This window comes from Opisthocomus hoazin, chromosome 6 (assembly GCF_030867145.1).
Source record: "Opisthocomus hoazin isolate bOpiHoa1 chromosome 6, bOpiHoa1.hap1, whole genome shotgun sequence".
Classification (NCBI taxonomy): Eukaryota; Metazoa; Chordata; class Aves; order Opisthocomiformes; family Opisthocomidae; genus Opisthocomus; species Opisthocomus hoazin.
Genome location: NC_134419.1, coordinates 70,610,810 through 70,754,396, shown reverse-complemented (window position 1 = coordinate 70,754,396; position 143,587 = coordinate 70,610,810). Strand labels below are relative to the sequence as shown.

The following is a 143,587-nucleotide window of genomic DNA, read 5'->3' as shown; positions in this document are numbered from 1 at the left end:
TACTGAATTGCTGAGCCAGACGTGGTTTGGTAGCTCCAAAAAGTGGACTGGAGTCAGGTCCCCAAACCTCCCCTGGGTGACTGGGTCCCTGCCTGCATGACTGGACTCCACTGACGTTGCTAGGCCTGTTTGCGTGAGTAATGGCTACTGACCAAGGAGTTTTCAAGATCTGTGCAGGGATGAGGGAACCACTGATAAACAGCAAAACAAATCAGATACTAGAAATGTGGAGTCATACTTCAAACAGGATGTAAATATAAGGGATTAGCCTGGAAGTCAGCTGTCTAGACATCACTGAGCAGAGAATAGATCTGGGGATGTTAGCAGATGCTGAACTTATGAGGCAAGTGAAATATTTTTATCAAATGAACAAGCAATTTTGTTTCCTGTTAGCTCTATGGCAAGAGGTTATTTATTTTCACACATGCTGAAACAGAAATATTCAGAGCTTCCTGTTATTCCCTCTGCTTCAGGCTAAAAAGGTAAAATCCAAATTCCTTATCTTTTAATCCTCATGGTCAGTCTGTCCTAGTTTGAACAGCTGCATATAATACACGCTCTCTGAGGCGCCATAAGTATGAGAAGAATTAATGAATGAGACAGACAAGGCATGCGTGAGAAAGAGACAGAGAAAGCAGCTGGGTATGCACTGGTTAAATCAGATTGAGGGTTAACCCAATGCATTTCAGAGCTCAGACTCACAACTGAATTATTGCATCTTAGCACAGAATCAGAGAGTGGTTTGGGTTGGAAGAGACCTTTAAAGGTCATCTAGCCCAGTCCGCCTGCAGTGAGCAGGGACATCTTCAACTGGATCAGGTAGCTCGGAGCCCCATCCAACCTGGCCTTGAATGTTTCCAGGGATGGGGCATTGACCACATCTCCAGGCAACCTGAGCCAGTGTTTCACCACCCTCATTGTAAAAAATGTCTTCCTTGTATCCAGTCTAAATCTACCCTCTCTTAGTTTAAAACCATCACCCCTTGTCCTGTCACAAAAGGCCCTGCTAAAAAGTTTGTTCCTGTCTTTCTTATAAGCCCCCTTTAAGTACTGGAAGGCTGCTATAAGGTCTCCCCACTGTGTTCCCTTTTCCACCCTGCACAGCCCCAACTCTCTCAGCCTTTCCTCACAGGAGAGGTGTTCCATCTTTGTGGCCTCCTCTGGACCCACTCCAACAGCTCCATGTCTCTCCTGTGCTGAGGGCTCCAGAGCTGGACACAAGATTCCCGGTGTGGTCTCACAAGGGCGGAGCAGAGGGGAAGAATCCCCCCCTTCGCCCTGTGCCCACACTGCTGGGGATGCAGCCCAGGGTGTGGTTGGCATTCTGGGCTGCCAGAATATTGTTAGCTCATGTCCAGCTTTTCACCCACCAGTACCCCCAAGTCCTTCTCCTCAGGGCTGCTCTCAATCCCTTCATTCCCCAGCCTGTGTTGATAGCAGTGTTTGCCCTGACCCAGGTGCAGGACCCTGCACGTGGCCTTGTTGAACCTCATGAGGTTCACACAGGCCCACCTGTCCAGCTTGTCCTCAAGTGGTCACGAACCTCATCTTCCCTTACAGCTTCATAAAGTTCTGTGCATCAGCTGAGTTGTGCTAACTGCCCATGGCGTTGAAATATAGTTTCAAATATTTTCACTGCTTTTCACTAAATTTAGCTATATTATCTCATGCTTGCTGCCAGACTGTACACATAGAAGGTGACTGCAACACGTGATTTACCACCCTGTTATCTATGACAGCGGAACAGATTCTTTTCCCTGTATCTATCTCAGCCATGCTAGATCACAGTCCAATGCACAAACTGCTAACAAAGATGGGCTTAAACCCAGCTGCCAAACTGCATACTGGCAGGGTGGAGCCTTGGTTGTGCCGTCGGTGCTGTTGACTCTGCTGCAAAGGCAGAAATCCAGGGCAGAGGATGAGGGAAAACCATCCGGAACTGCTGCAGGTGTTTGTTCAGGGAACACAGGTCAGAACACTCAGCAAATAATCTGTGATAAAATTAATCCTTGTATCTTCAAAAATTATTCCTGCCAGATATGGAAGCTAAAGTACTTGAAGTCCTGTTTATGCTTACAGAAGGTCACCTCCGAGGTGTGCCTCAGTTTAATGAGCCCTCGTTCTGTAGTTCACTTACATGGATTCAACTGCTACTGGCAGAGGCTGCAGAAAGAAACCAGTTAGAAAGACTGTGGGACAGCTGGGAAACGTGATGGGAGCAGCAAATCCTCAGGCAGCGCAACTTCAGAGTTTACTTGGTCAAGTTTGTGAGAGCTGCCACAAGTCGCAATTGCTGCAAAGAAACTCTGAGGATCTGCCTCTAAGAAACAAAGTAAACAAAGAGTATTTCAAGCGAGTTCTTAGAAGGTTATTTTCAGTGCTACACAAACTAACCATATGTAGGAAACTTTCATAGCGAAAACCAGCTCAGTGCTGGGAAAGCAGGTGAATTATCTACAGTTACAGACACCCAGGTGAGGTAAGACCCAACAGTCACGTCTGCTGATTAAACAAATCAAGAGCTGTTTGATTTTTTCTGCTCACCAGGCTTGGAACAACTCTTCTTTGTGAGTCACACTGAGTCTGATGAGGGCCAGGATCTGAATTAGGCCTGTTCTTGTCTTCAGAGGGACCGTCCTCCTGTGCACAAAAGAAGAATGTTGATTCCTGCCAAAGGTGCTTCACCCGCTTTCAGCTTCCTCCATCTGGGCCACTTGCACACAGCTTTGTGACTAGAGAAAACCAGCACTCCCTTGGCTGCTATCCAGCCTGTCACCCGAGGATGGGGACTGCAGTTGCTCTGGGACAGCAGCAATGCTTTCCTTCCCTTCTGTTTAAATATTGAGGGGGGAGACCTGGAAGGCACAGAGGATCTGGACCTGAACTCCTCTCTAGGCTTTCGAGCCTGGAGAGAGAGACAAAGGAAAGCACAGTCACAAAACAGGAGGAATGTGGGAGGCAGCTGTCAAAACAATCATCACAAGGCATGTCACAGGGAATCTGCAGGGGCTGGTTTTGTGCCTGCTCATCTTTGCCAGTCAGTGGAGACAGCCAATGAATATAATTTCTCATTGTCATCAACACCTGCCTTTACTTACATGCAGACTTTCCCCAAAAGTCTTCCCTTTGTGAGGGCTTTCTGACATTATCATCCAGCCCCTACTCAGCAATCCCACCAGAGAGCAGAGCAGACCACCTGGGCACCATTGCACTAGCTCTGAAGAACTTTTGGTTGAAAAAAGCAACTATACCAATCAAATTTCACAGTCATCTCTAGGGTGACTAAGTCATTATTAAGGACGGCTAATCTGTTTACCTTCTGGTAGCTTTGCCTTTCTGGGACACTGGTTGTACCTACAGGGTTCAAGAATAGTGGCAAAGAGGAGGGCCGGCATCTGACTTCCGGATCTGGAAGATCTTGGTTCTAGAAATAAGATGACAGCAGTGTAAGAAGACAAGCACCTGATGGGCATGGACTACAACATATCAACGCATCTCACTACTCCGAATTTTACTTCTAGTGGCTCAGAGAGGTTGTCTACATGGTATTTTTCAGTCAGATATAAATTTGCCCTGCTTGTACTTCGAGCTGAGTGGAAGCTGTAGGGATATAAATAGCTTAGTGCTGAGTCTGAACTAGTAGTCCTGGCCGGCTGAAAGGTGCAGAAACTTGGGCCTGAGCTTGAACTAACAGAGCTTCCAGCTGCCTCTACATTGGCAGACTAGATGTGGATCAGTTTATAGAACAGCGTGTAAAGATAACCAAAAAGCTCACGAGAAGAAGAACACACAAGTTTTCATTCTGACGCATCAAAAGTACAATTCATTGCAGCATCAGGTCAATCATCTCCTAATTTCCATGTGGCTTACTCTTCAAAGAGACTCCTTCAATGTAAAGTCACTCCCAGTGCGGACAGACTGTGCAATGTCTACTTAATACATAAATGAGTTTCTGATTAACCAAGGCAAGAGTTAACTTGCAAGGCCAAAATCAGGAAAATTCCTTTGCACAGGTTTCTAATGAAATCGCAGACTTATTTCTTTCTAAAAATCAAGCGCAGTAACGTGTCACCTGAGGGCAGCATCCACCTCCTTTGGCCTCCCTGCAGATTGAAGAGATCACGGTGACCCAGTCCTCTGTTTCCTGCCTGTGGGTTGCAACAACAGAAATGAAAACCTCCTCACAGGTAAAACACAAGGAAAACCCATTTGCCTACATGCTTCTTCCTGTGGGGCCCAAAATAATGCTCCCTGAAATCAGTGGGGAAAATCTGCACCTTCCTGTCAAGGGAGAGTGCTGGGGTGGCCATAGCCAGATGGCAAAGTTTGACCTTGGAGAGGTGCAGCCTGGACCGGGAGCTAAAAGGTGTGCAGGACAGGGAGAGAGAGAGGAATGGAGAGGTGGGACAGTGCTTTCTGCTGCATTCTCTGTGTGTCATGCTGCTCTGCCAAGCCAAGCCCTGCCACAAAGACAGCTAACAAGGTTTGCGAATGTGTTAGGGCGAGCAGGACAAGAAACCTGCCGTGAAAGGACCCCTGAGCCCTGTTTCACTCCTGCGGTGGATTTAGTTGGATTAATTCTGGAATGCTTCCCACCAAGCGTGGGCCGTGAGAGCAGTGCCCAGGGGGAAGGCGTGGGGTGGCACGCTCAAGTAACACTCAGGTATGTGTTTTTCTTCTGCGCTTATCAGCATTTCACACATCAGCCGCTCTTCTGCATGAAGGCAGAAAACCCCCCGACACGCTTGTGGCTGGGAAACTGAAGAGGAGAAGCTGGGAAGCAGCAGCAGAGGAGCGCTGTGCCAAATGTCCTCCCTCGCCTAACCGAGCTTCGGCTGATCACCTCGACAGCAGCAGCTTCTGCCCTTGCTGAGGACTGGACTGGGAGAGCAAGGAGCACACCACCACCCTGCTGCAGTAAAGGCCCCAGTCATTCCTTTTGGGATCTGTTTTCCCTTGGTGGAATTTTCCCCTTCAATCTGCTTCCCTTGGTTAAGAAGCTACTTTCCAGGGCAAGATTATTTCCTGTGATTTATCCATAAGGAGCAGAAGCTTTCCTAACTCCCAGGAGCCGCTGGGTGAGAAGATAAAGCTCTCTGCTCTTCCTTGACCCTTAATCAGTACAGTTTGCCACACTGATGTACTGCCACTGCCATCCCCGTTCGCAGCTGCATGCTCCCACCACTTTCACATGCTGGACGTGGTAACAGCATAGCTGCAGGGGAGCTTAGCTCACCTGTCTGAACCAGCAAAAGATTAACCCGTCCACGGGGGTAGAAAACTGAGACAGAAAAGAACAGTTTGCCATCGGATCAGCCAGCTGGATCGTTTCATCCCGGAGCTGCGCCATCAGTAGCTGGGACACAGGAAGGGACAGGGGTGGCTGTGAAGGAGTGGGACTTTTTGCCTTGGGGCAGTGGCTTAGTGTTACGTTAGCTTAACTGTACCGTCATACGGCATTTGCACATCTTTCTGTGCCTACCTGCTGCTCCCGATGAGGTAGTAACATCTGTTTTCTGTACTGATGGACATCACCTGTTCGGGAAGGCATTTAAACATCTTCCTCACCGTTTCCATAATTTCAGAATTCCTTATGCCAACTTCGATACTTATGATTCTGTTAAGACAACCGTACGAAACATCCTATGTAACTATACATACATACATACATACATACAAACATACATACGTTTGTGTATGTGCATATTTTACTCTAAGAACAGCACAATATGATGAGATCTGCATGGAAAAAGGTAAACATTTTTCCACAGAAAAAATTATCAAGAAAATAAGCACACGCATTCAAAACAGATGGCCTTTCAATAAAGAAGACTTCCAAGCCAAAAAAATAAAACTAACTTTTGCAAAGACTCGTGTCCAGATTTTGGATCCTCATTTCTGAAAAAGGGGCTGTTGGTCTCACACAGAATCTTGAAAAGAAATGCCAGTAAGAAAAATTTCTGGCAGATGTTTTTGAACCACTACAGAACAATACATTTGATTTGAAACTAATAGTATGTTAACACAGTTTTAATGGAGGGGAAGTGGAACAGACAAGAAGTACTCTTAATGGGTACTTAAATGAAAGCACTACTTCATTAACTTCCAAGAAGTAAAAATAGTAAAAACAGTAACAACAGTAATGATGGTAATGATGTAACCACATACCACTGAGCAAGTTGGAGTTTTTTCAAAAGCTTTATAATGTAAAGCCTTTTAACGGAAGAAGCACAACAGCAGTGAGAGTCCAGTGACCTCCATGCCTAACAATTCCAGGAGCCTTCATATTAACCTCCAGTTCTGACTGATGGATAAAATCATTATATTTCCTTTTACATTTACTGTTTCCCTTCTACGTCTCTCATACCACATGTGACACATGGTAAAGGGTGCTAGTACAAAGCCAGTGACACCCAGCCTTGCTGCAGTGGGCACTGCGGAATGAAAGGAGGGATGAAATGATCAACCCAAATGAGCCAAGCGGAGAAATTTCTCTGCTGGGTAAGAGGCAGCGGGGCAGCCAGCATCGGCCCAAGAGGCTGTGTGAAAGCCGGGAGACCTCTGCTCAACTTGCAAAGCACTTTGTAAAGCTGTAAGGTGGGAAAGGTTGTGTGCCACAGTGAAGAGTGGCATAGCCCATCCTTACTCGCATGTGAGAGAATGCATAGCACAGTTCTCCCAGGAGATAAAATGTCTTCTACTACAGGAGTGCAGCCTTTGGGATCGCGGAGCCAAGACGTCTGGTTTGCAGGTACCACATCACCACAGTCACTCGCACAAATGCATCAAATTTCATCAAAGCAATTTAGGATTTTCATTTCTATTCTACATATACCTTACACTGTAAGTTGCACCCAAACCCTACAAAAGCCCAAGAGAGTCTTTTCTGGACTTCAGTGGGATTTTGATCAAGAACTTCAATCAGGAACAAGTGTCTGTACAATCACTGGCCACTTCAGAATGTTGATACATGACTTCAAATAAAAAGGTGATGCATTTGAGTTACATACTGGTCAACAGCGATGGAGCCTTTGATGCTCTGGCCTTTTAGATACTTCAGGATATAATTGCCCTTGCTGGATTTGGACAGGATGAAAAAACGCCTTTTCCAGGAATTCTGCCAAAGAGAAAGTAATTTGTCTCTTATTAGAATTCAGGATAGCAGAAATAACAGATTCTTGTTGAGGGATTGCTGGAATATGACTAATCAGTGCTAGGATACCTGTGAGCTGAACAGTTGAAGAGGTGGTGATTTGATGAGGAATCCGTGCTTGCAGACTCCACCTTCAGGGCAAAACGTATTTTGAGTTCTCTCTAATCAAAGAGAAGTGAATGGCACCGTTACTTAATTTGTTGCCAGTTAATCTGTTTCAAAGACCTGCTTGAACAGGAAATTGCTACTGAGCACTGGGTTTCTGTGTTTAAATGGCCACAAAGCACATTACAATTAGAGAAGCCAAACACAAATTAAGGCTATAAAATACAGAGCCAGGCCATGCTTCCCTGATGTCAACATTGCTGCTGACAAGTGTCCCAAACTGTAAACAAATGACGGTGACAATGTAGGGGGCTTGGAAGATATCATGAGCTTCTGCCTTATTTAACTGGTCGTCTTTAACTTCTGAAGCCTGGTCTTATTTAACTTCACAATTAGTAATCTAGTAAACAGTCCCCTAATGAAATTTGTAGATGGCATTCAGTTTGGATAGGTTGCAAACACAGCTAAGGATGGATCATCTTACACTGTGAATCATGATGTGACAACAGGAAAAAGTCTTACAAGTAAAATATGAGCTAAAACCCTGGGGGGAAAATATGCCTGAATGTCTTTGTGACCCTGCCTAGTCTGTGGCCAGCTGTAGTTAAAGATTCACATTTTCTAATCACTGGTGGATTTCTGATCAAAGTCTCAATGTTATTAATGCACTTTAACTCCCCATGAAAGGAGCAGCAATCTCATTCCATTTTTTAAGCTATAAACCGTGTATGGGAAATCAAGGGTCTTTTTAAGAATCCATTGACTGAAAGGAGCACAGTCAACCTCATTTTGGGTCTTCCAGTAAGGAACAGTAGAGAATATCCAGAAGTTCTGGGAAACATAACATGACCAAACTTTGTGGTCATGCAAGAAGCACTTGGTTCTGAAATCCCATTTACTACTGACTTCAGTGGAGGTAAGGCTTCATCATCAGTGCCTTGGAGATCCTGACTGTATCTTCCAGTTCCCAGTTAATTTTTAAGGATTTTCATGGTTTTTTACAAATGTCAGTTCAACTTTTGTGCCAGGGACAAGAAAGATTCTGCTGTAAAGGGAAATGCTGTGTTTAGGACAGATTCTTTAAGGAAGGAAGCAGAGGAGCAGAATTAACACACAGTGTAAGTCCAGATGAGATCTCCAAATTTTTCAGTATGCTGTTTTTCCCTATTTTTCACCTCTTGTTTACCACAAAATCCTTGGCAGGTGGAGGGCAAGGACAATGGTATCAAATATTGATAAAATGGACAGAAACCTGATTCAACCTTAGTTGACAAATCTTAGTAAATGAAACTTTGTACCTGCAGAATTTTTTTTACTCGTAGAAGCCATCCTGATTGTTTCTTCCACCCTTCTTCTAGTAAAGAGTGTAAAAACCTTGAAGCTAATTCATTTGCTTTGCTTCCTGCTGAGCAGCATTTCACTGCATGCACGGTTGCCTGAGAAAGTAACAAATATCTCGCGAGTATTTATTTTCATAATGATGGTTAAACTATATAAAATAAACATAGAAAAACATATAATAAAATATATAATTAATTATTATTCATCTGAGCATACTATTATACATCATAATATTTATATTACAAAGTAAATGATACATTATATGCTATAATAGTGTATTTGTTCTATTACAATATAATGATAGAATTTCAAATAATAAAAATTATAAATTTCTACAGGCCAAAGCGATGATTTCCCTAGTAAGTGGTGAGACCTGCTAACAGAACTTCATTTTGCCTTTTCCTTTGCACTAGACACAACACCTGTAACCCAGGAATATTGCATCCTATATATGTTTCTGACACTACCTTAGCCGTGTAATCAGCCCCATATAAAGCAGGCATAGCGTGGCATTAGTTTAAAATCTGTGTAGATAATCTAGTACATAATATGATGGTAATTATAATAATTTGCAAGTCTGTAGCTTTCTTAATGCAATGCCCTCAGAGCAATTTATAGACAGTGATAAAATAAACTTCACAGCTTTCTAAGAGGTGGATTAGTAGTATGATTTTTCAGAGGGGTAAACAGAGAGTATCACTTTTTTTTACGTCAACTTATTTTTGCAGTGTCTCCTCCAGTTTTATCAGGGAAATGGGAATCCCACCGTAAACCTGAGGAGAAGTTAAGTAACTTGCTCACTGGCATAGCCCGGCTGTGGCAGAGACGGGAGTAGAGGCTGGCAGGGAGGCAGAACGCACCAATGCATTTCTACGGAACTCTCCAAAGTTTTGCTAAATAATGCTTTTAGGAGAACACGCAGGCAGTGGTCTGTGAGATGTGGTAAGTGCAGAAACACAGAGATGGAAGCTTTCAGAAGGCAAAAGGTGGTTTGGTTAATGAGCTTCTGTTGTGATTTACTCCATGGTGCCAGAAGTAAACAAGGTACGGTCAGGAGTGGTGGTCAGAAGTGGCTGGTTATTCTCCAGCCTCATTCACCTGACACGGGGTGGATTCCACACAGATTTTTACCTCTGACACACACCTAAAGCTATAGACCTCCACACCTCCTGTTCCAAGCGATACCATGCTGTAGATGAGAATGACGCACGACAAACTTCGGTCCACTGGAGCTCTCTGCAGAGCAGACACCCCATCCGTGGAAACATTTAAGGTCAGGCTGGATGGGGCTCTGAGCAACCTGATTGAGTTGAAGATGCCCCTGCTCATTGCAGGGGCGTTGGACTAGATGACCCTTAAAGGTTCCTTGCAACCCAAACTATTCCACGATTCTATCATTCTATGATTTCTGCCTGTGTTTGTTGTTTTTTTGGGTTTTGGTTTTTTCTTTTTTAAGGAAACCTTTGCAGTTTTGCCTTCTTGGGAGAAAGATTTGTGGTACAAATGCTGTGACAGACTGTTATAAAATTTACTGCTAGGATTTCATCTATTGCCTACCAAAAAAAGGACAAAAAATCAATTTCCAAAACTAAAAACGAGTGCACACAAAGTCAAATTGTGAGTGTCAATACTGGGGGTGCACGACTGGGGTTGCAATGAAAGGCAGCGTAAAATTCTTTTCAGCGTGACTGACAGAGTCACTGTGCCTGGCAAATGATGCAATTCTTGCCAAACAGTGTTCCAAGAGCCTGTGACAGGATACAAGTCTCTCTGAGTTTCAGTAAAAGTCAAGATTTGCAGGTGGGAAGACAAAAACTGGTGAGATTACACGCGGTGTATGATCTCACTCTGCATTTGGGAAAAAGTTTTTAATTGTTGCATTTAATAGTCTTTTCTCTTAACTGGAAAGCAACATTTTAAGCAGGTTGTGTCTAATTCAGAATAGACAATGCCAATGCCATGATTAAACCCGCTCAGATTTTTGTACGCCCGGCATTAAGAGATGTGATTGCTGTCAACCTTATGAAATGCAATGAGGCACTTCAGTCAAAATGCAAATAAAATGTTGCAAATGATTAAGATGTAGGCTATTCTGAAACTTCAAAAATATAATACCAAGATAAGCAAAACAAACTGTGTTAATACTTACAGGCAAAACTTCTTTATGGTGTAGAAGGTGTTAGAGAAATACCCCTGGTAAGTGTTTCTGGATTCCTTCTATTGCCTCCTGCAGCAAAACATGGTGTGTCCTCGCCCTGCATTGCGACTGCCTTCTTATAATCCGTGTACAAATACAAACACCCACATGACCCACAAGGAAATTCCTGCTTCTGCCATGGGAAGCAAATTAAAGACTGTTCTGAAAGGGGGAATCCAGAAGATCAATATTCATTTGCAAACAATGAAAAAATAGATGTATTTAGGGCAGCCATAAATGTTTCCCATGAAGAAAAAAGCCTGGAGACACCTTGTTTTAGCTGGTTCAGCTTTCTAAACAGTCCCTTTATTTCCCCAAGCTGTGTCTAAACTATAATATCCACCCATGACTGGAAGATAAAGCCACATTAAGAACCCTAAAATATCATAAAGTACTATAAAATGTAACCAAGTTCAGATTTAAAGAACAGCATTTACTAAAACACAACGTGGTGAAGCAGGATTTCTTATGCTACCTGTGTGATGACAATGCATGTTCATTGTAGGATCAGGTCCGTCTTGGTGATAAGTGAATTTTTTGATTCTCTCCAGAGGCATCCAGTATATCATTAATGAGAATGATTTTACACACTAAACCATTTGGTTAATACCGCAGATGGCAAGGGAATTGCTTTTAGACAGAAAACAGTCATAAATTTAATCAGGAAACAGATTGAAATGCCCTATAGCTTACACGTCACTGTTCAGCTACCTGGCCTGGCTAAAGTGCAAGGGTGAGGCGTCCTTGTCCTGAACGGGTTCCTTCAGGCTCTTGGGCTGCTGGCACAGCCCTCAGCATGTCAGCGGCACCAGTCAGGCGTGATGCCTGTCGGTGGGAAATTTTAGTCTTAAATAACATTAATGGTTTTTGGACACGATGTAAATCAATGCTCCATCTAGCAGAGACGCTGGTTACGACACAAGGGAATGTTTTTCTCCCTTTCTTTCACTACCACTGTAAGTTATCTTTCCAGGTTGCTTTGTCTTCTAGCAGCATCTTCAGGGTTTTTATGCTGATCTTTGTATATTTCATATACTAGAACTAGCCCAAAGGTTGTTCAAGATTCAGTCTCAACGTCTTCCTTTCATTGTAAGTCAGGAGGTAGAACTCTGGTGCTCCTGTGTGCCATCCTATCATCTTTTTCCAGCAAACCTTCGGTCTAGCAGGAGACCCCTTGCAAACACTGAGAGTGCCTTGTTTGCTTGCCACATCAGAGTGCTGAAGAGCTTCAAATAACACTACTGCTTTGCCTTTTTTCTTAGACACACAGCTACCGTTCCACCTATTAGCTGGAAATTCCCAAGCTGTCCTTCCTTAGTGTCTGTCGTGGTAAATGTACAACAAAATCTGATAAAGATCAGCTCTGTCCACCTTTTTTTTTTTAATTTTAGACATCATGTCCAATAGGGCAAATAGCTTTTCCTACTCACAGAGGAAACTCCCTAGTATTAACTCCTCTGATTCCTCCTCAGAACTCCCTTGTAGGCTGGACCAGGAATCATTTCCAGTAATTTTTATATTTTCCCAATGCTTCTAAGATAAATTTGCTATAGCTTTTTTTTAAATAAAATATCATTCTCAAAGTACCTTTAAGAAAAAAGAGGAAATGTGCTCCTTACCTGTTATGCTGTTACATTCCTTGGCATTATTTCAAAAACTTAAATCACCTGTTTCAGAGCCCCTGCTTGCTGATTTTTGTTCCCAAGGCTCTCCGGCTTCAGAGCTACAATGCATCTGACTAACAGGATAGTTTTGGAGACAGGGGAATATTGTTAACAGAAATACAAAAACAGGTTAAACCTTAAGCAAATAAACACTAATGAACTACAAAGACATGAAAGGGCTTACAGAGATGTAAGGAATACTGGAACGTGGACTGGACATATGGTTGGGCTCAATGATCTTAAAGGTCTTTGACAACCTAAATGATTCTGTTGCTGTATGATTCTGTGAGATATTTCTCATGGTAAAACAGGAATATCTCTAACGCCAGAAAATAGTTGAAGATGGAGCTATTTGCCAGACGTAATAGGAAGAACATTTTCATATGCACTGCTAGACCACTGTACAGTTTAGTGTATAAGGCATTTTTTGCACAGGGCAAGATTAAGTGCTGGTAGATCAGGGTACTTCCATTAAAATATTTTCATTAATTTTGGTTACTCTAAGAGAGGATGTGGTCTGCCTAACCCAAGTCACCCAATGCCAGCTTACTTTTCTAAACTACTTTTCAACTGACACTGTAAACTTCATCTTGACAAATATGCCGAAGACCATCTGCAATCTTGGCTAAGAAGGGTTTTGGGATGTGTTTTGGGATGTATTTTGGCTGGTTTTCACTTCACCAGACTGAGTGACAAACAGGCAGATATTCATAGCAAATTTAAAAAAAGGTCTTTATTGATTTCATGCTCAAGACGTCCATAAAACAATAATTTATTTCATTCAAACAAATGTAAAATTGACTTATGAAAAAAATATATGCCTCACTGCCGCAGTATTTGTAAGAAAATAAATTTCATTATTTGGTAACTTGGCTCTAATAGTATGCACTTATTTCCTCAGAAGATTTCAAGAGTACAGACTACATTAATTGGGAAAAGGGTGAACAACTAATCATTTACCAGTCTAACCAAATCATTAACTTACTTTTTTGACCTAGCTACCAACTTTAAAGAGAATATAAAAAGTAGGAATATAACATCACTGACATAACTCCAAAATACAAGATCAAGACCATACAGTAACTAAAAAGGCACTTCTCAGTTCTGATTCAAGTAAGTATTTCCAGTCTTGGCAAACTTCTTCACAAATAGAAGCTTTATCTAAACACTCATTCACTACTGGAACAGACAATTCTATGATTTCAACATTAAATTTTAATGTTTTATAACAAAGCCTTGGCATTAGCTTTCTGTTGGTTCAAAACTTCTGAATCAACCAGCAGACATTTTTATTTCTGCAAGCAGAAAAACTGCCATACCAATGTTTCAGGCTGTTCTATGGATGAATTGTCATTTGCAAGGCAAAAGTCTTTACATGGTGTTTTAATAAGGCATCATCCAATTACAGTTTACCAATCTTTTACGAAGATTTTCATTTCCATTTTTCTATTTGCTCTATTTCCATACTATTCAGGTAAACCATCTACAAATACTGATTTTTCATTTATCCGTCTTATGCTAGAGTGATAACTAAGTAAATTGACTTCCAGATTAAGCACAGAGCAACCCCTAGTCTTCATTAATGATATTCATAAAAAGGAAATTAATATATTAGACTAAGAAACATCCTTTTAAGTAGCTACAAACTTGGCTTCATCACTGGACATACCCATAATATGATGGTCTTTGGAAATTTCTGAGGAAATTACAGTTCCATGAGCCAGTAGTGATAAAAAAGATGGAGTCTCACGATCAGATGTTTTTGTTCTTAATCTACTATCCGTTTTCTGGAATAAACCTTTATGGGCCAGGTAGCTGACTCTCAAAACATCTTCAGTAGCCATAAGTCATGACAGCCACACTAAGGGAAATCAAGATACAGTAATTAATATTAGCTGTCAGGTTGCCACAGCATTTATTTCTTCTTTAAAATTTTGCACATTGTCCATCCATCAGATACCCTAGCTTATACAAAAATCTAGTGTAATTACATTTCTGTTATTAAAAATGTGTTACTCCAGTTTGTAATCAAACCTCCTGCCAAAACCATATCCTGATCTCACATCACTGGCTGCATTAAAATACACTTTCAGAAGTAAAGTTCCTTAGTGAGCATAGAGACCACGCAGGGAATCTGCTTCTTCTCACTGAAGCGTGGATCATCAGACTGGGATTCAAAATTCGTGGCAACCACGTAGTTGACCCGTGTGAGGATCTGCATGATCTCAAGTTGTTTTCCATGTTCATTTAGCACCGAGCACAGAGACTGCACAAACCAGGAGCCTCTTCCAGGATTCCTCCAGGAGTAATAACCTTATAGGAAAGACAGACACGAAAGTGCATGGGGTTATTTTTCCTCTTTTATTGTATTATCTGATGCTGAAGGATGGAATGGCAGAGACGTATGTACTAATTTATTCGAAAGATTCTGGGCAAAGAGTAACAACGCACACACAGAAAGTTTAGTTCTTCTCACTGGTGTCACATATCCTACTTCATCAAAGTGGAGAATAATGTGTATTAACTCTCCAAACCTCACAATACTAAAGTACCATTATATATGTTTGCATCTGCGAAATGTAAGAAGTAAGATTTTGTGGGTTTCCTCTCTAAGTTTTGTGCTGGAACTGTTCCTCTTCCTGCCTTCATCAGATATTTCACACACTCACTAAACTGGGAGATGGAAGGGCAGGATTCCCAGAAAACAGCAGTGCCTTCGCCACCTATAATGTCTGTGCATTCTGAGATGCCAGATCTGGGCTTTCTCTGTTTCTGCTACAGCTAGTATAAAAGGGGTGGAGACAACACACTGGCCCAACGTACACTGGGCCTCAGTGTTTTGCCCATCAGTGTACAATGCATTATCAATGATGGTCAGTCTACAGTCTAGTCAATGTGGGTGATAAGTTTGTAGGCTTCTATCCCCACCCTGACCCCCTTTTGTTTTACCTGGCACTGTGGAATATGCAAACAGAAAATCTGCTTCTACTGGGATTTTGTATCTTGGATTGGCATCTGTTTCTAGAGTATCATTTGCAGGTCCAGAGTCGGTTTGTATACCTTCATCAAATTCAGAGCCTCGGCATGCCTGAAAGTAGTGAAGACAAAGAGAACTTGTTCAATAAGGAGAAACAAGGTCTTTTAAAAATAAATATTTGTCAATATTTTTAATGGATATAGTTTTAAGCAGTACTTTGCCTGTTAGGAGCAGGGATGCAATTCTGGGGGACATCTAATTGTTCGGTGACAAAGTTACTAGCTTACCCATTTCAAAATGTACATCCCGTACAGTAAAAGGAAGTAATGGTAGTTTTGACTGACAGATCTTGCCAAAAAATAGCAGTCTGATGGACTTATGTAACATGAGTCAGTTGCCTGTGTTAAGATAATTTTGAAGGTAACACAGTACCCATTCCAAACTCATAAGAAACATCACTTTGGTAGTATAAAGAGTCTAACATAGACACAGTTTTCACTCTGAGGCTGAGGATTAATTGATGGAAAAGCCTACGGAAAGCCACATCTGCTGCAAATCCCATACATATCTAATACCATGATAAAAAAGAGAATTCAGACTGAGGGTATGTCAGTTAATACTGTTTGAAAAAGCCATCTTTAAAAGCTTAAGTAATATACAAGTAATTATATGCTAAAGAAATCATGCAATATAAATTTTTAGGATATTGAAGGAGAGAAAAAGTATTTCTTTTAGCAGAATGCAGTAATTTGTAAAGACAGTCTTTATTCAAAGAGACCTGGACAGTATTATTTCTATTGATAATCATGTACTGTCCTCAGCTCTGTCTGCACTAGAGGGAGTTTATATTTCTGCTTTGAAGTTCATACATTACCAAGCACAAAGAGAAACCATGTACAAAATTACAGTGACAATATGTTCTTTACATCTGCAAACTGTCTATATAAATTATCTTTTAAAAACAAGCAATGCAAGTCACACATTTTTTTTTCCACGAAACCTCCAGCAAAATTCATGAAGTTAACCTACAGGGCTCTTCTAGAGCAGACAGCCAACATAGCACGTTTTCCCCACTGCAGCAGTAGGATCCTGTATTTACCTTAGGGCTATTACCTGAATGAAAAATAATTTGGGTTTGCCTATAAGGCTTTTACACTTGTCTCCTCTGAATAGCGCAGTCAAACTCTTGATAGCCATGGGTCCATCAGTACCATAGATGAGGCCTTCTTCCCCGTGGCTTAGAAGGATACAGGCAAAACAAGCAGCATCACTGTGATTCTCCTCAGCAGCTACAAATCAAATACTTCTTAGCCAAAAGGAAGCAACATTTTGAGTGAAAACTACATTTAGCAAACACATTTTTCTAAGACTAAATATACATTGAGCCTCTACTGGAAGGCATAAGAAGGAGTGGATAAAGATGACACAACCCACTTTTTAGTAATGTAGTGAGTACCTTGAACGCATCCTTCACCTGACTCTGAGTCTAGCCCACTGGAATCAACAGGCTGGACTCTTTACCTGGTATGACAAGGCTCTTCACCTAATACTCAGAACAGGCGCCTCAGCTAATATGACTAAATATTTCTAATATAAGAAAAGTGTGTATTTCTGAACTGACATTGGAGGAAGAGGTGGGGAATACAAGCCTAATCCATTCAGAAACTGAATCCTTCTATATAGAAAATTGCATGCAGTGGGGCTTAAGCAATCTGTTCTAATCTGACCTCCTTGGATCAGAGGGTACATTAGGTGACTTCCAGCGGTCTTTTTCACTCTAAATTATTTTATTATTCTAAATTTTTACCTTGCTTCAGTAATTTTTCCATATCATCACGGCTTCGGTCATTGTATATGTAAACCTCAAAACCCAAGTTTCTAAAACTCTTCGCTAGATCTCCAGCATCTTTATCAGTGCCATTGCGCGTACCCATTCCTGGCAGAAAACAAAGAATACGGTTGATTGCACATTACACAATTCAAAATAATTCACGTGCTCAAAGGTAAATTTTTAGGTTTATAATTAATAAGCCTAAACAATGTCATGATGACATGATTTTGAAACAATCCTCTAACAGCATTCTCAGCATTGAGAACAAATTGTGAGATTTGTTTTAATGCAAAATAATGCAAGGTTCGATGTTAACATGTATCTTACCCTGAAAAAAGCTGGCATGCCTCCAGCACGTTGCAACATAGGACCTCTGTGGATGATTCTATCTCATTTTGGTTATGCAGTGTAACATAAGCATAAAGCACCCCAAGGAAAAACTGTTGAAAAGAGTCCCTACGATATCCACATAAAAGAAACCGATATAAACTCTTTGGAGTAAACACTTCATTTAGTGTGTTTGCCAAGTGTATAGGAAAGGACATATATAATTGACAATAACACAAGTATCTGTCTGCTTTGAGACCAAACATGGCCTGAAAAGTTCAATGCAGGAGTGTGAACAGAGCACAGCTACAGCTATAGGCTTTTGTAGCTCATAGCTGTAGCTCAGTGGCAGAGAAGTTAACATGGGCTACATATGCCAAAGTTCAAATTTTAATAACACAGCCTTAAACTCTGGGACAAAGTTTTAGTTTGAAGTTGGCAAAGCAAGGTGACATTCTCTTTGAAACATACTGCAAAGAAGCTGCAAAGAGCCGCTCCAATATAAGCGTTAAAGAGCAGGAATAAATTGTAGGAACAACTATTTCTCAAAAAAAGATAAATATATTCATTAAAAATCCATGTTCTGAGAATTAAATGATTAAATGCTTATTGATTAATGAAAGTACCAAAATGCTGAAGTCTGTAATGAGTATCATCAAAGGAAGCACATTACCTGTTTTGTCTTCAAAATTTTTGTTGTTTATAATAATACATTTGCCAACATTCTTGTAGTCCATACTATACTGGAATGTGGGTGTGACAATTCGGTACTGGTTACTGAGAGACGACTTTGGCTGTTCTTCTTCTCCATTCTTTTTTTTTCTAGGTGAACCAAATGAAATTATTGTTAGTGGCCAGTCACATGCAGTGTGCCTGTTTATCTTGATTCAAACCATTTGAGAAGCCCTACCCAATGTTTTTTCTTGTATAAAGTTTGTCTTCTTTCTTCTTATTTCAGATCGAGGCACAAAGATCTTGTGATTTCCATGAAGTGATTATTGTTTGCGATTGTTTCTGATGATGGTAATATGACTCTAGAGCCAACTGCAGCCAACAGTAGTATATGGAGATCCTGACCCACACATAAAACAATGGCCTGAACATGAAGTCAGGCTGGCGGTAACCTTTCGCAAACTATGGTTCTGGACATGTTTTACTTTTACTATAAATAAATCATATAAGGACAGGCAGAGACCCCTTAATAACTACTCCAAGCACAAGAAGGTATGCAGGTTACCCAATGGCATGATAGGATTTGTTTATTGAGTCACCATCATCCCTAAACTCTCAGAAGATTAAGACCAAGCAGTAGGTAATTTCTACTGGTAAACATTATAGATGTGAACAGGTCGCATTAATTTGGTCTGCCAAACACCAGTCTGAACCTATGTAAAAAATTAAGCAGATTTTAGTGTAATCGTCGATACCCAAACCAAAATGAGCTATAAATGTTTTCTGTTAATACGACTGTGTACTGACCTTTCTGCTGTGTGCAGGAGTCTTAGATTGGATTAGGAAGACATGCAAAGGGATAGCACAGACACTACTCACCAAATTATTCTAAATGAAGTATTAACAACGAATCAGTTACAGCCAGCATATACACCTGAAGTATAAACACGAGGAACTCTGCAGTACTTGCTTTTAGAGGTAGACTTTTTGGTCCATGCAGGTGGCTTAAGATGTTGGTAAGATCTCCTCAAGCAGAACTGAAGCCAGTGAGAGCCTATGAAGGGTCTGATTCAGCCTCAGAACTATAAACAAGCTTTGGAGCAAGCCTAGTTAGAAACAATGCTCAGGATAGGGCAGAAGAAGTTATCAGCACCTCTCTTATTTGGTCCAGCATCCTGCTTCCAATAGTATTTATTGCTGATATCTGAGAGGAACACATAACCTACATTTGCAGCACAAATAACTGTATAATACAGTTTCTTTCTAACAAAATTAGATTTTTCCCACAATCTCAATTAATTTAAGTACTTTCAGTATTCTCACACTGACATCTTTCTAAAGAATTACTAGGCTATTGCTTCAATAATAGCCTGTAGACATGAGATTCCTGCGAATTGATTAAATGTTGTTTAGGTAATCTACTTTCTTACCTTCCCGATTTAACAATTGTTGTGTTTTAGGTTTAAGTGTCCTCTTTTTCATTACTGAAGGATAAGACTAATTGGAAACTATAACAAACCTTCTCTGGATGATTCATCATGTTTAAATGCTATTGCAAGTCAATTTTAAAACAGCTTTGTCTTATCTTTGAGTGTCCTGATGTTGTTATAATGGGCCAGATTAAATAGCTGCATCTGGTAGGCTTTCTCTGGACTCTTTTTACATGTAATCACCCCAATATCATTTCCTCTCTTAGACTTCTCTTAGAGATTACAAAACAAGATATCTACTTGAGGATTTTGTCTGATACTCTGGAAGTACAGGTTTTTTCTGGCAAATTGCAAGTATTGGTATTCTCCTCGCATACTGCTTCTTGAGGGCTCTGGGAACAATAATTAAGTATGCTTTGCCTCAAGAAAAGATTTTAACCATTTTAAAGAATTATCCACAGCTGTATGATGTTAATATTACATTTGACTTTCAAAGAGATCTTGGGTTCTTATTTTAACCTAAAATTCCCCCTGGTCCTACATCACTAGACAGCTCTCTGGCAAGGAGAGAAAAAGAAATTCCAAAACAACAGATAACCACTCTGGTTGATGAAGAGGCTAGGTTCCTCAGTCCACGCTGGATTAAAGTCTCTACAGATTTATCTGGTTTCACTGGCTTCCTGAAAATGCGGTATGACTAGCAGTCGCTGTTACACACAATAGGATTATTTTCAAGGGGATTGTACGCAAATTTCTGCTTATGTCCATCCCACGAACAGTTGTGAACACTCGGGACAGATCCACATGAGCAGTACGGTATCATGTTTGCACTGTCTGCACTCCTAAAATGCTGGAAGAGATCTAATGCTAGTCCAGCAGTCACACAGCCACGTTACCTCACAAAAAGCCTCACTGAAAATAGCAGCTGGGGTTAAGTAGCATAGTAATGTAGCCACACAACTTCTCTGAAACCACTTCATTTTCTAGTTCAATAGTTTACACGCATTCATGCAGAAACACTTGGGCGTTTAAGTGATGTATCTGCTGCTCCTGCTGCTATTCCCAAAAGTACGCCAGAAGCTCTATGCCGGTAAATGTCACATGTCACTGACAAACCTCATCAGCACAGTAGCACACATAACTCTATCATTTCCCCATTCTTTTACAGACTATAGTATGGTTTTGTTCTCATGATTCCTTCCAAGCTGAACAGGCTAACGAGCTACTAAGCAACCACATGCTTTGTAGGGTTACGCCTATCATTTCTTTACTGGCAGACAACAAAAATTTCCAGAAATCTTTTGGTATCTGTCCAAACTGAGCGAATAAGGAAGCAAAGGTTGTGGACTACACATATCCTGGGCCTGCAGTCCAGGGAGAAATTGTTTTTTGAAGATTCTGTTTTCTGCCAACATAGCGCAACAAGGGAATTGCCTGACTGGACTAAACTGACAGTATAAGGTTCAACTACGCAGTTTCAACAAGTTAAATCAGACCTTGTAATAATGACTAATGAAGTAATAAATATGTAATAATCAGTCCTTAAGGGAAATGCCCTGTCTGTGACAGGCTGGCTTATGAGTGAAAGCATAAAGCATAAAGCATTTTTATTTTCTAAGCTCTGAACGGGAAACATGTTAACATAAATGTTTACTGCTGTTTTTCTTACTAGGCTTTCTAATCACTGTATTTTCCATAAGGGTTTCCACAGATTAGTTATGTGCTGTTACAAAATGTTTTAAACTATTTGCCCTCAGTTTTATTTCATTCTGCTGCTCTGACATCCAGTGTCATTAATTTCCCTCTTTTGGGATTCGAACTTGCCCAGAATAAATAGAAACTTGAATTTTATGACTGTTTACTCTTTCCTCAGCTTTTAATTACAACTGTGCTGTAGCTCCTCACTCTGTTAGTGGTCACTGATCTTTCCCTTAGACAGAAATATTCTTTCTATCAGTGCTCTCACATATTTCATGTTCTCTCCCTTCGGTCAACAGTTCAGCAAAACTAAAACCCCACTCTGGCACCCTCATATAGCTTGCACATTTTCACCCCTACTGTGTCTCTAGATTCAGGCCCTAGGCTTGACAACGCTATGTCTGGGCATGTGATTTCATCAAGTCTAGACTGTCAACCTTGGGAAAATCATTATTATCAACTTCTCACTTTTTAAAAATAAAATTAAAGTTACCCATACCATTTATCACTTTGTTATTGAGCTTTGCAATAGTAAAGGCCAAAGGCTAAAATTCTGTCAAAGTCAATGGAGATACATCACTTGCACTAGTAGTGAACTTGATTGTCTAAAGGACTGCTACTCATCACAACACACTTTCTTTTCTGTTACATTTTGAATAAATTATGATTTCAGTATGTACGGATATCAAGATTTAAGGATAAAAATATCACTGTTAACGTTTAACTATACCTGAAGATTATTTTCAGTAACAGTTTTACTGAAAGCAGTGTCTCTTAGCAGCTGAGATTTCCTCTCCTTTGGCTTCCTTTCTCCTGGCACCTTCCTGCACTTTCTTTGCTACTGTACATTAGTTTGACATACGAACATACTAAGAATCCTTGTGCAGGGGAATGGCTTCCCTGAGTGATGTGGTCTCTCATCATCTCTCCCACCTGCTACAACCAAGCTCCTGGGTTCGGGTCTGCCAGCTCTCCAGAGTCACAAGTGTTTCGGTGAGAGCCAGCTGCTTCACTTCAAATGTAGAGTGATATATTTCCAGGGGAAGGTTCTTCACTTTCTATCACATTATATAATTAATGCCAGCTGTCTAGTCTGGTATTGCCCACCTTTGTGCAGAGTGTAAAGGCCAGTGATTGTAAAAAACCCTTCTGCTCTTAGAAAGCTGGTCTGCTGTAACAGTATGGACTCCCCTTTGAATACTACCAGCATAATGCAGGGAAAGTTCTCAAGAGAGCAGTGGATGAAAGGGAAACATTAAGAAGAAAGTGCAATCTCTAGGGTAGAAAGCATTATACCAATCCATTTACTAAACCTCAGCATTAACAGTGATTAAAAAGAGGATGATAGTGACTGTCAGACAATAGAAAACATGAGCTGCTTGGCCTTAAAAGCAATGTGACACTTAGCACACAGAAGAAACAGCTCTCCCTGGCAAAGAACAGTCACTTAAAGAGCCTTACGGGCAGAGGATTAGATGAATAAAGATTAATTTCACCATCATCACTTCCCAGTCACAGGATGGGAGGAGTTTACTGTTTGTTTTTTTCCTGTTTATTGGCTTTTCTAAAAGGAAATGAATGTGTTAATTAAATTCTAAAAACGATACTACAGAGGGATATCCAGGCTTTGAAAATGTTCATAGTCCCTTTCTCTCCCAGTAAAGTTAGGGACTTTTGTTGCTGTACGGAAAAATGTAACCAGGTAAAAAAAAAATCTACAGTTATGGTACTATTCAAATTAAGGAAGTTGACATTCAGAGGTGGGTGGAAAAGCAAAACTGATTACATTTGTTTCTATTCAAAGTACACACACGCAACTCTGTCTTACTCTTGCTCTATGAAGTTCAGTAAATTTGGGCTTTATGTGACAAGGAATATCACAGAACATTGTGACAGTTTTTACTGTAGCATGCTTCTTTAATATTATTTGCAATCATATAACATTTTTGAATGACTGATAACAGGTTTCTGTTAAAAAGAAAATTTGCCTTAAAAAACACGCTATCTTTACAGAACACAGCATCTCAGGATCCCTTCTGGAGTCCCCATGCTTTTTTGCATTGGAGAATAGTTTTATTCTAGTTTCGATCACATTGTCAGCCTTTCTGTTGAGTCCAGGCAAGAAGATTATAGCAGTGGTACAGTGACAAAGTCCATAGTAAAATCTTCTCAGGTAATCCATCAACATCCACCAGAATTTTCATACACTTGATGTCGTGGGATGCAAGGTATCTTAAAACTGCAATGCTCTTTATTCTATTACAAACCACCAAGATTTTTCCCTCATGACTTTTACGTTTGGGGACCTTTTTAAAGGCTTCAGTTGAATAAATTCCCTGCTGAGTTACAAAACTGTGGAGTAAGTGTACTGGATAATATACTGGTTTTAAGACCTCTGAAGAAACTTGCGTAGCCTATATTGCTGATTTAATTTTATGCAGTTTGCATGGCTCTATGCTGCTCTTCCTGTCTAAAAACCTCCGCTCCTTCCATTATGCATGCACAGTATAAATTATGTTTGTGACTACTGTTCACCACAAGCGCTATGTTTGCTCTCCTGAGGAAAAATCCTGGACTGGATATATTTTTTGTTAAACAAGTAGCTAAAGAATCGACAGGAAACAATGAAAATGCAAAGAGGATTGTGTTTGAATTCACAAAGCATCACCAAGCTCTGTATAATAAAACTGATTGTGCTGGAGACCAATTCAGAGTTATTCTTCCAAAAGAAGTGAACAGGAAACAGAATTTATAAATTAGACAAATCAAGGTTCAATATTTTGTTCTCTTTTTCTGCCTTAGTCTCAATAATTAGTGGCCTATTCACATGTCTGATGCTTTCTGACAATCATGCATGAGTATGTCTTACTCCTACATAACCCTCTTTCCAAACTGCCAGCTTGAATAATTTTCCTCAGCTTTAATACTTTTATCCAGTCTAATTTCACCATTTTTAGTACACCTCTAATTACTGTACACTCTCCCCTCTTTGAATTTTTTTTTCTCTTGAAACCTATTGGCAATAACAAGCAAAAGACACTTGTTAAACCTGACTAGAGCTTTTTAGATCTTAAGTTCTTTAAGGCAGACTCTTTGTTCTTTGTCAGATCTGTTTTGGTAGAGTGTCACACAGATTTAGAGCTGCATGCAAATAATAGATTATCCTGTTGCCTTTTTCCATTAATATTGCATTAGGTTGGCAGAGCAGCAACACTTCTGGACAAGAAAAGCGTGTCATAACTTGAATTTTCTTTTATAAAAATGAGTATTCCTTTACTCTTAGAAATCAGAAAGGATAAATTATATGGGATAAGGACTAAGCATTAACCGTAAGGGCTAGACCAAATAGTAAAACTGTGTTACTCTGCTTTTGATGGTGTGATCCTGGCTCACACACTAAGCAGGCAGCATGCTGGAATACTAAGTGAAGCCTTTGACAGACACTAACAGGAGCCACTGCAGACGACATTGGCATTTGGGAGATCTCGATTCTGTTTCCAGACTTACTGTCACACGCTCTGGGCTCACAAACCTTTTATCTTGAATATACTCCAATGGCAAGTGCAATTTCCATCTCTCTCTTTTCAGACAGAGAACATCTTACCAAAGACTCTTTTGAAAAGGTTAAATATAATTGTAAACCAAGCAAATAAATACTGTATTAAACAAAGGTTACTCAGGCTTCCAAATTACGTGCCAGCAGATAAACTGAAAAACAGCTTAATAATTGAAGCAAAAATCTCCTGAGGAAAAAGGGGCAATACTAATTATAGAGGAGGAAGTTCAAGTAAATGTTGCATACTTTCAATTTCCTTACTGACAGTTCTTAGCACACGACTGCTGACTTTGATAGACTAGCACCAACAAAATAACCAGCCCTTAGAAGGCTATTTTTAAATACGCTCCAGGTAAAAGTCAAAAGAAAATTAAAAAAAAATTCTAATATTGAAGTCAGAATCTTTTCAACATAATAGAAAGTCTTCATGTAGAAGACAGAAGAAAAGTGTTCCTACCAAACTGAACGTAAAAGTTCCCTGAAAAGCTTTTAAACATTGTTTCACCTGTACTGCTTACTATGGCAAGCAGATGTCTTACACAAAAGGCATGAAAACTGACAGCTGCAATTTCGAACAGCAAACACCAACAACATAATACAGAAAAAAACCCCAGAACATTAAAACACAAAAAACAGTCGAACTGTCCTAGATTTCTGTTCCTTCTAATAGTCTTGTTCTGTCTGTTGAAGAAATTTTAAATTATGGTGAAACATGCCAAACTGATAATACCAGAGCTTAAAGTTCACACTTCTCAATGACATACAAAGTCTGTGCAACCCTTGCATCTTCATATGCTACTCTGCTGAAATGCCTAAGCCTCGAAAGACATTTTTGGGAAGGGGTGGAATAAAGGGAAATGGCAAGTGTGCTTACTCAAACACCACAGCTCCTGATGAATGCACCCTGCTCTCCTCCTGGGAGCAGTCCTACTAAAGGCAACAGGGCTAGTCAGGCAGTAAAACAATGCCTGTTTGTAACTGTTCTCAAGATCAGGGCCAAAGTAATTATTTAGTCTCCAGCTTCTTTTTGAACTGCCAATTAATTCATGACTTCTTAAGGATATCTTTGGAGTAAGATTGTCAGCTGACTAAACAAAGACAGTTTAAAAGTCACCAGAGGCAAAGTCTTTTACTTGAATGAACCTGCAAGTAGGAAGCTAATGGAGACAGTACCTCTTGTTTCTTTGGAAACCCATGTCCCAAGCCCTCCTTACAACTGCAAACACACCAGTTTTGAAAGGAAAATATCACTGACTTCATTCATCAAAACCCCCCTACTTTTGTTCTTACTACAACATATGTAGCAGCACTGCTGCAGATTTTGCAGAAAATTCGCAAAATAAAATGCTTTCATTTTTTTAAAGAAATCCTTGCATTTCTCTAAGTTTCTTGTAGCATGCTGTATCACCTCCAACAGTAAAACATAAGCCATAAAAATATTTATTAAGATAATATGCCAGCTACGCTTTGCTCAGTTAACTTGATGAAAAGTATTACACAAATCAAAATGCTCATTTGAGGGTATATTTTCTGTTATCCACCAAGAGACAGTTGTGCTCTGAATGGAGAACTGAGCACAGCTGAGTGTGAATCCTGCTTCTGCTATTGAATAAGTCTGGGAAAGTAACTCCCTATCTCTTGGTCTTAGTTTTAATGGAAAATGGAGCCTAAACAAATTTATTTCGTAAAACAATTGCAGATCTCATGGCTTCTTTCCAGGGAGATAGTAGTGTACAGTAAACTAGAGAACGAATTTAAAATCCACTATTTTGTACACCTGTACAACGTTCAGGTCCAGAGCGTGTGGGGTAGCTTACCGCCACGTGCCTCCTGCAAAAAAATGCTTGAAACAAAGGCATTCTTACTGTCCACTGCGGAGGTTTACAGTGGATCTCAGTCCAGAAGCAAATTCCCATCTTTGGTTACAGCACATCAGTTTCCCTGAAGAGGTAAAACCGCTACTGCCTGCACACAATTACTTACTGTCAACTGCAAAACTGACAGCGTTGCAGTCCTCGGAATCTGGCATTTCCCCAAAGTATATTATAGCCCTAAAGGCCTCTGGGACCCTGGCTTAACACTGAAGATATCACAGCTTATCACGTTGCAGCTACTCGGCTGAACTACAGCAACGGCTATTTGTCTGTTCCTCTGAAACCACAATCCAGAGTGTATTGCCTTGAATCACAGTAAGGCCTCACCTACCACACAGCTTCACAACTGCGACAGGCTCAGAGGTGAACAATCTCGCCTAGCGAGCCGCAGCATGCCACCTGCAGTAACTGACTCACCTGAGTGGGAGCACACTTTTCATTTTCACTTGTGGCAAAGCAAGCCACAAACCCCTCTTCAGTAGTTTCTACAAACCTGCAGCTTCTGTTTAATCTGCAGAACATCTTTTAGATTTATACCCAACCTTTTTTTTTAAAAGATCAATTTATTGATCCATTGGCTCCATTTATGATTTCTTTGCTTACAAAATGTGCTTCCTATCTTCTGATCTTCCATCGCCAACATGTTTGCATAGTACACTACATATTTGTATAGTATAAGCAAATTATCCTTCAACTTTCGTTAGAGAAACTAAATACATTTCAAATCCCTCATTATAAGACTTTTTTCAGACCCTGAGCTACTCTTGTATCTTTTTTGTCCCATTTTAGCTTCAGACTCTTCTCCAATTAGGAGGGAGAATCTTCTCTAAGAATTTGTGAAACAGAGAAATCCAGTCCAGGGCAACTGGATACTCACTGTGTAATGAGAGGAAATGAGCTGTTTGAAAGAGTAAGACTACAACTTCTGGCATACTTTGTATATTATATATATGTATGGAGTTCTGATAGTTATATCTAAATATGCCTTCCGTTCCTTTTAACTATGTGTTAGTGATGGCCTTAACATAATTCAAATCAAAACCATGGTTGCAGTTTTATTTATTACACACAAATGAAGCAGATGAAGCGCACTGGGGCTAAGCCAGCTACACTGTGTAAAACAAGTTTCAAAACAGACTGTTATGTCTAAATGCTCACATTTTGCAACAGTTAAAAAAAGAAAAGAGAAAAATAAAAGAAACAGGTAGCAGTATCCCAGTCTTTATGCCCTTAATATTTAACTATCATTCACAGCCTACATGACAATTTTGTGGTGTAACGCCTGCAGCAGAGAGGACCAAAACAGAGTAAATTCTAAACACTCAATCATCAGTTTGTAATTCAGTTTCCTAATCAGCTGCATGGTATCTGCTGTGCAGGCCTCACAATATTGTATGCAACATAATATTCAAATAACATTAAAAAAGTAGAATTTTACAAATAAAGAATATTGCTTGCTGAAAAGCTTTCTGCTCATTTCTAGAAAACCTGCACATACACACCTTCTATGGGTGTTCTGGAAACTGAAATCTTGCATGATCATATCCTAGGTAGTATAATGTATGTAGGCAACTGCCAATTACATGAAAAAAAAAAGATGAAGCCTCTATTACTACCATAGCTACTAAGAGAAATTAACAGATATATATATTGCTATATGGACTGCTTGGAAAACAACTCAAAATAAAGCAACCCCCACCCCATACTACTTGTCAGAGAATACTCTGGCTAGGATTAGGAATTGCAAAATGCCAGTAGAGTTATAATTTGGTTGATAGAAGCACTGAAACTAAACTCTTCTAGGGTATTCATTCATGAGATTTCCAAACAGGGGGCAAAGGAGGAAGGAGATAAATAACACTCTACAGTACCTTGGCTCATCATCAAATGGTACTCCACACTGCATCTGAAAACAGCTTCAGCTTGTCCTCAAGAGCAAGTCTAATCTTCTGTGCTAATGCTAGGAGCCCACCATGCTCAGGGTTACATTGGAGAGTGAAATGGGACGCTCTCTGTGTTCAGGCCCAAAGATTTGCCTGTGTCAGCAGTGGGTCACGCTGGACTTTTCTGTGGGGCTATTCAAACCCTCATAGCTATCACCCTGCAAGCTGAGGTCATGCAGGCCTGATTCACCTTTGCTGACAAGCGGAAAACACACTCCCATTGCTCTGATTCTATTACTGTTCCCATGTAAGAGTGTAGGAAAATACAGCAGATCTTGAGATGGAGATGGGACAGCAGACTTTGGTTTGTAATGCATCTTTCTTCCTTCTCTCAAAACCTGATCCACCACTGCTATGATATCAATACGAATATTTCTAAGAAAATAATGCAAATTAACACGCACAGTTTACAAAAACTCAGTTTCAGTTTATTATATATTTGGGTTATTTTTGATTCCTTTGAAAGCTTAAAAATGACACTACATAATAGCTTTCCTCCAGATTTTGTATGATGACAGCCCAGAGTTTGTTGTAACGAAGGAAATCAATTCCCACAGTAAAGAAAGCGCTTAGGATACTTGACTGACTGTTGTGATTCCCATAGATACAGCTCATTAATAACCCACTGTTTGCTGTGCTTCACGAGATAAAGTCCCTGAGAAGACTGGAAACAAATATTGACTGTGAATTAATGAGTTCTTACTCTTTAGACTAGCTACTGTTTCAAGATACTTGGGCATTTCCTATACGGTACATCCCGTAAGTGTCCAATGCAAAGTACCAGCACTGACTACAGCTTTCACTAATTGTTAAATACTTCTGCAGTGTTCTCCAGAAGTTGAGTTCCACATCTAACAAAAACTGCAATAACAAAAAATAAAAAGACAACCTCTGGCTTAAAAGAGAGTAATGAAAATGAAACATCCCTGTTGCTCTATGTTAAAATCTCTTTATTTTCTTTGTAGGAGTCAACTTTAACAGACTACAGATGCCAGAACCTATTGCTTCTAAAATTTTATGTTCAGCACTTTGGGGGGAAAATAATACACTGATACTTAGCTTGTGCAAAGCAGAGCCCACAAACTCCAAACAAAATTAAAATTATATCGTGCTAGACTTTGGAGTTTGGATAGTAAAAGGAAAGATGATCACCCATTTACAGGATAGACGGAGGTACACAGTGATTTGCTTAGAGACTTACAGGAAACGCGAGGCTGAATCCAGAGTTCAGTTCAGACCTCTGAGCTGCAGCCCAGAGCTGCAGATAATGATGCATCAGCTGCTATTTGTTGTAAAGTAACTTGCTATTTTTCTTCTATCTAAGGACAAAAGAGATACTTTTTTAGCAATATTTTTTTTTGAAAGGTCTGTAATATTCTGCCACTGAAAAACCTGTAACAGAACTGCAATTTTAATTTTAGAACTGTAAAGGTTATGATAAAAACGACGAGGTATAATTCAAGGCACCGTTTGGATTTGAAGACATTAATTTCAAGGCAGCAGCAGCTGATACTCATGCAGTGGAGGGCAACACAGTTTCTTCATAAGCATACAGTTTTAGCAGTAGTACTTTTTCTACAAAGCAAACAATTAATTTATAAGATCAGGCCCAGTGTTTTCAAATGGCCCACAAAGTACAAAATGGGCAGCTCTGGAAAACATATGCATCTGCATCACTGTGAAACTCTTCTTCATACAGTTCTACCTGCAAAGCAGCTTCTTAAAAACCAAACAAAAATAAGCTGTTGGTAATCAAAAGTGGATGGAAAAATAGCTCCCCAAAAGAGACAACAACAGAAGAGCAAAGCTCAAATAAAGACAACTTTTTACACCTGTTACAGCTCCAAAGGTGAGGTTCAGCTGAAGCTGAATCTCAGAAATGAATAGTTATTCTTTGAAGGTCAAGGCTATTAATTTTTAGAAATACAGCTATACTGAGACAAGGGTCATGAAGTTAAAAGAAAGCTCTGGTAACATCTGTGCTTCCCCACTTTGAAGCCTTGTAACCCAAATAAACACCATACAAATGAAAAGAAAATCAATATATCTGTGAATCTTTTTGATCCAGATACTAGTTCACAAACCTGGTAGACATCATAAGAATCTATATCTATCACAACTACTGAAGTACAGAAGACAAGATACACACTGATGTTTCCAGCTAACTTTCAAATTAATCAAAATGAAAAGTCTCAAACTTTATAGCCTGACTTGACAGAAATAAATACCTTACAGATATTTTGGGTTTGCAACAGCTGAAGTACTCTTGGTGACTGTATGTGAGTGTACCCTACAAGCCTCTCAAATTCCTCGCTGGGATTTTCTTACAATATATTTCATGTTTCTGCCTTAAGGGCACTACAGAATCACATATTTTCAATTGTAACTAGGTATTTCTAAGAATTCTTCAATATATACTTAAATTATTTTTTCTGTTGCCAGACGAGAAGGGGAATACTAACTGTAAAACAAGACAGTAGGGTTGGAGTAGGTAAAAGTAACCAGAGGACAAATGGTTCTGTACAATTAAATTAGAATAAAACTAGTACCTAGATACTGCTAACAACCACCCTCTTCTGCATTATGCTTCTTCACTGAAGCCCACAGTCATGATTACTGACAGCGCAAGTGTGAGTCTACCAAGGCTTCGGAATTTTCAGATGCAGCTTTTTAAAAAAAAAAAACCTTCAATAGGAGTCAGAGACATCTTAGCTCTACTTAACACAGTAGAATCACATTTTTATTCTGTTTCATGTTACATTATGTTTCCTGGATGCTAAAATATGTTTGCTGCTATCACTCTCCCTAAAATAGTTCCCCAATAAAAGACAAAAGATACCAAACGAAGATATGAAATCATCCTGTGGAGGAGAAGCAGTACTACTTTTAAAGACTTGAAAGTGTAAGAGGAGCACATACAGCATAGCAAAGGAAGCTTTCTGTAGGAAAAATGCTATTAGTTTCTAACAATCACGTAAAGGATTAAAATACACTTTTGAAATCCTCAGCTCAATCTTTGTTTAACCATATGTTAAAACTTTGTTGCGCACAGGTTTGCCAGAGTGTACACTGCTATTTCTGCCTTCTGAAACATAACTTTTTGCTCAACTACAACGCCCCCCAGTTTTTGGCCACATTTTTGCAGTAAATAAAATTGATCCCCTCCTGCCATCTAGTGGCTAGAAAACCTAAACCAAACACCACCGCCAGCCGTGAAGTCAAAACTGCTCTTTCAACACTTCTCCCCACCAAACAGTTTTTCCCCACCAACACTAACTAAGTACGAGCACTTTTCCAAAGAAAAGGAAAAACGTAGAAGACAATTCCCTTAAACAGTGGTGCAGCCAGAAGAACCTGCCCACTCTGGGGTTGTTCTGAGCCTCCTGGCCTCCATAGTAAAGCAGGCTCACAGACTTCTCGGAGAGAAATATGCTGTAGTGAAGAAGGTTTTCATTTATTTCTACTTCTGCTCTTGCCAGATAAATCTGAAGTCGCAGCCAGAGAATGGCGAATTGGAGCTGTGAAGCTACTGGAAACAGCTGCACGGCTTTGAATTCAGTTTCTCACTGCTCTGTTCTCATCAATTAAAATTAACGTGCTTATTTAACAATGCAAGTTACTTGTTTTCCTTATGTATTTTAAGCAATAATAAGTGAAGCCTTGGCAAGCAAGACACCGAGTCATGCTGGTTCCAGCTAGAAGTACATCTAGCCTAGTAGCTGGTACTGACTAGTAATGAGTTTTAAGAAAACACACAAAAGAAATTGGATACAGAATATATTCTCACAGAAACCTGATTTGGGAACATCTTGCACCAAAGACTTTAACACCAACATTCGCGCCAGACTTCTCTTCCACAAATACGTCTAATCTCTTATGAAATCAACTAAAATCTTGACATCTGCATATGTTGTGACTTTAAGTTCTACAGCTGCATTTTGCACTATGTGAAAATTACGTTTTATCGGTTGTTTTAAACCTACTGCATGAACGTTTCACTGAATGTCCCCTAGATTTCCTGTGAGGCACAAGGAACGATCATTCGCTATTCACTTTCTCCTCTGTTACAGCCACGATTTTAGATCATATCCTATCTTCCTTCATCCTCTCGTGTTCCTCTCCTATCTTTCTTCAGGTCAAAGAGTTTTAGTTTCTATAAGACAAAGACCTGTCAATGTACTTGGTTTTTTACGAACTTCCCTGTCAACCAGCTCATTCTTCTTTAGTCAATATCATCACCTTCTTCAAGAAACTGTGATAGATTTCTCAGACTTACTTTTTTTCTACAACATATAAATTGAATCTTCTCAATTATGTCATATTTAATCTAAGCAATTTTTTCTTCTAAAGAAAAATGTTTCAAATTGTATCTTCAAGGAGTTCCCAAAAGATGAATGCCTCAAACTGATGCATAGCCAAATTACTTGAAAAATTCCTTGTAGAAAAAAAGCAATAGAAATGGTGATTATTGCCTTTCCTTCAGGAATGATTAACTTTGAGTTGCATGATTTAACAATAGTATTAGCATATCACCTCTTCGAAAGAAGACCAATTCAGATATTAAACCACACATCTTGCAAATTTAAAAGAAACCTTAGAAAAATGTTTGGCAACATTTAGAAACAAATGTTACATTGTCTATTTAGCATGATGTGACTGTTAAAATTAATAATACACATACACATCATAAAACGTATTTGAGGAATGATAAAATGAGACAGAGAAAGTAAAGTGATAGGCTAACAGCACATCAAGTCTTCTAAGACTAAAGCATCTTCAATTCTCTCACGCATTTGTTACCCCCCATTAGACTCGTATAATAAGTAGCAAAAATAAAATTACATTCTCCATGCACTTTCTCTGAAGTACACTATTCACTTGAATGTGATGTCCAATAGTAAAAATAATCAAAACCTCTCTGTAAATACACTAGTCTTTGTAATAAACACCTCTAATAAAACCTCAGTAAATCCATGAAGTTCATTTGCTGACATTGAATAGTATTTCTAAATGTTGCATGTTCGTTTTTCATCTTTTGCATTTTCAGTCACATTTTTCTAGCATTTTCGAGAGTACAGACAAGCAGTACATAGTTCTTGCTTCCTATATGTTTAATGAAAGTAAGCTTATGCTTCAGTGAGACTACTATGTTTTAAAATGAAAGACTTTTAATTTATTCTGTAACGGGTTACATCTCTAGACTCAGTGAGGCTTCTCTGTGCTACAACCTAGTTGGCACATCCAGGCTTTAAACTAACTTAAATTGTCAGCAGGGGATTCCAATGATGCAAGAGATTAGCTGAGCTGAATGTAGTAAAATAGATAATTAATGGCATATTTAATTCCCAGCTCCACTAAAGGGCAACGTTTAGAATGAGGGACTATAATTGATGCTAAATGAACTTAGTGGTCTCTTGACTACCAAATAAAGCTTATTGGAGATCCTATAGGTCTCCCTATAGGGAGATACTATGGAGGGATGCTTTAAGGTACAGACCAGAAACATTAAACTGACACAACATAAACCATCTCCCTATCCAGGCCATCTATGACACTGTGGACATGGCAAACTGAACATCAAAATCCCATTAGAAGGGTAGTATGACAGCTGATACAACAATAACAGGAATAAAAATAGTAACTTACTTTCCAAAAAGTGAGAATCTGCTACTTCTGTCTGGCCTTGCATCAACTACATCACCGTGATCTTCATCACCTCTCTCTTGAGTAGGGCAATCAACATGCTGATCTCCCGACATCTACAAATTCATGTACAAGAATGTAAATGTCCCTCAATGAATACTATCATTTCAGAAATACTTCTATAAATGAAACCATTAAACCAGACATATGTGAGGTTGTTAGTTATATTGTGTAATACTTCATCAAGTAAGAGTGCCTACAGATTTTCCGTCCTGAATTAACATGACATTGCACACGCTCAGCCATTTGTATTACCTTGTGGCAGTTATCAAAAGTGACTTGTCTAACACCACCCGCAAAAATGCAGACGAGAACAAAAGTAAAAATTATTTTATGGTGAAAGATCTTATGTTTAATGCCAGAAAATTTTTCATGGTCTGGAAAGAAGTACGTTGGGAAGAAAGCACAGACAACCAACAACAAAATATTCATAACTGCAATCCTATCCAGTACTGAGACACCCAGGCAGCTCCTGTGTTTTCATTTGTGCATGCACAGTCAAATGCGCAGAAGAGAAGAAAACCCTGGATTATCTTCCAGGTATGGGATCTTAGTTTTTCATTTCTCTGTTTTGTCTATGTGAATATGTAATACAAATTTTATATTCTTCTAATGATTAATTAATACATATGTGCTGTTGTTAGGAAAAACCAGTTGTGAAGTGTTTCTCGGACATTAAAAGCTATTTTCATTATATGAAGCAGCCTCTTACACAAATTGTTGTATTTCAGCAAATTTTTTCTGTTACTCCAGTGTAAGCTTGGAACACCTTCACACATCTCAAAGGCGATATGGGGCACCTCTAGACAACAACGCTGAGCTAATCTAACGACTTGTTCCTGATGAAAAACTGGTCTGTCTCTCCTCTTCTTCCACATATTGAGTTGCCCCCTCGGGAAGTTTATTTAGATCATCCAGCCAGCAAAAAACCACAAGGAGACAGGAGCCATTTTTCTGCGGGTGCAGCAATCTGCACTGGCTCAGCACAGGGCAGGACCCCACCTTCGCTCGCAGTGGGATGCGCTGAGCCATCTTGTCCAACTCCAGCTTCAGGTTTTTGTGAGGAAAAGTAGCAGCAATTCCTACCCCTTTCCCAGATTTCAGCAGATTAAACTTGCTTTTATAATACATTAGCTCAGAAAAGTGCACTTGCAGCCCAGAATATGTGGGCTTGCAGCCCAGAAAGCCAACCGTATCCTGGGCTGCATCAAGAGAAGCGTAGCCAGCAGGTTGAGGGAGGGGATTCTGCCCCTCTACTCTGCTCTCGTGAGACCCCACCTGCAGTCCTGCGTCCAGCTCTGGAGCCCCCAACATAAGGACATGGACATGTTGGAGCGGGTCCAGAGGAGGACCACGAAGATGATCAGAGGGCTGGAGCACCTCTCCTACGAGGACAGGCTCAGAGAGTTGGGCTTGTTCAGCCTGGAGAAGAGAAGGCTGCGGGGAGACCTGATTGCAGCCTTCCAGTACCTGAAGGAGGCCTACAGGAAGGATGGAGAGGGACTTTTCACAAGGGTGTGTAGTGATAGGACAAGGGGGAACAGCTGTAAACTAAAAGGGGGCAGATTCAGATTAGATATTAGGAAGAAATTCTTCACCATGAGGGTGGTGAAACACCTGAACAGGTTGCCCAGAGAAGCTGTGGCTGCCCCCTCCCTGGCAGTGTTCAAGGCCAGGTTGGATGGAGCTCTGAGCAACCTGGTCTGGTGGAAGATGTCCCTGCCCATGGCAGGGTGGTTGGAACCAGATGATCTTTAAGGTCCCTTCCAACCCAAACCATTCCATGATTCTACGAGTACACGTTCACCACGCGGGCGAGCTGCGGCAGCGCAAGGCCGCCCGCGGGGCCCGGCGGATACATGGCCGCCAGCACCGCTCTGGCTGAGGCGTTTGAGCTCCCTGAGAGCAACAGCAGCTCCCGAAAGCTGGGCCCTAGGCTCGGCTTCGACAAACACACACATTTTCCAGTCATCTTTTAAAAAAAACAAGACCGGAGGAGCGCGCAGGCCGCGGGTGGGCAGTGAGGCCCGAGGAGGAGCGGGGGAAGGCGGCAGACCCCGGGGAAGGCGCAGCCCCGAGGGGAGGCAGCCAGCGCCGCCGCCGCGACCACCGCACGCCGCGCAGCCCCGCTGCGTCCTCCCAGGCAAGGGCTGGCCCGAGTGTCCAGCGCCGAGGGCAGCGGCTTCCCTCCGCTCCTGGGCGCCCGAGGAGAGCAGCCAGCAGCGAGCAGCCGGCCCGGGGACGGGAGCGGGGAGGGGAAGGCGTGGGGGGGCGGGAAGGCGGCGGCCGGCTGAGGGGATGGCGGGAAGGCGGCGGGCCGGGCCGCAAGGCGGGAGGGGGCCGGGGGGTCTCCCTGAGGCGAGCGGGGAGCGCGGCCGGCGCGGCGCGGAGGAGCGGGGGGCTGGGAAGGGGCCGGGGCTTGCCTTGGCGTGGGGCTCCGGGGAGGCAGAAGCGAAAGCGAAAGCGGCGGGGAGGGGCCGCGCCGGCCGGCAGTGGGACGGGGCGGGCCCCGGCGGCCCGGGCCTGTCCCTGGGGGGCCCGCCCCCCGCGGCGGTGCGGCCGCGGCCTCGGCCTTGGCCCGCTGGGGCCGTGCGGGCCTGGGGGTAGCCAGGGCTCCCCCCGCCGCGCTCCGCGGCCGGCTGACCGGGCAGAAGGGCTCGGCCCCCGGGCCCTCCTCGCTTCCCGGGGAACGGTGGCTGCATCGCAGCCAAAATGAAATTACCGCTTTTTAATAGCTGTGCTCCGTCACACCGCCGCGAGGGAAGAGCCCTGAGCTTCATGGTGACACGAAGTTGGCTAGATCTAAGGAGATTTCTTCCCTTCGATGAACTTCAGTGGTATTTCCATATCTTTCCAATTACTCGGCGTGTTGCATCTCTGCTAATTACAATATCCCGCTGTGTAGCCGTTGCGCCAGGCCCAGCAGTCCGGCGCACGGGCTGGAGATTCGCGCAGTCTTGCTAATTACTCCTGGATGCGGGCGCCAGCCCTGCGAAATCGTGCACCTACCCAGCGGTGCGTGGTGTTTAACATTCGCTGCCTGAAGAGATTTACATCAAAGCGACATTTTTCAGTGTAACTGCCTCATAATTGGCACAAAACACAGGCACGGTAACAAACAGCCCTTTGCTTCACGACAGGTCGCTGCTTCGATGTGATGGAGGAGCGTCCGAGCGGCGCGGCAGCTCTTGCCGTGCGTCCGCGTGCTGCTGCTGGGGCCGGTCTCAGCTTTGTGGGATTATGCCTGTAGCTCTTGGTTGGATACGCAGCCAAAGTTTTCTCCTGAAAATCAAACTAGCAGAATCCCATGATTCCTCTCATGCCATCTGTTAGCTGCTTCTTTTCAAGAAGACAGCACAACTTCCAAATCTGTAATGGATCATTACGGACAACAGGGACACTGGAAATGTGTAGATCTTCAAGTAAATATGTGGAGTGGAGATGAGGGAGACTGTGCCATCACCAGCAATGACTGGCAGTGGCACCTGAGCTTCAGAACATCCGTATGTGCTTTCCTGACGATGCGTATGGGGGTTACCTAGGAAATCCAGAAGCTCTTTGCCAGCTGTGACCTTCTGTATCTTCATGAAAATGTTTATCCATTGCCATCTGGTCCTCACAGATGAATTAGCAGACCTAGAAATGGCTTTTTTCTAAAAGTCATTGTATTGCTATTGAGAAAGTGGTATTGCATCTGACAATGCTTGCCAGCTTTCAAGAGTTTACTAATAGATTTGAGTGTGGGGAATTTGTGACTCAAACTGTTGATGAAACCCCTGTTTGTATTTTCTTTTCACGTTGGTTGCTGGCATTCACAAAGAGAAAGGCTGATTCCTCAGTGTGCTGCAATACCTTTCTTAGCTACATGTTAGATCAACCAATTTTATTGCAGTGTAAGGTGTTAGATTTTTCAGAAAATCTTGCTTGTTTTTAGTAATGCGGAAGGGAGAAATTAAAAAAGATAGTAGAAGTAGAACGAAGTATCTTGCTTCAGGGCATGGAGTGATTGCTGCCTGGGGAAGGGTCAGGAAGGAAAAAAATTCTCATGTATATTATTGCACAGCTGGCTGTATGCATAACTGGGTAGGGGGAAGAGCCAGCAACGTGGTACCTTTAGCATCAGCATTCCTTTTCTTATCCCTGGAGACTCACTCTACTCCCTAAAAACATTAACAATGAAGCCTTTGACTGGATATTTGCATTGTAGAAAATAAGTGTTTAACTACCACGTAAGCAGCTGCAGGATGACAATGGAGCATGCCTTTGGGAAATTGAAAGGTAGATGGCAGGTACAAACCAGAAGGCTTGAGGCAACTAAATAGTACCTGTCTGGAATAATAACTGTGTGCTGTGTTCCGCACAACATCTGTGAAAACAAGGATGGGGCTTTGCTGACACCTGGGAGGCAGGTGTGGGGATACTTTCGGGATGGAGGATTTGCGTGACTCACAAGGTGTTCCCTCTTAAATGACAGTTGTTAGAATTTTATATAATTCTGCAAGAAAGTATGAATTTTTTTGATATGCTGCCGGGAATATGGGGGCTGTGTAGTGTGATTTGGCACTCCACAACTTTACGAAATTTGGTAGAATAACACATCTTGGTCAACTTGGTGTGTGTGTTGGGTGGGATTTCTCTGTAATCAGGTGGGGATGATCTGTTGCACATGCCATCTTTTACAAGTTTTAAACTTGGGTCATTTCTAGCTTATGAAACATGATAAATGGAAATATTTGACCACTGGAGCTCTCATTATATGCACATGGGCTGTGCTGTGCATGCTTTGCAAGCGTTTCTTCAAGCTTTCAGCTTAAGTTGTAGCACACCCTCACCAGTTCTTTCTCTCCTCTGTAACAGTGATGCCTTCTTGGCCTGTTGGTTCTTTTCTCCATTTCTCTCTATTCCCTCTCTTGCTTTCTCTTGCTCTATTACAAGCATTTGCAAAATCCCTGCACTCTCAAGTTTTCCCGACACTGGCAACAAAGGGAAAGTGTAAGCGCAAATCCTGTTAGTCATGAAATGTAAACAGTTGTTGGTTGGTTTCCAAAACAGCAAAAATGTGTAAAGTTACTGTACAAGTTTGGAAGGCACTCCCTTAGAGGTTTTTGTTCAAGTCTTGGGAGATCCTGGTGTTGACAAATCTTTTCCAGCTTTCTTTCAATGTTTTTGCAGGGTGGATTTGCTACTATACTAAATTTGATTAGCATGGAGAGGCTCTAAGAGACAAAAGGCCCTGAGCCCAGGTAACTAATCAGCCACCAGGTTCAGAGAAGGTGATCGTGAGGCTGGGCTAGTGTTTGAACTTTTGCAGGCAGCTTTTAACACTGCATAACATCCCCAGTTTGAATGGCGAAACAGCACCTTTTTTCTGCCAACAGAGGGAAGGTAGGGTTGCCATAATTTGTGGTGTCTGGCTTCCCGCTATTCCTGTGGCTGGAAGGGCACCGCTGCTATTCAGGAGTGACAAAGAAGGCGGCCCTGACTTGAATGTCTGTTAGGAGGTCACTCTGTGTAACTAATGTGTGCTTTTTAGGTTCAGATTCAGGATGCAGACATGCGCCAAGTTTTCTATGCAGTTAATTCAATGAATATAAGGAGGTTGGAGAGGTAACAATGTTTCTTCCTACTAATTTGCACTTTCAAGGTACTGACTCCTTGTACTTTACATGTAACTGCAGTACTTTTAAACCACATTGATTAAGGTTCTACTGTTAAGTAAAGCCTTTTAAGATTTTCATTGATATCAAAGAGCCTTTATGGGGCCTTACTAACGGAGGAAAAAAGCCACAATGAGCTTTTAACTGAAGAGAAAATGTCTTGCTAAGATTTGTCAAGATAATAAACTTGCACTGGTTTTGTGATTTAATTCCTTGCATGATCAAAATGTAGTGCGTACTTTGTAATGAGACCATACAATGCTTGTTTTTCAATAAATTGTCTTTTCTATTAGCAACTCAGTTTTAATCCAGGGTGGTGAAGAACAGGCTGTGCAACAGGACAGTTTTGAGGTGCTCGGAAACGGGGAAATCTTCAATGGACTCCAGCAGAACTGACACACAATGGATGTGAGGGAAGTAGCATGGCTGGGAAAGGCAGTAGCTGTACAGGGCATTGTGGCTCACCATGCCTCCCTTCTTGAACCTGCTGGAACTTGGGAGAAGTGGCAGAACTTGGAAATTGTGTTTGCTGGCTTCCGCCCAAGCCAGTAATATGTATCACTGTGAAAAGAAACAAACGGGCTTTGTACATCTTGAAATGAAGTAAGTTTTATCTGTGAAATAAAGGGCTTCTAGCTGTCTGACAAGCCTCTTGGAAGGAACATGTCGTTTCATTCTTCTCGGGGACCTCTAGGAGGCTGGCTGGGTGCACAGTGCGTATAGGCTGTATACGCCGACGTCCCAGGCTGGAGTCCTGTCCAGATCTTCGTTGTTCAGGTGGCTCCTGGCTGAATGATTTGATCTGCAGTTGCCAAGACTTTATGGTTTTGTGTGGTTCAGGGATGTCCTGCTCTCAGCACCTCCCAGAACCCATTTCAGGAGGGTCTTAAGCCATGTATTGTCTGTGCTGGGACAGGAGCAGGTTATGCCTTTTGTACTGGCCAAAGTGTGAGACAAGGGCTTTAGCATGGATTCGGGCAGAAAGAAGACAGCTAGGACTATCTAGAAAATACACAGTATGGTGAGTTTTGGAGTAGATAAACACAAAGAGGCAGCAGCTGGTGGCGTGCCCGGGTCTAAATAAGAAGGGGACAGCCGGGCCACTGTGACCCTAATATAGGTCACTTGCATAAACAGAATGGCAATCTGGGACAAGATGAAAATCTGTGTGAGAAAGGAACTGGAAGACTTCCAAACTATTTTGGTTCACAGGTGTGAGCAGGGTAAATATTATTGTGATGTAACTTGGTCAACATAAAATTGCTCCCGATCCCAAAAGGAATAACATGAGGTAACTCGGCAGTTGTTTTAATACAAGAAGTTATGTTCTGTGAACATTTTTTTTTTTTTTAAATGAAAATACATCTGTTTATATATTGATATTAATTATTTACTTTGAAAGGCCTCAAATGTTTTCAGGACTTTGTGCCATACCCATTGCTCTGCAGATTAGAGACTCTATTTTCAGCACACCAGTTGCTGACACTACGCCGTGCCAGTACATTGTCAGCGTTCAGTGAAAGCAGTAATAATAAGTTAAGCAGAACTGCTTATCTCCATAGAACGATGAATAGGAGACTCCCTAAGCATACCCAGAAAGTTTATACAGAAATTATTTTGATTGAATTGCATGTAATTTATAGAAAAGGAAAGTGCTTAGCAATATCTCAGGACTGCTGCAGGCATGGGAAGTGGTGCAGATGCATGGACAACTGAGTAGACTTTTACTTGGATTGAGATAGCTTTTAGCTGTGTCCTAAGGTTATGGAGCCCTGCAGCTAGAGGTATTATGATTAGGTGAAATGTAAATCTCAAATCCTGACCATTTGTAGCTGGTAGAATTTCATAGTTTCTTTTGTTCAGAGCAGACTTCACAGCCCTCGTAACTTCCTTGAATCCTAATATTTGGCACGATAATTGCTTATTGTTGTTTAGCTAAGAAGATTTTATATTCTGATCTATGCCAGCCTGCTCTTTGTGAACACTATTAAATAGCTGCTTTGTTCATTCTATTCAAAAGTAAATGGTTCCTTTCTGAAATTTTTCCTGTAGGAGATAGATGTTTGGATTTGAACCCATCATGTTTAGAACTCTTTGAGAAAAGAAGCTCTGCCCATTTCTCTGTGTGTGCTCCTGCACCTGGAAATGGAGTGGTAGGTTGATGCAACAGAAACACAGGAGAAATGAGTGCGCTTGGCTCTGCTGCCCATAACGTAGAAGGTGAAACTAAGCGGGCACCAAGGGAAAAAAATCAAGACTTGGCTGGGACAATGGCGGTGTGCCTCTTCTAGACAAACAAAGGGCTGGGAAGCTGGAAACCCGTCTCTGGCCTGTGTCGCTGGTGGTATGTCCTGCTAATATGAGGCTGTTCCTAAACACAGAGTAACCCCCCATGAGATCACTTGCTGTATATCAGGGTGAGGAGAGACCATGATAAATTGCTGCTGCTCCTGTATAAACTTTTCATCCCGGGCTTATGACAACCAGCTTTACAGCAAAACTGAAATACTAAATGATCAGGCTCTAACATTCACATGGACATGATTCGTTTCTGTGAGTTCATTCTTCTATTTAGAGAAAGATATTGCTACCCTCCCTTACGCACTGACACAGTTGCCAAAATAACCACTCTTACTAACTGGCGGCTTTAAAAGCCAGCCTGCAGCTGACTTTGAAACAGAAGGTCAGAAAACGGAGCAACAGACTTCAATTCAGAGCTTTAATGGGAGCCATTGACCACAGCAAAAGGCCTTGACTGGAGTGTCTACAGTGTGCTTTGCACAGGCCAAAAAGTCACTTTCATACTCTTTGAACCTTTTGTATAAACCTATATATTTTTCACTCTGTGGATTTCAAGATGAATGTGCAGCCGTGTGCTAGATGTGGCTATGGGGTTTACCCTGCTGAGAAGATTAACTGCATAGATCAGGTCAGTTCTCTTTCTTTCTTATTTTGGACTATAATAAATGTATAGATTGGCACTATTAACACAGTGCAAATCTCTTGGTTCCAGAAATTCTTTACTCATAACTGGGTTTAGAACTGAAATAAGTTAATAATAGGCATATATTTGAAGAAGAATTCTTCAAATTCATTAAATGAATGTTAAGGGTCGGTACTGAGATTTAAAACTCAACAGAATAATAATGAAATACAAATCATGTCTGTTTGGTTTCTGTTTTATGCTATTTCCAGACATGGCATAAAGCCTGTTTTCACTGTGAAGTATGCCAGATGATGCTAACGGTAAACAACTTTGTTAGCCATGAGAAAAAGCCTTATTGTCAAGCGTAAGTGTCTTTTCTTTTTTTTTAAAAAAGCAATGGTGGAAAATGCCAAGTCATTTGATCACCATTTGGACTCAGCCTGGTCCCATGTGTGATGTGAAATTATGGATTGTTAGTGCCTTTGTGCATATCTTTGGATTTTTTTACGTGACTCACAAATGATGGGATAATCTTGTTACTCTGTATAAAGCTTCCTCATTTGTCCAGAGTGTTAAAAGATACCAAATTAAGTTCCATTTCAGTATTGTGGGAAGAAAATAAACTCAACCATAATACTCAGTGCTTTGCAAATCAGTGGTGAAGAGTTAACAAGGTTGAGCTAATCATCAGGAAAATGCAGAAAATGCAGATTTTGGAGTTGGTTTGTTCTAGGAAGTTTTTATTTTATAATGATCAATTCCTGTCAAATTTGTCAGCAGAAAAAGGAGAGATGACAGTTGTTTTTTATTCTATTATTCTCTTTTGTTATTAGAAACACAGCATTGATATGACGATCATTAAAATTAATTTTGCTCTAGGCACCTACTCCATACAATAATAACTTGAATGTAATCTGAGATCTGTGTGCGAGTGGGGGAAAAATTATGTATAGAGGGGTGGAGGCTGATATTGTGTTTTTGAATGCTCAGAGACAACCTTTCTGGTGGGCTGTCTGGTACCTTCCTAATATCCTTTTGCCCTTTCCTTTTTTAGGCATAATCCAAAAAACAATGCATTCACAAGCGTATTTGAGACACCAATAAATATAAATGCAAAAAAACTGTCGGAAGTGGTAAGTGAGGTAAGAAGCTTGAGGGCCAAACGTGTTTAGCTTCATCTTACATTTTGATGTCATATTCATGTCTTGTTCTACAAATGTATTCTTTACATAATGTAGAGATATATTCTTTACTTACCTTCCTGTGTTCTTTCAGAGCATTAATATCTCAGCCCGGGTTTGAATCATAATTTTTAAAATGCATTCACTCATGAGGAAGAAAGGTTAGATCTGAATTTGCTTCTACTTTCAGAACGAAAAAAGCATAGCAGTTTTTCACCCGCCATATCTGATAATCTACAAGGAAGCATCGTTCACATAAACTGCCCAGAGCTACGTAAACTTAGTAACTAAATCATGGGGGCTTACACGGGCATTTGAAACAACAACGACCTACTTGCCGTATGATCTTTTCTGAAACTGATACTAAAGGGCACAAAACAAAAAATAAGTTCTGTCTCAGTAGGATGTAGGCAAAGTTCTCATAAACACTTTGTCGAGAGTTTCTGACAAACCTGAGATGGTATTTCCCTTCTGTGAGAAAACATCAAGTCCAGGGCATTTTGCATGGTTTTGCTGAAAATGTTTTCCTAAGGCGTTCAGGATGGAAGAGCTTCCCGTGTGCTTGTAACTGCGTCTGTCCTCTGAAAGGCTGCTGTGCCCCGGCAGACCTCTGGGGGTGCTCAAAGTCTGCTTTCTTTTCAAATGCCTTGCTTTTCTGTCTTGCATTGTTTTCCTCCAGATACATTTGGTTCAGACTTGCATTTCTAAGAATTTCACGAAATGAGAAACACAGAACCAGTCGATAATTGATAGCTATCTCACTTCATTGTGTGATACTGTTTTCTTGCAAGTCATGTCTTTTGACACTCTAAAATAGTACTATTCATTGCATAACTAAGTAAATCAGTGTTTCAATGTGATTAGCCATCATTAAAATAAAAGAAGGAAGTAGTATTTCTTAGATTATAGTGTATTAAATTCATTCTGATGTTCTGTATTAGCTGTAAAATGTTGATGTACGTTAATAGCCTTTATCAGATGCTGTATCTTGTATCATTTTTGTACAGTATTTTTATGCATCAGTTTTTGCAAAATCATAGGCAGTAACTATTTTAGCAGTGACTATCACACTTACTTTAAACTGTGTGTGACAGAGCTGGTCAGGAATGAGTTTGGGATTACTACAGGTTCTATTTCTGGTTTTAGGCAGTGATATGAGATTCTGATGCTTCCAGTGCATGTGAATATACACGCCAGACAAATTATAGCTCAAAGATCGCTTTCCCTTGTTTCTTATACCTAATGCACCTTCTGTCCTTTTCAATCACATAATGAGGTTCCGCTCCAGAGAGAAAATTGCTAAGGGTAATAAAGAAGCTGATTCTGCAGTACTTCTTTAAAGGGCGTACTTCTGTAGAAATTTTGAATGCAGGAAAACTTTTTCATTGGTAAATGTATAAAATAATGCTAGCTTGGGAAAATATTTCAGTTGCTACTGCAGTTTATTGGGCTTTTTTAGGGAGGTTTATTTCTCATGCAGAAAATGTAACATGTTTCTTCAGTCCTAACATGATGTTCTCACACAACACTTATGTTGAGACACTGGCTCGAATGCAGAGATAAAAATTCAGCTCACTCCCTCTACACAGAATTTCTGTGTGAACAGACAAATCATTCATCCCTCTGTACCTCTGTACTTAAATTTATATAATGGGAATAGTGATACACATGGTCAATGATTTTTCTGTCTGATCTAAATCAATTTAGATTTCACACTTTTCAGGACAGGGACTGTTATTTTTGGCATCTGTAGAATGAGTTATAGAACAGCTGTGATTTCAGCTGGATTTCTGTATGCTGTCATGATAAAAGTAACAGTAGGAAGATGATGACCCAGAACTAAATAGAGTAGTCATTTACATTTACACAGTCATGATACTTCGTGGACACTGTGCAGGGAAATAGGAGAGTAGACTATTGCCCACCAGGTAATAGTTCTTTCATCTAATGCTGCATTGGTATGGTCTGCTTAAAATTTCTTAGGGATTTCAATTGTCATAGATGATTTCCCCAAAAGTATTATCTAAAGACTGAATTATTCTTTCAGAACTTCATTCCAGATTTCAGGTCTAATATGCTGCTCCTTTACAGATGTGCAGCTCCAGTAATAGCAGAAATCTTAGGTAGAAGCTGGGCATGGATTAGAAGGTAGAATTTTGACCTTAGGGCTAAATGCAGTCTTCTCTTCCATGAAAACTCCTTTGCCAAGAATGGGTGGCATGGAGGAACTACTTAGATAGTCTTTGCATGGCATAGAGCTAAGGCTATGTGGCCTTTTTGTACCTAAGCAGGGTTTAAGTGGTGTTGGTGTAAAGAGGGAGAAGGAGGGAAAGACGGGGAGTTTTGCAAGCTCTCAGAAGTTCGTTGGTATTTTCTTGTGGGCTGTGGAGTTTTGGGGGATCAGGTGTGCTTATCATAGTCCCTTGTTTTCTGCATTCATATCACCTATAAAAGTGTCTTTAGGGTGGAATTATTAGTTGGCGCTGAAAACTGGGCTGGTCTGTAGCAATTGGAGATCCAACACATAGACACATGTAAACATTATGACTAAAGTAAATCATCTTAAACTGAGTTGTGTTGATGCTGCTACCCATAGAATTAGTTCTATGCAGTTACATTGTTCCTGTTGTGCTGATATTGATGATTTTTGCAGTGAGGAAGATGAAGGAACTGACATAGCTGAAAACGAACACAGCAAAAGCCTACATGATGATTCCCTGGTGTAATTTGCCCCACAGCCACCTGTCTGATGGTGTCAGTGTGTGATAGATGAGAAGAAGAGTTGCCTAGTAGACACTGTGTTCACCTCGTTTGTCTCCCTTCTGTTCCTTTCTGAAGAAGGGGATGTGTTAGTCTGTACTATCAAGTTACTAATACAAGGTCAATTTTATTTTAGATAAAATATCGAGAAGAGGCTGAACAATTCAAATCAGTCTTTCAATGGGATGTAAGGTCCAGAGAAATTGAAGCTGCCTGTAAAGCCCAACAACTGGCCACCCAGGTAAGAAATATGCCTCAAGTCTCCAAGCCTGCAGAAGACCAAGGATCAGCCTTGGAAGTCCTGATTGTTAGGGTTTTACTCACAGTATTTCAGTGCTAAAAAAGACATTGCTTCTCTTTTTGGCTAAGCCTTTCAAGGTGGCATAGCTTGATTGTAGCTTAGGGTGTGAGAATCAGAAGATGAGGAAGGAAGAGTGTACACAGTTAGCTGTTTGGACTGCTGCACATACAGCCATACTCAATGTGTCTTCTTTCTACTGACACTGAAGCTTCACAACAAGTGGTCTGATTCCCAGGGGGAGTTATTTGAGTCTCACTCCAGGTTCCTAGATCCTGACATCTTGATGTCAGTTCTTGTTACACAAGCCCTGCCCTGGTATTCTAAAGGTATGTGGAGTGCAGGCCTTGTGCTGTATGTCTACAGAGAGTAAATTTCACTTTCACAGCATTGTGTTTCCATTTTTTTCTGTCAGATCAGCTCTTTGTGCATTAAAACATTGGTGAATATTGGTAGTTATTTAATTTTTGTTTTCTAGAATGCTTACTATGCTGCCTATGAGGAGGGAAAGTCGTGGTACTCGGGAACCATCCCAGATCCTGAGATGGTCAGGATAACACAGGCACAGAAGACTTTGAGTGATGTAAGTAGGATGATGTTTGGAACAGCTTTATTTTCACGGGCTATCGTATTCTGAACACTTACCAGTGCATCAAAGCCAACCTTTGGTAAGATGTTACCAAAGGAGAGATTGACGTGTTTACTTGTGTCAATAACAATATTTAACCATGTAAATGATTAAAGTCAAATAACAGTGCTATTGCCTATGCTGGAAATCATCCATTTATATGTTTATGTAATTGAGAAGGACTTCAACTATGACCAATGATAGCTCAGCTGACCTTGATTATATCCTGATCTAGCAAGCAGTGGTGTTTCCCTCAGCAGAGTAGAACTCATGGTAGAAAATGCATTCAATTTTCCATAGACTTTTATTGACTGTGTTTCCATGTCTGATGAAAATCACTTCTGAATTATGACTGATTGTCTATGCACATACAATGGGTTAGTGACCCAGTCAACACAGCCAATTACCTGTGAATAGTTGATATGAATGGGGAATGTTCTCTGTTGTACGCAGGAAATATTTCTACCTAGCAAACATATAAGGTATAAATTCTTTAATTTGTTTACTTTTAAATAAAGTGATACATACTTTTAGGAAGCAGGCATTAAAAGAGGAATCACATTAAACTCCATGGGTTCTGCTGTAACAACAAAACAAAAAATGTTCATTTTCTAGTTTCAATACACAGAAGAATATGAGCCACGGAGAGGCAAAGGCAGCTTTCCTGCTATGATCACTCCAGGTTATCAGGCTGCTAAGAGAGCCACCCAACTAAGCAGTAATGTAAGTCGCATTTTTTTTAAATGTATGTTAGACTTATGAATTTGGAGAATCCTGAGCTTAGGCCATTCATTTTGGACAGTAGGTTCTATGATGAATAATTGTTGTATAGTTAATTTTACAAAGTGAGAAAGCTTTAACATGATGCATGAAGCAGGGTTAACAAAGTACTTGGCTTGGGAAGACAATCGTATGGGATAAAAGGCAATATAGATACTTCCTGAAAGACATAGCAGCTTTTGCCGTAATTTATAACAACCTGAAAGAGATTGTGAATCACTCTAAAATGGTTATTTAACTCATTACCTTTATTTTCACTTTATGACTTTATTAGTCTATTTATTTTCATCTGATGGTTTTCACTTTCTTTTTTATTTGAAGTTAAATACTATAATATTGAATAAAAATACTGTAATACTGAATTTAATTAGTACACAAGCTACTTCAAGTATATCCACAGAAAATTGCTTATTTATAAAAATAACATTTCAAATGAAAACAATCAAGTAAAAATCTATCCTGTAGAAATGGTTTTAAAGTATTGCATTGTTTTCTGCAAACACTGTCTGCGTTGTCATTGCAATATGATCTTAGTGTTTTGGGCCATTAATGACTATTCTCATAATACTTTAATCAAACGTTCTGCTCAAATAATCTAGTATCATTTGAAAATTTGATTATCTGGCTCCATTTCTGTCTGCTTCTGACATTCACTGTAAGGAAGCTGGGACTTAAATATACGGATAGCTTGACTGTACAGCGGGGATCGTTATCACTGCTGTTGCTTGTTTTCTCTTGAAGCGTTCTGATAGAAAATGCATATTTGCTGCTTATAGTTTGTAATACGTATTTTATATGTTTTCTCCCTCAGGTAGAATATAAGCGGGGACATGAAGAGAGAGTTTCAAAGTTCACCTCTGTTGTAGACACTCCAGACATACTTCATGCAAAGGTTGGAGGACAGCTTTCAAGTGATGTAAGTGAAACAAAATAGATTGACCTCTTTATGACTCCACAAGTTGCTTTGACAACATTTATTATTCACTTAAAAACATGAACATAAAGAAAAGTGAAAAATTAATATTTGAAAGGCAGACTCTTGAAATGTGTATTACCTTAAAATATTCTTGATACATTTTACCATTAAGTATTTAATACTTCCAGTTATAAAGACCATATTCAGTTCTAGGCCATTTTAGGGACTAGCTGGCTGTCAGAACTGAAGGAGAGAACTAGGCTGTTTTATACCCAGCAACTGGGTGCCATGCAAAGTAAAAAAGGAAGCTGCCCGACTCTAATATAAATAAAGCAGGCATCTTGCAGGCAACTTTATTATTTTCTTTAAACAACTGTGATCCATCCTATACCCTGAATGAGGCACAGAGGTCCTGCAGAAGATATGTGATCATGTAGTTAAGGACTACATTGTAAAGATTCAGACTTCATGGTTCATCTTCCTTTTGGCGGATGACAGCCATCAAATGCCTGACTTTGCAACTTTGAGAATTGATTATGTGTGCAATCAAGATACATTTGATCTAATTACTCCTGAACTGTCTTGGATTTTTACAGTTGAAATACACAGCAGACTTTGAAGAACGGAAAGGGAAAGGCAGCTTTCCTGCTATGATCACTCCAGCTTACCAAATAGCCAAGAGAGCGAATGAATTAGCCAGTGATGTAAGTGTCCAAAGCAAGGTCTCTTTTGGGGAAAAAAAGAATAAATTCTCACACAAATTTTGGATTAAAATGTTTTCCAGCAGAAATCCCACGAGCATTGTGGAGTTATACTAGCAGTGCACTTCATACAGAGATTTTCAAGTGATTGTCTTTTGCAGGGGCAGAGTTGAGTTTTACGTACAAAGAGGAAACTAGACATTTTATTTATGAATCAACACTGGATTTTAGTGGGAAAAAGCATCCCCTTTACTCAGCCTCCTGTTGCATACAACTGAGATGGAAGATAAGGAGTCAGCTGGAGGTCTTTGATTTCGTTCTGCCCGACCTAGTATGAGTCAGAGGGGCTGAAGTGCAGCTCTGATTTACACAGCCACAATATGTCTGGGTGACCTTATATCAGAGGATGGCTGTGTTTGTGGAGCTCTGCTTTGCCGTGACTTTCCATGCTCCCAGTGGGTCCTTGCAGTTCCTTCTTCTATTCCTTCTTTGGTGCTGTTGCAGGATGAGACTTTTGTGAACGCAGGAAACTAGCTTCTTGAATAGCAATTATATACATAAAGTATATACACACACCTATGCACACACACCCAAACACATGCATACGTTTGACACAGTTATAGATTTATAAATATAGCTTTCTATTCCACTCATTTTACTCTCCTTACTGTTGGGTTTTTTTTTTTTTAAAGCCTTAGTGTACTGATCTTTATTGGCTTTCTTTTCCTCTCCAAACGTAAGAAAATCACAACACCCCTCTATTCTTTAGAAAGCATTGTAAAAAGACATGAGTATGGCTTAAAAATGTACAGTTAATTGTGTTTTGTAGTGAATACTGGAAGGAAAGCTCTTTTTGTTGGAGAAGATAACATATTTTGCTCACTCAATGGAAGTGAATATAAAATATTATGAAGAGTCATTGAGGAAAATAAGAGATCTGTAGTTTTGAAAGCAAAAGGAAATGACTCTAAAACATTTAAATGTCTTTATTTGTCCTTGATCTGTGGAAAACCCTTCATTTATGTCAGCAAACACACATGGTGATTAAAGGGCAGCATCAGGCTATAGGCATCATTTTGACTTCAGCAAAGGTAGTGAGAATCTTGGTCTAAACTTGAAGGTTGATTGCCTAAAATTCCCTTGATCACTGGGGAGATCAGCATCTTTCAGAAACAAGTCCATTTATTAATGGCATTCAGATGACCCTGTGGTAAAAAAAAAGTACTCTGTGGTAACCATGAGATTACGTTACAATTGGGGCTATTTTTTTAACCTGCTGCAGAGTCAGACATTAGCCACTGACAAGCAGAGTGTACTGAACATGCTGAACTAATGGCCTGGGTTGAAATGGCAAGTCCCATGTTCCTAGTGCATTATTAAAAAGTACACCACTGTTTTTATTTTTATATCTTGAAGTCACATATTTGACTTCTGTAGATTGGTGGCAATGGGAATTTTGACAATCTTTTCTTGTCAACATATGTGTGTTGTTGATTATTATTTATTATGCAGCATCTGTGCACCAGCCTGATCTCATCCAGATAATTCTTTTCATTTTCTTTCTTCCTGTTAGGTAAAGTATCATCAAAGATATGAAAAAGAGATCAAGGGAAAAGCCAGCCATACAGCCGGAACAGATGTTACTTTTGCAAGAGAAACTGTGGATCAATATGGCCAGGTATGCAACATTCGAGAGAGACCCATGCTGATGTTGATCGTTACTATGGCTGATTGTTCAAGACTTTAGCAACTGCAGTGAGACCTGTTTTCACTTTGCTTTCCTGTATGAGAAAGCAAGGTTTCAAAGGAAAAGATGGTGTGCAGCAGCAGCATGCTTGGAGTGTGTAATATATTTGGCATTGGCACTTACAAGGTGAGACTACAGGGTGCATGCACTGTCACTGCATGATCCTTATGGTAGGATTGTTCCAAAAGGTAAGCCTTACCTTGGCAAATTTGGTCTGTGTACCTGTATGCACCATACATTTCTATTGCGGTGTTATGTATTACACTGAAATGTGTTTCCTTGTGGAAACTTTCCCATTCCGTGAGAAAGAAAACATAAATTCACTTAGGAGAAAAAGGGAAAGGGCTGTGAAATGGTAGAAAGTTAGTAGATAGTTAAGCATCTTTTCTCTGCCAGTATTTTCAGAAATCTTAGAAGCTTTGCAGCTCTATGTTCAAGTGGCACTGAAGATCATGCATGATCTCTTAGATTTCAGCTCTTCTACAAAAGTGGTATTGCAGGCTTGGCAAGCTGTAGTTCTGCAGTGGTGGAACCAAACAGGCTTTAGTTCTGTTTTGGTCTGTGACATTCATTTTGCTTTTATTTAATTTTTAAGGGAATGCAGTTATTTTTGTGGTGTTCCAAAATGCATCCAAAGTTCTATGCCAAATAAGTTAGAGAAATAGTACAGCTAAATAGAAATGAATACAGCTAAAGGTATTTGAAAGAAATCGAATAAGGGTTTTGTATAAGTAAAACTGTATGGTGGGTGTTAAGTTTTTCATCCTATCACCTCATGAGACCCATGTACTTTGGAGAAATGAAGGAACAAGGAATATATTGTCCTAAGACATCTGACAGTTTTACGTTTCTTCACTTCTTGTCCAAACCTACATCTTGTAATGTGTGAAAAGCAAACCATCCCTGAGAATATGGGTTTAGAATATGTAGCAGTGAAGCCTTCAATTAGTTTCTGTCTTTTGAACTGCTACAAGTTTTAGTAAGAATAAACAAATTAAATGAATTTGAAAAAGTACTAATTGCATTTTCAAGCATTAGAATGCTGCTATCTTTAGAATTAATTTTTTTTTCTTTGAAAGTATCTTTGAAACTTCAGTTATAGACTTCAAATTTAATTTGAGTTTTAATCTTCACAGATTGGATTCTGATATTTTTTTTCAGATAAAGTACCGCCACTGAATTTAATGGATCTTTCTGAGTGAAGCATGACTCAACATGGGTTAAGGGATTAGATATCTAGCTATCAAGATCATGAGGGTACATCATACAGATATAAATATATTAGATGAGACAATTTAAGGAATCTTACTGTAAAATTCCTGTGTGCTGAACATCTGTTTTGTTAGTGTCTAGAAATCTCAGAAGTGAATAAAATCAATTATCTGGAACTTTGAAAATACTGTTTTGTAATATGAGCAATATTAGAAATTATATAAAACTGTATTTGAGGAAGAAGAAAAAAATGGCAAGTTAGTATGAAGAATTCAGACTCATGGATGGCATTTAAAAAAAATAACAAAGCTGATTACTCAAGGATATTTTTAATTTTCTGTGCCAGTTTATAGAATAATTTAGATGCAATAACTATAATTACATTCTATTGTTCACAAACTTATGATATGACCTGTCTTATCATGTGATACTGATGGTGCACAATATGACTCCCAATGGATTCTTTTGCACTGAGAAGTCACAAGAGAGATACCCCAAATATTTATAGTCCTTTCTATCTCAGCTCTCCATGACATTTTTGACATGCCACAGATTCTTTTTTTTCACTTAAACTAGCTCTTTACTGCAAACGATTTCTAGAATATTACAGAGAAGACACATTACACTGTCTCTTACTTGTTTGTATACTAACCGTATTCTCCCCTTATCTTCCCATAGAAAGCTTTGGCATGGGCATTGTCTATTAACATTTTAAGAAAAGCTCCAGTATTTTGTTATTAACTTATCAAAAACCTTTTTGGATTGTAAAACATTTACATGTAAACTTATCTAGTGATAGATTTAAGAGTATTAATTCCACAACAATAGTTTTTTTTAAATCAAGCAAATGGCATTTTGTGATTTGATTCCCTAAGGAGTTTACCACTTTAACATCTAGATATTTCTGCTTCATTAATGAATCCCTCTTCAAAATATATCACTGCACTAGAGAAATATTATTTTTGATCAGTTATGATGTAAGAAATGGCTATGGAGAGATTGAGAGACTTCTCTCACATCACAGAGGAAGGCTGACCCTATGCTAAACTTGGAAAGTTTAAGCAAACCTCCTGGCTACCCAAACTGTTAGATATTTTTATAGTTTTCCAGGGAAACATAGACTGACAAAGAGTGGAGCTAGCAGATATCATGTCTGTAAGAACAGGGGTGAGATTAGCAGGATGTATATCACTGTATACTTGAATGCTATCTTGACCACAGCGAACTGCTACCTGAATTTCTCTTGCAGTGCAACACAAGTAATTTTACAGGCACAGTTAATTTAATGGATGATTTTACTCTTGCAGTTGGTCATTTTATTCTCTTTTTCATAAATAAAAATAAAATGAAGCAATGAACTTTCATAACAACAAGGTCTATGGGCCTTTGTAAAATCACCCATGGCCCCAGCTGCTCAGGTATGATGAGTAAACATTCTGAAATTTCTTCAGGATTATGTGGAAGAGTATGAGGAACGCAGAGGGAAAGGAAGTTTTCCTGCTATGATCACTCCAGCTTATCAAAATGCCAAGAAAGCAAATGAATTGGCAAGTGATGTAAGTATGAAACCTGAATCAATACAATTCATAAACAATTAAAACCAGCAGTTTGTCAGAGCAGTGCCTGGGAGGAGAATGCTAAAATTACACTTGGGAAGTAAACAACAATGACATTTCACTGCGTTGCTGGGAACTGTATGGCTCGGGGGATTAATAATATCCATTAATAGAAGGGGACATAGCTCTAACTTGCATGAGGGAAGAGGTGGATGCAGCAACTAATGGGGATCCCTACTGTTAGGTTAACCCTCCTGGCAAATCTGCACCTGTATTATTAATGAAACCTTCAACAGCCTTAATCATCCTGTGGACTACTGTGGTATTCCCAGTAGTGAACAAATGGAGGATGAATGAGCTGAACTGGTTTTGATATTTTGATGTATCATGCCTCTAGCGCAAAGCAAGTCGTATAGAGGAAAAGAAACCATAGAGTATGACACTGTCCCTTCACAAGACTGAGCTTATTTCTAGGCTGGGGATTTTTAGTTTTGGGTGGTAAGTTAAAGAATAGGTAAAAAGAGGTGGTGATGTGCAATTCTTGCATGCAGCCCACCGATTAAAGAGCCTCAGTCCTATCTGAGGACACCATTTATACTAGCGACAAAAAATGGGTCAGTATGTAGGTCACTGCCTTGTGGCTGCTGTGAAGGGTTCCTGCAAGTGACAACCTTTGTAGTGTGGACACCTGTCCGCCATGGAGCTGTCTGGGCTGGTGGGCTCAGACTGTTTTCTGGGGAGCTGACAGACGGTTGAGTCTTTCAGCTTGTACTAGCCTGGACTAGACACTAGCAGTAAATTAGAGTGAAAGGATCAGTCATATTCTGTTACTTGAGCTTATGACTGAGACGATATAAAAAACCTGAAGTCTTCTGTGACCCGTCCCTTTTTTGATGACAAACTCAGTGATCCTCTGTTTAAACATGAAATATTTTACCTTTCCATAGAAAGATGGCAGTTTCATAGGTTTTCAAAATGTTAACAGTCAGTAGTTTCCCTATTAATTTGTAATACCTGGAGCAAGGAGAAGGGTGGGTTCATGGCAGTAATGTTTGCACACTAGAGTACTTACCAAGCTGCTTCATATCTTTAACGCCTGAGAAACTGTGTTCAGATCTGGAAAATAAAAACTCCAAACACTTTGCACTTCAGCACATTTAAAATAATTTGTCATTTTGTACATTATGGATCTGATTTCTGAAGCAGTAACGTAAGGTGAAGAACATAAGCATCTCCTTGTATGCAAGAAATATTGAAATATATTCCCAACAGGGTTTTTGCTGGACAAAGTTTGACAAAAGACCGATCTATTATGTCTCTTCAAGCATCTGAGCCAAATTTAAGTCCATAACGTGATGTCTAAATCAAATTAACAGATCCCGTATTCTAATCTTGATTTGGTAGAGAAATACAATTCCCTTAAAAACATTGTAAGTGCAAAAACATACAGCTTTTTTAAAAAGATGGTTTCTACAAAAGGAAGAGTTTGCAGAGCACTTGATGACTATCTGTAATTCTCTGACTAGAAGTCTAAAATTAAAGTACTGAGAATTAACTTCAGTAATAGAAGAGCACACAAGCTCGAACCAGTCACTAGCCAAGAATCTGCTAGTTATCTGTTCAAGCTATGAACAACAGCCAGTGCTGTTCAAGCTACATAAAAAATGGATTAAAAATAATGCTGTCTAGTGAAGTGGCTTGACAGGGATTGGTAGGGCTGTGATTTTATACGTGGTTTATTTCAGAAGTAACAACTTGCAGTATTTCAGCTTGGCAAGTTCTATTTGCTTATCAAAGCAAGAATAGGAAAAATCTTATCCCGACTCATGAAGCCAGTCTAAATAGCAGTGGTGAAAAGGTAGATATCTATTTTATAATTTTCCCTACTTCTTTTCAGATAAAATACAAGAAAGATCTTTCCAAGATGAAAGGTGCAGCTCACTTTCACTCCCTAACAGCTGAAGACAACTTAGTCCTTAAACAAGCCCAAAGTGTTAACAAGCTTGTCAGCGAGGTAAGGGGTTGAATTGATCTGTTAACAAGTTTGAGATCAGCTCATAAAAACATTTGTTACTCTGATGAGTAAGGACTACAAATATAAAAAGCTGTTTTTGTTGTTGCCCTGTATGTAACAAAAATGATCTGTATGTAGCACAGTAACTGGAGAAGAAGGTGCAAGGACAGATCTTCAGGTGCTGTTATCTGGCACTTCCAATGATCTGTATGAAAGTATGGGAAACTAACCCCAAAAGAGAAATTCTGAATCTGTCCACAAGAAGCACAGAAATCTCAAGAAAACCCCTGAACTGTGTTCTTAATGTGCTGTGAAGTTATAACTGTAAATGCTTTAGGATGACTTGGGTGTGTACCTTAGAGTGTTTAAAGGAAGGTTCTGCTGATAATTAAAAAATAACACCGACAGAGACAAAATTTGTACCATTCTGTTAATACAGGTTTCTGTTTTCTTCCATCGTGTGAAAGACTGATAATGCATTATTCTTCTACTTGGCAAGGGAAGATTGCTAAGGAATTCTCAGTAGATTCTGAATTATTAATTTATTTATTGTGTCATATCAGCTATAAAGCTGTTAATAAATGTGAGTTTCTAGAGCTTCCCCATGGCAGTTTAAAAACTTATACTCTTGAGATGTCAAAGTATAAAACCTTCAATAATGAAAAACCCCTGGAAGTAGGACTGGAAGGGACCTCCTGGGCCAATGATTCCTGGCTCCTGCTGTTTCAGCACAGTATAATATAATCCTCTTCTTCTAATTTCTAGCCTACGCTTATTCCTGTCCACTTTATTACTATTGTGTTTTGTGCCAACATTGCCCTTTAGTTTAAAAAGTTCTTCTGCCTGCATGATTACCTTTCTGGAATATTTACAAATGGATATAATTTTCTTCTCTGCCTTTGTTTTCCTAGACTAAGCAAGCCAAATTCTTCTCATCTCTCACAGTCTTTCACTGCAGCTGTTACAGGCTGAGTGCATGTTCCTTAAACAGGAATGACTGTAAGAGTACAGAAGTTCCTGATGAGGTCTTGCTGGAATTTGGTACATAGCACAAGCACTTCCCAGTGCCTGCTCAAAAGCCTCGTCTTGCTCCTGGCTTGAGCAGCGTTTGCCTTTTTCATGGCTCTGTTACTTTGGCATCTTTCTGTGGTCAGCCTACATATGAACAATTTTCTCTTTCTTAGCCTTTACAGGTGATGAGATCTTATAGCTGAAATTGTTATGACTGCTCCCTATGTATATTAACCTCTACATTGCTGAATTTAGTGCCATTTCTATTACCCCTTTAAATATCACTCTCAACATTCCTACTTCAGAGGAAAGGTACTTAATGAAAATATTAAACCAGTTCTGTATTTAAACTTACTCTGAAGAATTCTCCTGGTAAACTTCCCACTGTTCAATCCCTCCTGTTGACAATCACCCATGGTTTCTTCTGATTTCATTTGCTCCACACTCACCTTAAAATTCTGTTGTAGATCTTTGGTTTTGTTAATAATTTTCCTCATGGCACTGTCTCATACACTTTGTTGAGGTCCAAATGAATGAAATAATTGATTGCATTTCTTTTGCCTATAAAATGAGAACTGACTATATGAAAATCATCTTCGTATTATTTTTCATCGTATGTCATCTGCTGAAAGCCATGTATCAAAATCTCCAAACAGTGGGTCTGGCTAATAGAAGGTGTGTGGAGGAACTTGATAGAGCAGGTTAAAATTTTACCACATTCTTCCCTTATGCATTTTTTTCACTAAGGTGGAGTACAAGAAGGACCTCGGAAACAACAGAGGCTACAGCATGAACTACTGTGATACTCCGCAATTCAAGAATGTGAGCAAGATCTCGAAATTCACCAGTGATGTAAGTTTTCAGTACCTCATGTGGCTTGCTTAACCTGGTAGCTGCTGGAATCATGAGTTATCTCGTTGTGTGCTGCAGATAACCATGTGTTGGGAATTTGATTATAACTGATTTTAAGCCATATCTGTACAATACCTATCCTAGGCACTCCTGAAAGATAACTGGGGCTCATTTTATGTAAGATTATGAAAAGAACTATGGTGATATGTGGAACAGAGGTTACTTACAACGGACTGCTGATCTGGACAAGTAGATGTCAGTTGTTGCTATTATCTATCATAATTATCACTTATTTCATTGTGCATATCCAGTTCCTGGCTAGAAAGGTAGGCAGAAGATACTTTACTGGAGTTAATGTCAGAGGCAAACATGTTTACTGTGTGAAAGTAATCAATATTAATAGTTATACCACTTGAATCTCATGATACTGAAGAGTAATTTTGCTTTATACTGCTTGCTACCATTCTCTGAAATCCAGGAGGTGTAAATCTTTTGCCACACAGATGACATGGTAGAGTGGTTAATTTATCTTGTCGAATTTGCTGCTCTGGGCTTGGTGAGAAAGCTGCACCAAAACAGTCCAGTTTTGGTAGATTATTATCTTTTCTTTTGTTAATATGCAAATAATGCTTCCCTGCAACTTTATTCTAATATTTATTTCTGATGAAATAAAATGCAGCAATAGAATGTAGAGGTATCTCCTTTATGTGGCATCCAGGTGATCTGAAGAATATGTAAATAGCATACTGTAAAACAGGAAACTCACAGGAGATTTAAGTTTTTATTGTTTAGAGTACCAAGGTTGTTGTGGACTCATAAGTTTCTGTAGTGGTGCAACACTATTAGAATCACAGCAGTAATATTTTGTCTCATTGCGGTAACATAAGGAAACTCATAGAAAAACTAAATATATTTTCTCAGAGTGTTTTTGCTTTTTTTGTACAGCTTAAATACAAAGAAACCTATCAGAACCAAATGAAAGGTCATTATGTAGGTATTGGCATGGACAAGAGAATGCTACATGCCATGAAAGTTGGCAGCTTGGCAAGCAATGTAAGTCTAAACGCACTTGTATGGTTGTCACTTTCTTGTTTTTAGGTTTTTTCCGGAATTATGTTGATAGAAAACTTTAGATCATATTGTACTGGGGAGCTGAAGGATAGATGTGTTGAGAAGAGGGGGCATTCTGGAAACTGTTTTGTACTGATTTATATCTCACTGTGAGGAAGAAGTTAAAATAAGCAAATTCAGTGATCTGGCAACATACTGAGCTCCTTCAGTTTTCTTTGACATCAGTAGGATGCTGAAGGTTGCTTGCCATCACCCCCAAGGTCAGACCTTTACTGTAAAAACAATCTTTAATGAAGATTTCTGGATTCCAGTTTAATTTACTGGGTTAGTCAAGAAGCTATTTTGTTACATACCATTCTTTCAAGTACATTATTTACAAATCTGTAAGAAGCTTGGGAACTAAGCAGAAAGATAAAAGAGATGTGTCATAGGTGGAAGTTAAGTTAATGCTCCCACTGTTGGCATTGGATTAATTGAGGAGCTGAAAAAGAATCAATTAGTGGCTAAACTATGCAAATAATTTCATTTTCTTTGTCACTCATGACATTGAACTTACTTTGTTTCCTGCATTTAATATTAATATTATTGTTTCTCCTTTCCTCTTGACTGATAATTATTCAAACAAATGACAGCTTAAAAAAAAGAATTATTCTTTTTTTTTGTTCTCCCTGTGTTTCAGATAGCCTATAAGTCTGATTACAAACATGACGGTGTTGACTACAATTACCCAGCTACTCTCACTCCTTCTTATCAGACAACAAGGAAGTTGGTCCCTTTGAAAGATGTAAATAATTTTATTGGTTTTTTTCCTGTGACTTGCGTGGTTCATCATCTCTCTGTAGGAGAGATTGTGATAGATTGCATGTATCAAATGACGATTTAATCATGGGAGCAAACAGCTAGTGATAACAAAGTTAAAGCAAAAAATTGCAGGGAGTCAAGAGGGCTCAGAGGGATAGAAAGTGCTGCCACCTCCTGTCACTGGCTTCAGTTCAGCAGAGATTGTACAGTGATGTGAAATGAGTGAGCTCTGCCCTATCCCCTGTCTGTGTTGTACAATGTGTCACCATCCTGGGCAGCTTCAACGGCAGCATCAAGCACTGAAAGGACAGGGAGATGAAGTCGTGAATTCCCTGAAGGGGAACTAATTGGTCACATAACTTTCCTTATGCCTGTGGCCCATGCGAAAGAGGTGCCCTCTGTGCTTGGGCTTGAGTTACTGATGGAACAATGTGAAGAAATTTGTGTACTGCTGTGGTTATATGGGCTCTGCAGATAAATGGAGGACATCAGACTGTAGCGGATACCATACTTTCATCTCTCACAAGCATTAAAGGCTTGATTGATCTTGTCTACCCTTGGGGACACAGTCACCAGGCATTACTTACAATATCGACAGGAACAGAACAGCATCTTTGCAGAGCATTTCTGACTTCCTAAGATGTGTATAACCTGTCTTTCCATTGAAATTGCAAGAAACCAGGGACAAAATGCGTTAGAGAGGCCATTAAAATTATATGAGATTTATCTGTGCCTAAATACCTCTTTCAAGAAAAAGATGGTAGCATGAAGAGGTAGAATTGAGAACCCTGATATTTTTGAGGAAGTACTTGATATAGTTCAGCTGTAAAATGCACTATTGCCTCTTCAGCAGCAACTTCAGCTTTGTCTTTGAAAAAGCTTAAAAAAGTAAAGTTGTGTTTGATTGCTTAGTGTGTGAGAGCGCTATATTCTTAAAGAGTTCAGAGTAAGCATGAATTCATGTCCAAAATGTACAAATTGGTTCTACCCACTCTAAACATTTCAGCACTACCTGTGGCTCTACAGTTCATAGTCAGCATCTGGGTTTGGGACATAGAATGATAGAATCATAGAATGGTAAGGGTTGGAAGGGACCTTAAAGATCATCTTGCCTGCCATGAGCAGGGACATCTTCCACTAGACCGAGTTGCTCAGAGCTCCATCCAACCTGGCCTGGAACACTTCCAGGGAGGAGGCATCCACAATCGGCCACAGAGCCTCAGTGGCACTAGTCATGATCATCATCTAGTAGTTGGAAACAGTTTCAGGACTCATCTGCTCACTGATAATCAACATGCTCACTGTGAACACTTTAAGCATACAACTCTCTCATATGCTGAATAATCACGAATAGCAATAAACACAAAGTTAAAAAGAAAGAGTTAAAAAGAAGTGATTCCTTTCTGTGGAATTAAAATTCTCTCTGTCTCTGTAAAGAAGCAAATGAATTGTTTTAAGTACCGCAATCACTTTGGACCTGTGAGATAATTTAGGCCTTTTTTCCTAGTTTTTGACATGGCAGAAAGAACAAGTTTACATGAGGATACCTGAGATAAGAAGGTTCGCCTTGAAATAGTTTCAGTAACTCAAAGTCTTTAGAAATATACTCACTTTAATGGAAAAAAGCGTTCTTAAGAAACTAATTTTAAGCAATATGATTTGCAGTGTTTGCAAAGTGGTGATTACCTACAATGAATAAGGCCTACAGAGAATAATAATTGTGTCCTGCAGTATAGCACTGGGTCCTTTGGCAGCAACAGATTAGAAAGAAAGCTTCTGTAAGATTTTTTTATCTTGCAATATTTTGGAACTTAATATATTTCTTTTATATCTTTTTATTGCTAACCAAGTTAATGTGTTAGAAATTTAGTGGGGTCCAATCCAATCGGTGGCTGACATTAAAATGACTGGTTTTGTACCGTAAATACATATTTTTCTTCTCTAATCATCCACACAAAACTCTTACCACACAGGGAAATTCTGAGGTTAATTATTGCATTAAAACTCAGTAAAGATAATGTGTAAGAGAGTTCATTTGCTCTGCACAGCATTACGCTGGACAGACCTCTTAATAGACAGTTACAATGTTCCTGTATAAAGATGGTGTGATAAAGGTAAAAATAGTCTAAGTGATGGTTAAGAATATCAGTTTTATAGGAATACTTTGGGGGACCAGCTGAAACTGCATATTTTGAAGAATTTGTGGTTTTGAGGGGGACGGGTTATAAATGAAGTTCATGTTTGAAGCGGAATAAAAACTGTGACCTCAGACTAGGAAATGTTCAGAGCATTAACTCAGATCTCATCCAAGAGATCCTAGCATTTTTCCTCACCTCAATTTATTATGGTTTAACTAATGATTTATCCAGAGTATTAGCTAACACCACTTTGTCTATTCAATTTCTCATTTTCCACTCTGAATATTTTTTGCTTTATTAAATCTTTTTTTAATTTTATCTTAAATTAGGTAAACTACAGGCAAAGCATAGACAAGCTGAAGTACAGCTCTGTTGCGAGCACTCCACAAATCACTCAAGCCAAAATAAATGCGCAGCAGCTCAGTGATGTAAGTTCTGTCATCATTAGCCACCATTTCGTATTAGAATTATGAGAGAATTTTGTTTCATAGCTTTTGTAGCACTTAAGTGTTTTTATTCTTGATAGTTCATCAGCAGATTTACAACCAAAATGAGAATACAGATTGAATGAAATCACTTCCAAAAATGTGGCAAGCATACCAGTAGATCTAATATTTTCCTCCATTTTTAAGATTTCTATTAGTGTACTTTGTTGGGGATTTATCTTCTGTGTACTTATTAATGCACGTTTTTTAATAATATATATTCTATTTATAGATAATCAGTAACTATTCTATTTATAGAATAATTATTCTACTTCCTAGCACCTAGGGAAAAGTTATAATTACTTTATTGCGCTCATATTTATGTCAGCCATACCTATAAGTGTATCTATAAAACTAATAGCCTGAAATTCAACACCAGTCAATTAGTGAAACAGTCATAATTTTAGTAAGTTAAAAATAACTGAATTTGTTGTTGACTTTTTCAATATATGGCAGTTGAACTACCGAGCCCAGTACGAGAAGACAAAGACAAATTACACTCTGCCTCAGGACATACCTCAGTTGGTCAAGGCAAAAGCCAATGCTGAGTTATACAGTGAGGTAAGCCAAGCAATGTGGAAATATTGGTGTTCATGATGCTGTTAGTAGACAGAAATGAATGTAAAGATGACGACACTGTTTCTGGAAGCATTTTGCGTCTATCGTCGGTCTTTACTAAACAGCATGAAATATAGTAACCAGAATAGATAGGGGTACAATCTCAAATATAATGAAAACTCTAGGCTTTTTTTTCAAGACCTTTTCAGATGATTTGAATTTGCTTAGTAAATCAGTGTTCACTTCAAAAAATTAACTGCTTCTAAGGTGGTATTTTTATGAAGAACCAACCTTTGCACAGTTCAAATAACGCAAAGCCCACTGAAGTCAATGGAAAGAAATACAGTGACTTCAGTGAACTTGGATCAAGCCCACTGTTGCTGTCATGCATAATTCATGTCAGTATGTAGTGATATACTTAGAGACCTGGGTGTTAAAATCAAGCACTTGCAGGAAAAGTTTAACTTCTATTTAATTTTTAAAGTATTTTTCTGGCTTCCATTGTTATGGATAGTTTTGGAGGTGAAAAAGCCCAATAAGACAAATAAATGCTAAACCAGAAGAAAACTCCAGACTTGTTACTGGTATGACTGTTGTTTTCGAACCAGTTTCATAATTTTTCATGCTTCTGAACTGGCATCCTGCAGGTTTTTCCTGGCATATTCATACCTTGTATTCTTCCCCTATGTTTTATTTGAGTTGCATTGGTGGAATGTTGTGGTGCAACACTCTTGGTGGCTGTAATGTGTTGGGATGCATACTCATTGTTAGATTCTAGTAAAAAATAACCATACAAAAAGCCAAATTCAGAAATCAGGGCTTCCTGAATACTTATTAGGTGAACGCATAGTATGCGTGAAGGCATACTTGAGCCTGCTCTAATAGAATATCAAGTGGAACCTTGAAAAAGAGCTTGAACAACTAGCACTTTAACTTCCATTAACTAGTACTTTAATTTCCATTAATTTTCTGAAGTTAAGCTTGTGATTCTCATGCATTTCATCTACGTTTGTGATACAGTGCAGCTCATGAGTGTGCTTTTGAGGCAAATCTCCTGATCCACAAGGCCAGCTTCGCTGGTGTTTGATTCACATTGTGGGGTGATCTGAGAGCACATGAGTTGGATTCCTTTTGAATGCACCCAAACTGAAATACACTCTCCAGTAGCTCTCATAAAGAGCTGCAGCTACAAATAGGCATTCAGTGCATGGGACCTGACTAGCTCTAGTTTGGTGGATGGGGAAGAAAAATCCTGAAATAAGTAGCGTATTGTCTGATTCTGAGCACCAGCTTTTCTGCCCTATAGATCAGCTCCTGTTGATCTACACTATTTGTGTATGTAGACATAAGCACAGGCACTTTTGAAAAACCTTCCCTCCCCATGCCTGTTTAAAACTGATAGCTATTGGTGCATGTTCTGGGATTGTGCCTCTAAACTCCAGGAATAAAATTCTTGACTCGGCCATATCTAATTAATTAGCTCAAAATGATGAAGAACTATGACTTAAGAAGGTTCCAGTCTGTGGACTGAGCATATTTGTACTTCTGTGTTGCTCTTAGTCATTTTCATGTTCATTTGAAGATCTTGTGTGTTTATGTGCTAGTCACTTGTTGCTGTCTTTCCTTTCTCAGATTAAGTACAAAGAAGGCTGGGAGAAGAGTAAGGGACAGGGCTTTGAAATGAAACTTGATTCTCTACCTTTACTTGCTGCCAAAACTTCAAGGGATCTTGCCAGTGATGTATGTTATATTTAATTACCTAGGAATTATTTTCTATATAAATTGCTATAGCACAGGGAAATAAAGCTTAGTCCACTTTGTAATTTTAAGTCCTGCATTTGGCTGTCCATCTTTCTTAATGGCTGATGAACAGTTAGAAACTTTCTCAGACTCTGCTATGAAAATTTACTCTCTGAAAATTATTTTTTTAAATACAGGTGTACAGAAGGAAGCAAAATTTGCAAAATAACAATGGCTTGGTCGTCCCATAGTAATATTTGGTGTTTTGTTTTGTTTATAGCCTCAAAAATACTGTTATCATCCACTGCAAAGGGAATGCATATTCCTTTAGTCGGCTTCTTTAACATAAACGTGTATATAAAAAAATTTCCAAATGAACCCTTTTTAAACAACTTATTTAATGATTCGTAACTTGTGGAGAGGCAGAAGTGGAAGAAATGTTTCCTGCGGCTGGAAGGTGTTCAGCAATGATGGTGATTCCAAAATCCCACCTCATTATGAAAGTCAAATCTTGAATTCCTTCTTTGGCTTTTACGTGATTGATTTCTTATCTTTTGCTTTAAGAACCAGTTAATTTAGCTAAGTGGAAGACTTTAAGTTTATACGCATATCCACCTCAGAGGAGTGAGCCTTAGAGAATGAGGTGAAAGACAACATAAATGAGACCAGCCTTGCACCTTTGGGAATTTCTGAGAAAATCTTGGAAATCTGAAGTGACGAAATGAGAATCAGACTAAGCCCTTGTAAATTTTTACCATCCAAATCGCCAGTGAAAAACATACTTGGAATGTATGTAGTTGGGAATGTTCTTTGACTTAAACTATTTTTTTTCACAGATTAAGTATAAAGAAGAATATGAAAAAACAAAAGGAAAAGCAATTGGAACCAAAGATTCAAGACTTTTGCACTCTCTGCAGGTGGCCAAGATGAGTAGTGAGGTAACTTATTTATTTCTCTTACTCAGAAGGTGTTTTTCATAATTATGAATCTTTCAGCAACAATGTCTGACCTATCACTGCTTTCACTATAAGAAATTCTTGAAAGCGTTTAGCAAAAATTGGTTTCCTTACTCCGTTTGTTAATCTGCAATGATTGCATAGTATTTTACATTGCAAATCATATTGCTTTAAACAAGTCTCTCAAGAAAATTTTTTTACCGGTGGAGTATATACTTTGAGTTACTAAAACTATTTTAAGGCGAATTTTGGGGTTGATGATGTCCTTATTTTGGGGCAGGAAAATAACACCCTGTTAAAACCCCAGTATAACACTCCTACATAAAACTTCCAAGCAGATAAAAGTAAGTTTAAAAGTGTGATGTACTGTAGTAGAGAAGATGTCTCTAGAGTCTGCAAAATTCATCCTGCAGTCTGTTTTGTGGATCCCTCATAAGACCTTATTGCTGCATGTGTTTTTTGCCTAATCTGCGTAAGGACCCAAACAAACATGAAGATTTAAGATAGCTTTGGCTTTGCAACACACTGATACACACGAATTATTTTCATTCTTTCTCTTTCTAGATTGCCTACAAAAAAGATTTTGAGGAGAGTAAGACACATTTCCATCTGCCTATGGATATGATAAACCTGAGACATGCTAAGAAGGCCCAGGCACTTGCTAGTGATTTAGATTATAGAAAGAGACTCCATGAATACACAGTGGTTCCAGAAGATCTGAAGACCAAATGGGCAAAGAAGGCCTACGGGCTCCAGAGTGATGTAAGATGATACATACTCAGCTTAACTGTTACAAGCAGTATGAGTGTTTATAGACTTTTCCAGTTTGACATTAATTCTCATTTCATATGGATGCTGTTTGATTTGCACTATGACTTTTTAAAATGTCTTTGCAATGTCTTTGAAACTGGGAAGCGTGCACATGTTCACATTGTACCTGTGTTACCCATGCCAATAAATGCCCTTTTCCTCTACAGCTGTGGTATAGGGCAGATCTGATGTGGATGAAAGGAGCTGGGTGTATCACAGAAGGAAGTCTTAATATAAAGCAAGCCAAAAAGGCAGGAGATTTGGTCAGTGAGGTAAGCAAAGTGCTTATGCACACTTTATGCACACTTATTCCACTACATTATGTGGAATAGGTAAGGAATTCCTAATACGGTTAATCTGAGTAGTGGAAAAATGGATGGACGTTGTTTAGTTATTCAACAGTTTAGGAGATCCTGGATTAGAGGTTAAAAATATGTTTTCCCATTATATGATTATTATGTCAAGTTTGTGAGGCAGAAGTCCCCATAATAGTGCTTCCACCTCTTTTCATCCACCTGGCCATTTTGCAGAGAATCATTGAAAGGAATTTCCTATAGTACATGCTATGTGAAGTGCATAGAGTTTTAAGGAACAGTGTTGAAAATTGGCCATTTGCTAGCCACGTTTGGAAATTTCCTTGCTCTTCGACAAATAAGGGCTGTGACTTTACTGGCAGCTTCAGCTTGTGCTGCTTTTCATTGCTTTTGCTCGATTAATTCATGGTTTTGCACTGCTGTTCAGCTTATGGAAGTACACTTCCTCAGCTGCTTAGCTCTGGTTGAGTGGTCTCACTACTGCTAGGAAATCTAGAGGACAGTTAAAAGAATAAATTATGGGAAGTTTGACAAGAAAGACAAAATCCTACTTAGTGCTAGAGGAAGGAACAGAAGCCAGTTAGTTACTGGAGATCACACTCTGATACCTTGGGTCTCTGACATCCTCTCACTACTCCTGCAAGGGGAAAAAAATACATCTTAGAAACAGTAGAAAAGCAGCTACTCTCAGATCCAGTGTCTTGCTAGGGATAGACTGACATCTGCTGCTGTGGTGTGCTGTAGTAATAATCACTTCCACAAATATTTAATCCATAGTGATCTGCCTTTTCATTCCAGTGCTGTGTAAGGCCAAGAGATGGCTGACAGTCACTTTAACTAGAGACCAGTGGATATTATTTTAGAGATCTCTATTGCCATACAGAGCCTGGAATTTTGTCATTTCTTTGCAGAATGTCACTACATTGTGTTCCATGCAATGTGACAAAACATGCTGTTTTAAATCTGCCTCCCTCCCTTCCAGGTTCCTAAAATAAAGCAATGAGCACCTCTTTGAAGTGCTGCATGCTTTTTTAACTTCTATTTTGTGTTCCCCTAGCAGACACACAGCATAAACTGATCTGTTCACCCATCAGTTCAAACAGAAGTATTTCTCTCCTGAAATGCCAGATAATGAAAAAATACATTCATACCCTTCCTAGGTGGAATGCCCCACTTCATGGCAGAACTCTTAGAATAAGAATTTGACTAAAGTATAAAAGAAGTGTTTGTTCGGTCTCCCCTATCATAATGTATCTTGAAATAGGGTGCTGCATTTCCTTGTGCTGTCTCAAAGATAGAAAGAGATGCTTCGCTTGCTCTCGAATGAGTGATGCAAAAGGCCGAGGCAGAAACGGTGATTCAAAACAGGCCTGATCCAAAGCCTGATGAAGTCAATGAAAGTTTTCCATTTACTTTGCTGTGTTTCAGATGTAAAACATAAGTAACATGGAATAAAAGTAAGGGCAGTCTGATTTACCAAACTAGAAATGTTTGTCACTGTGCAAATTTGTCCTTTCATATAGATTTTATAAAAGTACTGGTACTAGAGGATGAATGAAGCACATACAAGACCTGAGCCTTGTAGAGGGCTGTCATAGCTGTTGCTCCCAGGAAGGCTTGACTGTGGTGTCTATGCTGAGCTCTACTTTGAAAAGAACTGGGAGCTGGTGAGGAATATCCTGAATTTAAGTTACTTTCAGGACACTGAAATTGCCCGTTCTAATTTAACTGATAATTTAGAAATATCCTAATTATTTAAAAATGAGTCAGTAACATATGTTCAGTGATTTGAACAACACGTGCATATGCTTTAGAAGTCTCATGTAAGAAAATGAGATAGTAATATTGACTGTGTAGCTTATGAGCTCTCTTGGGTCCTGACTTAAGTCATACCCAGTTTGTGAAGGATGCTGATTTGTTGGTGTGCACCTAGGTCTTGTAAGATATGTAGCTAGTACATCTGGCACCAAAGAGTATGCATGCTTGCGGTGTCAGCAATGATGCATTTGGCATACTCTTGCACTACCCTTCTTGCCTTAAAAATACTACCACTGGGTAGTAGTTGGAAGCTTATTTTGTTGACACCTGTGCTAGAACTATCTTGGGGATTTACAGGGGACTTTTGGCTCTAGCAGTCACGTACTTTTTGAAAGCACTACATTTTCGGGGAAAGGTAAATATTGTAGAAGCTTTTGTGTAACCTGCTTTAATCTGATGTAGAAAAAGTACAGACAGAAGGCTGATGCTCTGAAGTTCACCAGTGTGGCTGACAGTTCTCAGATCAAGCATGCCAAGAAAAGCCAGGAACTGCAAAGTGATGTGAGTCCTTGACTGAATTTGTCTCTTTGCAAGTAGCTTACTCATAATGTGGTCATTCCTGAGATATGTACACTGGGGTGGTGGTGGAAGAGAACACAGTCATGAAACATTTCAATAGATGAACTTTCTTAAGATTTTTTTCTAAGAGTTTTTATTTGTTTATTTGATGAATTCCCTCACTGAATTCTCTGAACTAGAACACCCCCAACAAAAATCAGACTCTAATGGGAATGGAAATGTGCAAGTGAGTCTTCTCATAAATAACGTCTAAGGCCAGAGAGAGAGAGAGGGATGCCTCTGCAAGACAGTCTTGGCAGCAGACTTGTGGGTGGTGCAGGATGGATTCAGGTATGGCTGAAACACATTCATGAGAGGATACCTGAGTATTCCTGAGATATTAATGTCATCTGCACAAAAACTGGTGATCCACAAGGTAGTAAAAGTGAGGAAACAAGCTGGAGGGAAAACACATTATTCCCAGCTGATCCTCAGGCAGTGCTTCAAAGCAAACTAAAATTAGCACAGAGACTGATACACACCCACCCCAGGTTCAGTGTTTCTCTCCACTGAGGGCACTGTCAGACTACATAAAGCTGTATCTGCCTTGTTGGACCACATGTTCTTCAGCTGTTGCTGGTAAGGTACTTTTAGGAAAATGATAAAATAGGCATATTTTCCCAAACTGAGTGCCTTCAGTATGGTCCCTATTCTTCCTTGGGGCTGGGCAGATGGTATTTCAGAACTGCTTGGTAGGACTTAGCTGACAGAAACTCACTTTTAAGTTTCTAAAAGAAGGGGAACCTGTTGTTTAAAATTGCTGACCAACTAACTTTGTAACAGTAGTGACTTGCCAAGCTTTTTTTTAAGTACTTTTAATATGCTGTGCCTTGAACTGAAGATACTGTCAGCTTCTCAGTTGTTATGTGAATGAAGCGTTATTGCTTCTTGATTGGTCTTTTTTCAGGCAGCTACCATATTTCCTTTTTCGGCTTCTGTGTGTCAATAAAAACCTGACACTTACTTGGTGAGTGTTGTGTGTCTCAAAGATGACATCAGGTTGAATCAGAGGAGAACGCTGGTCTCCTGACTCCCACTACTTATCTCCTATTTACTGGACAATGCTGCCTTTCTGTATGTGTGTTGAAGTCAGAAAAGTAAGCATGGATTTAGAGCTTTATTACAGGGACTTTGTTTTATTTTTTCTGTGAGGTGTAAGAAAAGTAGCACTTTGTGAAGTGGGACATCTTTTCATAGCTTTTCAACAGCTCCTCCAACAGCTTTATGGGCTTCTGAAACAGAGCAGTTAATTTCTCTGTTGACATTGCCCTGGAATATAAAATGGAGATATTTGCTACTTGGACCATAAGCGGTCCTTGATATTTTCATTTAAAGTTGGAATGTTAGTCCTCACTGGAGTATTATGTCAACAATTACATTTACGTCACAAATTTTTTCTGCAGATTCAATTGCTTAGTGTTTTTCATCTGATGCCTAAAATTCACTATTTCTGGTCCTATTAAAGACTTTAATTCCACCTAAAAAGTAGCTGCAGTTTAATATTGGATGAAATATATTCTTACTTATATTTTGTACAGAGTATGAATTACTGTCAGCTTTATAGCCAATTAAGTAGCTAACTTTAGGAAAGAGAATTAAAGTGTCCTGATATGTGTGTTGTTTCACTGCTTCCCTGAAATTTAACTGTGAGTAATTTGGTCAACCTGACTCTGTGGGTCAGCTTTTAAACTCATATTTGGCAAAAAAAAGTCATGATGCTAAAGACTAACTCACCAAATAAATTTATCCTAACAATTCCTTGCATATTTTGGGGTGTTTTAATCAGTATTCCTTCAACATAAAACATGGATTACTGCTTGTTAACCATGCTTTGCTTTCTGTGGACAGGTTGCCTACAGGTCAGGAAAAGAGCAGTTTCTTCATCAGTACACCATCAGCAAAGATGATCCTGTCTTCATACTGGCCAAAGCAAATGCTGCCAATATCAGTGAGGTACTGTGGTATGGATTCCCTCACTCCCATGAACAGTTACAGCTGCTGTTGAAGTGTTTGTTCTGTAGGTAAAAGTTAGGTGCTTTGTCTGAGAAGGTCCAAAAGTTTTAGATGTAAAAACTTCATATCTAAATTTAATTTCTTGCCCTTAATTAAATACTAGTCACATCTGCTGTTCTGAAGACTTGTCACTTTTAGAGTTTGAAGCTGTGTATTTTTCACATGCTTCCAGAAGAGTGGCACATTGACAGTTTCACTGGAACCAGTGAGACAGTGGGGTTACAGTATCCACAGTATCCACAGTTACAGTATGTAAGCGAAGACACCAGGATCTGATTGTTAGACATATGGTTGCTGGACATGGAATGTACACTGGTCTGATGTTACTTGAGAGCTTTCACTGTGATTTTAGAACAAATAGAATATATTGACGGTAAAAAGAGACTATGTTATTGTCATCTCTTTAGAAACTCTACAAGAGTAGCTGGGAGAAGCAGAAGGAAAAAGGATTTGTGCTTCGTCTGGATGCTTTGTCATTCTTGACAGCTAAGGCAAAGAGGGATCTGGCAAGTGATGTGAGTATGGACTCCATCAGCCTTCTTTATTCTTAGGACAGCTGACAGTCCAGGTTGCTACCGGAGTGTTGGGGATGTGTCACATATGTCTCAGTGCCCTGAGCCACCTTCGCTTCATTCGTGCTAAGAAGCAATGGAGGAGTTGTCTGGGTGATTGGCATTCCGTAATTAATCAGAAGGTTTGCTCTGAGCAATGCATAGTTTTTCCCCACACGTTGACTGTGTTTTCCTATTCTCATTTTGACCTGAGGGTGAATTTTAGAACTCAAAATGAAGTGGAAATCTCCCGTGAAACATCATAACTTAATCCATCTATGCCTGGCCAGAAAATTCCTGGAAGAACTTTCCGACCTCTGTGCTTAAAGAATGTTGTTTTTTCTAGAAAGAACCAAAAAGAAAATATTTCTTACAGCTTTTTGTGGACATACTATTATTGAGAAAAGGTTTATTCGTTAAAAACACTTGTTAATTTCTAAGGCGTTCCAGTTCTCTTTTGCAAATGGACTTCTTACTTGCTTGTATCAAGGACCGAGCGTGTCACAACACTGTTAGACCATTGTTTTACTACTAGCAGAGCTGTCGGTTTGGCAGCTTAGTTCATTTACTCACAGTCTATTTTTTTCTTCACAGATTAAATATAAAGAAGGTTATGAGAAGATGAAGGGTAAGCTGATTGGAGTAAAAGCTGTGGAGGAAGATTCGCAGATGGCTCATTCCCTTCAAATGTCAAAGTTACAGAGTGATCTGGAGTATAAGAAGGCATTTGAGGACACAAAGAATCAGTTCCAGGTCTCCATGGATATGGTTAACCTTGTCCATGCCAAAAAGGCTCAGAATTTGGCCACAGGGAGAGGATACAAGACAACTCTCCATCACTACACAGCCCTGCCTACTGACATGAAAGTGGCATGGGCCAAGTGGGCGTACGGATTGCAAAGTGATGTAAGTCCAGAGCTTAATGTATTTCAATACCCTTTATTTCAACCCCTTCAGATACTTAAGGTGGAGTTTCTTCACATGTTTGTGCTTTTAATGCCATGACATGGTTTTGCACCTATTTTTTCAACTATTAGACAGTAAATATGAAAACAGTAAGTATTAACCACTTATATGCTCAAGAGATATATTTAAGGTGTGCAATGTTTTTGAGGAGAGTTATAATCCTGTTTATGAGCATGGCTTCTTCAAAGCCTACTTCAAATGTTAATAAAACATTAGGATTTATATATGATGGACATTTATTTTTTTTACCTAACATGCAGGGAGGTTAAATAATTTATGGTGATTAAATTGGTGATAAAAGTCCATATGGAGACCATGCTCAGCTCTCCATATGAGACATGCTCAGCTGTAACCATCAGACGAACTGTCTGATACTGTAAATGGTTATTGTAAGTTAGACTTTCCATTCTGAGGTTTTAAGTCAGAACTTTTCAAGGAGACTAAGATACATATGTTTACAGGTCTTGTTGAAGTATAGCTGCTGAAGCCCATCTGGCTTCTTTGAGAAATGCAGATGTAGTGCTTGTATAAACTTTTGGAATTCAGTAGACTGTTTGTACGAGAGAAAGTGAGAAGTACTCCTGTGCTCTTCCTCCTTAAAGACACATGGAATAAACAAAAGAAAATGCTTTCCCTCTAGTATAACAAAAGGATAGGGGTTGGGAAATGCTAATAATCAGTTTCTTATCGTTGCAAATCTTTAATGATCTTTTAAACAGTTACATATGATCTTTTAAATGATTTTTTAAACAGTTGCATATACAATAAAATTGAAGGTGTAGCCACATTAGACAATTTACAAATGACAGTAAGGTGTAGACCTCTAAAAAATACCTTGCAAAGCATATTGCACAAGTGCTGTCGAGTCCTGATACTTCTATTTCATTCTGGAATTTTTTTGCTTTCCTTGCAACTGTGCAATAGTGAATAAAACAAAAGCAGGCACTAGTTTCACTTGGTTGTTGTTCCCGAGGTGGTTGAATCCTTTAATGGCATTTTGAGTGTATGAACACCAACAATAGGACTTTTTTTTTTTCTTTGTCAGAACCGATACAGAGCAGATTTGAATTGGATGAAAGGAGCTGGGTGGATAGCCACTGGGTCATTAAATGTGGAGCAGGCTAAGAAGGCAGGAGAACTCATTAGTGAGGTGAGATTTCATGACAGCATGTAACAGAATTTGCTGCATAATGCGTGCAAAATGTCTGTATAAAATTAAAATAATTTCCACTCAAAGGGGAAAGAAAAAGGCATACCACATGAAAGCCCTCAAAACCAGGGATAGGACTGGTAATTAGAGGGAGACCAGATACCAAACACACACCAGTAGGAGTCCATATAGCCTTTGCAAAAACAAAGTAGGTGACAAATGATATTATGAATAATAATGGCAATCAAACAGTGCTCAATTGCTACCCACTAGCCTACCTTTTTAATGAAGCAAAACAGGAGAGATGATGAAAAGATTCAGTCATTGGACCCAAGACCTTCTTTTGTAAGAGATACACGTTCCTTCTTGCTCCTTTTTCATATACATTCACGTTAGCTATTGAAATTCATATAGGTATCTGTCTGTAGCTATCTGTTGGTCCAAGTAGTTTTCATCCTTATTTCTCCCTATGACCAGGATCCCTTACAGGAAAAGGCGAATTCTAGAATCCTTTGTGCCAGTCCCATGAGGCCATCAAAAGAGGTTCTGGTAGAAATGGTTAAAAGGTTCATAGTATTCTGTTCTGTTATTTCAAAGTGAGTCCTACTGGCCAAATCTGCTGCAGTAGGAGACTGAATCCTGTGATTTTTTTAGATAACCACTGATGATGCAGGAATCATCTGTCTGTTCACTCAGTGAGAATAACACTGGTGTAGCGTCTCAGAAAAATATGGTCATCCTTTCACGTCTGCTTGATTGCTAACACTATTTTTTTCCGATGTAATCATACACAATGAAGAAAGATGACTTTTTTAGGCACAATAAACCAGATCCTCAGCTAGTATAAAGCAAAGTGTCTTCATAAAAGCTAGTACAGCAATGCTGACTGGAATAGTAACTGTGAATCTGTATAGGTATATGATTTTGACCTGCTAGGTTGTTTATCTCAACCTTTTTTGTGAGTGCTAAATAATTTTATGTGGCTATGAGACTCCTCCCTTCTTACACACAGTGACTAGCTTTCGTAATACTGCTAAAAAGCAATTGCTAGAATATAATTTCTGGGAATTTTATGTAGAGATTAGAGAGTCATTGAATAGTTTGGGTTGGAAGGGACATTAAAGATCATCTATTTCCAAAACCTCTGCCATGGGTAGAGACACCTTCCACTAGACCAGGTTGCTCAAAGCCCCGTCCATCCTGGCCTTGAACACTTGCAGGGGTGGGGCATCCAAAACTTCTATGGGTAACCTGTTTCAGTGCCTCACCACCCTCATAGGGAAGAATTTCTTTCTTATATCTAATCTAAATCTACCCTCTTCCAGTTTAAAGCCACTACATGCCCGTCTGGTCAAGTCATACTTGTCTCTACAGCTGATCAGGACAAAGCATAAACCACTTTTGTCACCAGTTGAACTTTGTAAGATTTCTCATTTTTAAGGGATTTCTTTCTGAAAACAAAACGTTGCTGAAGGTTGTAATACCTTAAAAGAGCTAATGTGTTTTACATGGGTGTTTTGCACCCGCAAAGAATCAAGATGTTGCCTCAGATAAACTTCTGTGGATCACAGCTCAATTTAAAGGAGGATGACATGCCTTTAAACTTGAACACTGAGTTAACAACTTCCAGAAGAACCATGAACGTGCTTGTTGACTTGGGAGTTCATCACAGGCATTGGGAAAATTTAGTATGCACTGTTTGAAGAAGAGAGGAGTGTTGATGGCTATAGGACAACTCATGCAGGAAGGGAAGCTTTTAGTGACCTGGCCATACAGAGAAAGTGTCATTTTGCCATCAAATAGCCTTCATCTTAATTATGTATATATAAGAAGATCTCTCAGAAGCTACTATGGGTCCTTTCTAACAAGCAGAATTAACATAATTATCTAGAAGATATACCACAACAATTAGTGACAGAGTTAATGGCTGCACAGATTTGCTATAGATGTTAGGAGGAAACCTAAACACGGAAACAGTAGGATAAACAGTTGCTATAATTAACACACTACAATCGTAAGTCATTTCTTGCTTAAAGAAACTATAAATAAAAAAATATAATCAGTCATACTGTATTTGAAGTAATCTGAAAAAGATTTTAAAATCTTGAGTTCTGGAGTATTTAGGTAGGCAGAATCTGATTTTGAAATGTTTTTCTCATATTTAGGGAGAAATACTTTAATATTAATCGGCAAAAGGTTATTGTTAAATTGAAACAAATATTAATCTGAAAGTACCTAGGACATAAAGATGAGGAAAGAGGAATAATAATTATGTTCACAAATTCACTCTAATCTCCAGCAACCTATGATTTTTCTCTTTCAAATAGCATGAAAGAGCAGCACAAAATTCACAGCTTTGATCTTTTTCTGCTCAACAGAAGAAGTACCGTCAGCATCCATATGCTTTGAAGTTTACCAGTATTAAAGACACTCCTGAGATGATCCAGGCTAGAATTAGTTATAACCAGGCTGTGGATGTAAGTTATAATGTATATACATTATGATTATAAGAGTGGTATCCTCTTTGAACGACCTGATTGAAGCACTGGCTTTCTCTCTTTTTCTTTCTCTGAGATTATCTTTGGGAAAACCATGAAACTCCTGTGTTCTGGTGTGGCGTGTCTCACTAAAAGCATGTTTCTAACTTGGAATGGGAAGTCATAGACATCCCACTGAAGTGAATGGGAGTTTCATGCAAAAAGGGCTTTCAGCCCAATTTTTTTTTAGAAGTAAAATTTAGGAGTAAGACTGAGCTTTGGCCTTTAGAGACTTTTGGCCTGTTGAGAGTGATTGAGGAAGAACACGTTTTGGGTTCTTTCCCCTTTTCAAACAGATCTTTCAGATTTCAGTTTCTGCATATTCTTTGGAAAAAAAATGTAAGGCAGTATGACAAGGAAGAAAAAATAAATTATTTCAAGCTGTCATCCTGCTGAGAGAGAAATCCAGGAGGGGAAGCCTAAAAGGGAAGGATTGAGGCTGTTTGGTGTTTAAACATGTTTATTTTTAATAGAAGAGCGATTTAGAAATATTGTAGACTTAACTGGGATAATACAGAAGTGAATAATAAGCAAAAGTCACTCAAAAAAGACAAGTTTCAAACATGAGAGGATGTTTTATTGTGAAAATAGATATTTTTAAAGTGACGAAGAAGATGAAAGACTTTGTGTAAAACACATGCTATTGTAATACTTATAGTGTCTATGCCTTTGGTTTAATTAATAAGATCCAAAAGACTTACATCTCAGGCAGGATAAATAGAAGTCATTGTATTCCACTGAGCCACAGTCAAAAACAGTCTGCTGCTCTACTTCTTCACACATGCAGTTCTCATTAGTTGTCCTGTTGTGGAGCTGCAATACAAGTGGACCTACCTGCTAAAGAAAGTGGCAACAGAGTGAATTGGAGAGGTTCATTCTAGAGGGTCTCAAACCCTCACACAGAAAGAATAGCCTGGGAAAGGCAAGTTGGGTGGTCAAGAGATGGGTCATATCTAAGGTTAAAAAAAAAACGGTGGTTATCTGTACTCATCTGAAAATGACGGTGTCAATGTAAGAAGAATTTAAGCTAGGAAAGAAAAATAATGTGGAAGAGGTGAACTCTGTGTAGCCATTGTAGGGGAAGTTCCAGTAACTGCATAGAACTCCTCTTATCTGTTTGCAGACCTAGGAAAGTTACCTAGTCCTGGACCAACCTTATATTCTTGCTCCAAGGACTGATATGAGTAGCCCACATAGACACCTGTTTTACAATGGAATCAGTCACCTTCTGAATTTTTTTTCACCTCTTGCCATTGACTATTGAGTACCCCCTTGCAACTAGGTCTGGAAATAAATTTGGAGTAATTGCACAGATAAATACCATCATATTTATTTCCTAAAAATTAAGAACTTTGGAGAGATGTGTTTGGGGAACTTCAGCACTCCAGGTTCCTGTGGAATTTCAAAGTGTTGGTGGGCCACTCATGCCTGCACATCCTTAATAAATGCTATTTATTCTCACTCTCCCTATTCACATATGTTGAAAGTCTTACCAAATTAATATTCAGATACCTGAATTTTCACATGCATTGATTTATACACTCAAAACTTCAAGGAGTTCCTTTCTAGCATACTCTAGCTGATAGGTGTATCTGACTCCCAAAACTTTTTGAATACTTTTTGATTGATACAGTTGCCAGTATTTATTAATGTTGCTCTCACTGTTCTGTAGTCTTTGCTTGCCATAAACATATTTGTTAATGTTTTTGTCTGAACTAGTGATTGAATGTGTAGTGAGTACTTGCTGAGTACTGATTGAATGTGTAGTGAGTACTGAAATTCATCTCTATTTACAGAGGCTGTACAAGGAGCATGGAGAGAGTATAAAGCATCAGTATACACCAACAACAGATCTTCCTGAAATCCTTCAGGCCAAATTAAATGCCATGAATATCAGTGAGGTATAAATCTGACCTTTAATATTTTAAAGGAAATTGAAAAATTTGATAGTGCTTTGCTATTTGTCCTGCACAGGAAATCGTACTCAATTTCTTTCCTTTCCCCAGCACAAGATCATTCTATGGTCTAAATATTTCTGAAGTAGTAGGAGAAATCAAACTTCTTATCAAACTTCTCCGAAGTTAGAAAGATTAAGAATGAACAAATACATTTTTAGAATGGACATTTCTCATGTTATTATTGCTAGTGTGTATTGATAGTTTCAGTTATGTTAGCCCTTTTTGTTAGAATAGAATGAAAGTAATGTGGGAACATTGCTAGCATAGCAATAATGCTGCAGTGTCAATGCTTTGAACAGCAACTCTGCTTTACTCCTATTCCGTATTTCCTAGATTCGCTATAAGGAGTCCTGGGGAAAGATGAAAGACGGTGGCTGTCAACTGAAACTAGATGCCATTCCCTTCCAGGCAGCAAAGGCTTCGGGTGAAATCATAAGTGATGTACGTGAACTTACTGCTGATACTGTCCAGTAGGATATGTCAATCACTCCACACTGTTTCTGCTGAGTGACTCGTGATGGAAACAGCATGTCCAGCCAATTCTGCGTCTCGGTGACATTTGGTCTTGGTCTAGTTAGTTGTGCTCTTGGAGGTGCAGACACAATGAAATGTTTTTGGTAACTAAGCAAAGGAAGGTTTGCGAAAGCAAATACCTGCTAGCAAAGTTGACCAACTTGCCTGCTGTAGTGATCAGACAATCATAGGGATTCTTCAGGAGCTGTCAGCCACTGTTAGAGGCAAGCTTTGGAAGAGAGAGCTTATTAAGGAAGTTCTACCCTTGAGGTTTTGTCTTGGGTGTCCTTTACAGGTTGCAGAGATATACAAATTAATATCAAGCATAGGAGACTAGTTGCTCTGACTTGGCTAGAGAGCTGATGGAGAGAGGCTGCTTAGAGGTTGATCCTGAGCACCTGCACCACATTCTTGTCTTCCACCACCTGTGTAATAGCAGATAACTAACCCAAGCTATTTGTAAGTGCTCATTGGTGTATTTTTTGTGTTTTTCTCTAAATGGGACAAAATATTAAAATGCTTGTGTGGGTGAGGTCTTCCTAGCATCCACTGAAGGTTCATTCAGATTTATTATCATATTGAGTATAGCAGAAGTTATTGCCCGTAGCTTGCTCTCTGTAACACGAAAACTCTTTTATTCAGGTTTTAACAATCTGAGTAATACTTACTTCACTTCTATTCACATTTCTCTTTGTATTTCCTTTTTAGCACAAGTATAAGGAGGCATTTCAGAGAATGAAAGGACAGATGATTGGCTCACGTGGCCTGGATGGTGATATTCATATTGCTCACTCAGTCCATGCAGCATCACTGCAGAGTGGTGTAAGTACAAGAAAGCAGATGTGGGCATCTTGGAATTGGTTTCCTAACAGTGAGCAGTTCCTCATGGAAAATGCACTTAGATGTCGAATTGCACACTATTTAAAACTTAGGGCTTTCTCTCCCACTTTCCAGATGTTTTGATGTAATCATGATTGTCTTACTATTCTTTTACATTATTTACAGTAACATTAATTTGACAATAAAAGAAGACTGTGCATTTTTGCACAATCCCCTGCTGTGTACCACTGTTGCCTAGCATAGAATATTTTAATCTGCAAAAGTATCACTCAGAGGCAGGTCTAATTGAGAATTAGTAGTGGTCATTGTACAGAAGTAAGTTAGATTTTGTAGGGATATGAAGTTATTCAGTGATTATTTTCAGTTTACTGTTTTATTGAAAGACTAAAGGATGAATGAGTTTATGGAATTTCAAGATGGACTTTTTTGGCTGGGGAATGGTTCCCACTTGGTCTTGGGATATGCTAGGAATCACATCATCTTCTATAAGAATTGTAACTGTTCAATGGATTTTGAACACTGTGGCTTGATCCGGAAACCACGGAAATATTTGCCTGACTTTAAGCATATAAATAGTCCAAGAACTATTTATCTTCTTACCAAAATTGTCCATAACGAGCCTGATTGTGGATATAGATGGGAGAGTGTTCATGGATTTCAGTGAGTGCTGGGCTTGTACTGGAATTCTTTCTTGTGTGATAGTAGGCTTAGACTGATAGAGGTAACAATAAACATCTGAAAAATTCAGCAATCTGTCAGGTAACTCGAAGTCGGTTTGGTGATCATCAATAACTCTGGATGTTCATTATCTGAATCAACAGCCTGAACATCTCAAATTTGCATAATTTGATAGGGAAATGTCATGTAAAAAAAGTTCTTTGAAGATTTCTATGCCTTTGTTTTCCTGGACGGAGACAAGAAATGAAAAATGATAAAAAACCCTCCCACATTTTAAAATAAAATAGAAATAATATTTAAAACTATGAAATGAAACTGCCCAAATCAATAGAGATCAACAAATATTTTGAGTGAGGATTTGAATGACTTCTAATGTAAACATGATTGTTTGCATTTTATCCTCAGGCAGTAGCTTCACCTTTTTGTTGCACTTTCTACAGATGCAATGAATTAAGAATGCATTTATCAGTTTGGCAATTTTATAGAATCAATGTATCCAGTTTTAGCAAAAAAGTTTATAAGTAATATCTCAGCTTAATTGAATATAATGTAGACGGCTACATTTTTGGTGAAGAATAGGCTGCCACATATTCTAATTGTAAGTATCAATCATTCACAGTATAGTTAAACAAGTTAGGGAAATTACTTTTAAGAAGAATAATGTATACTGGAAAATGGAAGAAATATGGAGAATGTCTCTTCTGATCAAAACCTGAATTCTGCTTACCATGTTGAGATATCTACATGATCTGTTTTTCATTTGATAGGTGAAATATAAGCAAGGTTTTGAGGATACAAAGACTCACTTCCACCTGCCACTGGATATGATAAACTTGGTACATGCCAGGAAAGCCCAGTCTCTGGTCAGTGAACAAGAATACAGACAGCTGCTACACCAGTACACTTCTTTGACTGATGATGTGAGATTGCGGTGTGCCAAGAATGCGTACAAACTACAGAGTGAGGTAATTGCAAAACTTCCCAGTGATATTTCCCCGTTGGTTTTGATACATAGTTCTGTTCCAAATCATGACAGCTGACATTATGTATATGAGCAGCAGCTGAGGGATAAACTGATTACATTCAGGAATCAGACATTTATCTTAGGGCAGTTGTACAACCTGTGTGATCACACTAGACCAAGAGGTAAAGTATAGTAGTCTTTGATGATCTGACAGAGGAGTGTTTGCAAGTGAGGATGATTGCACTGTTGGTGAAATACTCTGTTTAAGATCTTGCTAACCATGCAAGCTGTTTACCCACTGGTATCTGAGTTGGTTTGCATCTGGGTGAAATTCATGTGTACTTCCACAAGAAAGGTGCATATTTTTAAAACTAATTTATAGGAGACTTCTAAATTCTGGCCCAAGACACAACCACTGAAATTCTAAGATGGATAAGTTTAACTCCCTACATAATCTTGAGTAAAATTAACTGGATAATGCCTTACAAATTAAATGGTAGGCTGTGTCTGTAGGCACAGCCTGGAGCAAAGGGCTTTGATAGATTATATTGCCTCCAGAGACCTCAGGAGGGGCTGTATCTTAAAAACAAGTCTGGATGTAAACATCAGATGCCAGTTGTGCTGCCCTAAGTTGGGTGAAAACACATGTAATCAGAGATTCTGAGGCAGGTTTCCATCCATGCCTCTCTTCAGGAGTGAAATACTGGTTGCCAGCAACACGTCTCAGAGTGCAGAATTTAACTCTCTTACCAACTGGTGCTAATACCTGGCAAGGGGTGAGGACTAAGCTGTAGCATTGTCCTCTCTTACCTTCCAACTCACAAGGATATTTCCTGTACACAACACTGTGATGCCTTTGAGTCTGGAGATTAGACATGAATAGAAGAGGAGCTGCTTCTGTGCTCCTAGGTGGCTGAATAAAAGGAAGGCATAGTCCGTTTCCATTATAAGTGGTTGGCTGAACCGAAACAACTCATTAACTGAAGATAGTTCTTCCCTCAGTAAGCGGGAGCAGTTTCCACACATCCACTGAGTAGGCATATCTGTTCTTTACTAGTTGTTTGGTCTTTATAGTTCTTTTGAAGCAGAAAATAAGATGATTCTCCTCCTCCTCCTCACTGTTCTCATCGTCAAATGAAATAATATTTGTTGGAATGTATCTAATATTAACTTATTGGTAACTTTTATAAAAGTAAGATTTACAGTGAGTCACTGCTGGGTTTGGTGGTCTAGCAAATATTTAAACAAAATCTGTACAATAGCTCAGTGCTATTTTTCCTTAGTGTTCCCTACTTATATTAAGATCGTTCAGAACTGTTTAAAAGCAAGGGTATTTTGTCAGCAATTCTAGTTGTTCAAAAATTACCAGCATTTATTTAAAAATATTTTTATATGCTTTTCTAAACAGGTCTTATTTTATGTATATTTATAAATAAATAATATATAGCTGTGATTTAGATATTATATATGAATGAAATTCGTGTATCTAAGAAAAAATCTTTTCAAGTTTGCAAATGGAAGTTAGGAGCCCAAGTATCATTCGGTGTTCATGAGAGTACGCCTCAGAACCTTGCATCTGTACTGTAGATCTGTCAGGGCTGTATGCACACAGACACATACGTAAACACAAGAATGCAGGTTAATGTATATGAACTCTCTGTGCTAGATACTAATTTTAATGGATTTATTTGAATACCGTTATTGTGCATTTTTGGATTAATAAATATTTGGCATCTCAAACGCAAACTTGTAATTACTTCTGCTTGGTTTTTCTTAGAATTTATACCGGTCTGACATGAACTTTATGCGAGGAGTTGGATGTATTACTCCAGGGGCTCTAGAGATTGAAGGGAAGAAGAAAGCTTCTGAACTCATCAGCGAGGTAACAAAAGAGGGGTTTGATTTCTCCACTAACAACAAGAGTTTACCAGATGTCTTTCAATTAAACTGGGCTGGCAAAGTGGCTCTCTGGTTAATGCTAGGCTCCCTCCCCTTGCGTTTGATCATTCCGTTTGTGTCCTAAGTGCAGATGGGTGAACCTGATGGAGTTCAAGGTTTTGCAGGCTTTGCTAACTGTTTTCACAAATCTTTTCTCCTGTGTTTCAGACCCAGGAGGTTGTTTCTTATGTTATTTATTTTAGATTTGAGATGGTCTTTTTTAACTAAAAATGAGGCTGCGCCTATCTTTAAGAAATACCTTATACTGTTTCTCCAAAATTAGACTGACCTGTGGAGTGCCCACTACAGTACTCTGTCCTCAGCTCTGCTCCTGCTTTACAGTTTTTGTCTGTTTTTTACTTGCTGCCTTCTTGTGCTGCTGGTTTTCCCCTCTGTAACTGGAATTTTATTTCCTCTCTTGTGTTCTCTGCTTACAGTCTCTGCTGATTTCAAATCTTGTATCTATTGTGCATATTCACATAGATGTGAAATTAAGAAAAACAAGAGTGCTCTTGCTAGTTGTGTTGTAGTGAATGAGTCCCTGCTTGCAGTGATCTTGCAGTTATTTTGTTCATAGTTCTGGTGTAAGACCGCAGGCCAGGTGGAACCTCATTTTTCCCACAAAAGGTTCAGCAGGCGTGTGCAGCACCTTCTCTCTGGATTGCATTGCCTTTCTGTGATTCCACTAGCTGGGGTTAATGACAACAAGGAGTGAAATAACCTCATTACTCTATTCAGCATAGAAGCACCTTTTTTTTTTTTTTACACCTTATTCCTTATTTAGTTTTCGTTTCCTCTGTGAGACTTGAATGCGTCAAATTCAGAGTAGCAAAAGGTAAATTAGTCTAATGGTTAATAGACACATACCCTTTCCAAAGTAGAGTTTTAAGCACAAGAAGCAGTACTAGACCACTGGTATTGGAAGAAGTCCCTTATCTGACAAGAAAGTTTAGTTATTCTGTTCATTTTTCTTTGTGTCTGAACTCAGAGTAAATATCGTCAGCAGCCACATTCCTTCAAGTACACATCGGTGACAGACTCTCCTGGCCTCCTTCATGCAAAATTCAGCAATATGATTGCTAATGAGGTAGGCTCTCCTAACGTGAATCAGAAAATATGCCTTTCGAAATGCAGTGAGCTAGGGATGGAGAGGTGGGAAAGAGACAACCCTGTTCTGAAAGCAAAATGCATCAAAAAGAAAGAAAGCATCGCTTATTTGTGGTTTTTCACAGTTAGATCACATTTTATTATTTCCAAATATTTAATACCATTTTCAATTCAATCTCTTTCAAAAAGCTTAAATAGTGCCCTGTTTTTTTACATGAAACAGAGCCTCAAAACATCAGATCTGCAGGGTGTTCTTGAGGGATCTCATTTGCATAATATGGTCCACTTTAGGGGGCTCCTAAAATAGAGTCACTTTTCTAATTTTTGAAAAACAAGACAAAACCCATAGACAAATCATCAAAATCATCTGTAATAACATGAGGAACAATCTGGGCTAGAAAATATGTTCAATCTACCAGAAATGTCTGGCCTTTTATTCAACATACTTCCATGGTGCCCTTAGCGTTCTTAGGTCCACTTGTGGCCTGCAGGGAACATAACAATGCAGGGCTAAGAATGTAGTAGGTTGTCATCATGATATACATATAAAAATTAATGTAAAAGTTTTTCATGCCTAGACAAAAGCCTCATGGAATTGCAATTGCAAACGTATATTCTTAGCTGTTTTTTTTTGCTGGCTGACTATAGGTGTCATAATCGTAAACAACTTACACACTGCAGTTATATTATTGAAACAATAGAGAAAATTAATTGCAATTGTCTTTTTGATCTCTTTCCTAGCGCCTGTATAAAGCAGCGGGAGAGGACAGTCAGCATCACTATACACCAACACTGGGTCTGCCTGAGTTTACACGGGCAAGAATAAATGCAGCCAACCTCAGTGATGTAAGAATTTGTTCTGTATTCCTTATACCTGTTTGGGATGGAGGATGAATTGTGCAGTGGCAAGGAAGATGGATAAGTAAAGGACTTTTTAGGTCTATTCTATTTATGCTTTCCCTGATTTGATTAATGTGATATTTATCTCCATTAGCATATATACGGTTGTGAGTAAATTAAATCTACATAAAAAATGAGACATGTTTTTTCTGAGTTAGTAGGATTTCCCAAAGACAATTCAAAAAAATCCTTTGATTATGAAGAATGAGACTGTAACACAGAATAACAAATTAAAGAGGGTTCCTTTGTTTGTTCCTTTGTGTATTTAAACGTGAAACAGCAATCTACATGTGCCTTTCCTACTTTAGGCAAAATACAGAGAATCTTGGCATAATCTACGTGCTCAAGGCTACAAGCTGACAATGGAAGCACTCCCATTCCAGACTGCCAGGGCCTCCAGAGAAATTGCCAGTGATGTGAGTTGAATGATTCAAACTTCCTTCTTGCCTAATTTCTGTTAACTTCATGTAAAACAATGTCTAAAGCATATTTTACTGAATTAAAGCAACTCCATAACCATGTGAGACAAGTGTGAGACAGAATATATTACTTATGAATGAGATTCTTTGTGTGAATTTAAAAAAAAATAAAGAAGATGAAGAAACGCTGCTAATCGGGAACCAAGCTCGGTTAAACATCTTCCAGTGGGAAATAGCTAGTGAAATGAAGTATTTGCAGACAGACAAGTCGGAGAGATTCTGCTCGTTTCCAGTCTTTCAGCTCCTCACATTATGAAGTGCCCACTAATTCTGTCCACCTTGCTTTGAGCTGACTTCTGGAAGTGCTTAGCACTTCTGAATTGAAATGAAATCAGAAGCTGAGCGTTCTTTGACTCTCTGAAAATCAGGAGCAGCCTATCTGGTTAGAAAGTGAAAATCAGTGGATGCTCCTCTAATTATGTGCCCCCTTAACTTCTGAAATAGAGGAAACAAAGCTTCTTATCCTTAGAAATATCCTCGCATTTGGATTGTTGTTTGCAAAACACTCAGACATGGTGGTATCCATTTCTCAGAAAGCCTGAGTTCATCCCTTCCTCACAAGAAATCTAATAAATTCAAGGAAAAACTGGCACTTAAGCTCAATTTAGTAGGAGTCGTCTTGATTTTGTGTAGTATTTAGTTGCATATTTTATTTCTAATGTGTTAAAATATGAATATATTTCATGTGTATTTAAGAAGCAACTATTTCTAGCTGTAATTTATAATGTATACTTAACCATATTTTGCAGAGTGCTTTTGGTTACAGCTTCAGATCTGCTCTAAAGGGTACAAGTCCATAATAGAATTACATCCACTTACAACAGATCTGAATTTGGCCCTTCATCTTGGAACCACTTTATAAACATTAGCTACTGTAATTTAATCCCCACAACTCTCTTGTGTGGCAGATAAGTGTTATTATCCCATTTCAGCTACATTATGAACTCTTCAGGGCCCAGGCCTTCCCTTTAAAGTTCCAAGCACCCTGTTGATGCTGTATAAATAATCATTATCATCATCATCACTATTTTGCAGAGAGGATAAATGCAAGATCATAGGAAGAGTCATAGTCCCAGCTAAGATGAGAACGAGGGGTTGCTGGTGCTTATTCTTGTGCTCAGACCACCATCTTAAGCTTCTCAACATAGTTATTGATCCAGCAAAACTGAATTTACTCTTTAAAATAGCTGGGTGGCATTTGCAAATCTGAAGGCTACAGAGTGCATGATGTTTCTCTTTTGTGTAGGTTTTTTTTTCTTCTGTCTTTTGTTTGTTTCTCTTATGTTCTCATTCCTAGCGATGGGAATAAAATTCTATGAGAGATAATAAAAGTACATGGTCTGAGGTTAAACATGATCAATGCTTTGTGCATATTCAGAGAATGTATTGAGATGTGCTTAACTTTAATGTTGCTACTGCTGTGGTATTTAAATTCAAGAGCAATGAGACATTCAAACAATTACTTTATAGTCTGCATACCTTGGCTGTTTTTACAGACAGCATAGATGTTTCAGTGACTTATCTTAAATTAGTTAGCTAGAGTAGCCAGTCTAAGTTTGGCATTTTTTCACTTTTACCCTTTTTAATTTTTAGTACCAATATAAACACAACTTTGTGATGGAGAGAGGAAAGCACATTGGTGCCAGAAGTGTTCTGGATGACAGCAGGTTGCTGCATTGCTTGCATGCTGCCAAATTACAGAGTGAACAGGAGTACAAGAAAGGATCCCAAGAAGTGTGGTCTCAGTACCATCTGCCCATGGACATGGTGAATCTTGTCCATGCCAGGAAAGCCCAGGCCTTAGCAAGTGATCAAGATTACAGGAAGAGGCTCCATGAATTCACAGCGCTCCCGGAAGACATGAAGATGAAGTGGGCCAAAAGAGCCCACATGCTACAGAGTGAGGTAAAGACTTTCCTTCCTGTTAACAGCAAATTGAATTTAGCAATAACAAAGCTTTGAGTGACTGGCACAAATCGTATATCGACATTGGGCAGTGTTTTTAGAATGACCGTTTGTAAACTTATATATATGTAGCAGCAAGGTACTGGATTGCTCCTCACGTATGGAATATATGTGAGTCAGAGGTTCTCGTGTTACGAACCTGATGGAAAATCACTGTGATCCATGTTACTTATTCTAGAGCTGAGGGATGTACACAATCATTTCTCAGCTGTTAGGTTCACAGCCAGGCAGTGGTTTGACAGCCACTGCTCTACATGCAGAATTCTTTGAGCAGACGGTTAAATGCTCAGAGGTTGATTTGGGGCATATTAGAAGGTCATTTTGCAAACAGAAATGGTCGTAAAAAATAACCAGCTCCCCAGATGTGTTTGCAGAAATTCACATGCAAATGTAAGTTCAGACAAACTTTGATGGCAGAAATGATGGAATCTCTGCATCGGCCACATCCACGCTAACTTTGCCTTAGTGTGTACCTTTGTTCAGGGCCGAGACATCATCTGTATGTGCTTTCAAACAGATGTAGATGTTGAGCGCATGCAGAAAGCTGCCTGGATGCAGGTAGCTGTATTTTGGCAGTTTAGGGGCCAGTGTCATTAGCTGCTCTGTAGCAGGAAGCTCTGGGCGGTTTTTGTTTTGTAAGAAAAGTGATTGAATCATTCAGCAGGGAAGTGAGAAATGTTGTTCAGAAAGTTATGCTAATTCTTTATAAGTCTTTAGAGCTGAGCTCAGGATTTTATTGTGAGACTAAGTGATGGGTTATTTGCTGGACTTAGATCTGATGAGCAGCTATTAATAGATATTCCAACTATGGAAGTCAGAGTGGCAACTGAAGCACCGCAGAGCTTGTATCCTTCTTTGTTACTCAGTGTACTTGCTGTCTGGTACCCCAAATGTATTCTTCAATGCCAGAAATTTTTTTGGATGTTCTTGGGATGGTATAGAAGCTGTTGCTAGATGCAGTTCTTTGCCTTTCCAACTCCCATTCCTGCCTTCTCCAGTAGTGGCTAACAGATGGCATACAGCTAGTTAGATCCAGGAAGGGAGGATTTTTTACTATTTACTGATTTGTGACAGTGGCTCACATGATAGGAAAGTGGGATTTCCAGGTACTTAGTCCTTAGACCCTAACAGCATGTACTTCAGAACTTGCCTTCAAAGGGACGTGAAGACTAAGAACCTCAGCACTTGGCTCTTTGCCTTTAGACCCTACAGATTAGGAATCTGGAGAAATGATGAAGGTGTTTTTGTCTGATACCCTCACTATCTAGTAGGCTAATATACAACATGCTTGAGCTAGCTGGCTGTTACGTCCTGTTGCATATAGGGGAAAAAAAAATCCCTGAAAAAGTGGATGATTGGATTAAAGTCACACAGTGAACCACTGTCACTCTCTGAAGAAGAAGACAGAATTTTTGGGATTGCGGGTACTTTACTGTCTTTGTCTTTTTATTGGGTCTGCCTTGTTTTCCTTACTGGATTGGGAGGTAGAGCACGCCTTTAATGTGAGTAGAAATGGGGTTAATGAGGAAGCATGCACCAGATAAAATAATTAGTATTCCTGACTTGAACTCACCTCAGAAAATTATTTCAAAAGGAGTTCTCTTACACCCAGTACAAACAGGTTATTACTTACTGCTTTGAGTCATACTAATTCACTCATGGGGCCTTCTCTTGTAACTTGCATATGATACATTATTTAATTCCTGGTGGAATGAACAAATGCAAACAGTTTGGCTTTACGATACGATATGTGCATGGCAAATGAAAAACCTCAAAATGTTAATATGAATCAGGGAGTCTTTTTAAAAAAACGTTAATAGCTGTGAATATAAAACTGATAGCTAACGATTTTCATTTTTAACAGCATCGCTATAAATCAGACCTGAACTTCATCAAAGGAGTTGGTTGGATGGCTCTGAGATCTCCGCAGATAGAAAGTGTAAAGAAGGCTGGAGAGCTCATCAGTGAGGTAACTGATAAATCTTTCATGGGATAGCACGTCTGTAGGAATTGTTTACCATCAAGGCTCCTCGTTACATGACACTTACGAATGTAGCTTATCATTTCCTTTTGATGTGGGAGCCTGTTTATACAAGGTGTAAGTTACCAAGAAGCAGTACAGGAGATGCAAGTCCACTGTGTGACACCTGCTGAATATTTTCCATTCCAAACGAAACACAAGAGTATAAACAAAACATGTAGCAATAAATAAATGCAGGAAACTCCATTATGAAATTCTAAGCAGGTGGTTATTCAAGTGATATAGAAAGATACAGCACTGACAACCACCCTGAAGGGGCATTTGCCTACTCAGTATCATGCATTAATGGAGAAAAATTATGAGCTGTCAAAAGTGTAGTGTTCGAAAGCTTTTTGCATGTGAATTTTCAGTGGGAAGTCTTGCTTGCACACACACAAAAAAAAGAAGTTTTGTGCCTAGGCACCACAGCAATGATACAGTGGCTTCCCTATTCCCTAGCTGAATGAGTAACTGAGACTTACGCAGAACATTATTTTTTTAATGCTGTGGCTTCAGGAAGGTGGCTTTTATGGTTTACTCCAATTATTGCACACCTGGAATTGTGAGATATCATTAACAGAAACATCCTGTGGGTTTTTTGTTTCCTTTGTTTGTTTCTGTTGCCTCCTCCTCGTCGCAGATAAAGTACCGTCAGAAGCCAGAAAGTTTGAAGTTCACTGCCGTGGTTGACTCTCCAGATTTGATTCATGCTAAAACCAGCTACCTCCAGTGCAGTGATGTAGGTTTCATTTTACTATAAGCGACCTTAACTTTTATTGTACTGTAATGCATAAAAGAGTCGATCTCCACATTGCTTCCAGTATCAGGTGCATTTAGTGACTTTTGACTCCACAGAGACTGTACAAGTCTGCAGACCCTGAAGCCAGGCACAGGTACACCCTGCCTCCTGATCATCCGGATTTTATCCGAGCCCGCCAGAATGCACTTCACATCAGTGATGTAAGTAAGCCTTTTTCTTTGGGGAGTCGACTCGGTGGACAAACTTGCTTGGGAATGAAAGACTTTTGTATGTATGCAGAAACCAGGTTCTCTGAGCCTGACCAAAACTCAAAAAAACCCGAGGCTGTGGACAGCCAGCCTGTTGCGAGGTTTGGGCTGGAGGGATCAGGAAAAGTCTGTTGATTTTTCTTTTGAGAATTGGTTCTGCTTTTTAGGGCAGGAAGCTATTATGAAGGATTTCAGTCCTTCAGTATCGGTATGGTTAGATACAAATTTAAATCTACGTTTGGGTGGGGCAGAAGGGAGAATGCTCTTTCCTTGACCATATAATCTATCTTCATGAATGTGCAACACTGTGTTGAACTGATCCCTTAGGCACAGTTGTCATCAACCTGGGTGCAAATGAATCAGTGAGTGGAATTGGTTTAAAGGGAAATTGTTTTCACCTTATCCCAGACAGAGACACTCAGTCTATTCCTAATCTACTGTTACCCGACAACAATAGCTGTTGTCCTTAACTGTAGGGTCAGAGTGACCTTAGTTTATAAGAAGCTTTGAGTTCCTTGTTTGGTGATAGGTGCTCTGTAGGTGAAAGTAACAATTAGGATTTATAATTTTTGAAGCAATAGAGGAAAAGGTAAAAAGGCAAAGGGGTGACAGCACACAAGTGAAAGACCTAGACCTAGACCCGTTAGCAGGGCGTACAGTAATGCTTGCATTGCTTCTACCCAGGCTGTCTTGCAGGATTTCTAGCATCTCAGTTTACCTTCACATTAAGCACCACCTAGCACTAAATTCAGCAGTGAAACAGAATAATACCTTTTGAAATGTGAAGTGGATTTTGTGCTTGTTTTGGTCACAAACCCCAGAAAGGGTGAATCAAAGTCTTATAGAAAGCAAATTAATAAAATCAGAAAGGGGCAGCCATAAGTGTCAGCTAAGATACTATGGCTGTGTAGCAGGACCTGCAGACTGGAAGCTATTTTAAGAAAGCCACTAATAGAAGAAGAACCAAATCTAGAGCAATTTCTCTTCAGGATGTGAGTGTATTTCAGATCCTTAAAGTCACATTAAATATGTTAGAACCGGCTGTTATTCCATATGAGTTAATGAAGCCACATGTGGCTGGGGATAGAGACAGGGATCTGTTGAAAAGCTTGAGTTAACTGGTATTGAAATTATGATGGCACGAAACCCAAGACACTGCAAGTGGATGCATCAAAAGAGAGAATAAGGGCAATATCAATGCAATATTGATGTGACTGATGCATCACAGTTTCTAATAGAAATTAAATCACATCAAAAACACCCACATTCAACTACAAAAGGAAACCCTGGTGGCACTTTTCAGATGAGGCATTTTATCATTATGGTGAATAGGAAAGAAGTTGAAGTGCTATAGAACTGGATCAAAACCTTGGAGATGGTACTGATGACTCTTGATACAAATAAACCCAGTAGGATAAAACATTTATTATTGCAGTTATGGGACTGCATTTAAGACACTGCAGGAGGAAATGACTTTTATGTTCTTTTCTTTTCAACACAGAAATTGTATAAAACATCTTGGGAACAGACAAGGGCATCTGGCTATGATTTTAGGATTGACGCCATCCCATTCCAGACAGCAAAGGCTTCAAGAGAGATTGCTAGTGATGTAAGAATTGTTCTGTCTCATACACTTCCCAACCCTCTTCCCATGCCACCCCCACTCGGTAAAAATGGGTGAATTCTGACGTAGGTGAACCTTGTTCTGGTTTGGAAAACTGGTGACCTATTGAATCCAAATTCCAGTTAAGTGCAAAGATTTCTGGCTAACGGCTCCCATTAATAACGTCCAATACCAGGCTGCTCTGCTTCACTTCAACGAGTTTTTCTTGGGAAGGAAGCATATTATAATGTAGTTAAATAAAATAGGTACTAGGTTATGAATAATTAAAGCATGGTCTAGAATGAAGTGGGTCACCTTTGAAGACAGAAGACTATAGTTGGCAAGAAGGAGATGGAGGGACTTCATTGCTTGAGCTGTGCATTGGGTGCGCCCGAGTGCAGCAATCAGAGGACCTCTGACTGCTTTTCAGAGATGAGTATTTTAGGTGCTGTAAGTCTTTCCAGTCATTTAAGGATTAGCACAAAGGGCATTCTTCTAAAGTGTCTTGTTAGATTAGGAGATGTAGTTAGACATCAAACAAACTCTTGGTCTTTGTGCCCTACGGGAAGCATTATTTATAGCTAGGGGAGGGTAAGTTATTTTGTAACAGAATTTGAAGGTAATGCGAATGTGAAAATGAGTTTTTTCCTCTGCATCTCCTGCAGTACAAATACAGAGAAGCCTTCCTGAGAGACAGAGGTCAGCAGATTGGATTCCTCAGTGCAAATGATGATCCCAAAATCAGGCATGTCCTCAGAGTGGGGAAACTCCAGAGTGACAACCAATACAGGAGCGCATATGCCTTAAACAGGGCACAGTTCCGGAGTCACCTCAACCAGCCAGGATTCCTCCATGCTAAGAGAAGCCAGCAGCTTGCAAGCAATGTTAACTACAGACAGCCTTTGCACCAATACACTTGTGATCCTGAGCAGCTAAACGTGAAGCATGCAAAGCAGGCCTACAAGCTGCAGAGTGATGTAAGTATAGCTGAGTGACACTGTCCTTCCAAGTGCTAGGAGCTGTCTGTGTCAGTGTGCTTCGTAGACTTTACCTATCAACAAAATCACCTGCTTGAAAGAGCTACAGTGTGCTGAAAATGAATAATTTGTTTATTATCAACTCTGTTGCTCTTTATGTGCTCTGTCTTGAATACCTAGGGCATGTGGTTTGGTTAGAGCCAAACAAAATAATACACACTGGTATATGTTTCATTCTCTCAGGTAAAATACAAGTCTGATTTGAACTGGCTCAGAGGCATTGGTTGGACCCCCCCGGGTTCTCACAAAGTCGAAATGGCAAGAAGAGCTGCTGAGTTGGCATACATTCGGGAGATGGGATTGCAGGGTGCTTCTGCTCAGTACAGACCTGGAGCTGTAAGTAGAGCAAGCCTTTCTTCTCACAAATCCCAACAGCGCTGTCTCTAGAAGGCAGACAGGCACATACCCTGTTTAATGATTTGAATGCTCCCTGGAGTCTATAATTCTCCCCGTTATTTGAACTTGTGGAAGTTGTCAGACCTCCAGGTGTCCTGGTACCTCCATGGAAAGCAGAAGTAAAGGTGGAAGGGGCTCCCTGTACAACTCCCCTTCTCTTTTGCTAGTTTCTGCAAGACACATCTGTGTTGCCATATAATCTGCACTGGCAACTGTGTTGACAGGCTCAGCGTAGACTCCCAACAGCATAATACGTGCTGTGGGAGGCTGCCCAATACTGTGGGGACTTTTGCAAAGGGGGAATGCTCCAGCCTCCTCCATCTCTGTCCAGCCCAAGACACAAGAAGTTAGAAGCTGGGATCTTCTAGGTTTTCCTTCTCCCTACCTCCACAGGGATGACTCCCAATCTGCAATGTCCCAGCACAAGAGCGCAAAAGTCCATACAGGGACTTTGTAGACCCAACAGTTAGGAAGCATTAAGTAATAATAAAAGAGACATTCTGCACTTTAAATACTTGTTTTGTTAAAGTTTTAACTTTGGCAACATGTCAAACAATAAGCCAGTCCAAAAGAAACAGGGCATATCCATGATTCACCTTCCCACCTGAAAAATCACTCAGCAAACAAATTTTAGCTGCAGTTGAGGAATGCAGGCAGTGGGCTTTGCAGGCAATATCTTCTGAAGTCTTACGTGTGATAATGATCTGATGGTCCCAGGGAAATCTACAGGTGTGCAATCCACCTGGAACTCAGGTGTTTGCTGGTTCACTCTTTGTTTAGGTCTCAGATTAGAAGTTAGGAGTTGAACACATTCATTCCTTAGATGTGTAGTATCTAACTTAGATGAATGGCTTAGATGAATGGCTCCGGTTTTTGCACTTTTCCGTTGTGGAGATTTGCTCAGTGCAGAGCAGTGATTCAGATTTTGCTCATTTGTTTGCCAGTTGAGGTAATTTTTAATATACAAATATTTGAATAATTGTTAAAACCTTCTCCTGTCCACTGGCTGTCCTCACAATTTAGTTGGGTTTGATTTAACAGGAACAATTGGAGACGGAAGGATCTCAGCAGGTCACAGTCAACCCTGATGCTTCAGAAATTCTGCAAGTCAAGAGAAGGAAAATGCAGTTGTATCAGAAGTAAACAGAAACATGACATAACACAAACAGATTTTCATCATGTCCTGCAAGTCCCAAAGCTTTCCTGGTTTTCTGGGAGACACAATAGATGGTATCTAAGAACTTTTTGTTTTAAAAAGCAACCTAAACATTGAAATTGATAACATCTTTCTATTTTTGTGTGGATATTTTATCACTGAATGTATTACAGAATCTGATATTTATTTAAAGCTATAAATAAAATTAGTACTAGGTGACTGGCAGGCTCAGCTTTGTACTACAGATGAATGAAACTAATTGGTAGAATATAAAATAATTTGTAATTAATAAATCAGATAAATCGTATTCCATACTTGTAATCTTTGGAGGTTTTTATGTTCCTGGATTATTGGCACCACTGGCCTAAGAGAATACAAAAAGCATGATTCAGGTGGCTTAACAGGTGAACAAGACAAAGGCCAGTGGAAGGAGAGTTATCATTGACTAAACAAGGGCACGGCTTTTAATGGACATCAGAGAATTTATTCTTGATTAACAGGATGTATGCAGATCAAAATTAGCTCTTCAGTCTTTTTTCAAATTTTCCAAAGCAAAAAAATCAGAATTAGTTTGTTAGAAGTTATGGCAATAGGGGTAGCTATAGATATATTAGGTAGCTGCTTAGAGAAGGTTGTAAACCCTGGAATTCAGATGAAAGGGACATTACTATTTGGATGAATTGACTCTTCACAAATATATCTGTTCTTTATATCCTGATTTAATACCAATGCCCTGGTTTTCCAATTTCTGTGTAGGGTTGCAGAATCATTGGGCAAAAAAAATACACACTTCGACTTGCAAAACTTGTGAAAGCCCAAGAATTATCCAATAGCTTTAGACCCATTTTTTTAGCTGTGTTTGATACCCCCTACATCCCACTGATAGGAACTGAATTTAAGCCCATACTGTTGTAGATCTGGAGTGTAATAAGTAATTATCCTGTCATCAGGAATTAAATGGATAGTTCTAATGTCGCTGATATTGTAGCAAATGCACTAAGGCTATTTTCAAGATGGTCCCACATAGACCATAAGGAAATATCAACAATGTTTTTGGCAAAAGAGGAGGCATTTGGGGAAATGATAAAAATAAAATAAAACAGTATATAGCTCAAGCTTACCATTTGTCATTCCAAAGCTCTCTCCTAATGAAGTGACCTTGACTCAGACAAAATTTTGGATTTAATCCACCTGACAAATGTTGTCACCTGGGTGTAAACTCCTGGTTTGTTTTTTAACCCACACTCATCACCCCAGCTCACAAGCCCATACACATAGTAGGAGCCATTTTCTACACAAGTTAGCGGGCCTCCGGAGTCTCCCTGATGAGAAAAAGCACACATGTTCAAAACATGAAGTAAAATGTTATCCAAAATAAGAATGCTCCTCTCTCATTATAAGACTTTGAAGTTGTATTGATGTTTTTTTCCTATTGGATGTACCATCAGATGCTACTCAGTCCCTGAGCAGGCTTGTGGTTCTGGAACCAGGTCAAATAATACCAGACTTTTTGGGTGTAACTTTTTGTTTGTTCAAGCCTGTGACGTATATTTAACAAGGTCACATGAAATTTCACAGGCATGAAAGTACCAGGCATTCAGAGCCTGAGCTCACAAAGGTAAAGATGTGATCCTTGGCACAAATGAAAACCCTTGATCTCTCCCACACCCCTCAAAATAACTTAATTCTGAGCTGGTTGGTCTAAATTTTTGTTTTATTGGTGATGTCTATTGCAAAATATGCTTGCAGTGGCAATTTGCACCTCAGGAAGCATTGTTCAAACTCTTCCCTGTCTCACAGCAGTATAAAGATGAGCTTGCTTCACATCTGCGCTAGCTGTAATGAAAAGAAATATCAGTCCTGACTTTTGCTGCAAGTCCCAGCTCTGATAGTGAAAATCAGATTAGAATTGGTGCTCATGGTGGAGGCCATAATAAAATTGAGAGAAAAAAGGCAAGTTTTCAGATTATTATGACTAACTGCCTCAGAAGCTAAACTTTTCAGGCTAGTCTCTAGATTCCATAGATCTGCCTGTGGCTGACAGCGACAGCGTTAGTTCTAGGGATAGACATCTCAGACTGCGCTGAAGAAAGACGTTGGCGGTTGAAACACACTGATGGGAGAAACAGAGACGTGTGCAGCACCCTGCCAAAGCTGTTACTCTGCACAACCTGACTATTTATGTAAAAAAATTAGTGTTCAAATACAGAAAAAGCAACAGACCTGGCAAGAATCAGCTCTGGGTCTCTGAAGATTTCCTGCACAAAACATGCTTTCATCCAGTATGTGATCATATGCTCTGGGTGCGTTGCATTTCCTCTGCGAAATCAGCTTGACGCTGGCATCTAACAGCTGGTGGGATACTTCATCTACGGGATGTGCACCAAAAAAATGGAGTCACCTTCCTCCCAATCCTGATACATATTGTCTTTGCTCAAAACAGGAGCTTGCTTGCCATTTGGATGGGAAGGGGGAAGACCAGGGGGGATGCATGGGCTAGCCTGGGAAGAACAGAAGTATCTGTCTGAAATTATAAGGGTCAGAATTGGAGGCTGGAAGCTTTACTCAGGACACTGAGTTATTGCCTGAACAACAGCAAAGTCAGGTATTCAGAATGTGGCTCCACTCATCTCTACCCATGTAATCCTGCTTTTCAAAGGTGCTGGCTGTCTGCAGCTCCCACGGGTCCCAACTGGGCTTCGATCTGCTCAGCCCTGCTCAGGCTGGTGCCATTAGAGGTTTTAACACGCAGGCTAATGAAACAGATGAAAACTGAAAATCATACAATATTTAAGGGCAATGATTAATTACAGTGAATCTAAAGACATAACTTGACATCTAAAGGCAATAGCCAGAGTTTCAAAGCACTACATCTGTAGATAATTAAAGGTGGTTTATAGGTTTGGTTCTGCTTGAGTTTCAGGAAATATTCCATTTCTGCAGTGATTTCCTGAAATGCTAATAATAGCTCTGCTCAAAGAAGGAGCCATCTAGTTTGAACACGTACAGGGTACTTGATATTCTTTGTTGGGGGAAAAAAAAATTCCCAGTACCCTTTTTAAGAGAGACTTTTTATTTGGAACTTTTAAAAAATGTCCATTAAATTCTGTTGGTGCATTCTGATCAAATGAACGCGCTTGTCTCTTGTGGACTTCAATAAGAGTTACATCAGAAGGGAGAATTTGGTCCTATGTATCGTATCAGGCTGTATCAGTCACAAAGCACTAGGACACCTACTGCAGCCTCAGTGACACATTTTCCTTCTGCTGCTTTACAGCAACACATCAATCAGAACATGAGAAAATGCATTTTTCAGAAAATTGCCATTATCTTTTTTTAAGCATAGTAATTTCTCCCCTTAGGATTTACTGCGGGCAAGAAAGGTTTGGATAGAGCTGGTTGATCTTGAAAAGCTTTGGATTTTTTTTAGTTTTCAGCGCATCTGAAGATCCAGATGCTGCTTCTGAAAAGATTTATCTGACCCAATGGGCTGGAAAACCATGTGAAAGTTCCCGTCTTTCTTGGCCCTGTCTTGAAACACACAAACTATACAATAGCCTCTCTCTTGATACTTTCTTGCTTCTGTTGCTGGCTGCAGATGAAACCATGACACGGTGTGTCAGATGGCAAGCAAAAAATATTGCATTGGGGACTTTTTCAGAACTCTGAAAGGTTTGGTTGGTCTAGCAGTTGGAGATTTCTACTAATGAGTAATTTCCATGGCAGTGTTTAGCCGTCCTTAGTTTTGAATTCCATGTCTTGGTTTCGCTAAGTGCCTGGGTCCACATTTCGGTCTGGCAATTGCCACTGCAAGTACCAGCCCAGCTTGCCGCGGCAGTACCCACCAAAATCCAGTTAGCCCATAAATACCTGTCTCTGTTGTGCCCCATCCAGAAATCAAGCAGTCAGTCCCAGTGGGAAAGGAGAAGTTAGGCAGACATGCTGTTTTCACGTACTTTGTTTCCACTGCACAGTGACCATCAACTGGCTTCAATTTAAGTAGTGCTGCAGAGCAGATAAACAACAACAAAAAGTATTTGCAGCTAATTTTAATCCCTAGCCATCGTTATCAGTCTGCAACCCAACCCTCTGCAAAGCTGCATACACCTGATGTGCTATTGGCACTATGTCCTGGACCTGCCCCTACTTTTTTGTCTCCCCCTGCCAGTGACTTCTGCCTGCCCATCACAATTCACATCCCAAAGATTCAAATGGATCTAAACCGCAATTTGGCCCAAGTATTTCCAGAATATATTCTCAATGGACATTTTGCATTGACTCTAGTTGGAGAGAGGCGCCTCAGACAACTGAGGTTGGATGTGAGCCATAGGAATGTTCAATAAAAGGGATTTACCAATATCGTTGTGTGGGACACTGTCCTTCTCTCTGTATTTGTAATGTGTGATGATCTTCTCCACATCAAATATTTGCTCGTGACGTTCTCTCTTCTTGAGATCTTGCTTTCCAAGGGCTACCTGGAGATATTCTGCTGGATATCTGGAAAAAAATATAAAAGGAAAAGACATGCAGACATTGTCTATCAGTGGTGGTGAAAATCTGCATCATTAGTATCTGGAAGTCAAAATATTGCTTCCTCTTGTAAAGCATTGGCAGAAGATTTCCTAAGATCGTTATAGGAGGGCTTAGCCAGGGAAGTGGTGGTGTCGGACAATATGTGTGCTCTTAACTTGTTGCAGTCATGAAATGAAATGATTTAAAACTGCATGACTAGTCTTTTCTTCGCATGTTGGAGCAGTGTAGCAGTGTGCACACAGCCTGTTACTGTGGCTGTGATGATGAATGGTAGCTTGCAGAGCGATGGGAGCACAACTGTTTGCCATTTTCTGGGCATACTTAAAATCATCTCTGCTGGAATGATCTCCAGTGTGTAATTTACTAATTTCCAGGGACAGTGGTTTCCAGCCTGTCCAACAAAAATGTCGAAGGAAATGTCATATTCTAAGCTAGCTGGTACGGGAACAATTGAAAGTGAAAAGCATATTTTGGCTGTTCTGGAGATCGTAATTGTGATGCAATACATGACGTTGCTTATGGTATCGTAATGTCCCCTGAGGTTTTCATGGAGTCCTTCTTTCATACATTGCAAAACTTTGTTACTTTCCTCCTCTTTTCATCTCACACAACTATTTTAGCTCATTTTAGGTGAGTGAGGGGTGAGTTTAGTTTGTTATTCCAGCAAGGACCGATTTTAAGTATATGTATATTTTCGTGTATGTGTTCATTTTTTCACATCTATGTTTTTCTTTCAATTTGATTCACAGCAATCGCTTGGATTGCAAATAATCTTGATTCCAAACTGCCTTTAATAACCATCCTGACTGCTATATGTTTATCTACCCTAGGCATAGGACATGCACCTACTCAATGCAGTGCCCAGCAGTAAGAACCCAGCACGCTTTAATTAGCACTCCACCACAGAAATGTCTACTCCTTTGTGAAGTCTTTATCTGCAGAGATGCCATCCAAGGATGTTTGCCAGCTGTAGTCTTAGCTCCACCGTAGATCCTCTTGAGCGTCCTTGGAATTTCTGGTTGTCCACATGTTTTGAAGATTTCATTTAATCCAGGTGATCCTGTTGGTCTGTCTGTTGGCCGTGGGATCTCTTCATCTGCGTTGGAAGAGACAGTAGATGTGTAATGCAGAGAGAATATCAGAATGGAGGAGTTGAGTAACAGAGGGTCCCCTGCTGCTCTGGACCACCTACATGCTGCCAAACAGCTCACTTCTAATGCTCTACCTGGTCCTGAGCAGGGTGAAATATCACAGAAGTCCCATTCCACTTTGTGATTTTTTCTGATGTAGCACCAGGGTTTTTCATCCTCGTCAGGATTCCTGAAGGGAACAGTTGAAAGCATCAGCCAACAGGAATGGGGAAATCGCCACGAAACCAGTGAAAGAGCAGAGGATGCTTAGAGGAGCAGCCTCATGCTCCTATATGAGAGCCAAACTGCCAAAGGTACTCTTTCGTAAAATCTTACAAAGAAGAAACCTGAGAGGAGTGGGTCTTCTGCCATTTTACTATCCCCATACCTACCTTAGCCCTAAGAAAAATGAGGGACCGATTCAGGGAAATAAGGGCTGCTTCTGGAAGCCTCACATCAGTACAGTGACTTAGGGAACGCACCTCTAACATCCTGGTATTTTATAGACAGGCAGTGTCTAGAAACATGTGAGATCTTAACACCATCGGTTTGCCAAATTCATGAGCAGTTTGTCTTCAGTGCTCTCTTTCATACAGTCCTCTACAGTTGCTTCTTCAAAATGTTACCTGCAGAAGTTATGTTCACCGATGCCGTAAGAGTCAGCGTCCTCCATAAAGGCATTAACAGGGTAGCCCAAGAGAACTTGGGAATTCCAGTGCAGGCAGGTCTTGCCACTCACTGCTTGGTTCACTCTTCCTCTGTACTCAGAGGAGGCCTCTTCATAACAATCATCTGGTCCTGTAGGAAGACAAAGCTAGTATGAAAATTACTTTTGTGTTGTTCCTTGCCCAAAGTGGTTTGGCTTTTCTTCCCTTCCTTGCTCTATGTTCATTTTATGGAGGGTGAGAAGGATCTACTGGGTCATGTAATGATACCCCTTATCCTACGCAGGTGAGAAATAAGAGTAATGTCCTAACATTTGTCCGGCTTGAAGCTTGATTGACTTCAAATGCCTGAAACCTCTCTGCATGGTAAAGACCTAGCAGCTAAGAAGTGTCTTAATGCCAGAGCAGAACCCCTCCGTCAGTGGCCTGGGCAGGAATTGGTACGGACACGATTAGACAGAAGTGGGCATGGATGGGCCGAAAGGAAGCTTATGGGCTTGTGAACCTAACCCGTAGGGGAGGTGGAGGAAAAGTCACCTGCAGGAGAAGAGCAACCAACTTTTAAAAGAGAAAGCAACAAATCCTTCTCCTTGGAAACGCATGTGGGGTAAGGTGCCCATGGTGGTACTGCAGAAGCAGAAGGCTCTCCATGCAGGCTGGGGTCACCCCATGCCCTTGGCCACCCATCCATGTGTCAGTGGCTGTCCCCCCAGCTTGGGGAGTCATAGGTGACTGGACACGAATCTTCACTACATCAGCTTTTGGGTGGTTAAGGAAAGCCTGACATTCATTCCCCACGGGACACGTGCAACTTCAGGGAAACGTGTGCTCACTCATTATATGCCAGTGGGACCTTGCTGAAGCACACTTAGAAAACATCACTATGGGAATGGTTTTGAGCCCCTTTGCTGATGGTGGCTGCAGAAGTCAGCCTCTTCTTCTGTCCCTCTCCTCCAGGAGGCTGGTGCCCCTGGTGCTGTCAGGTACTTGGTGCGATGATGGCACCAATCAGTCCGACTGCAGGGAGAAGCCAGCCCTTGGCTGTTTGCAGGTTTCACCCCTACCCACTCCCCTGGAGCTGTGACCTACCGATCTCACAGAATCTCCCTCTGAAAGGTTCAGGGCACTTGCAGGTGAATTTCGATCTGATTCTGTGCCGTATGCAGATACCTCCATTTTCGCACGGGTTTGGTCTGCATGGTGAGGATGCTGCCAACATGGAAAACACAGGATGGCCTTGTCACTCTGCTGAATGCTGTACAGCCACTCACATGCCCAGTGGAAACTGGGGAGAGCTCCTGCTTAGCCTGTTGCCTTCAAGTTCTTAGGAACTCTTGCAAAACGCCTGTCACTGGGGGTCTCACCAGTCAGTCAGCCACCCCCCTGTAAATCACACACGACCCCTCACTGACCCACCCCACGGGCGGGAGCCACAGCAGAGTCTGGCTGGATGACCAGGGCAGGACCACCCTGTGTGGTGGGCTGCGTGTGAACTCCCACTGCTGACCAGCTGAAGAGAGGTGACCCAGCCATGCCGACCCCACAGCAATTCGCTCGGTGCCCGACCAAGCAGGAGTCTTTTCTGATGTGCTCACCTCGCTGGCAGTCAGGTAGTTTGTAAGGATGATTGCAGCTGCACTGAAAATAAGGTGGGGTTAATGTGATCAGGCAGTCTGCCCTGTGGCACATCTTCTCCAGACACATGTCCTTCACTGTGGAGAACAGAATCACAGAATCACAGAATTACAGAATCACAGAATGGTAGGGGTTGGAAGGGACCTCTGTGGATCATCTAGTCCAACCCTCCTGCCGAAGCAGGGTCACCTACAGTAGGCTGCACAGGACCTTGTCCAGGCGGGTCTTGGATATCTCCAGAGAAGGAGACTCCACAACCTCCCTGGGCAGCCTGTGCCAAGGCTCCGTCACCCTCAGAGGGAAGAAGTTCTTCCTCATGTTCAGATGGAACTTCCTGTGCTTCAGTTTGTGCCCATTGCCCCTTGTCCTGTTGCTGGGCACCACTGAAAAGAGTCTGACCCCATCCCCCTGACACCCACCCTTCAGATATTTACAGAGACACGAGGTGCTTCATTAGCGTCTGTGTGTGCACAAGAGCCGTGCCCTTGCAGGGGTCATGGGAAGACGCCCCAAGGAGGCTTTCATCTGGCTGTTGTGGACATGGGATTTCCCTTTTTGTTCACAGTATCTGTGGCAAAAAATCTGCAGGACCAATGAGCAGCTCTCCACTGCCCAGCTGGTGGGGGACAGAGGAGATCTTTCTGCATGTCTGAAGCCTGTTTCACTGGATACTGCTTCAGACAGACTTTGGTCTGGATGAGAGCTAAGCGTGAGACCTATGAACACAGCTGTGGTGGGCTGTCAAAACCCTCACCCCAGTGAACAGTGGGTTCGTAGCGCCCTGTGTTTACTTCCATTGACAGAGCTGCAACAGTAACATCAGCTGCCAAAAGAAGGAGTGTAAGTCGGCAGCAGAGCGATTACCTTTCTCGCACGTAGTCCCAGCATACGGCTCAGGGCAGAGACATCTGAAGTTTCCTCCTCTGTTTTCACACCTACCGTTGTTCTTGCAAGGGCTGGGGGAGCATAAGTCTGCTGGGACAAGGAAGGAGATCTTTTAGTTCTACCTTCTCCACCTCCACCACTTGCTCTTTCTCCTCTCACTTTCTGACCGCAGAAGGCTGCCTTCCTGGCCGCAGCATCGCTTGTAGCAGGAACCGCATTTACGCTTCAGCTCAGCAGCTACAGGAGCAGCTATGAATTACTGCAGAACTTACTGCAAGCTGTAACAGCTCATGGCTCTGGGTCTGGAGCTCCTCAGCTCCCTTTTCCTTGTCTATGATGGAGCTGTAATGGGGCAAGTCCCTTCCTTTGCTCAGGGCCAGATTTACCTCTATGGCAGCAGCAGAAGCAGGTGCCTTAGGAGCCCGAGCTGGCCCTGGGCATCTGCCTTCATGCACTCAGTGCGGCAGTGTCTGGGTATGGCATTGCCCTGGTTGCACCGTGGCACTAAATCTCCCCTGGAAAAGCCATCTACCACCATTACACTGTGTAATACCCGTGGGTGGCTGTTGCTCCAGGGGAACAGGCACCTGCTGGGAGTCACCCAAGTGCTGCTCCCCACACCACCCTCAACCTCTCCACTCCACCCCGGGCTGCCAGGAGCCTTCGGTGTCGGGGGCAGCCATGTGCCAGCTCTGCTTTCGATGTGCTGGGGGTAACCCGGGGGATGTTACAGGCGACTTCCACCTCTCTCCTTTTGTGTTCCCTGCGCAATCTTGAGGATCCTTCTGCTCTCCAGAAGTTTGGCAAAATAGAAAAAGAAAAGAAAAGAAAAAACCCTGCAACTGAGAAGAAAGAAAAAGAAAGGAAACCTGCTCTACATTTGGTTCCCAGCATAAATACAGAACATATATCCCATGAAAACAGCAATTACATCTTACAGTGTCTATAGACAAATAAGCCTGTGCTTTTTTTGTAGTAGCAGTCAGAAATGTTCTGCATGATCAGAATCCATCCTGTGAAACCCGGAGATAAAACACAGGCTCCTTACAAGAGAAATACAAAGGAGAACACTGCAAACAATCCTCCTAACTCATCCCTTTGATGCAGGCATTTCGAGAGCAGGCTGGCAGCCAAGGCCTGCTACGCTCACGCTGCAAGCGCGGGGCTGGGATTTTACCCCTTCCTCGCCTCCCTGCCCACCCCTCAGAGGTACCTCTACTGGTATCGCTGTAGCCAAAATATGCCTCAAACCAGTCAGGGTCCTCCGAAGACTGCTGCTGGAGGAAGGACTCCTGCTCTGCTTGCGTGTACTCATCGTAGTACTCATAGTCATCAGCCTTGTCTGCAGGGAGGGGTGAGAAGAGGGTGGAAGAGCAGAGCAATTAAAACTGCTAGAAGGACAGAAGGTATGAAAGAAGTTATGCCCTGGGATGGAAAACCCTTTTCTCCTTGAGCTTGTTTGAGACATCCATGGGTCCATGTGGGCACAAGCCCCCCACACGGCATCACAACCGGGGGAGATGCTGGTGGCTGGTACCAGCACAGTGGGAAAAGGAGGTTTAGATTCCTGCAAGAAGAAGGGATTTTCTTTATCCGTCTGCTTTGATCGCCGCTGCTGCAGCACGAAGGAAGACCTTCACCAGCACGTGGGTGCCTTGCTGCGTGTGGGGACACAGAAACCCATTTTGCAGGAAATCGGAGGGGAGAGAGCGCCCAAGGCACCTGCACACCTCTGTGGCTCCCCATCCACAAAACCCCTTACAGGAGCAAGGGCCTGGCACAGCAAATGCGCTGAGAAGCCGGTCCTTGCCCCGGCCGAGCCCCCAGACCCCAGCAGCCAGAGTCTGCCCCAGGAGCCCAGCGCCGGCGCGACCCGCAGCTCCACCAGCCCATGTTTGGGGGGCCAGCTGACTGCAGCGGGCTGGCAGCCTCTCGCAGAGGTACGGCTGCTGCCGGCGGAGCCCACGCCGGTGTTTCAAAGACAAGCTATGGTAATGAGCAAAGCTGAGCTACGTACAGAGACATTTTAAAAAGCTCTCCCCTAGGGCCGGACCGATGGCCCCATGGATAATGCTCTGCCTTGAACTGATTATCGACTGCATTATCTTAGTTTTCTCTCCTCATTCATTCGCTTGCAGCCTTTATCTTTATTCTTTCTTTGCTTCTGGAAAAAAAAAAAGAAATTCCACTTTTGTACAATGGGTGTTTTATATTTCATATTAAAATAGAACCGTCTTTTTTTCTTCTTTTTTTTTTTCCTACATGCCAACTCTCGTTTCTCACTGAAAAAAAAAAAAAGAGGAAAGTTTCACCTCATTTATTGCTATGTCAAGTCAAGACTCCTTTTCCCCAGCTCATTATTTCCACTGGAGCTGAGTCTCGACAGTGTGCAAGTGTTGCAGAAGTGTGTGCCTTACTGAGGAACAGAAGGATCTCGCTGGAAGATAAGGACATTGTCTACACTGAGCAAAATTAAATTTAATGTGATGTAGTTAAGAAAAGAAAACAAAGAGGGTTTTCCCTGAAATGCAGCCTGCAAGCTTACTTTGTCGGAGGGGGGATTTTGCAAACGGACTAGAGTTTGAGGGAATTGTCTGAAGGAGTCTGATTTTGTTTCCTCTGTTTATTTTCAAAATCTTAGTGGGAGATGTTGGCTTTTGTTCTACAGATGCTTTAAAGAACTTTTCTGAGGAGTGGGGTAGCCCTTTGTATAGGTAAGATATACCTGTTAGAAGTTATGAAGAATGAACGGGGGAGTTACGGCTGCCAAAAGCAGACTGCAAAGACGCCCAGCGTGCTTTACAGAGGCTGGTGAGGACTCTCTTTAGTCGACAGAGGAAAAACAAGTGCTCTGAATGAGCACAAATAGCTCAGCCATCGTAGAAGCACCTACCATGGTTTTTAAACCAACTGCTCAGTGTAGGCAGCCCGGGCTGTCACCCGCCAGCCCTCGCGGAGGGCACTTTCAGGTGGCCAGGGCTGAGGTTGAGTGGGCGTCATAGAGCAGCCCCCTCTTGGGCTGGCAGTTACTGGTAAGTGAAACTTTATGACCAAGTCGCGGAGTCAAGGGCACGTGCAGAAAGAGCTCGGAAAATATCAGCAAATCCTTTTGGCCGTGGCCCCCCGTGTGAACAGTGGGAGTCGGGGAGCTGAGCTGCCTGGCCAGGAGCCCAGCCAAGGCGGCGTCAGAGTACAGCCAACCCGAGAAACCACCAGCGACCCTGCTTGCTCCATCGCCATCCCTCTTTATGAAACTATGAAACAGAAATAGCTTCTACGGGTCATGCGAGTGATGCTTCCCTTCTCCCAGCTACTCTGTGTCCTCCTGAGCCTCGCAAAGCTGTGAAAAACAAAGAACAGAAAACCCTGACTTGGGTACATGGCATCAAACTAAAAGATGTCTTCTTACTTGTCGTTGCTTCGACACTAAATAACTATTTGGCTTCCACATATCTTACTTAAGAAGTGCTCCCATTCCATTTTTTTAATTATTCATAACAAGCCATAGGTTTCGTAAAGCAAAAACAACACTTTTTTTATCTGAGCACTTAATTACCTCATGAAGCCTGATACACTGGTTGATTTAAACGTATTACTAAATCAGAGCGTTCATTCTTTGTAAGCGCTGGAAAACCTTAACATGCTTAAAAAAGCAGTGATCTGACATTTGTCACTGAAATGTGACTATTACATGAAATTAAATTAGACATCCTGCATGCAAATTTTCAAAGAATAACTTTCCTCTGTGTAGTACAAAAAAAAATCCCCCCATAATTGATAGGCAGAGATTGACTTTTAAAGCTTCAAATCAGCTTTGAGGTCTGGGTGATCTTTTAAACTGCTCAAGCTTTCATCTGAAGTTTTTCACATTGCCAAGAGCTGTCAATCAAGTGATGGATTTCTGATCAATATCCCCTCGTTCATTAGCTTACACAGGCTCTCTGTTACGGAGAGAGCAGTTATCCCGATGCCGGCAGTCACACTGTTTTCAAAACCTTCACCAGATCAAGTCATGACTAATGTTCCGAGTGGGAAAGTGATGCATTAGGATGCCATCGAGTGACCTGAATTGCGAGGTAACTTTGTTGGACTGCAGTTGTCAAGATGAGTGATGTGCAAAGTTAAAGTCTATTGCCAACGCACATCAAGAGCTCCAGAAAGTACCCAGCATTTATTCAAGCTCTCTGAACCTCTGGGGACTGACAGAAATCTGGCCTAATTTAAGCAGGGAGAGTTTTTCTGCCGCCTTTCTAAATACTTTTAGTCTCCAGCTCTGAGAACAATGCAGTGTTATATTCGTGAGGCTGAAATCCTGACTTTATTTTAAATAACGAGATGTCCCCCATTTAATTCTGCAGAGACGAGACCTCACGGTATTTCCTCCTTTCCACGCGGGCTGCGGCTGGGAGTATCTGCAGCTTCAGAAAGAAGTTGCAAAAGAAAGGAGAGCAGCAAGCCTTTCAAATAGCTTCGGGGCTGCTACCTGAAAGCAGTTTTCCAGTGCTTTTTCCTCCGAGGGATGGAGTATGGGTGAAGGCGGACAGTGATGGCTGAAGGAGGGGGACTCGCAGGAGGACGGGGAGTGGGAAGTTGCAGGGATAGTGGAAGGACAGAGGTCAGGACCATCAAGCATAGTGAGAGGGAGTGGATTAAGAAATTGTGAAAGCTCGACCATTGAAAAGTGAATCAGCTGGTCTGCATGAGGCCCGTGCGTAAACCCTCAAGCCAGGTGCACGACTCTGGCCAAATACTTGCAGAAGCTCAATACTGAGCTCAGATTCATGAATGATTTTGAAATTTGTTTTCCACATGCATTGTGTTGGAAGAGCAACAGCTGTTGCTGTTTGAGCTACAAGGCTGCTGGACTCGCAGGTTTGAGTGGGAAAACAAAACGCCACTGGGATGAACAGGAATAAGGCAGAATGAGTGCGTAGTAAAAGCCACACTCTTTTTTGCAGGAAAAGGAGAAAAAAGAATGTAATACTTTATTAGCTATAAATTATAAACTCAGATCTAAGAGCCACTAAAATCAGGAAAAAGAGGTGCAGGACTTGCCTGCAAAAATAGTAGACTTAGCAATAAAACCATAATCCTCTACATAGTCCAAGTGGGCTGAGAAAGGATGTACAAATCCTTGTGCAATGCCTACAGATCCTCACACAACATTCATCACAGCTTTTCTCTTATGAACATCTTAATGCTGCATAACTTTCAATGATTTTTACTTGCATGAGCTTGTAAACACTTCTTGAACTTCCTTGCACTTTGGACAAAGCCTTGCGGAAAGCTGTTCCACAGTTAGTTGTATGCTTTAAGGGAAGGTTAGCCTTCATTTATTTGACCTTCAGTTTGCGTGCACTCTTTGCTTCTTCTGCGAGGTTTGCAGCCCAGCACCATGACTTCTGCTCCAGCCCATGACCCACGGTATCACCCGTGGGTCCCCAAAGCTATGTAGAGCACATGAGGCCGCAGAGTGGCGGAGAAGTCCCAGCCTGGAACAGAGCTGTGAGTTGCAGGTGCAGTCTGTGAGTACCCCATGACCAGCTGCAAACTGGTACCACTGCTACACCTCTGGTTTGGGCTCTGGTGTGGCAGACAAACATCTGGCTGGGACCCGATGCAGCGTTGTCTGCTGCACTGACGCAGAGCGTGTGTGGAGGTCCGAAAATGCTCACCATATTACTTGTCCAAAGTCAAACAGACTTTTAACGTGATCACAGGCCTTATTTTAAGCTCAGCAAAGCTGCAAATGAAGTTCATGAAACTCAGCGCTGGGCGCTAGCGAAGGCTCGTGATGGACCATGTCACCAGCCTCTTGGTTTTGTACGCAGAAGTGAAAACGAAGAAACCGAAACCACTCACCATTCAGCAGGTTGCCCAGGAAGAAGGAAAGGGAAGCCTGCAGGAGATAAAACAGGGCAGAGAGTCAGGTTCTGGAAAAACAAAAGCCAGCACAGAACTTGGTTTATGGCACAAAGTTTCTGTTTGTCCCAGTGTTAAACATCCAGATAAGCTGTTACCCACTTTGGAGCTAACTGGGCTGGATTTGAAGAGCTCTTTCAAAAGATTATCAAAATGTCTTTAAAAGTCCACGCTCCCAATAGCCCATGCAGGAGCTCTGGCTTTCCTGAGCATTCAGCCCTAGCAACAAGGCTGGCGTGCTGTGGGAAAAACCTGTCCCCATGAGTTCACTTGCCTTTTTGCTTATGAAGTGACCACACACTGACTGTTTGTCCGACTCCTGTCAGGTATGGACAGAGGCCACGCTCCAGCTGGCTGCCAAAGCCAGAGGCTGGGCCGTGCTCGGGCAGGGCAGAGCGGAGGTCGGGCAGCGCGGCACGGCATGGCCTGGGAGCCTGCGCCTGGTGCAGCCAGTGGGGTCTGGACCTCCGCGCTGGAAGGCTGTCAGCAACCTTTGGATGGAGGAGAACACGTGTGACACTTCCCGTGAGGAAATGCCGTGCGTCCGACCTCTGATGTGGGGCTCCAGCCTTTCCGGTTTGGCTCGTGATCAAGGGCAAGCAACAAAAGGGAAGAGAAGAAGGAGGAAAACAGCTCTCAGCCTTTGAAGAGTGTGAGTGGGGCTTGTCTGAAAGGACATGCACCGACTCCATGCTGGGACGCATTCGCCGTGTGAACATTTCAGCTTGCTTTCCCTCTTGCTCTAAATCCCAGCTGTGGACAGGATTACCTGCCTGTGAGGAGAAGATGTGTGCTAGCAGCGGGTCTGAAGCAGGAGATTTGGAGCTGCTTTTCTTCATCCCTCATGTCGTTTGTCAGAAGAAAATGTATTTCCAAACAATTTAACACTCGTAATCAAGACAGTATACATACACACAGACTCACCCATGATTATTATGTGCACCTACACATTGCTATAGATACAATTAACTGTAAATATATGCCTTGTTTAGTCATACATTATATATAGAAATGCTATATAGAAGAAATATATTCTCAGCTAACACTGGTTGTGACAAAGAACGAATGAATCAGAAGCAGTGAATAGAAAACAGGACAAAAAAAGCTCAGAATTCACATTTGTGAATATTATCTGGGATATATAAATGAGTTTTTGCTTCAGGCATGTTTGCGTCCCTCTTGTGTTTGAGCCAGGGAGAACAGACACTCCAGCGCTCCCTTTCCCGTTGACTTTAACGAGAGTGATGTCCCCTGACCCTCTCAGCAGAGCCCCTTCCAGGTGCACTTGAGCCACACACATACGCAGCTAAATCCTTCGCAGCTGGAAGGACACACGCTCGCAGGATTGCCCCCTCCTGAACAGAGCAGAGGTGATGGGGAGTGAGAAGGCTGTAAGTGCTCTGCTCTCGGTGTATAGGTTTCATGAGTACGGGGTTCATCAGACCCTTTGCGAGACCCCAGCGGAGACTGTAGAAGGAAGAGGTCTAATTGCTCCATTTACAATTAGTAGTAGCATTCGCCCACAAACACAGACCAAACCCAACCCTGCAAGCGTACTCCTTTCTGCTGGAGGAACAGACGAAACAAAGAACAAGGAAGCAGCAACGGCAGCAGGATGAAGCAAGAAATATTTCACCTCTCTCCCCAGCTCTCTGGGGTGCTCCGTTGTGCTCTTTGCCTGACGGGGCTGGAAAGGGTTTGGGGACAGAAGGGTTTGACTTCAGCGAGGTTGCTAAACCTTTCCCGGACTCAGGGCAGCCCTCGGCACCACGTGGGAATGCCAGAGGGTTTCAGCCCAGGCTGAGCGAGGTGCAGGACGTGACTGCGTCAATGCTCTTCTGTGCCTCAGTTTCCCCCAGCTGTGGAGCAGAGATGGAAGTCTCACAACGCCCGAGGGGATGGCTCACAAACCAAGACGAGAAGAAAGAGGAGAGACCTAGCACTTTGCTACACTGCTTTCTGTTCCAGGTTACCCACCGACCCCTCCCATCCAAGCATGGGCAGAGCTGACTGCAAAAGGGCAGATACCGGTAAACTCCCTCTTGCAATAAACTGGTGCCCTAGAAAATGTGCTGGTTTCCAGTAACATCCTTCAGAGCAGGCAGCGGCTTGTACTCTAGAGTGGCTGAGTCCCAAATTTTGATTCCTGCTCTTGGAAGGAAGCCTCTCTCTGCTGCCACAGTACAAATGTTACCGGGAACAAAAGCTCCTGCAGCACCCGGTACGGCGAGTCCAAGGGTTAAACCCAGTCTTTGTCCTAAGGCTCTGATGTCCCGTTTTGTCCTGGAGCTTTTCCCCCTCATGTGCCTGTCACGAGCTGCAGCAGCAGAGCCGTGGGAGACAAAACCCCAGGCACAACTGACCTCTCCGCACGGAAACTTTTCTCCTCCCGTCTGAGATCCACACCTCACCAGACCACGCTGATTTTGAAGTTTTTTCAACCCCACTAACCAGCACAGGGCCAAATTTTAGCCTTTTGGCTCCCTGCATGAAGATTTCCATGGCGGTGTGCAGCGGAGGAGGGAGAAGCGCTCGCCTCCTTCCCTCCTGCTTGCTTGAGCTCGCCCTTTCCTCCATGCCATAAGGGGGTGCGGGGTGCGGGATGCAGGATGCGAGATGTGGGATGCAAGATGAGTGATGCAGGAAGCGGGATGCGGGATGCAAGATGAGCGATGCGGGATGCAGCATGTGAGACATGGGCTGCAGAAGGAGGCTGTTAGCAGCGGGGCACAGGTTGGGGGGCTGCAGTGTGGGGGGGGTCCCGGAGGGGGCTGCAGGTCGAGGGGGTGCAGGGTGGGGGCTGCAGGAGGAGGTGCAGGCAGGGGCAGTGGAGGCAGGGCCTGCTGCCAGCCGTGCCGTATTGCTCATGGCCAGCAGAGGAGGATCTTGTCCTTCCGACGAGGTGCAACGCTGAGCCCAGCCGGCAGCAGGATTCAGACAAAGGGAGGTGGGGGAGAGAGAAGAAATTAGACTGTGGGGCTGGTTTCACCAAACAGGCTCCTCGCTGCAGCTCGACACCGATACTTTGTGTGCTCTCTCAAGAGGGAATAAAATCGCTGGATCCTGTTCGTAGCAGGCCCGCAGAGACGGAGGACCAAGCTGGAAGAATTTGCGGAGAGCAATTTTAAATTTTATTACTTTAGGCCCATAAAAAAGAAACCCTGCAAAAAAAAAAAAAAAATCTGAGAGAGATATTTTATATGGGTACCGGTGCATTGCTGAGTGTGGAGCTGATTACATTTACAGGGCTCCTAGAAAAAATGGTGGAAAAATGGCTGAAACTCAAAATATCCTAATTTCACCTGACCTTTGTTGTCTGTCGTCATCATTGTAGTGATTAGCACTTCACTAAAGCTTCGTTTCTCCAAAGAACCATCAAAACTTTGCTAATTAGGCTTTGTACCAATGCTAAACGCTGCAGATACATGATACTCTCCATTTTTCCATTTCAACTCCTCAAGAAAGAGAGACTAATGAAATGTAATAGATTTCAAACAGTAATGCCAGAACCATGAGCTTTGTTGGTCTCAGGACAGAATCCTATGGATCCCTCTCAGTTCATCTCTGGTGATTCTTTCTGAATAAAGCTAAGAAGATTTGACCCTAAATTCAAGGGAAACTATTTACAGCTGCCAATGGCATTCTGCAGTTGAGCTGTTTGTTGTGTTTTGGGTTCATTTGCTACCACTTATTACAATCAAAACTAATAATTAAAACACAATAGCCATGTAGAAACAGGCAGCACAAAGGCGACAACCCAGCGTTAGGCTGTGAATTTACATGTGTGTAAAACAGAAGTAACTCCACAGAAAATAGTGTAGCTATTCAAGCTGGCATGACAGACCAGCAAGAGGGGTGAAAACTACCTCTACACATACACACACTCAGCAACAAGGCACTACAGGAGTTGAAACATTAAACTGCATTGGTAGGAATTGGCCTGTTCAACTCATTGCAATGAGTTGTGCAAATTTTCCTGCAACTTGCCTCAAAGTGGCCTCCATGGCAGAAAAACAAATATTACCCCTTTCATTTGTTCTTCTTTACAGTCACAGCTTCGCAGCCGAGAAGGAGGTGGGATGGGGATGAACTGGAGAACAAGGATGGATGTTTGATCAACTTCCATCCATGACTGACATAAGGCATGAAGGAGCCATGAGGGCAGACACAACTACTGCCTTTTCGTAGTGAACCCCTTGATCCCGCTGACAGCTCTCAGTGGGAACCTTTGTCTGGGCTTCTCGCCAAAGGAGGAGGGAATCGACAGTTCTGATGCTCTTACAATCGGCCAGATTTTTGCCTGCAACCATCTTGGGTAGTGACAGTCTTTGAACTTCAAGGGAAAGTGGCTTTTCCAGCAATGACATTGTATTTCTCAGCCAAGGCGATGGTTGCAGTGTAATGAAAGCAGGGCATATTATCATCTGGAGCACACATGCAACACGTTGTATTTTTAGCCTGGGAAACCATTCTCTGAAAGGATTCCACCAAAACCTCCGAGTTCTTCACCTCTCTGCTAGCAAGACTTCTCCTGTCTCCACACTGAACTGCAATGTGTGCCTCAGAGTAAATGACGCGTTCCTTATCGACTGGTCCCTGGGTACCCAGAGAATTTTACATTTAAAGTCTTTATTTGGCTGATTATTCAGTTGTGAACATTTCCCATGGTAGCACCTGATACAAAACCCACAGGGATCCAGCAAAAAAGCAGCAGCCCTCGGAGGTCCTGCTGAACCCAGCTTGGTTCTCTTGCACAGGAGTTACCAGCTCCTGTTTTCCAAGAGATCAAAGTTTCCAAGTTAATCTTTGCACCGTGAGAGATGACCTGGTAGCAGCCGGCTGTTTTTAAAGTTGCTCACTGGTGGATGAGGTGTGCTTGAGGTGGAAAATGGGTCAGCCTTGGATGCCACAGCAAGGGGAAGCTGCTGTTTCACGGGGGCTGCAGGAGCCGGCCTTGTCACACTAACGCAAGTGCGCTGCGCTATCAAACGCTTTTTCAGCCAGTGCTGGGAATGCAGGTTATGCCGGTAGACTTAAAGCTTATGCGAAGTCATTAAGTCCCTTTAGTTACACGGGATATCAACCTGCACGCTTCAGGGCATAAGCTGATTGCCTTCGGGGGTCAGCGAGGAACGCTTCCCTCTCTGCGAGCGCGGTGCACAGTTAGCTGGGGGCACTCCCAAGGCTTTGTTGCTTTCCTGCTGCATCAGGCAAATTTAGGCGAGCGCTGCAGAAGGGCATTACACCTGATGGGCCACAAATCGAGACGGGCTTGACAGCATTCACTTCTCTTTGCAGTGATGGCGCACGACGTGATGGAGCATAAAGCCCTTGCGTGAGTGGTTCAGCACCGGAGAGAAGGTGAGGGGAGCAGAAGTGGGAGTTCGATACAGGGATAGATCCGTTGGTGGGCAGAAAAAGATGTCAGACAGAGGTCACTTCAGGAGACCCTAAAATGTTGGTCTCCAAGCACCTGAGGCAAGGAAAGACCTGTATTGCTGGTAACAGCTTCCTATCTGCTGTGGGCCAGCTAGGAGGTAGGCACCGATGATAAATTTTCTTTGCAATTGTTTGATCTTAATGTGATACTTTAATCCTTCCCTTTCCACTACTAAGTGCTCTTGGTTATTGGACTGGGCATGGCTAGTGACTTCAAAACATTTTCCCTCACAACTAGGCACGCATCAATTTTTTGGAGTTCCAAACCATTCAGTGAAAAGCCACCTCTGCTGTTCTGACTCCTGCAAGTCTTCCTCTCTGCTGCCAGGGGTGCTGAGTCTGGAGGGAGCACTGATATGAGCAAAAAAGCCTGATCTGAACATCTGATGGTTTAAAAAAACAAAAATTACCACCTTTATTTTCCCTGCAATCATGTGCTGCAGCACTTTAGAGAATTGCTAGACATGAGCTGCAGCCTGGTGTCCGAGCAGCTCCACCACCGGAGCGTTGCGGGATCCAGGCAGTCCTGTTGCAGGTTTCTTTAGCCCGAGTCAGCCCATCGGTTAAGGATACCATTTAAAATGTGTGTGTATTTCAGAAAAGTTGCTTCAATACGAGCCCAGGTCAGGGAGGATAGGCAGCTGAATGGCTGTGTCTGAGTGTCGATACAACCTGCTGCAGCAGACCTCTTTCGATTTCTTTTTGGCGAAGTAAGGAATACTTAACAATACAAGACCTTATGGCAGGCGCATTTCTGCTACAGTATCTTGCTGAGCAAAAGTGTATTGATTTCTCTAAAAGCTCCTGTTCATACAATGCTGATGTGTGTATCAGTGAGGATCTACTGTAATTGAAAGCAAAAAAACCTGAGAAAACCTGTCATGTCTGAAGACAATCTTTGGTGCAGTTGCATGATATATGTTAAAACAAAGAACCAAATCTTGATCTTACTTGCACCCATCCTGCAGCTTCCTGCCTTTTATGGAAATAGTTTGGATTTATGCAGATGAAATCAGTTTCTTTCCAGGTAATGTGAATGAACTGAATGGATATTTTTGTCTTTGGGTCCTGCTCCAAACCTGCCAGATCCATGAATGTCCAAGTGCTTTCCTGTTCTATTTTGGCTGACCCGATGTGAGCTACTGCCTAAATCTGCTTTTGACTTCTGCTCTATTTCACCAATAACATTTATCAATCAGAGTCTTACTTATAAAAACTCCTAAAATCAGATTTGAATAAAACTGAGAATGATGGAGATAGATAGTTCTGGGAAAGGATGAAAATAGGAATTTAAAGGTGTTTTCCACGGTTTCAGCACAGTGCAAAGTCTATTCTTTTTTCATTCAAACTATTTCAGAACAACTTTTCCTTTGGAACAAATCATTAAGGCAAAAATGTCCTCTCGTAACATGTTTGTAATGCAATGGTCACGTCACTGCAACTCATTCCCCTCTTTTTTTTCTGGGATCCATGCCAAGTGCTAAGCCAGAAAACCTTGTTATATTAATTATGAAGAAATAACATGTTTTATTAAAAACTAGCCTGCTGAATATTCTGTCATGCTGCTTTTCAGTGACAGCAGAATTGCTTTTGCATTTTAGCAATGTTAATGAATTTTCAGGGGCGGGGGGAGATATACACTGTATTTTCCCCAGCAATATTTAGAGCAAAGTCAGATTAGGATTGTCAAAGATAATGAATCAATCTAACACTTAGGACTAGTTAGGAAAAATCAGTGCAATACCTCATGTTGTCTAAGACTGCATCAACATCTTCCTCATTGAGTGCAAATTAACACAACTGATTCATTATGAGCTTATTTACGTTAGACTCGGTTCCCACAAAGTCTTTAAAACCGGCATTGAACCACTACTACAACTGATCCCCCCAGTAAGCTGCCACATGTACCGTGGATCAAGTATGCCCTATCCACTGCTGTCAGTGGATAGACAGTCCTGATGATACACTAATTAATAAAAAAACTATTGTGTTGCAAAAGTCACCTATCACAAATTCACCAAGCTCTTCAAAAAGTTCCCATAACCCATTAAAATCCCTCACTATATATTTTTCCCAAAGGACTCAATCTAAACATGTCAACATCTGATATTTTTCAATGCATTTCCATAAATATGAACCTGCACTCATAGGAATCGTCATTAAGAAAGCAGAGGTTTGAAAGAACCTCAGATTCCTTCATAAGAAAATCTACTTGATCACAGTGCTCGGAGGAACAAAAGAAATTTTTTAAGTAAGTTTTTAAAATTGACTTAACTTTGCTTTGATTACAAGTCAGTCTTTCAGTCTTCTTAAAAGAGGAGATGAATAGATTTGGGAAAGTATATCAAGCTCTGCCGGAGCAGGGCTCTGGCCATCTCTAGCTGTATTGAAGAGCTTGCCATTAACCTTCCTTCCACGTTAGCAGCAATGATAATTCAGCCATCCAAAACATACGGCCAGGGTGAATTTTACATTTGACAAAAGAGCTTGAAAAACTGCCAAGCCAGCGCATACCCCTGACCTGTTCAATCTGACGTCCGGTCTCTTGAGCATGAAGACGCACAGCCCACGCCGCAGCCCAGTGGTTTAGAGCATCTCTCCGTGCCCAGGGCTGGGGAAGCAACCGCGCTCCCCACCGCACACCCCTGGGAGCGGGGTGGCCATGGAGCACACCCACACAGGCCTTTCCTTGCCATTGGAGGTATCGCAGAATCAGAGGATGGTTTGAGTTAGAAGGGACCTTACAGGTCATCTCGTTCCAACCCCCCTGCCATGGGCAGGGACACTTTCCACTAGACCAGGTTGCTCAAAACCCCACCCAACCTGGCCTTGAGCACATCCATGGAGGGGGCATCCATATCTGCTCAAAAAAACCATAGGGCTTCCCTCTTATGCAGTGTTTACTCAGGCACCTCACTGTCCTGAAATGTGGATACTCAGCTAAATGCTCCAGCTGCCCGGGAAGGGCTCAGCAAGGAGCAGAGCTGGCCCGTGGCAAGAAAAGTAATATAAAAACATACTTACGCACAAATGGGTGTTCCCTAGGAGAATGACCAGCGGAAGAACCTGAAGGGTCAAAGCACTGTTAACCATCCTTACGCTAGTTTTTTCTTGAAATTAGCTTTTTCTTCTTGCCTACGTTTTTTTTCAACAAGCCACAATCATTCGAGGGTGAGCAAATTCGGTGCAAATAATTAACCGTGCTTCAAATATTGTTTAATGTTCAACAGATTGCACTCATCAAATAAGTGCATCCTGTCCAGAGAATCACTGCATTGACTGCTGGCAAATGTTTCAAATCAGTACGTATCAAAGATGGGAACAGTATAAATTAACAATGAAACAAAGTATTTTCCTCGATTTAGAATTATGTTTTTACTAATGTTGTCAACTGAGAAAAGTATGAATCAGACTTACTTCTCTCCCTTCCTCCTGAAAAAATAGTGAGATCTTATTATAAAAGAAAGATTTTTAAAAACAACATGTTTTTTATTACCATCTAGTTTTCAAACATCAAAGTTCACGTTCTCAAGCATTTGTCCACAAATGTGAGAATCCTTTATTGATAAATATTAAAATTGTAGAGTAACTTTCAGTCTCCAGAAACTGAAGCATTTGTAACAACAGTAGCAACTGAGGAAATCACAATATTATTGCAAGAATAAACAACTCTCTATTGTGGAAATGCTGACAAACTTTTACTGATCAGTTCTTGTTTGTGCTACAAGCTATGAAAACAAGTGAAAAGACGTATTCTTTCTCCCAGATAGTTTAGAGCCTGAGTAGGAAGAAGGAAGAGGGTGATAGAAACATAGTGTTTTCAGACCACAGCCCAAATTCATAACGAAGTCCCTGGCGATAGGTTTTTGCTGTGGTTATAGAACAGTTAAATAGGATAGCGCAGAGCACATCACACAACACCAGCAGGAAGAAGAATATGGTTGTCTGCTCAGGAGGACCTGAATAGTGTACAGTAAATAAAGTTCATGGGTGGGGTGTTCACATGTTGAAATATGAGGAAGAATACAGTGAAATCACAAGGGTCTCATCATTTCCCATCCAGAATGGGATTTTCTGGTGAAAAATATAAGATGTGAGCACTTGATTATAGGCTCTGTGAGAAGTGCTGAGATTTGGATGTCAGGGAACCTTACTTCTGATAATTCTTCACTTTGGAGCCTGAACATCCTAAAGTAGATTTCATCTATCAAAAAATACACAAAGAATTTAGGTGTGCTGATTACACCACAAGCGCATAATTTAAGCAGGTGCCTACAAGCAAAACGTGTTTGAGATGTAGTGTGTTGGTGACCACACGTACAAGTTTAAGAGACTCCAGATTCTTTAGCTAGTTAGAAAGACAGCAAGATAAAAGGAGTTAGATAACGCACGACTTTATGTAACGTGTCCTTGAGTAAGCTGATTTGCAGTGAATTTTAATAGAGCCCTGATTCATCAAATCTCAAACAGAATTAAGGTATGGACTGGATCCTAATAACATCATGCTTTATACCCATGAAAGATAAATTAAAGGATGCAAAACTGCTATTGACAAACATTGATTATATGTACTTTGATGGACTTTGAAGTTGTGCCAGATGCGTCTTGTCAGCCTCCAAAGTTTTCTTTTAAATCTCATTGCATAAGGCTTTTACTTTTTAATTATTTTTTTCTCTCAGCCTCTTTGATCAAGCAAAAATGTAGATCGTATTTGCGTGATGCTATTTCCTATGCATTTTTTTTAGATATGCCCTTGTGCACAGCTCGTGATATGTAAAAGACATTACATGGCATGTAGTCATCCTACCCTGTTATCTTGGGTGCTGTTTAACACTTAATTGACCTACTCAAGATGCTGAGAGAAATCTCGCCATGTGCAGAGGGCTAACACAACGCTCATATCTTTTTGTGCCACATAAATCTACAGAATAAGATGCAAGTGACAAGGTGGATGAAATCTCTTTGTTCCCAAGAGAATTTTGACCAGTGAAAATGTTCTGTGGATCCGTTTCATTCTGACCCTCTGTCCATGGCAAAGCAGTCCTCATGTCAGACCCTATGGAAAGGCAAACCTGCTTGCAACTTCTGCTGTTTTTAGAAGATGGACTAAAGTTTAAACAAGTGAAACTTCTTCCTTTTCATTGTATGTGGAAACGTCTTGTCAGTAGGGAGCTTCAAGAAACTGAAAAGAAGCCATTTTGATTCTTAAAAGTTGTGAGCCACATATACCATCCTTGTCCATCAGGATATGGCCAACCCTTCCAGGGCATGGGAGTGCATAAGTATGCTGCTGGGTGTAGCAAAAGGCTTCAAAGGTGGTGCAGATGTTCTTTGTTGGGAATGGACCCGTTCCCTACATCTCCAAGCCCATCTTAGTCATGATGGCTTGCTCATCAGACATGAAGCACTTCTCTGTGACAGTCCTGGTGTTTCCAAACAATAGATATGGAGAAAAAATTAGAGAAGAACTATCAAATCCTTTTGGATTGAGATGAACATAACTGGTTTAAGTACTGGATCAGAACTGTGATGGACTGAGGGGGATTCTGCACAGCCATCCATACTGCCTTGAACAAGTCATTTACTCTCAGAATTCCTCTGCTTCCCACCTGAAGACTCCGGGTTGTAAATTCTCTTCTTTCACTGTGTGTTGTCTGTTTAGATAATAAACTCTTCTAGCTCAGTATTTTTCCCTATATTAATGAGCAGCTCCAGGCACAAGACGTGCCCCATCTTGGCTGTGATTTCTAGTATAAAACAAGGAAAACAATAACCTAAAATACCACAGTCTCAGTGATTTATTTGGAATTACTACCAAGTATTGTTAACTATAATGCTGCAGTAGTTTTGGTTGCCAAAATAAACAGCAGAAACATTACTTTGTCCTTTTTTTCTTTTTTTTTTTTTTCCTAAAATGGTAATTTCCACTGAAAAAATATTTCCCTTGGACATTTTTCTGCCACTGTGCACAACATTTGAATTCTGATCCTGGAAAGCATTTCAAGCCCTTCTTGGCTGATACCTCTTCTCCTACATGGATGAAGAATACTCTGTGCTGGAACTACCTACGTGTGTCCGGTGTGTGTGGATTGTTATGGTGTGAGATATGATAACTGCAGATCTAGTTATTAACACCAGAAGAAACAAATCACCACAGCTGTGAGTGAAGAGAGAAAATTGCTAATGTAAAAGAAAAATAAAAAACATCTACTATGCAACTTTAATAAAAACAGAGTCTAGCAATACTTGCCTGCATCAGGCATCAACACCATGCCCACAAGAGCGTAAGCCAGTCTCTTTCAGGGTCAGGACATCTTTCTTCACACTCAACAGCAATGCCATGGAATACGCAAAGATCAATGCTTTGACTTTGGCCTTTTCCACTGCTACTATTCTGTGGCTTTCTTTAATTAACCTAATAACTCAAAAGCCGTATACATGTTCATACTTCTTCTTTAGTGTTCCCTCCACTTCCATTAAATGCAAGTCTTTTTCAAATGGCAAATAAAAATAAGAAAGCAGAAGCCCTATTATTCCTCTTTATACAGAAGGACCTGAGTTGGGTAAGAGTATAGGGAATTGACTTTTATATAAGATCTGGGAAGGGGAGGAGGGGTATTCTCTTTGTGAAATTCGTCTTGGTGCAGAAAGCCAGCATGAGGTCTAGACACCACTTAAATCAACATTTAAAGTGTTGCGGTTGCATTTTGTTTCATAATTCTCTCTAGCAGCACATTCCCAGTGATGGTTTCAATTCTCGGGCTCAGATCAAAAGCACAGTAAAAATTTAAAGACAAGCAAACAAACAAAAACTAGAATAAGTACAGGCAGCAGAAAGTTCTGCTGGACGTGCAAGAGGACTCTTCCCTCATCCCTGCTACTATAACCCATAAGTAACTCTTCAAAGGCTTTATGCAAACTCACAGCTAGTGCAAGAAAAGGCTCAGCTAGTTTGGGAGAGAGGCAGTCCCACTCCAGCAATACACACCAGGGCAGCAGTCTCTCTCCGATGTGGATTTGTTACCAGATTCTTTGGTGCATAAACAACACTGAGCCCTTGAAGAATAACCTGCCATGGTGGAGCTTTGTTCTCGTCCCCAGTCAGAGATCAGTGTACGTCCTGCCAAAAGGTTTTCTGTCCCCTTCTGGCCTCTTGGGTGTTCTTACAAATCTTCCCTATAACAGCTCCAGATATGTTTGTTAGCTGTGCAGGTCTCTGAGCCCATTTTTGTGTCTTGGAGCTGCCTGCTAAAAGCATTAAAATTGTAAAGTGGCGGATGAAGGAAAACAGTTTTGCTTTCAAGCTGAAAAGCATGCATCAAAGCCCCTGTAGTAAATGTATAGAGTATTAAAAACAAACAAAATCTGACCGTAGGGTAACATCGTTCTAGGAAAGATATGATGGCCTACCTCAAAGTCTGCATTTAATGTGCACAGCTCTTACTTAACCTGCCTAGGCTATGAATCTCAAGGGCAAAATTCTGTCCAACCATCCTAAAACAGAGATATTTTTATACTCTGAGCTAATGTAGTCTCTCTGCTCCCGTCACCAAATGCCTGTTCCACAGGCTCCGTTGGTCCTTCTCCAGACAAGGAGAGCAGGGAATGTCAGTCTGAGGGAACGTGTACAAGTGGTGCCCCCATAAGGTAATCTCTGATGGGGCAGTTAGAGGTGGGAGCAGAGTCAGAGGAGAGCTGGCAAGAGCTGACAATGCCATCCTGCTGCTTTGGGGGAAAGAGTGGGTTTTCTGAAAGGTGCAGCGTTTGGTTTTTAACTTGATGGAAGCAATAAGAGCATAGGAAGGAAAGGAGAAGCTCTAGCCACCAAGCCTAAGTTATGCTGCTGGACCTGAAACAGCCTGACAGTAGGGCCCAGCACCGCACCCATGAGGATTTTCTTCCCCAAGGTGTGAGGAGCATCAGCACAGAGGGGTGGCCAGGCTTGGCGGGGTACCAGGCAGCAGCTTGCACAGAGGTGCAAGGACCTACCCTAGCTGGTCACAGCCAGGCATCTCCAAAACGCATCAAAGCAGCAGGCAAGTCAACAGAAAGTAGGAACCTCTGCCACCTTCCTGAAAGGTGATCCTTGTACTATGGTGGCACAGACCAGCTGCTGTGGGCTGCATTTGATGGCCCAGCTTGAGGTGGTCCTTGGCCCACAGACTCATGAGCTGCATGGAAAGGACAGGAGACAAAATGGGGTTAGACAGAGGTGCGTGGACTTCAAGGGAGTCTCCATCTCCTTTCTGTGCTCTGAGAAAGGCACAGATCTCAGCGGGTACCCAGGGCTGCAAAGCTGTAACGGCTGCAGCTCTGGAGCTCCTCCAGGAAAAGTTTCTGCAGTCTCGCAGGACTTGTCACACTCTTGGTGCCACTTCAGCCAGCATCTGTGTCTTTTTTACTCTCACACTGCAATATAGATGACACCACTCTCATTACTAATGTCATTTTACAACCCCCAAACTAGTTGAATATAACGAACGTCATGGCAACTACTTTTTTCCTGCTGAAGAACTATAATGAAGTCTGACCCCCATGCTATTTTGCATGCATTTAGAGGCAAGAACAAAGTAGGAAACACTTGGAAAACTAGGAAGGACTTGGATTTAAAATAAAAAGTGCCCCCAAAATATGTAATTAAAAAAACTTATTGTAATTTTTTAATGAATTTTTTTTCTTCCTTATTCACTGCCATGCTGCTCGTTTAAACAGAAGACACACATTGTTCAGTGTGATATTGTCTGTTTCCAGGAGGGGAATCCAACAGGAGGTCCTACAGTAATACATACACTGAATACCTGGGAGTTCTTTGCCAGAATAATTTATGACTAAAATAACAGAGATAAATAATTTCAGGTGCAAGGATGCACAGGTGTTATGAGTACTGCTATGCTGTTCCGACAGAGCCAACGAATCTTACTTGAGTAAGAACTGTACGCCTACTACACCCTCTTTAGCTGTTTCCTTTTCCTTGTGCAGCACTCTGAATAAGAATACATGAAAGATTTTCAATTTTCATTTATTTACTCATGTTCATTACTACACGTTGACAGAGTTAGCCATCTGAGCAGCCAGCTGATGGGATGCACAACTGAAGCAGCACACGATTGTAGCCCCTGCCTTACCTCCTTGGTTCTCATACGTGGAGGTGATGAAATGCCTAACAGTTCTAGTGCTTATGTCATGTTGATCTTGGCTTCGTGTTTAACTTGGCTGGCCTAGTGTTATGAGCAGGGACAATTTGTTTGAGCATGAAGATGTTGATTTCATTTCGAACCCTGCTTCCCCAGGTTACAATTCCTGTATTTGATCCATCATCTCAGATCTGTGCTTTGACCCTGGATTTTCTTTCTGAAAAGAAATTTTTCTATGGATGCTGGTCCAGTATTCAAGCTCATGTATTATATAGTTGAACAAGTACTTTTTAAATTTAAGTGTCTGAAACTTATAACAGAAGCAGCACAGCACTGTTTGCGCTATTCTCCACATAGCAGTGGCAACCACAAGTAAAATTGATTATGGGTTTTATAAGACTGTCTGGGATAAGAAAGCTGTCGCTTAAGCAGCAATGCTAAACGTGAGCTCTAGATCGATAACTGAGGTGCTAATAGCCTGTAAATTTGTGATTAGTATCTGCATTTGTGAGCAGATCCTAAGGGACTTTGTGTTCTGCTGCCACTGAATTCCCCCTTACCTTCCTTTGAAAACCCCAACCTCCACTCCTCCCCCTTGTTCACAGCATTCACCATTTTTTGCCTGCTTATCTCCTGTCCTCTTTAACCTGCCCTTTTTTGACTAAGCTGCTCCCAAATCTCTTCATTCCCTTTTCCACTCCACTTCCTATTCTTCTCCTTGCAGCCAAACCAGTCATCTTGCAGGCTTTAAAGTTACACCGATGGCAGGTACCTGGAGTCAGACCCAGCGAAAACGATGGCAGCAAGATGCTTGCAGCCCGGAGGGTCCCTGCGCCCACACCACCAGCACAGCCTCCAAAGGGCTGGACTGGGAATGGACAGACCTGGCACCGTGAAAAATCAGCCTCTGCGATTCAGTAAGGGAATTGCAGATACCGTCCAGGGAGGCTTCCCTCATTAGCAGCCAACAACTGTATCAGCTCACTGCAAAGTCAGCGTGGTTTTCCTGCTTCTGAGTACTAAAACAAAACCTGAATGTTTTTAAGCTTGGGGAACTTTGATATGAGCCTACTTTCACAATGTCTCAAGTCAGTAGTAGTCAAGTTCCTCCTCCCCTATCGCTCAGTAGTAACATGGACCTCCCGGCTGGCAATCTTCCTGTGATGCCTCACAGTCTCCCAGAAAGCAGAGAGGAGGTAAAAGTCACCACGCTCCTATAAAACGCTTCACAAAAAGGATATTGGTGAATCCTTTTGACTGTTATTAGAAAGAATTTTCTGGGAAGAAGTTGACATTTGGTGTGGAAAGCAGCACTTTTCATACAGCGTGTTTAGACAGCCACCTAACTTTTCACTGCAAATTTGGAGTGTTGAGGTGCTGGTATGGGTGGCAGCATGTATCAGTGTTTACATTAAAAGTCATTACAGTGATGTTATAATCAACCCTAGGCCAGGCATTGCAAAACTGAATAATTTATTGTTAAATTTAATTCAAACATGCTCCAAGGTGGAACTGGTTCCTGAACAGCCTGAGCTCGGCTCTGTAATGACATCCCGCAGCCAGCAAAGCAATAAAGTTACGGTATTCTAAAGTTTGTGGTCTGTGCTTAGAGTACACCATTGTTTTAAATGTATGTTTATTTCCTCTTCCCTTTCCCATGGTGCCTCCTGTAAGCACAAAGGTTTCTCCACCCTGACACCCGTTCCCAGATGTCTCTTCTCCCCTAGCACCCTCCTTACGCAGCCCTCGCCATGCAGCAGACAGCTCTGCTGCGACACCCGCACCTCCATCCCTCTCCTCTGGGCTCCTCTTCCAAAGCTGCCCTCCTCGCTCGGCTGTCTCGAGGAATGGCTGAGGGGAGGCAGCGGCTCCAGTTCACCTCTCCAGCTCCCTAGGGAAACCTGTCTTGCACAGTCCTTGCCCATGCTAGCGCTCTCACTTGTGCACCTAATTGAGTGGGGTCCAAAAAGCAAATGACCCCCAGGAGGGAAAGAGCTTTCGCACCACGTACAGGATGCTTTGTGAGAGGAGGCTCTAGGCAGGAGGACAAGCTGGAAAACCCAGCTGCCCTGGCTGGCCCCTGAGGTTCCCATGGGAGAGCTGCCCAGCTCCTGGTGTCCCATCCAGCAAGGGGTCTGACAGACAGGCACTGCACATAAACCCCCTTCACTCTGCATGTCTTTGGGACCATCCTTCCAGCAACCTGCCCCATATGCTTGGTGCTAAAATAAGTTCGTAGGGAAGGAAAAAGCTTGTATGAAGTTACTCCTTCCCTTTCCTTCTCTGCCTTTCCCTCCCCAAGCAGAGATACCTGCTCCATGGCCCACATTTGCAAACTTTTTGCTTCTTTGAGCGATTTTTGTACTCCGAAACAGCGTCATTGAATTTTGCTTAGTTAAGGCAAGATGGCTCATGTCAGAAAATGTTTTCTAGATTGGGTCTCATTTTGTAACATTTCCTCTCAAAGGATCATTCAATGATGCATCTTAGAATCAGACTCCAGAGAGGGAACTAAAAGAAACATCAATAAAAAAAGAAACTGTGAGGAAACTAAATATAGAACAGGCCAATATGAATTAAACAACATCCTAGAAATCTTCACACAATAATTGATTTGCTCATTTGTACTTCTTTCTATTCTTTAATCTTTCAGCAGGGCTTCAATCCTCCCCCTACTGCTTTTTTAATATTCTCTGTTCATCTGTTGTCTACAATATTGTTTCTGATCTCTCTCATCCCATCAATCATCTATAAAAAGAGACTAGTCCACACACTCTGGTCTCCAATCCTAATGACTGTAAAGAACTAATCACCTAAACTGAGTGATGTTCATTGTTGTAAGTGTCTCTTTGATTTATTAAACATCTCCGTATAAATTCCTGCATGTTTTGCAAGTTGTTTCCTAGAACCTGTACGAAGGCACTTTGAAATCCTAAAACTGTCTTTTTATGGGGTTTTTGGTTCATCTAATAAATGGATTCTTGTGATGAAAAATGAGTTTTACTTAACTGAAAGGACCACTCAATTCCAAATTCAGGTCAGATCCTCAGTTTGAGCTTTTGCTGAATACACACCAAACTTACAAAGGCCACTCATCTACACTTAATATTAATTTGAAAATACTGTGTGCATCACTACAGCATGTCTGCCTGCTGACAGAGAGCCTTAGACACTATGGACATGTTCCTAATGATGGCATTTTCCCTAGCTGTCACTGTCACGTGCTGTTGCAAGCTCTTCAGTTGAGGAAGGAGACTTCCAATCCGATTAAATAAAGTTTAAGAACAGAAAATGTTCACAGTCTGTCCTAGCCAAAATGACGTAATCAGCACCATGCCATCAGCGTGCAACCATTCCTCCCAGTGACGAGGTTTGATATGAGTCCCGAAGTTGGGCTCTTAGATTGTGCATCAGTGTGGAGGCCACCAAAATTCCCACCAGAGGATCATGGTGACACCAAATTTGGGGATTCTTAAAGGGGTGCATGACGCACGTCCTGCCAGTCATATCGAGGACTGCCTCCCCATCTATCCTGGTATCACTTGAAAGAAAAAAAATACGAAGGGCAGAGCAGAATTCAACATGAGCAAGGTGTGTCTGAAGATGGCATGAGGCTTTTGAAAGAGCCTGACATGATATTCTCATGAGCTAATTGTGAAAATGGGAACTAGAGAAAATATTATATGGACACAGCTGTTGGTAGAACCACACTCAAAATGGACGACCAGTTTGACCAACAACTCCTCTCTGGGTCTGCCTTAAGACTTGTGCTATTCATGTTTTTTCACTGTCACCTCAGGGTGCAGGACTAGAAAGAAAAGTTATAAAATGTTTGAATGATGCCATTCTGGGAAGGATTCTTTGCCAATGAGAAGTTTATAAATTCCTTCTCCTTTCCCATGCAGGATTTTCAAAGAATATTGAGTGCCTGCTAAAAAGAAATGCATATTCCTTAATGTTCACCACAGTCTTTACAGCAGTCCCTGCTAATGAACCAGCTACTGTTACAGGCGGGTGAGCTTCATTCATTGATTGCCTTAGTGCCTCATACTAAGTAAAAGAGATGTTAATAATCTTATTATTACAGAAACATCATGGAAACTCATAAATATAGATTCAACGGTTAACATCACAAATCTGTGAAAACCCTTTTTTCAGCACAGTATGGGCATAGTTATGCTGGCAGGCAAAAGGAGTGCGGAAAAATTATGTATAATTTATTCTACAGATTTACCCACTCTTTCTGTTTACAAAACGTGCATTAACACCTTACAGCTTTTGTGTTCTGTAACTACTTGCAAAACAGTTTCCTACAACCCTTTGGTAAGATGGGGATTAAACCAGGCTGGTACATCTTGGTTTGGTGTATAGAGCTCATACGGCTTTCCTTTCCACTGCCTGATTCGCAGCTTGTCGAATGTTACTCTTAGAATGAGATTTTGTTTCCTTACATTCATTTTAGGGTTCAAAATTTGCTTTCTGTGTGTAGCTCAGGATCTCATGCAAGCAGCAACGTTGTTGTGATGACAGTTGTCAGCTAGAGCAGCCATAGAAAATGATTAGCTCCCCCACCATGGTGTACACTCAGAAAGGGTGGCACCACAGAAACACAGCAGAAGAGGGTCTTCTCTTTCTCTTTTTTTTTTTTTAAGAAAAATGTGACAATGACATTTGGAAAAAAAATTAGATTTTTTTCCCCAAATAACTGAAAAACAGATACAGAGAAAGTAGATTTAGATTTCTGTTCCAGCAAATATTCGTGGAACTAATTAGTGAAGTTTAAAATGTCCCCATCATCTGTACTCATATATATAATGTTGCTGTAAAAAGATATTTCTATTAATATCAGGTGAGAGAACGCCATTACCCAGTCATGAGAACATAAATAAATAATAGCCATCCGCAACACTGGTGTCAGCATCTTTATCATAGATGCTGATTTGGGCTAGCTGGTTTCCAAACTCTCAGGAAGGGGAAACTCATTTCTATTCCGAGAGGCTCCTACTCAGAGGACTGTCACGCAAACGGACAGAGATTAGGAACAACTAAGAATTTCTACAGAAGTGAACTCACTGCCCTATAAAAGGGATTGCAGAGAAAAATGTTTTCAAAGAGCTTAAGAAGTAAAGTGCAGGCAGGGTAGAGGCTTTCCACTGCAAGGAAAAAAGCACAAACAGGACAGCTGAAAACACACAGAGAGTTTAACCCTCAAGCAAGTCCAGCGAAAACATTTGCTTAGAGTCGTATCACCCCACTCTGCAGTTGGATCACCTATATTAATGCTGCATACTTAAAATATCTGCTGATGAGAGAGTCCGTCTACAAATTTGGTATCAGTGGTTTCACTGGCAAATGATCTGTGGTTTTTTTCTGCACAACGCTCTCAATTTAAAGTCTATTGTCTCACAACCTACCTCGATCTTATGAGTTCTTTCTCTCTGTTCGAACAAATGATCCCCAAATCTCTGTGGGACAAATATGGTGATGATTTAACCTGTCTTACAATCTATTGATCTTTAAACATGTCAGCTTGTCTAAGAATAGATATAAATTTTACAGCTCTGGTTTGGGAGAACATCCTACATCTTGAAGAAAAGAAACAAAGACTTTCCTTTTCTGATCGCTGGGGTTTCTTGCTGTTTTGGTTTTGTTTTATTTTGTTTTGTTTTTTCCCAGAAAGGTGGTTGCTGCTAGAGAGGCACTGAGCAGTAAAGAAGGCTGGAAGTAGTTAGTCTTGCTGGAAGTGAACTGTACGGTTAGAGGGCAGAAAAAGAGGTCAGAGGTATATATGATCAATACAATATTGCACAGGAATTGCCACAGCGGACACCTCGTACCTACTTTGTGTGTGCACTTATAAATACCTGTCCGTATCACCAATCCCTGGCTCAGCTGAAAAAGGTTCTGTATCTTTGACGCGAGGCAAGAAGATCTCCATCCCCGCAGTTCTACTGAGATTACTCAGCTGTGAACAGATAACTCGATACAAAGAAGAGGAAGAAAAAGCAAGGAAAAAAGTAGAAGCAGACAATTTCATAGAACCCAAACCAGACAAGACTCTCTCTGATGACCAAGGGAAAAGCTTTGATAAACGGTAGGGCAGCTCCTCAAATCCAGGTCTCTGAAAGTGGGGGTGGAACACTGCAGGAAATAATATGAGAGTCCCTGCTGTGGGAGTCAAGGGAGACAGGGAAAATAGTTCAGGTAATAAAAAAAATGTTAATATTACAAGAGTGGAATGCATCTGAGTATAATTCCAGACTTTTAAGTTCAGTTTTCAAATCTTGGAGAAAGAGACAGCCCGCTGCCATCTCACTAGTTTGTCACATTGGGTTTAAGGTGTGGAATAAATCAAAACTTTTTTTTTTTTCGGAACATGGTACAAAGAAGCGCATTAATAATACATGAAAAATGTTCATCACGTTGGTGTGCATCAGTGGAAACACTATTTTAAAGAAGCTATAAGCAACACATGAAAAGACTTGACCCAGGTTTCACTTCTGATGTGTCGGGGTGGGGGCAAGGCAAGCATTTCTCCTACCCACTGATGTGCTATATTTGTGACTTCCCGCCTGGGTAGAGAAGTTGGGTTCCCAAAGCAGGGATGATTTTTTTTCCCCACAAGCAAGCAAGGAAGTTTGAATCCTCTGAGCCATCCCCTCTAAGTGCATTCAAGAGGAACAGAGAGAAATAAAACAAAATCTCCCAGCTAACTGGTAGCTGCCATGCCTTTTCTTCCTCTGCATGCTGAATGTTTAAATGCGTAAAGACTCTGATGTTTGCCGGGAACAGCAGTCGTTTTGTGCTCAGCTCTGCACACTGTAGTGCAGAGGACTGGGACACACGCACATGCCCACATCCTGTGCCTTGCTAAATGGGTTTGCTTTCCTTCCCTTTAGCTTCCAGAGAAGTGCTTTAACAAAAAAATAATAAAAGTTGTTCTGATTGAAACTATAGAATTGCTATTTATGGAAGAGCAGAGCTGCAATAAACATTTGTTTCTAAGCTAGCTGAATCTATCAGCAATCAGTGTGAGAAAGATCAAAGAGAAGGGAAGACAAACACAAAAATGACATTCGTGATTCGGATTGTGGTAGCGCCCAAACGCTCCACACAAACAGGAGCCCTCCTGCAGTCGGTGCTGTACAGGCAAATTGTGGGATTTTCTTGTCTTCTGAAGTGCCAGCAGTCTCAACAGGCAAATTGGACCTGAGGGGGATGAGAACAGACAATGTCTGATAGAGACCAGAATGAGGAAATGCTCATTTGGCCAGGGCGTCTCTGCTCCTGGGTCTAATTTGGTTTGCAAGAGCTGAGGGCAGCCTCTCCCCTGGTGAGGTGGTGACAAGAGATATTTGGGTTCTGCTGCCTCTGCAGGGCTGGGTGTCCATGAGGGAACCCTTTGGAGATCTTGTGCTTCAGGAATGCAAGAGCTTTGGTTCCACCAGCTCTTCCACAAGTCCCCTGTCCTCTCAGAGCTGGTCAAATGGAGTAAAACTTGACATTTTCCTTCACTTGGTGGACAGAGATACAGAGAGAGAGGAAAATGGATGGTCACTAGGCTTTGTATACCCACACTGCACTCTCTGTCACGCTCTGCTCACCCACACATGTTGGAGGACACTTCAGCCGTGCCTGGGAGAAAGAAAGTGCTCTGCATCATGTCCTGCCAGGAGGAGGAACCAGAGCTGATAGGCCTTCACATGGTGCTTTGCATGTGTTTCATTCCTCTCTTCTCACGCAGTGCCACTCCATCGCTTTCCTCTGCCTCTGAGGAGCCCAGGGGTAAGCATGGTTGTTGTCAGACCATGTCAGAAGCCACTCATAGTGACGCAGCCGTGGGACGTCTTTGCAGTGACCTGCTTGTGGCCATCTAGAGCCTCCCTCTAGAGCCAGCAGAACAATCCGCAGCAAACCCATAATCCTGAGTGAGGAGTGGCTCAGCATCCAAAGATGACCCTGTCTTTCCCTGCTGGATTTTCAGGTGGAGGGTGTGGGAAAGAGGGAATTCACCGCTCAAGCAGATGCTCATTGCACTCCTTACATACGCCTTAAGCCTGTTGTCACGATCTCCATCTGTGGTTTTGTGAACTACTTTTACCTTATTTAACAGAGTCTCACAATAAGAAAAAAGACCCTAAGGAAAGAGAATAAAAATTGTTACTTTGCTAAAACCTTGCCTGGCAAGTTTCATCTCAGAAGCCCCAGAGACTGCAGAAGAGATTAATGAAAATGCTGAGAATCACCGTAATAATTCCAGCTACCTGCACCAGTGTCAGCAGGCTCAGCAGGGCCTGTCATTAGAAAGCCCACTTTTAAAATGGGTGTCCCTCCTATTAGTTAAATTATCTAGACTGTGGCGAAGAATATTCCAAGGTGACAGAAATCGGAACAGTACAGACTGCTAAAAATGAAAATCAGATAATTGCTCATAAATTACTTCTGGGGTCTTTCAAGATCTTTCAGTCTTGCTGACTGAAAGACAAGTCATTTGGAATGCAATAATTAAAATAAAAGCTGTAACATACAGGAAATGTAGTTGGAAGGAAGATATGAAGATATATATTGTACCTGCATAAATTATCATCTGGATTTCAATAGCATCCTGAATTTGCTCCTATTCTGCTTAAAAAGCAAGCACGGGTGAGAGCCTCAACATGGAGACCAACCCTGGCTCTGGTCCCCAGTCTCCTCCCTGGATTTCATACAGGAAAAGTGGAAGATACTATTGTCCTTCTTCACACTTTTTCCCCGGTGCTGTGTCTGGTTAACGCTCAGTGACAGCTACCCTAGATGCAGGGGACCAGCAGATCTTCAAGGGTGGCACGGTAGCCTCCAGGTCCCCTCGTGACTTCAGCCCCTCTGGAGGAAGGTGGCTTCCCCGATCACATAGGTTGAAGAGACAAACCAAAATTTTCCTCCCTTGGCATGTGACCTTGAGGCTTCACCAGGAAATATTTTAAACAGAAGGCCTTTTCTCCTAATTTGCCACATCTGAGGTTAAAATTAATGTCACTTGGTGTTCAGCAGCCGATCCACCTCTGTATTAGTTTTTTTCAGTAGTTTTAGATGAAAGCTGCTTAGAGACAGAAGGGGTGCTCTGGTGAGCTGAAGGTCAAGACATAGTCACCTCTTCAACTGTATTCTCTCTTCTTTTTCTGATCATCCCACACAGCTACTAACTGTGGTTGGAAGAGGATAGCAGTGCAACTCCAGAAAATGGCTGTTAAAAATCCCTTTGATGCCCATTTACTGCTGACCACGTTTGGTCTAAAAACAATAAGAAATTATTTCACCCCTCTTGGCATTTATTGGACTACATGGAGATGTTTTTTCACATTTTTCTTTTTTTTTTTTTTAAAGCCAGACTGTATTTTGTTAGATGCCCAGAGGATTTCATGCATGGGCTACTCTATAACTAAGACTTATTGTTCCCCAGTGACGAATGTGGTTTCTTTCTGAGAAGTTGCATAATAGCTCAAGTGGGATAAACAGAAATTTTCTGATGGTGTTAAGTTTCACAATTAAACAGGGGACAGTTCCTGCTGTAAGGGGGACAGCTAATCAGCTTTTTAATGACCTTTTTATTTCCTACCAAAGCCAGCAAATCCTCTGCCCATCACTTGCAGTTGGGCAGCGAGAAGGGGGGGACATGAGCCACCAACTTGTGACTGTGGTTCCCCAGAGATAGATATGGTTCTCCCAACCAAATTTATAACTGGGAGGAGGTAAGGGAAGCTGTAAAGTCTACCACTGGGCTGGCAGCGTTGCACTGATCTGTAGAAAGCCAAGGACCGTACCAGCAGCTGAAACACCCCGTGCTGTTTGGGGGGAGGCAGGACGCAAGCCTGCAGGACAGTGACTCTGCAGCATGAACAACACCCTCTGTTTCTGGGAGGGAAAATGGAGGATTTCTGTCTTCAGGGCTGCTTCTCTGTACTTTTTGCCAAAACTAAATTAACCCCACGAACACAGGACAAACGTACATATATTACGGAGCTTCTTTCATGAATAAAGGATGCCAGGTCACCTAACCTCCATCCAAATGAGCAGTGCAGGAAGGGAGTGGGGAGAAGTGAAGGTAATCTGAAGTTACAGTGGAGAGGAGACAGAGTTTTACTCACAGCTGAATCATCCAACAACCCAACCTGTCAGAAATCAGCAAAGTATCACAAAAATTCAGGTGTTTTTTGTCAATCTGTCCCCTGCTCTAGCCCTGCCAGTCTCCTCCAGCCAGCTCTCGGACACCTTGCACAGCGGAGACGCCTCAGCCTCCCAGCACAGACCCTTCCAGCGCCGATCTCCCTTCAGCGCCGGATCTCAGGGCAAAGGAAGGGCCAGGGATGATTTTTCCAGTTACGACATAATTTATCCACAAGTGATGCTTTTCCACAGTCCCATCACTTAAAGCTCCCTTAACACCTGGTGGTTTAGTACACATTCAAAATTTCCATTAGAGTGAGTCTTTACCATTCTCCCTGATCTTTAGGTTTAGGAAATACTTTGCATAGGATTCAGGGCATGCAGGTGAGAGTGTTCTTGCAGGCTGACCTTTCTATAATCTTAAATTCTCGGTGGTCACAGTTTCACCTCTATCTGGAAACTTCTAGGAATTATTGTCTTTTCAAACAATGAGAAGAAGGCTGATAAAATAACTGCCCATCAGCTTCTGGCACGTGTGAGAAGAAGAAGGATGGTTATCCCTCAGTGAATGTCTGAAATCAGCAGTCAAGAACAAATAAAGAGCTTGTACTCCTATCTTATGACTAGATATCAGCGTTCCACTGAAGTGAAGTCAGCTATACTGAGTGGTGCCTGAGCCCTTCAGAATTCGACCACAGAGGCACCGTGGGGCTGATGCTCAGAGGCATCACCGAGGTGCGTGTCTCCAGCATGTGCACCCACTCGTAGGCACGTTTAGGGGGACAGGGTTCCCAGATAAATGCATTGAGATGGATTGTGTGCTGTTATTATGTATGAAGTATGTGTGTGCAGCCCAGTGGATATCAAATTCTCTTGTACAGAGGGGAACTTTGAAGTCTTTCAGTGCAGAAACCTACTAGAGAGCAGAGGGATATCAGGTATGGCAGGTCTCGGTTCCAGCATCACCAGTCTCACATGCTCCTCTAAATTTCCCTGCTCCTTTACCGTACTGTTTCTATATACTTACTCTTGAATAATATTTACTTGAAAAATGTTCAAAAGGGAGAGAGGTCAGCAAAACTATCATCTGGGCTAAAAAAATTAAGGAAATCTTTCCAGTCTCCATGAATTAATAGATCTCTAGTGCTGCTTAACAGGCTGCTGTACTCACAGGAGGAGACTTTCTTAGCTTATATCATGCATCAGCTTCTTGTAGAATAATTGTTTGCTGCTATACGTGAAGAACACACATTACCTGATGGAGGTTGCCTACCTCAAGGACAAACTAGATGTAGATCCTCAGCTTGGAGAACATTAACCTTTTGTGCAATTTAGCTAGCTAATGTAAAAACGTGTTTACTCTTGAGGATTTTCTTCAAGCCAGAGCAGATACATCCTCAGACAAGACTGTGAAAATGCAATAACATTGAGTCTGAACTCAAAGCTGAATACTTGAACTTGTAGTAGCTCAGGTCTGAGTGCTCTGTTCTCATACGTTTTTTGAGAGCTAGACCTTTACATTCATCTCTCCCCTCAGACATGGCTTCGGTTTCCTCCACTAACAACAGGAACTCTTCCTTTCCAGATAAGCACCCAGCCATCTATATTGCTGTATCTAAGACAGACATACAGGAAAACTGGGATTGTTCTGGCTGCCCTCTCACAAGATTGTCCTATGTTTTCCATCTGCACTGCCTCTGCCCAACTGAACGGGACTCGTCCCTGCAACCCAGATGAGCCAAGCCATGTTTTTGGTGAAGAAACTGTGAAGACAGAAGAGTGGGTGTCGCACTATGCTGCTGAAGGAGAAAGAATAGAGGGGAGAGGGAGGGAGTGAAGCTGCCAAGCGCAGCTGCAGCACATGACATTGGGACAGACAGCAGAGAGGGGACAAGTACTCATGGGACGGAGCAAATGATGCAGTTTATTTACTCTGCGATGATGAAGCAGAAAGGTCAGTTTCTGTACACCCTGGCTTATAGGCTGGCATATATGATTCATATATATGTATTTTAAGTCTTCTATATCTCTCCAGCTCAGGCTGCCACTCGTTTCTAGTCTTCTAACAAGCAGGCTTTTGAACGGCATTCACGCTCACTTTTTAAGTTTCAAAAGAAGTGTCTCTTGCTGTAGAGGCTGCTGCTAATGAGAGATGAGGCAAAGCGAGGAGACGGCACTGCTCTAGGTAGTCTCTGTGTTGTGCCACCCTGCGCTGTGTGAGCAGATGATAGCAATGCTCGCCACCGCGCTGGCTGCAGCGCGTGGGTCAGAGTCTGTGTTAGCACACCAGTAACCATTAACCTGGCCTTCGCCGCTGGCTTCCAAAAACATTTCTGAGCATTCACCTCTCGTTTTGTAAATAACAGTTACATTCAAGGAAATGTCAGGGAGCAACAAGATAGGGCTCACTAGAATACAAGTGACAGAAAAGGAAGGTCATGGCAACAGACTTCATTCCTATCCGGACAAATAAAGAAATTCTCTCTCACCATCTTGATCTGTGCGAAGCGAGCTGCTCAGGGACTGGCAGAGCGATGGTGCATCTGCACTTCAACTTACAGCCACAGGAATGGGCTGCGGCTGCAAAGTGCCTCCGCTCTTCCCACCACTGGGCACACACTTGGCATTTGAGACCTATTGAAATGTACACTCAGCATCTCTTAGCCCTTGGTCCTCTGGGATTTTATTCAAAAAGCAGAGGAGCCACTCCTCTCTCCAGCCACATCCCCTTCAGGCTCAACACTACGGGTATTTGGAATACTGAGGTCTGAAAAGAAGGTATCATAGTACGTACATGAAAGGTTATCTCCCCCTGTTTCATGATTCACAAAATAGAGGATTGAGAACTATGTGCACACAGTATTATTGTTAACGGATGCAACAGAGCTGTCTGGCCAGGCTTGTTCAATGGTCCCATTAGAAGTTTTGCTTGCTCTTATGGCCCCATCTGCTCCCCTCCACTGTCTTCAAATGCCAAATACATTTCTTTTTAACCTGGCTGCCAAAGCTCAGGGCTTGTGCAGATGGAAGGGCTGACAGTGCTAATTCCTTTCTTCTGACCTGCACTAGTCCAGATCTTTAAGATAAGGACCCTGACAACGTTCCACAAGCCTGTTGTTCAACCCCTGCACCATGTCTGGTCACCCAGAGATGGGTGCTGCCAGGCCCTAACTCCCAACCTAGTCTGCATCTCTGCTGTGGCCCCCAAACTCGCCAGCAGCTCCCTTGAGGGTCTGTCTCCAGGAGCAAACCAGTCCTGCAGTTTTGTGCTTCTGATAGAAGGGAATATGGTGAAGGTGCTGGCAGGGCTTTGCTCTTGACCTTAACCCAAAATCTTGGTTCCTGTGTCCTGAGGTGAAAACTCTGCTGACTCCCTCTGAGTGAAAGCCTGGCCCATGCTGACCCTGCATAATCCCAACACAAGGGACAGGGAGGAAAGGAGATCTCTCCTCTCCACAGGTGATGACTAGCAGTGGAAGCAGTGATCCTGGCATGTGCTTGCATGGAGTCACCTGAACCTTCTCACTGAGCATCACAGGAGAGCAGACGTGGGAAGGTCACAAGCGCAGAACTGGGGACCTCTCCCTCTGTCACCCAGTGAGGAATGGGATTCTTCCCCTGGAGAAGTAGGCAGAAGTGGCAGCTATCTGCAGGTCACTGCTGCTATCAGGGTGCTACCTAAGGATGGCTCCAGCCCTGCCTCAGTTCCACCAATGCTTTATAATCTTTGTAATTTATTAATTTTTAACAGAATCCCAGTGCATAATATCTCTTTCCAAGAACACCTTTATAAGGAACCTCCCCACACCAGGAACATCAGTTCAGTACCAGCAGAAGATAAAACCAGTGGTACAACAACATGTTACTGGTGAAATTCCCACACTTTTGGAGGATACCAGTAACAGGGGAAAATCTCTACCCAGACCTGGTCTGGCTTTGGTTTGCTGTGTCCCTCAAAATGAAAAGGGATGTCTACGCAGTCTCACTGAGACCTGAAAAACAGAGGAAGGAAGGATGGCTCTCGCTCAGTCACATTTTTCTAAACACCACCAAGCGTTCTCTGCCTGCTGTCTCTTTCTCGGCACAAGGCTCCAGGGGCTGTGCAATGAACTGCTCGGTGAAATGGTTATACCAAACACTGAGCAACAGTCCTTCTCATTTACAGCTCTCCTACCTTCAGCAGTGTTACAGCAGGGATCGGTTTCACCTGCAGTACAGAGCTGTGCAATTTATACACCCTCGTCAGCCTTAAAATTCCCAAGCTGCACGGTACAAGCAAGGAAGCAATAAAAGACACGGCGCACAGACAAGACTTACAGCTTGCACTCAGTTCTGATGCTGTGAAAAATGCCTGGCTGAAACAAAGATCTGAGTTTCACATCGTTTATTTAACTTTCAAACTTGATATCCCAGGTTGTATGGTGATGGGCACTACAGAAAACACAATGAGAAATAGATGGGTAATTATGGCGGTGGTTTTGACTTCTACCATCATCTAAAACTGTAGTAAAGTCAGAAGACACAGGTTTACGTTTTTTGAGATATGTGTTTAAATCTAGTTTGTGTCATAAATGATCTGAATGTAATGGTCACAGCTTGACTCCTAACCAGGTTTAGATAAATGACTTTGATTCAGAATTAGATGGGGTATTCTGTATCGGAGCACGTGTACCACATGGTTTGGTACAAATCAGCACGACTGGCAGCAGATTTTGGGACTCGGAGGGAGCAAGAAAATTACTTTCTGAAAGAAAGTTGTGGACAGTGATGTGCGTGGGATGCTCCCTCGGCAGCTGCCCGTACCCTGCTCGTTCTCCAGCCTGCAGTCCCTCAGCCCAGCTCCGAGCACTGCGGTTTGTGACAGGCGCTGCTTGGCTTGGGAGGAAAGGAAGGGGCAGACAGAAGCAGCCAGTAAAAAAAAAATATTAGAAGAACAAAACAGACAGGGAAGGTGTTTTAAATGGCACGGACGTACAGATCACAGGGGAACTCCGAAATGTGCCATTAAATATTGAAGTGGCCATCACAGGGTCCATAACCCCTGACGGTCACCGACCGCCCACGCAGGTGGGTACCACTCGGGTGCAGCATCCCTGGATGTCCAGGGACTCGGCGACAGCGTGAGTCACCGTGCGGCGGGAGGCCGGACAGAGCTGACCCGGTCCAGAGACGGCGTCAGCGGCAAGCATCCCCCACAGAGCGCGATGAGGGTCCTTCCTTCTTCCCGGGCAGGTGACGGCGAGGCTCGTCCCCCGCAGCGTTGGGTGTCCCCATGGGGACGGTGGCAACGCCCGCGCCGGGTTGCCGTAGGGTTCTGGTATGACCCACCTGGCGAAAAGCACTGGTGGGGTGGGAGAGGTGCTGCGTGGGGGCACCCCTGGGTGGCCATGTCCTCGTGTGGGGCTGCGTGTCCCCCGTGTCCTCGCGGCGTGCGAGCCACGAGAGGGCACTGAATCCTCACCGAAGCGCCGAGGCGCGCTCGGGCTCTGCGCCCAAGGGGGGGTCTCCCGTCCGACGCCGCTGCCTTCCCCGTAATCACATCGTCAGATGAAATTCCAGAACAAAGGACCGACACACGGATGCGGTCGTCGCCGTGTGTTTCGACCCTCCGTTACGAGGTCCGAAACAAAACCGGGGTTCAGAAATACCCGACGGCGAAATGCTTCGTGCGCCGGGAGCTCGCACGGCGAAATACGACTTTCTGCTGTAGTTGTTTGTCAGGCTAAAACAATAATTGCATTGAAATTCATTTCTAATTAAATGGTATGCTGTGCTCTGGGAATCTGCATTGGCGTTTGTGTAGTGTCCATCATCGCTGTATCGGTGTGCTTTATCTGCACAATCAGTTAAGCTTAGTATATTTTAATTGAAATTCTTTCAGTCTTTCAGCTGTTACTTCCCCCTTCAGATTATCATTCATATTACAGCTGCATTTCATGCTTATCCTATCCTGAGTGATTACAAGAATTATTCTGCCATTATTTTTAATTCTTCCCTACTTCCCCCTCGCTTTCACAATCCCTTTTTACTATAAACTCTTGCTGTTATAAGGGAATTTGGTGCAAATCAGTTCACACATTTTTTTCTACACTATCAACCAGATGTAAGGAACCCCAACATTAAACACATGCAGCACAGAAGGACTGTCATTCTTCAGAGCTGAAAATATGCCACTAAGATAACATGAAATATTTTAAAATGCAAGTGGAATATGTAAGATGTAAGTACTGAAGTAATTTTAATAAAATATACCCTTAAAATTTCCAAGAGAAAACCTCATCAAAAAAGGAATGAAGAGATCCTGTTATTGTCTTTTTTACACAACATATTTTCTTTTACTTCATGTAAATCCAGTGTCTTCTAAAATTTTTGTTAAGCATTCTTAGCTCATCTTACTATAAAAAAGGAAAAAGAAACCAGGAGAGTCATAGATGTTTGTATGAAAGAAAAAGGATAAAATCAAAATTATCTGAAGAAGAGAGATTTTCATTCGCTTTTGTCCAGTAATTTCAACATATGAACTTAGTTAAAAAATAAGTTCTGCAGCTAGTTACATCAATTAATACTCTCTAGCAGTACATTTTTTACTGAAACTCTGGAAATGTATTTTATTGTCTCCCATCTCACCGATGTGGCACTGTTTACAGTTTAACAGCCTTACTGCTGAAAGCCCCGATCCCGAACAGCCTGCATTCCCAACCGCTGTCAGAAACAAAAGCAGCAGGATGTAGAGGGAAGCTCAGACGAAGGAAAATCAACGGAGTTTGTTTTCACTTCAGTGGGAAGCATCACAGAAGTAAGAACAATTTGGGTGAGTAAGATATCACAAGACCACCATCCACATCCGACACTGGCACAGGAGAGGACTTCACCTAATAGGTTATTTCCACATCTAACTACCACGAGCTGAAATAACGTTCGTTCAGGCTAAACAAGGCATTTATTTCAACTTCTGAGAGCTACATTCTTCCCAATTGTAACTGCATCATTCTGGCACTCTGTGGACCTGCAGCTTCCGTTAGCGTCTGCGAGGGCCCTGGGAACGAAGCCGTACCGAATAACCCACAGACACCCGCTCAGCGGGAATACAGGGAATTTTGCCTTATGCTTGTCAAACCCTTAGACTTTGGGAGATTTTACACACCTAAGTCCAGATCACTTTTGTGAGTGTGTGTGTGTCCGTATGGTAGGGGAAAAAACCCTTCTCTAAGAATCTGTATTGCCTGGTGATGGTTTTCCAAGGGAAAATAGTTTTTATCCTGGCTTGTGCTGTATTTCAGAAAGCTCATACCAAGGTGAAAACGCAGCAGGGACACATCTCTGTGGCTTCAGTGTAAGCCGTGGAAAATTTTTTCTTGTGCTTCCAAACAGCTGATTTGCATCCACAGTGTATCTCAAAATATAGAACAAATACATAAACACATAGGGACAACAACAGTATATCAGAGCAGCATATATTAGATGTGGTTCTATTATGTATCTATATATGTATGCATGCATAGAAATTCTGCCTGCTGCATAGGGGGAGCAAAACACTGAAAATGCATCCCAGTTTAATCTGGTAAATTCCTGGTTAGATTGATTAAGGCGAGCAGAGATTTGTCAGGTTCCTGGGCAGATGACCAGTCTGCAGCACACTCGATATTTTCCAGCTTTAAATCTCTCATGGCCCATAAAAACCTTTGCAAGTATTTCCTATTGTTAGCTGCAGTATCTCGTGATGCAGGTAGAGCTGATCTCTTCAGTGATTTCCTCCCACCGAACTACCCAGCGGAGCCAACCTGACATCAGCACACCCACCTACCCACGCTTCTCCTTTGCACCAGTGGGAAATGCACCGAGCAACATTCTGCCCGCCGGGAGCAAACACCAGCCCAGCAGTGCTCGAAGCCCGCTCCCCTCCGTGGAGGGGGGAGAAAAAAATTCTCTGGGAAGATTCGACTTCCCCACCTTCTTTTTTTCCCCTCTTTTAAATGTCAGGCTCCTACACAGTTTCTTTGAAAGTTCGAACAGTTAGTTAGATCAGTCTGGAAGCAAAACAAACCGCAGCACATTTCACCTTTTGGAGAACTTTCCGAGAGACAGCATGCATTGCAGAGCGGTGACTATTCAGCGTTTAGCTCTCTGGGGTTGGGGTGTAGACCTAAAATTCAAAGCATTTTTTTGTACATCTGTGTTGAATCAGGGCTTATTTCTGATTAAGGTGCCTGAATTTTTAATATTAAATTCTTTTTTAAATTGATCACTGTTGTATTTAGGGACATCAGATGGAAATGGATAGTTCTGCTGTAGAATTACTCACTCTGCTTAAGATCCAAGTGAACTGGTTGGAAGGTTTCTGATTTTTCCTTCAGCTGTGTTTT

At 41.3% G+C, this 143,587-nt stretch overlaps 4 protein-coding genes and 1 long non-coding RNA gene across 13 annotated transcripts in view; 2 read left to right on the top strand and 3 right to left on the bottom strand.

Moving 5' to 3' along the window:
• PLEKHS1 (pleckstrin homology domain containing S1) overlaps positions 1–8,602 on the bottom strand; it is a 16,035-nt gene extending 7,433 nt beyond the window's left edge. The window contains exons 1-7 of the mRNA XM_075424294.1: positions 8,557–8,602; positions 7,223–7,314; positions 7,011–7,117; positions 5,483–5,617; positions 4,073–4,148; positions 3,317–3,424; positions 2,545–2,640 (exon numbers count right to left, since the gene is read on the bottom strand). Of these exons, the coding sequence (XP_075280409.1) occupies positions 2,545–2,640; positions 3,317–3,424; positions 4,073–4,148; positions 5,483–5,617; positions 7,011–7,117; positions 7,223–7,314; positions 8,557–8,587 (645 nt within the window). The 5' untranslated portion in view covers positions 8,588–8,602. The remainder of the gene's footprint in view (positions 1–2,544; positions 2,641–3,316; positions 3,425–4,072; positions 4,149–5,482; positions 5,618–7,010; positions 7,118–7,222; positions 7,315–8,556) is intronic.
• Positions 8,603–13,195: 4,593 nt separating this feature from the next.
• On the bottom strand, positions 13,196–36,930 carry CASP7 (caspase 7). 2 transcript variants are annotated; one of them, XM_075424292.1, is made up of 7 exons: positions 36,895–36,930; positions 34,415–34,527; positions 18,269–18,417; positions 17,245–17,373; positions 16,551–16,726; positions 15,410–15,548; positions 13,196–14,773 (listed from the first exon to the last, which is right to left on the bottom strand). In XM_075424292.1, the coding sequence occupies exons 2-7, from the start codon at positions 34,525–34,527 to the stop codon at positions 14,550–14,552; spliced, it is 930 nt and encodes a 309-aa protein (XP_075280407.1). In that variant the 5' UTR covers positions 36,895–36,930; the 3' UTR covers positions 13,196–14,549. The 2 variants fall into 2 exon arrangements, with proteins under 2 accessions (XP_075280407.1, XP_075280408.1); XM_075424293.1 differs by lacking the exons at positions 34,415–34,527; positions 36,895–36,930 and adding an exon at positions 29,970–30,059.
• Positions 36,931–42,359: 5,429 nt separating this feature from the next.
• On the top strand, positions 42,360–96,853 carry NRAP (nebulin related anchoring protein). Of its 6 annotated transcripts, XM_009934615.2 has the most exons (42): positions 42,364–43,057; positions 43,324–43,418; positions 44,109–44,196; positions 47,132–47,236; positions 47,772–47,876; positions 48,537–48,644; positions 49,513–49,617; positions 50,214–50,321; positions 51,892–51,996; positions 54,729–54,833; positions 56,731–56,847; positions 58,606–58,710; positions 59,656–59,763; positions 60,461–60,565; positions 63,050–63,148; positions 63,662–63,766; positions 65,396–65,503; positions 66,340–66,441; positions 67,024–67,221; positions 67,437–67,541; positions 69,804–69,902; positions 71,808–71,912; positions 72,380–72,487; positions 73,118–73,429; positions 74,535–74,639; positions 77,018–77,116; positions 78,973–79,077; positions 79,468–79,575; positions 80,356–80,469; positions 81,933–82,130; positions 83,907–84,011; positions 85,056–85,154; positions 85,916–86,020; positions 86,383–86,490; positions 88,147–88,458; positions 90,383–90,487; positions 91,179–91,277; positions 91,394–91,498; positions 93,048–93,155; positions 93,815–94,126; positions 94,370–94,522; positions 95,624–96,853. In XM_009934615.2, the coding sequence occupies exons 1-42, from the start codon at positions 42,986–42,988 to the stop codon at positions 95,723–95,725; spliced, it is 5,214 nt and encodes a 1,737-aa protein (XP_009932917.2). In that variant the 5' UTR covers positions 42,364–42,985; the 3' UTR covers positions 95,726–96,853. The 6 variants fall into 6 exon arrangements, with proteins under 6 accessions (XP_075279898.1, XP_075279899.1, XP_009932917.2 ...); XM_075423783.1 differs by lacking the exon at positions 91,179–91,277 and having other exon boundaries at positions 42,360–43,057; XM_075423784.1 differs by lacking the exon at positions 74,535–74,639 and having other exon boundaries at positions 42,363–43,057.
• HABP2 (hyaluronan binding protein 2) lies at positions 95,081–119,128 on the bottom strand. Of its 3 annotated transcripts, none has more exons than XM_075423789.1 (14): positions 118,972–119,128; positions 110,449–110,485; positions 105,800–105,928; positions 104,566–104,676; positions 103,662–103,778; positions 103,156–103,275; positions 102,028–102,199; positions 101,497–101,591; positions 101,121–101,367; positions 100,093–100,235; positions 99,609–99,743; positions 97,962–98,107; positions 96,860–97,060; positions 95,081–95,683 (listed from the first exon to the last, which is right to left on the bottom strand). In XM_075423789.1, the coding sequence occupies exons 1-13, from the start codon at positions 119,038–119,040 to the stop codon at positions 96,884–96,886; spliced, it is 1,698 nt and encodes a 565-aa protein (XP_075279904.1). In that variant the 5' UTR covers positions 119,041–119,128; the 3' UTR covers positions 95,081–95,683; positions 96,860–96,883. The 3 variants fall into 3 exon arrangements, with proteins under 3 accessions (XP_075279904.1, XP_075279902.1, XP_075279903.1); XM_075423787.1 differs by lacking the exon at positions 118,972–119,128 and adding an exon at positions 118,469–118,874; XM_075423788.1 differs by lacking the exon at positions 118,972–119,128 and adding an exon at positions 118,469–118,872 and having other exon boundaries at positions 104,566–104,673.
• On the top strand, positions 115,375–121,791 carry LOC142361667 (uncharacterized). Its single transcript, XR_012764296.1, has 3 exons — positions 115,375–115,479; positions 115,807–115,869; positions 120,875–121,791. It is a non-coding gene; the product is annotated as an uncharacterized LOC142361667 (long non-coding RNA).
• Positions 121,792–143,587: the final 21,796 nt, after the last annotated feature.

What these genes read in the sequence shown, in the direction of transcription:
- CASP7 (XM_075424292.1), bottom strand. Translation starts at nt 34,527, where the DNA reads ATGTCGGGAGATCAGCATGTTGATTGCCCTACTCAAGAGAGAGGTGAT. An exon ending in AAATTTTGAAGACAAAACAG is followed by an intron (nt 17,374 to 18,268) that starts GTAATGTGCTTC and finishes GTTTTCTGCCAG; the next exon opens with GAATGGGTACGCGCAATGGC. An exon ending in CCAAATTATTTTTCATTCAG is followed by an intron (nt 15,549 to 16,550) that starts GTAATAGCCCTA and finishes CACTACTTTCAG; the next exon opens with GCATGCCGAGGCTCTGAATT.
- NRAP (XM_009934615.2), top strand. Translation starts at nt 42,986, where the DNA reads ATGAATGTGCAGCCGTGTGCTAGATGTGGCTATGGGGTTTACCCTGCT. An exon ending in TGTCGGAAGTGGTAAGTGAG is followed by an intron (nt 44,197 to 47,131) that starts GTAAGAAGCTTG and finishes ATTTTATTTTAG; the next exon opens with ATAAAATATCGAGAAGAGGC. An exon ending in ATGCACTTCACATCAGTGAT is followed by an intron (nt 91,499 to 93,047) that starts GTAAGTAAGCCT and finishes TTTTCAACACAG; the next exon opens with AAATTGTATAAAACATCTTG.
- HABP2 (XM_075423787.1), bottom strand. Translation starts at nt 118,699, where the DNA reads ATGACCTGTAAGGTCCCTTCTAACTCAAACCATCCTCTGATTCTGCGA. An exon ending in ACTACCTGACTGCCAGCGAG is followed by an intron (nt 103,276 to 103,661) that starts GTGAGCACATCA and finishes CCATGTTGGCAG; the next exon opens with CATCCTCACCATGCAGACCA. An exon ending in AGGGAGATTCTGTGAGATCG is followed by an intron (nt 102,200 to 103,155) that starts GTAGGTCACAGC and finishes GTCTTCCTACAG; the next exon opens with GACCAGATGATTGTTATGAA.